Raw genomic sequence first — 144,179 nt, 5'->3', positions numbered from 1 at the left:
AACCATAATGGTGTCGCGCATGCACGTGCGGTAGCACCCTAACAGAGGCCTCTGACGTCATTTTGGACACCTTCAAACAGTTGTATTTCCCTAACGACCCCTTATAGGTGTGTCGGATGTGGTATCAAACGTCTTAGAATTTCAAGAGCTTTCCAACGAGCCATCATGCACTAACATCGCTTAATATTGAAGAAAAATGTCTTTTTCACCTCTCCAGCAAAAGGACTTCCAAGCCAACAAATGGAAAAGACATGGTTCTACCTTGAGGGATTGAGAAACGCGCCAATTTTCGCTTTAGGAGTAAATGTGCATGTCTTTTGAAACACTTTCCAGTGAACAAATCTTTTCAAATCTTTTGGAAACATTGAAAGGTTACATTGGCTATCCAACTGTGTTAAAATAACCATAATGGTGTCGCGCATGCACGTGCGGTAGCACCCTAACAGAGGCCTCTGACGTCATTTTGGACACCTTCAAACAGTTGTTTTTCCCTAACGACCCCTTATAGGTGTGTCGGATTTGGTATCAAACGTCTTAGAATTTCAAGAGCTTTCCAACGAGCCATCATGCACTAACATCGCTTAATATTTAAGAAAAATGTCTTTTTCACCTCTCCAGCAAAAGGACTTCCAAGCCAGCAAATGGAAAAGACATGGTTCTACCTGGAGGGTTTGAGAAACGCGCCAATTCTCGTTTTAGGAGTAAATGTGCATGTCTTTTGAAACAATTTGCAGTGACCAAATCTTTTCAATTCTTTTGGAAACATTTAAAAGGTTACATTGGCTATCCAACTGTGTTAAAATAACCATAATGGTGTCGCGCATGCACGTGCGGTAGCACCCTAACAGAGGCCTCTGACGTCATTTTGGACACCTTCAAACAGTTGTATTTCCCTAACGACCCCTTATAGGTGTGTCGGATTTGGTATCAAACCTCTTAGAATTTCAAGAGCTTACCAACGAGCCATCATGCACTAAAAACGCTTAATATTTAAGAAAAATGACTTTTTCACCTCTCCAGCAAAAGGACTTCCAAGCCAGCAAATGGAAAAGACATGGTTCTACCTGGAGGGTTTGAGAAACGCGCCAATTCTCGTTTTAGGAGTAAATGTGCATGTCTTTTGAAACACTTTGCAGTGACCAAATCTTTTCAAATCTTTTGGAAACATTTAAAAGGTTACATTGGCTATCCAACTGTGTTAAAATAACCATAATGGTGTCGCGCATGCACGTGCGGTAGCACCCTAACAGAGGCCTCTGACGTCATTTTTGACACATTCAAAGAGTTGTATTTCCCTAACGACCCCTTATAGGTGTGTCGGATTTGGTATCAAACGTCATAGAATTTCAAGAGCTTTCCAACGAGCCATCATGCACTAAAATCGCTTAATATTTAAGAAAAATGACTTTTTCACCTCTCCAGCAAAAGGACTTCCAAGCCAGCAAATGGAAAAGACATGGTTCTACCTGGAGGGTTTGAGAAACGCGCCAATTCTCGTTTTAGGAGTAAATGTGCATGTCTTTTGAAACAGTTTGCAGTGACCAAATCTTTTCAATTCTTTTGGAAACAATTAAAAGGTTACATTGGCTATCCAACTGTGTTAAAATAACCATAATGGTGTCGCGCATGCACGTGCGGTAGCACCCTAACAGAGGCCTCTGACGTCATTTTGGACACCTTCAAACAGTTGTATTTCCCTAACGACCCCTTATAGGTGTGTCGGATTTGGTATCAAACGTCTTAGAATTTCAAGAGCTTTCCAACGAGCCATCATGCACTAAAATCGCTTAATATTTAAGAAAAATGACTTTTTCACCTCTCCAGCAAAAGGACTTCCAAGCCAGCAAATGGAAAAGACATGGTTCTACCTGGAGGGATTGAGAAACGCGCCAATTCTCGTTTTAGGAGTAAATGTGCATGTCTTTTGAAACAATTTGCAGTGACCAAATCTTTTCAATTCTTTTGGAAACATTTAAAAGGTTACATTGGCTATCCAACTGTGTTAAAATAACCATAATGGTGTCGCGCATGCACGTGCGGTAGCACCCTAACAGAGGCCTCTGACGTCATTTTGGACACCTTCAAACAGTTGTATTTCCCTAACGACCCCTTATAGGTGTGTCGGATTTGGTATCAAACCTCTTAGAATTTCAAGAGCTTACCAACGAGCCATCATGCACTAAAATCGCTTAATATTTAAGAAAAATGACTTTTTCACCTCTCCAGCAAAAGGACTTCCAAGCCAGCAAATGGAAAAGACATGGTTCTACCTGGAGGGTTTGAGAAACGCACCAATTCTCGTTTTAGGAGTAAATGTGCATGTCTTTTGAAACAGTTTGCAGTGACCAAATCTTTTCAATTCTTTTGGAAACAATTAAAAGGTTACATTGGCTATCCAACTGTGTTAAAATAACCATAATGGTGTCGCGCATGCACGTGCGGTAGCACCCTAACAGAGGCCTCTGACGTCATTTTGGACACCTTCAAACAGTTGTATTTCCCTAACGACCCCTTATAGGTGTGTCGGATTTGGTATCAAACGTCTTAGAATTTCAAGAGCTTTCCAACGAGCCATCATGCACTAAAATCGCTTAATATTTAAGAAAAATGACTTTTTCACCTCTCCAGCAAAAGGACTTCCAAGCCAGCAAATGGAAAAGACATGGTTCTACCTTGAGGGTTTGAGAAACGCGCCAATTCTCGTTTTAGGAGTAAATGTGCATGTCTTTTGAAACAATTTGCAGTGACCAAATCTTTTCAATTCTTTTGGAAACATTTAAAAGGTTACATTGGCTATCCAACTGTGTTAAAATAACCATAATGGTGTCGCGCATGCACGTGCGGTAGCACCCTAACAGAGGCCTCTGACGTCATTTTGGACACCTTCAAACAGTTGTATTTCCCTAACGACCCCTTATAGGTGTGTCGGATTTGGTATCAAACCTCTTAGAATTTCAAGAGCTTACCAACGAGCCATCATGCACTAAAATCGCTTAATATTTAAGAAAAATGACTTTTTCACCTCTCCAGCAAAAGGACTTCCAAGCCAGCAAATGGAAAAGACATGGTTCTAACTGGAGGGTTTGAGAAACGCACCAATTCTCGTTTTAGGAGTAAATGTGCATGTCTTTTTAAACAGTTTGCAGTGACCAAATCTTTTCAATTCTTTTGGAAACAATTAAAAGGTTACATTGGCTATCCAACTGTGTTAAAATAACCATAATGGTGTCGCGCATGCACGTGCGGTAGCACCCTAACAGAGGCCTCTGACGTCATTTTGGACACCTTCAAACAGTTGTATTTCCCTAACGACCCCTTATAGGTGTGTCGGATTTGGTATCAAACGTCTTAGAATTTCAAGAGCTTTCCAACGAGCCATCATGCACTAAAATCGCTTAATATTTAAGAAAAATGACTTTTTCACCTCTCCAGCAAAAGGACTTCCAAGCCAGCAAATGGAAAAGACATGGTTCTACCTTGAGGGTTTGAGAAACGCGCCAATTCTCGTTTTAGGAGTAAATGTGCATGTCTTTTGAAACAATTTGCAGTGACCAAATCTTTTCAATTCTTTTGGAAACATTTAAAAGGTTACATTGGCTATCCAACTGTGTTAAAATAACCATAATGGTGTCGCGCATGCACGTGCGGTAGCACCCTAACAGAGGCCTCTGACGTCATTTTGGACACCTTCAAACAGTTGTATTTCCCTAACGACCCCTTATAGGTGTGTCGGATTTGGTATCAAACGTCTTAGAATTTCAAGAGCTTTCCAACGAGCCATCATGCACTAAAATCGCTTAATATTTAAGAAAAATAACTTTTTCACCTCTCCAGCAAAAGGACTTCCAAGCCAGCAAATGGAAAAGACATGGTTCTACCTTGAGGGTTTGAGAAACGCACCAATTCTCGTTTTAAGAGTAAATGTGCATGTCTTTTGAAACACTTTGCAGTGACCAAATCTTTTCAATTCTTTTGGAAACATTTAAAAGGTTACATTGGCTATCCAACTGTGTTAAAATAACCATAATGGTGTCGCGCATGCACGTGCGGTAGCACCCTAACAGAGGCCTCTGACGTCATTTTGGACACCTTCAAACAGTTGTATTTCCCTAACGACCCCTTATAGGTGTGTCGGATTTGTTATCAAACCTCTTAGAATTTCAAGAGCTTACCAACGAGCCATCATGCACTAAAATCGCTTAATATTTAAGAAAAATGACTTTTTCACCTCTCCAGCAAAAGGACTTCCAAGCCAGCAAATGGAAAAGACATGGTTCTACCTGGAGGGTTTGAGAAACGCGCCAATTCTCGTTTTAAGAGTAAATGTGCATGTCTTTTGAAACACTTTGCAGTGACCAAATCTTTTCAATTCTTTTGGAAACATTTAAAAGGTTACATTGGCTATCCAACTGTGTTAAAATAACCATAATGGTGTCGCGCATGCACGTGCGGTAGCACCCTAACAGAGGCCTCTGACGTCATTTTGGACACCTTCAAACAGTTGTATTTCCCTAACGACCCCTTATAGGTGTGTCGGATGTGGTATCAAACGTCTTAGAATTTCAAGAGCTTTCCAACGAGCCATCATGCACTAACATCGCTTAATATTGAAGAAAAATGTCTTTTTCACCTCTCCAGCAAAAGGACTTCCAAGCCAACAAATGGAAAAGACATGGTTCTACCTTGAGGGATTGAGAAACGCGCCAATTTTCGCTTTAGGAGTAAATGTGCATGTCTTTTGAAACACTTTCCAGTGAACAAATCTTTTCAAATCTTTTGGAAACATTGAAAGGTTACATTGGCTATCCAACTGTGTTAAAATAACCATAATGGTGTCGCGCATGCACGTGCGGTAGCACCCTAACAGAGGCCTCTGACGTCATTTTGGACACCTTCAAACAGTTGTTTTTCCCTAACGACCCCTTATAGGTGTGTCGGATTTGGTATCAAACGTCTTAGAATTTCAAGAGCTTTCCAACGAGCCATCATGCACTAACATCGCTTAATATTTAAGAAAAATGTCTTTTTCACCTCTCCAGCAAAAGGACTTCCAAGCCAGCAAATGGAAAAGACATGGTTCTACCTGGAGGGTTTGAGAAACGCGCCAATTCTCGTTTTAGGAGTAAATGTGCATGTCTTTTGAAACAATTTGCAGTGACCAAATCTTTTCAATTCTTTTGGAAACATTTAAAAGGTTACATTGGCTATCCAACTGTGTTAAAATAACCATAATGGTGTCGCGCATGCACGTGCGGTAGCACCCTAACAGAGGCCTCTGACGTCATTTTGGACACCTTCAAACAGTTGTATTTCCCTAACGACCCCTTATAGGTGTGTCGGATTTGGTATCAAACCTCTTAGAATTTCAAGAGCTTACCAACGAGCCATCATGCACTAAAAACGCTTAATATTTAAGAAAAATGACTTTTTCACCTCTCCAGCAAAAGGACTTCCAAGCCAGCAAATGGAAAAGACATGGTTCTACCTGGAGGGTTTGAGAAACGCGCCAATTCTCGTTTTAGGAGTAAATGTGCATGTCTTTTGAAACACTTTGCAGTGACCAAATCTTTTCAAATCTTTTGGAAACATTTAAAAGGTTACATTGGCTATCCAACTGTGTTAAAATAACCATAATGGTGTCGCGCATGCACGTGCGGTAGCACCCTAACAGAGGCCTCTGACGTCATTTTTGACACATTCAAAGAGTTGTATTTCCCTAACGACCCCTTATAGGTGTGTCGGATTTGGTATCAAACGTCATAGAATTTCAAGAGCTTTCCAACGAGCCATCATGCACTAAAATCGCTTAATATTTAAGAAAAATGACTTTTTCACCTCTCCAGCAAAAGGACTTCCAAGCCAGCAAATGGAAAAGACATGGTTCTACCTGGAGGGTTTGAGAAACGCGCCAATTCTCGTTTTAGGAGTAAATGTGCATGTCTTTTGAAACAGTTTGCAGTGACCAAATCTTTTCAATTCTTTTGGAAACAATTAAAAGGTTACATTGGCTATCCAACTGTGTTAAAATAACCATAATGGTGTCGCGCATGCACGTGCGGTAGCACCCTAACAGAGGCCTCTGACGTCATTTTGGACACCTTCAAACAGTTGTATTTCCCTAACGACCCCTTATAGGTGTGTCGGATTTGGTATCAAACGTCTTAGAATTTCAAGAGCTTTCCAACGAGCCATCATGCACTAAAATCGCTTAATATTTAAGAAAAATGACTTTTTCACCTCTCCAGCAAAAGGACTTCCAAGCCAGCAAATGGAAAAGACATGGTTCTACCTGGAGGGATTGAGAAACGCGCCAATTCTCGTTTTAGGAGTAAATGTGCATGTCTTTTGAAACAATTTGCAGTGACCAAATCTTTTCAATTCTTTTGGAAACATTTAAAAGGTTACATTGGCTATCCAACTGTGTTAAAATAACCATAATGGTGTCGCGCATGCACGTGCGGTAGCACCCTAACAGAGGCCTCTGACGTCATTTTGGACACCTTCAAACAGTTGTATTTCCCTAACGACCCCTTATAGGTGTGTCGGATTTGGTATCAAACCTCTTAGAATTTCAAGAGCTTACCAACGAGCCATCATGCACTAAAATCGCTTAATATTTAAGAAAAATGACTTTTTCACCTCTCCAGCAAAAGGACTTCCAAGCCAGCAAATGGAAAAGACATGGTTCTACCTGGAGGGTTTGAGAAACGCACCAATTCTCGTTTTAGGAGTAAATGTGCATGTCTTTTGAAACAGTTTGCAGTGACCAAATCTTTTCAATTCTTTTGGAAACAATTAAAAGGTTACATTGGCTATCCAACTGTGTTAAAATAACCATAATGGTGTCGCGCATGCACGTGCGGTAGCACCCTAACAGAGGCCTCTGACGTCATTTTGGACACCTTCAAACAGTTGTATTTCCCTAACGACCCCTTATAGGTGTGTCGGATTTGGTATCAAACGTCTTAGAATTTCAAGAGCTTTCCAACGAGCCATCATGCACTAAAATCGCTTAATATTTAAGAAAAATGACTTTTTCACCTCTCCAGCAAAAGGACTTCCAAGCCAGCAAATGGAAAAGACATGGTTCTACCTTGAGGGTTTGAGAAACGCGCCAATTCTCGTTTTAGGAGTAAATGTGCATGTCTTTTGAAACAATTTGCAGTGACCAAATCTTTTCAATTCTTTTGGAAACATTTAAAAGGTTACATTGGCTATCCAACTGTGTTAAAATAACCATAATGGTGTCGCGCATGCACGTGCGGTAGCACCCTAACAGAGGCCTCTGACGTCATTTTGGACACCTTCAAACAGTTGTATTTCCCTAACGACCCCTTATAGGTGTGTCGGATTTGGTATCAAACCTCTTAGAATTTCAAGAGCTTACCAACGAGCCATCATGCACTAAAATCGCTTAATATTTAAGAAAAATGACTTTTTCACCTCTCCAGCAAAAGGACTTCCAAGCCAGCAAATGGAAAAGACATGGTTCTAACTGGAGGGTTTGAGAAACGCACCAATTCTCGTTTTAGGAGTAAATGTGCATGTCTTTTTAAACAGTTTGCAGTGACCAAATCTTTTCAATTCTTTTGGAAACAATTAAAAGGTTACATTGGCTATCCAACTGTGTTAAAATAACCATAATGGTGTCGCGCATGCACGTGCGGTAGCACCCTAACAGAGGCCTCTGACGTCATTTTGGACACCTTCAAACAGTTGTATTTCCCTAACGACCCCTTATAGGTGTGTCGGATTTGGTATCAAACGTCTTAGAATTTCAAGAGCTTTCCAACGAGCCATCATGCACTAAAATCGCTTAATATTTAAGAAAAATGACTTTTTCACCTCTCCAGCAAAAGGACTTCCAAGCCAGCAAATGGAAAAGACATGGTTCTACCTTGAGGGTTTGAGAAACGCGCCAATTCTCGTTTTAGGAGTAAATGTGCATGTCTTTTGAAACAATTTGCAGTGACCAAATCTTTTCAATTCTTTTGGAAACATTTAAAAGGTTACATTGGCTATCCAACTGTGTTAAAATAACCATAATGGTGTCGCGCATGCACGTGCGGTAGCACCCTAACAGAGGCCTCTGACGTCATTTTGGACACCTTCAAACAGTTGTATTTCCCTAACGACCCCTTATAGGTGTGTCGGATTTGGTATCAAACGTCTTAGAATTTCAAGAGCTTTCCAACGAGCCATCATGCACTAAAATCGCTTAATATTTAAGAAAAATAACTTTTTCACCTCTCCAGCAAAAGGACTTCCAAGCCAGCAAATGGAAAAGACATGGTTCTACCTTGAGGGTTTGAGAAACGCACCAATTCTCGTTTTAAGAGTAAATGTGCATGTCTTTTGAAACACTTTGCAGTGACCAAATCTTTTCAATTCTTTTGGAAACATTTAAAAGGTTACATTGGCTATCCAACTGTGTTAAAATAACCATAATGGTGTCGCGCATGCACGTGCGGTAGCACCCTAACAGAGGCCTCTGACGTCATTTTGGACACCTTCAAACAGTTGTATTTCCCTAACGACCCCTTATAGGTGTGTCGGATTTGTTATCAAACCTCTTAGAATTTCAAGAGCTTACCAACGAGCCATCATGCACTAAAATCGCTTAATATTTAAGAAAAATGACTTTTTCACCTCTCCAGCAAAAGGACTTCCAAGCCAGCAAATGGAAAAGACATGGTTCTACCTGGAGGGTTTGAGAAACGCGCCAATTCTCGTTTTAAGAGTAAATGTGCATGTCTTTTGAAACACTTTGCAGTGACCAAATCTTTTCAATTCTTTTGGAAACATTTAAAAGGTTACATTGGCTATCCAACTGTGTTAAAATAACCATAATGGTGTCGCGCATGCACGTGCGGTAGCACCCTAACAGAGGCCTCTGACGTCATTTTGGACACCTTCAAACAGTTGTATTTCCCTAACGACCCCTTATAGGTGTGTCGGATGTGGTATCAAACGTCTTAGAATTTCAAGAGCTTTCCAACGAGCCATCATGCACTAACATCGCTTAATATTGAAGAAAAATGTCTTTTTCACCTCTCCAGCAAAAGGACTTCCAAGCCAACAAATGGAAAAGACATGGTTCTACCTTGAGGGATTGAGAAACGCGCCAATTTTCGCTTTAGGAGTAAATGTGCATGTCTTTTGAAACACTTTCCAGTGAACAAATCTTTTCAAATCTTTTGGAAACATTGAAAGGTTACATTGGCTATCCAACTGTGTTAAAATAACCATAATGGTGTCGCGCATGCACGTGCGGTAGCACCCTAACAGAGGCCTCTGACGTCATTTTGGACACCTTCAAACAGTTGTTTTTCCCTAACGACCCCTTATAGGTGTGTCGGATTTGGTATCAAACGTCTTAGAATTTCAATAGCTTTCCAACGAGCCATCATGCACTAACATCGCTTAATATTTAAGAAAAATGTCTTTTTCACCTCTCCAGCAAAAGGACTTCCAAGCCAGCAAATGGAAAAGACATGGTTCTACCTTGAGGGATTGAGAAACGCGCCAATTTTTGTTTTAGGAGTAAATGTGCATGTCTTTTGAAACACTTTGCAGTGACCAAACCTTTTCAAATCTTTTGGAAACATTGAAAAGGTTACATTGGCTATCCAACTGTGTTAAAATAACCATAATGGTGTCGCGCATGCACGTGCGGTAGCACCGTAACAGAGGCCTCTGACGTCATTTTGGACACCTTCAAACAGTTGTTTTTCCCTAACGACCCCTTATAGGTGTGTCGGATTTGGTATCAAACGTCTTAGAATTTCAAGAGCTTTCCAACGAGCCATCATGCACTAACATCGCTTAATATTGAAGAAAAATGTCTTTTTCACCTCTCCAGCAAAAGGACTTCCAAGCCAGCAAATGGAAAAGACATGGTTCTACCTGGAGGGTTTGAGAACGCCCCAATTCTCGTTTTAAGAGTAAATTTGCATGTCTTTTGAAACACTTTGCAGTGACCAAATCTTTTCAAATCTTTGGAAAAATTGAAAGGTTACATTGGCTATCCAACTGTGTTAAAATAACCATAATGGTGTCGCGCATGCACGTGCGGTAGCACCCTAACAGAGGCCTCTGACGTCATTTTGGACACCTTCAAACAGTTGTTTTTCCCTAACGACCCCTTATAGGTGTGTCGGATTTGGTATCAAACGTCTTAGAATTTCAAGAGCTTTCCAACGAGCCATCATGCACTAACATCGCTTAATATTGAAGAAAAATGTCTTTTTCACCTCTCCAGCAAAAGGACTTCCAAGCCAACAAATGGAAAAGACATGGTTCTACCTGGAGGGTTTGAGAACGCGCCAATTCTCGTTTTAAGAGTAAATTTGCATGTCTTTTGAAACACTTTGCAGTGACCAAATCTTTTCAAATCTTTTGGAAACATTGAAAGGTTACATTGGCTATCCAACTGTGTTAAAATAACCATAATGGTGTCGCGCATGCACGTGCGGTAGCACCCTAACAGAGGCCTCTGACGTCATTTTGGACACCTTCAAACAGTTGTATTTCCCTAACGACCCCTTATAGGTGTGTCGGATTTGGTATCAAACGTCTTAGAATTTCAAGAGCTTTCTAACGAGCCATCATGCACTAACATCGCTTAATATTTAAGAAAAATGTCTTTTTCACCTCTCCAGCAAAAGGACTTCCAAGCCAACAAATGGAAAAGACATGGTTCTACCTTGAGGGATTGAGAAACGCGCCAATTTTCGCTTTAGGAGTAAATGTGCATGTCTTTTGAAACACTTTCCAGTGAACAAATCTTTTCAAATCTTTTGGAAACATTTAAAAGGTTACATTGGCTATCCAACTGTGTTAAAATAACCATAATGGTGTCGCGCATGCACGTGCGGTAGCACCCTAACAGAGGCCTCTGACGTCATTTTGGACACCTTCAAACAGTTGTATTTCCCTAACGACCCCTTATAGGTGTGTCGGATTTGGTATCAAACGTCTTAGAATTTCAAGAGCTTTCCAACGAGCCATCATGCACTAACATCGCTTAATATTTAAGAAAAATGTCTTTTTCACCTCTCCAGCAAAAGGACTTCCAAGCCAACAAATGGAAAAGACATGGTTCTACCTGGAGGGTTTGAGAACGCGCCAATTCTCGTTTTAAGAGTAAATTTGCATGTCTTTTGAAACACTTTGCAGTGACCAAATCTTTTCAAATCTTTTGGAAAAATTGAAAGGTTACATTGGCTATCCAACTGTGTTAAAATAACCATAATGGTGTCGCGCATGCACGTGCGGTAGCACCCTAACAGAGGCCTCTGACGTCATTTTGGACACCTTCAAACAGTTGTATTTCCCTAACGACCCCTTATAGGTGTGTCGGATTTGGTATCAAACGTCTTAGAATTTCAAGAGCTTTCCAACGAGCCATCATGCACTAACATCGCTTAATATTTAAGAAAAATGTCTTTTTCACCTCTCCAGCAAAAGGACTTCCAAGCCAGCAAATGGAAAAGACATGGTTCTACCTGGAGGGTTTGAGAACGCGCCAATTCTCGTTTTAAGAGTAAATTTGCATGTCTTTTGAAACACTTTGCAGTGACCAAATCTTTTCAAATCTTTTGGAAACATTGAAAGGTTACATTGGCTATCCAACTGTGTTAAAATAACCATAATGGTGTCGCGCATGCACGTGCGGTAGCACCCTAACAGAGGCCTCTGACGTCATTTTGGACACCTTCAAACAGTTGTATTTCCCTAACGACCCCTTATAGGTGTGTCGGATTTGGTATCAAACGTCTTAGAATTTCAAGAGCTTTCCAACGAGCCATCATGCACTAACATCGCTTAATATTTAAGAAAAATGTCTTTTTCACCTCTCCAGCAAAAGGACTTCCAAGCCAACAAATGGAAAAGACATGGTTCTACCTTGAGGGATTGAGAAACGCGCCAATTTTCGCTTTAGGAGTAAATGTGCATGTCTTTTGAAACACTTTCCAGTGAACAAATCTTTTCAAATCTTTTGGAAACATAGAAAAGGTTACATTGGCTATCCAACTGTGTTAAAATAACCATAATGGTGTCGCGCATGCACGTGCGGTAGCACCCTAACAGAGGCCTCTGACGTCATTTTGGACACCTTCAAACAGTTGTATTTCCCTAACGACCCCTTATAGGTGTGTCGGATTTGGTATCAAACGTCTTAGAATTTCAAGAGCTTTCCAACGAGCCATCATGCACTAACATCGCTTAATATTTAAGAAAAATGTCTTTTTCACCTCTCCAGCAAAAGGACTTCCAAGCCAACAAATGGAAAAGACATGGTTCTACCTGGAGGGTTTGAGAACGCGCCAATTCTCGTTTTAAGAGTAAATTTGCATGTCTTTTGAAACACTTTGCAGTGACCAAATCTTTTCAAATCTTTTGGAAACATTGAAAGGTTACATTGGCTATCCAACTGTGTTAAAATAACCAGAATGGTGTCGCGCATGCACGTGCGGTAGCACCCTAACAGAGGCCTCTGACGTCATTTTGGACACCTTCAAACAGTTGTATTTCCCTAACGACCCCTTATAGGTGTGTCGGATGTGGTATCAAACGTCTTAGAATTTCAAGAGCTTTCCAACGAGCCATCATGCACTAACATCGCTTAATATTTAAGAAAAATGTCTTTTTCACCTCTCCAGCAAAAGGACTTCCAAGCCAGCAAATGGAAAAGACATGGTTCTACCTTGAGGGATTGAGAAACGCGCCAATTTTCGCTTTAGGAGTAAATGTGCATGTCTTTTGAAACACTTTCCAGTGAACAAATCTTTTCAAATCTTTTGGAAACATTGAAAAGGTTACATTGGCTATCCAACTGTGTTAAAATAACCATAATGGTGTCGCGCATGCACGTGCGGTAGCACCCTAACAGAGGCCTCTGACGTCATTTTGGACAACTTCAAACACTTGTATTTCCCTAACGACCCCTTATAGGTGTGTCGGATTTGGTATCAAACGTCTTAGAATTTCAAGAGCTTTCCAACGAGCCATCATGCACTAACATCGCTTAATATTTAAGAAAAATGTCTTTTTCACCTCTCCAGCAAAAGGACTTCCAAGCCAACAAATGGAAAAGACATGGTTCTACCTGGAGGGTTTGAGAACGCGCCAATTCTCGTTTTAAGAGTAAATTTGCATGTCTTTTGAAACACTTTGCAGTGACCAAATCTTTTCAAATCTTTTGGAAAAATTGAAAGGTTACATTGGCTATCCAACTGTGTTAAAATAACCATAATGGTGTCGCGCATGCACGTGCGGTAGCACCCTAACAGAGGCCTCTGACGTCATTTTGGACACCTTCAAACAGTTGTATTTCCCTAACGACCCCTTATAGGTGTGTCGGATTTGGTATCAAACGTCTTAGAATTTCAAGAGCTTTCCAACGAGCCATCATGCACTAACATCGCTTAATATTTAAGAAAAATGTCTTTTTCACCTCTCCAGCAAAAGGACTTCCAAGCCAACAAATGGAAAAGACATGGTTCTACCTTGAGGGATTGAGAAACGCGCCAATTTTCGCTTTAGGAGTAAATGTGCATGTCTTTTGAAACACTTTCCAGTGAACAAATCTTTTCAAATCTTTTGGAAACATTGAAAAGGTTACATTGGCTATCCAACTGTGTTAAAATAACCATAATGGTGTCGCGCATGCACGTGCGGTAGCACCCTAACAGAGGCCTCTGACGTCATTTTGGACACCTTCAAACAGTTGTATTTCCCTAACGACCCCTTATAGGTGTGTCGGATTTGGTATCAAACGTCTTAGAATTTCAAGAGCTTTCCAACGAGCCATCATGCACTAACATCGCTTAATATTTAAGAAAAATGTCTTTTTCACCTCTCCAGCAAAAGGACTTCCAAGCCAACAAATGGAAAAGACATGGTTCTACCTGGAGGGTTTGAGAACGCGCCAATTCTCGTTTTAAGAGTAAATTTGCATGTCTTTTGAAACACTTTGCAGTGACCAAATCTTTTCAAATCTTTTGGAAACATTGAAAGGTTACATTGGCTATCCAACTGTGTTAAAATAACCATAATGGTGTCGCGCATGCACGTGCGGTAGCACCCTAACAGAGGCCTCTGACGTCATTTTGGACACCCTCAAACAGTTGTATTTCCCTAACGACCCCTTATAGGTGTGTCGGATGTGGTATCAAACGTCTTAGAATTTCAAGAGCTTTCCAACGAGCCATCATGCACTAACATCGCTTAATATTTAAGAAAAATGTCTTTTTCACCTCTCCAGCAAAAGGACTTCCAAGCCAACAAATGGAAAAGACATGGTTCTACCTTGAGGGATTGAGAAACGCGCCAATTTTCGCTTTAGGAGTAAATGTGCATGTCTTTTGAAACACTTTCCAGTGAACAAATCTTTTCAAATCTTTTGGAAACATTGAAAAGGTTACATTGGCTATCCAACTGTGTTAAAATAGCCATAATGGTGTCGCGCATGCACGTGCGGTAGCACCCTAACAGAGGCCTCTGACGTCATTTTGGACACCTTCAAACAGTTGTATTTCCCTAACGACCCCTTATAGGTGTGTCGGATTTGGTATCAAACGTCTTAGAATTTCAAGAGCTTTCTAACGAGCCATCATGCACTAACATCGCTTAATATTTAAGAAAAATGTCTTTTTCACCTCTCCAGCAAAAGGACTTCCAAGCCAACAAATGGAAAAGACATGGTTCTACCTTGAGGGATTGAGAAACGCGCCAATTTTCGCTTTAGGAGTAAATGTGCATGTCTTTTGAAACACTTTCCAGTGAACAAATCTTTTCAAATCTTTTGGAAACATTGAAAAGGTTACATTGGCTATCCAACTGTGTTAAAATAACCATAATGGTGTCGCGCATGCACGTGCGGTAGCACCCTAACAGAGGCCTCTGACGTCATTTTGGACACCTTCAAACAGTTGTATTTCCCTAACGACCCCTTATAGGTGTGTCGGATTTGGTATCAAACGTCTTAGAATTTCAAGAGCTTTCCAACGAGCCATCATGCACTAACATCGCTTAATATTTAAGAAAAATGTCTTTTTCACCTCTCCAGCAAAAGGACTTCCAAGCCAGCAAATGGAAAAGACATGGTTCTACCTGGAGGGTTTGAGAACGCGCCAATTCTCGTTTTAAGAGTAAATTTGCATGTCTTTTGAAACACTTTGCAGTGACCAAATCTTTTCAAATCTTTTGGAAACATTGAAAGGTTACATTGGCTATCCAACTGTGTTAAAATAACCATAATGGTGTCGCGCATGCACGTGCGGTAGCACCCTAACAGAGGCCTCTGACGTCATTTTGGACACCTTCAAACAGTTGTATTTCCCTAACGACCCCTTATAGGTGTGTCGGATTTGGTATCAAACGTCTTAGAATTTCAAGAGCTTTCCAACGAGCCATCATGCACTAACATCGCTTAATATTTAAGAAAAATGTCTTTTTCACCCCTCCAGCAAAAGGACTTCCAAGCCAACAAATGGAAAAGACATGGTTCTACCTTGAGGGATTGAGAAACGCGCCAATTTTCGCTTTAGGAGTAAATGTGCATGTCTTTTGAAACACTTTCCAGTGAACAAATCTTTTCAAATCTTTTGGAAACATTGAAAGGTTACATTGGCTATCCAACTGTGTTAAAATAACCATAATGGTGTCGCGCATGCACGTGCGGTAGCACCCTAACAGAGGCCTCTGACGTCATTTTGGACACCTTCAAACAGTTGTATTTCCCTAACGACCCCTTATAGGTGTGTCGGATTTGGTATCAAACGTCTTAGAATTTCAACAGCTTTCTAACGAGCCATCATGCACTAACATCGCTTAATATTTAAGAAAAATGTCTTTTTCACCTCTCCAGCAAAAGGACTTCCAAGCCAACAAATGGAAAAGACATGGTTCTACCTTGAGGGATTGAGAAACGCGCCAATTTTCGCTTTAGGAGTAAATGTGCATGTCTTTTGAAACACTTTCCAGTGAACAAATCTTTTCAAATCTTTTGGAAACATTGAAAAGGTTACATTGGCTATCCAACTGTGTTAAAATAACCAGAATGGTGTCGCGCATGCACGTGCGGTAGCACCCTAACAGAGGCCTCTGACGTCATTTTGGACACCTTCAAACAGTTGTATTTCCCTAACGACCCCTTATAGGTGTGTCGGATTTGGTATCAAACGTCTTAGAATTTCAAGAGCTTTCCAACGAGCCATCATGCACTAACATCGCTTAATATTTAAGAAAAATGTCTTTTTCACCTCTCCAGCAAAAGGACTTCCAAGCCAACAAATGGAAAAGACATGGTTCTACCTGGAGGGTTTGAGAACGCGCCAATTCTCGTTTTAAGAGTAAATTTGCATGTTTTTTGAAACACTTTGCAGTGACCAAATCTTTTCAAATCTTTTGGAAAAATTGAAAGGTTACATTGGCTATCCAACTGTGTTAAAATAACCATAATGGTGTCGCGCATGCACGTGCGGTAGCACCCTAACAGAGGCCTCTGACGTCATTTTGGACACCTTCAAACAGTTGTTTTTCCCTAACGACCCCTTATAGGTGTGTCGGATTTGGTATCAAACGTCTTAGAATTTCAAGAGCTTTCCAACGAGCCATCATGCACTAACATCGCTTAATATTTAAGAAAAATGTCTTTTTCACCTCTCCAGCAAAAGGACTTCCAAGCCAGCAAATGGAAAAGACATGGTTCTACCTGGAGGGTTTGAGAACGCGCCAATTCTCGTTTTAAGAGTAAATTTGCATGTCTTTTGAAACACTTTGCAGTGACCAAATCTTTTCAAATCTTTTGGAAACATTGAAAAGGTTACATTGGCTATCCAACTGTGTTAAAATAACCATAATGGTGTCGCGCATGCACGTGCGGTAGCACCCTAACAGAGGCCTCTGACGTCATTTTGGACACCTTCAAACAGTTGTATTTCCCTAACGACCCCTTATAGGTATGTCGGATTTGGTATCAAACGTCTTAGAATTTCAAGAGCTTTCCAACGAGCCATCATGCACTAACATCGCTTAATATTTAAGAAAAATGTCTTTTTCACCCCTCCAGCAAAAGGACTTCCAAGCCAACAAATGGAAAAGACATGGTTCTACCTTGAGGGATTGAGAAACGCGCCAATTTTCGCTTTAGGAGTAAATGTGCATGTCTTTTGAAACACTTTCCAGTGAACAAATCTTTTCAAATCTTTTGGAAACATTGAAAAGGTTACATTGGCTATCCAACTGTGTTAAAATAACCAGAATGGTGTCGCGCATGCACGTGCGGTAGCACCCTAACAGAGGCCTCTGACGTCATTTTGGACACCTTCAAACAGTTGTATTTCCCTAACGACCCCTTATAGGTATGTCGGATTTGGTATCAAACGTCTTAGAATTTCAAGAGCTTTCCAACGAGCCATCATGCACTAACATCGCTTAATATTTAAGAAAAATGTCTTTTTCACCCCTCCAGCAAAAGGACTTCCAAGCCAACAAATGGAAAAGACATGGTTCTACCTTGAGGGATTGAGAAACGCGCCAATTTTCGTTTTAGGAGTAAATGTGCATGTCTTTTGAAACACTTTCCAGTGAACAAATCTTTTCAAATCTTTTGGAAACATTGAAAAGGTTACATTGGCTATCCAACTGTGTTAAAATAACCATAATGGTGTCGCGCATGCACGTGCGGTAGCACCCTAACAGAGGCCTCTGACGTCATTTTGGACACCTTCAAACAGTTGTATTTCCCTAACGACCCCTTATAGGTGTGTCGGATTTGGTATCAAACGTCTTAGAATTTCAAGAGCTTTCCAACGAGCCATCATGCACTAACATCGCTTAATATTTAAGAAAAATGTCTTTTTCACCTCTCCAGCAAAAGGACTTCCAAGCCAACAAATGGAAAAGACATGGTTCTACCTGGAGGGTTTGAGAACGCGCCAATTCTCGTTTTAAGAGTAAATTTGCATGTCTTTTGAAACACTTTGCAGTGACCAAATCTTTTCAAATCTTTTGGAAACATTGAAAGGTTACATTGGCTATCCAACTGTGTTAAAATAACCATAATGGTGTCGCGCATGCACGTGCGGTAGCACCCTAACAGAGGCCTCTGACGTCATTTTGGACACCTTCAAACAGTTGTATTTCCCTAACGACCCCTTATAGGTGTGTCGGATGTGGTATCAAACGTCTTAGAATTTCAAGAGCTTTCCAACGAGCCATCATGCACTAACATCGCTTAATATTTAAGAAAAATGTCTTTTTCACCTCTCCAGCAAAAGGACTTCCAAGCCAACAAATGGAAAAGACATGGTTCTACCTTGAGGGATTGAGAAACGCGCCAATTTTCGCTTTAGGAGTAAATGTGCATGTCTTTTGAAACACTTTCCAGTGAACAAATCTTTTCAAATCTTTTGGAAACATTGAAAAGGTTACATTGGCTATCCAATTGTGTTAAAATAACCAGAATGGTGTCGCGCATGCACGTGCGGTAGCACCCTAACAGAGGCCTCTGACGTCATTTTGGACAACTTCAAACACTTGTATTTCCCTAACGACCCCTTATAGGTGTGTCGGATTTGGTATCAAACGTCTTAGAATTTCAAGAGCTTTCCAACGAGCCATCATGCACTAATATCGCTTAATATTTAAGAAAAATGTCTTTTTCACCTCTCCAGCAAAAGGACTTCCAAGCCAACAAATTGAAAAGACATGGTTCTACCTGGAGGGTTTGAGATCGCGCCAATTCTCGTTTTAAGAGTAAATTTGCATGTCTTTTGAAACACTTTCCAGTGACCAAATCTTTTCAAATCTTTTGGAAACATTGAAAGGTTACATTGGCTATCCAACTGTGTTAAAATAACCATAATGGTGTCGCGCATGCACGTGCGGTAGCACCCTAACAGAGGCCTCTGACGTCATTTTGGACACCTTCAAACAGTTGTATTTCCCTAACGACCCCTTATAGGTGTGTCGGATGTGGTATCAAACGTCTTAGAATTTCAAGAGCTTTCCAACGAGCCATCATGCACTAAAATCGCTTAATATTGAAGAAAAATGTCTTTTTCACCTCTCCAGCAAAAGGACTTCCAAGCCAACAAATGGAAAAGACATGGTTCTACCTTGAGGGATTGAGAAACGCGCCAATTTTCGCTTTAGGAGTAAATGTGCATGTCTTTTGAAACACTTTGCAGTGACCAAATCTTTTCAAATCTTTTGGAAACATTGAAAGGTTACATTGGCTATCCAACTGTGTTAAAATAACCATAATGGTGTTGCGCATGCACGTGCGGTAGCACCCTAACAGAGGCCTCTGACGTCATTTTGGACACCTTCAAACAGTTGTATTTCCCTAACGACGACTTATAGGTGTGTCGGATGTGGTATCAAACGTCTTAGAATTTCAAGAGCTTTCCAACGAGCCATCATGCACTAACATCGCTTAATATTGAAGAAAAATGTCTTTTTCATCTCTCCAGCAAAAGGACTTCCAAGCCAACAAATGGAAAAGACATGGTTCTACCTTGAGGGATTGAGAAACGCGCCAATTTTCGCTTTAGGAGTAAATGTGCATGTCTTTTGAAACACTTTCCAGTGAACAAATCTTTTCAAATCTTTTGGAAACATTGAAAGGTTACATTGGCTATCCAACTGTGTTAAAATAACCATAATGGTGTTGCGCATGCACGTGCGGTAGCACCCTAACAGAGGCCTCTGACGTCATTTTGGACACCTTCAAACAGTTGTTTTTCCCTAACGACCCCTTATAGGTGTGTCGGATTTGGTATCAAACGTCTTAGAATTTCAAGAGCTTTCCAACGAGCCATCATGCACTAACATCGCTTAATATTTAAGAAAAATGTATTTTTCACCTCTCCAGCAAAAGGACTTCCAAGCCAACAAATGGAAAAGACATGGTTCTACCTGGAGGGTTTGAGAACGCGCCAATTCTCGTTTTAAGAGTAAATTTGCATGTCTTTTGAAACACTTTGCAGTGACCAAATCTTTTCAAATCTTTTGGAAACATTGAAAGGTTACATTGGCTATCCAACTGTGTTAAAATAACCATAATGGTGTCGCGCATGCACGTGCGGTAGCACCCTAACAGAGGCCTCTGACGTCATTTTGGACACCTTCAAACAGTTGTATTTCCCTAACGACCCCTTATAGGTGTGTCGGATTTGGTATCAAACGTCTTAGAATTTCAAGAGCTTTCCAACGAGCCATCATGCACTAACATCGCTTAATATTTAAGAAAAATGTCTTTTTCACCTCTCCAGCAAAAGGACTTCCAAGCCAACAAATGGAAAAGACATGGTTCTACCTTGAGGGATTGAGAAACGCGCCAATTTTCGCTTTAGGAGTAAATGTGCATGTCTTTTGAAACACTTTCCAGTGAACAAATCTTTTCAAATCTTTTGGAAACATTGAAAAGGTTACATTGGCTATCCAATTGTGTTAAAATAACCAGAATGGTGTCGCGCATGCACGTGCGGTAGCACCCTAACAGAGGCCTCTGACGTCATTTTGGACAACTTCAAACACTTGTATTTCCCTAACGACCCCTTATAGGTGTGTCGGATTTGATATCAAACGTCTTAGAATTTCAAGAGCTTTCCAACGAGCCATCATGCACTAATATCGCTTAATATTTAAGAAAAATGTCTTTTTCACCTCTCCAGCAAAAGGACTTCCAAGCCAACAAATGGAAAAGACATGGTTCTACCTGGAGGGTTTGAGATCGCGCCAATTCTCGTTTTAAGAGTAAATTTGCATGTCTTTTGAAACACTTTCCAGTGACCAAATCTTTTCAAATCTTTTGGAAACATTGAAAGGTTACATTGGCTATCCAACTGTGTTAAAATAACCATAATGGTGTCGCGCATGCACGTGCGGTAGCACCCTAACAGAGGCCTCTGACGTCATTTTGGACACCTTCAAACAGTTGTATTTCCCTAACGACCCCTTATAGGTGTGTCGGATGTGGTATCAAACGTCTTAGAATTTCAAGAGCTTTCCAACGAGCCATCATGCACTAAAATCGCTTAATATTGAAGAAAAATGTCTTTTTCACCTCTCCAGCAAAAGGACTTCCAAGCCAACAAATGGAAAAGACATGGTTCTACCTTGAGGGATTGAGAAACGCGCCAATTTTCGCTTTAGGAGTAAATGTGCATGTCTTTTGAAACACTTTGCAGTGACCAAATCTTTTCAAATCTTTTGGAAACATTGAAAGGTTACATTGGCTATCCAACTGTGTTAAAATAACCATAATGGTGTCGCGCATGCACGTGCGGTAGCACCCTAACAGAGGCCTCTGACGTCATTTTGGACACCTTCAAACAGTTGTATTTCCCTAACGACGACTTATAGGTGTGTCGGATGTGGTATCAAACGTCTTAGAATTTCAAGAGCTTTCCAACGAGCCATCATGCACTAACATCGCTTAATATTTAAGAAAAATGTCTTTTTCACCTCTCCAGCAAAAGGACTTCCAAGCCAACAAATGGAAAAGACATGGTTCTACCTTGAGGGATTGAGAAACGCGCGAATTTTCGCTTTAGGAGTAAATGTGCATGTCTTTTGAAACACTTTCCAGTGAACAAATCTTTTCAAATCTTTTGGAAACATTGAAAGGTTACATTGGCTATCCAACTGTGTTAAAATAACCATAATGGTGTTGCGCATGCACGTGCGGTAGCACCCTAACAGAGGCCTCTGACGTCATTTTGGACACCTTCAAACAGTTGTTTTTCCCTAACGACCCCTTATAGGTGTGTCGGATTTGGTATCAAACGTCTTAGAATTTCAAGAGCTTTCCAACGAGCCATCATGCACTAACATCGCTTAATATTTAAGAAAAATGTCTTTTTCACCTCTCCAGCAAAAGGACTTCCAAGCCAGCAAATGGAAAAGACATGGTTCTACCTGGAGGGTTTGAGAACGCGCCAATTCTCGTTTGATGAGTAAATTTGCATGTCTTTTGAAACACTTTGCAGTGACCAAATCTTTTCAAATCTTTTGGAAACATTGAAAGGTTACATTGGCTATCCAACTGTGTTAAAATAACCATAATGGTGTCGCGCATGCACGTGCGGTAGCACCCTAACAGAGGCCTCTGACGTCATTTTGGACACCTTCAAACAGTTGTATTTCCCTAACGACCCCTTATAGGTGTGTCGGATTTGGTATCAAACGTCTTAGAATTTCAAGAGCTTTCCAACGAGCCATCATGCACTAAAATCGCTTAATATTGAAGAAAAATGTCTTTTTCACCTCTCCAGCAAAAGGACTTCCAAGCCAACAAATGGAAAAGATATGGTTCTACCTTGAGGGATTGAGAAACGCGCCAATTTTCGCTTTAGGAGTAAATGTGCATGTCTTTTGAAACACTTTGCAGTGACCAAATCTTTTCAAATCTTTTGGAAACATTGAAAGGTTACATTGGCTATCCAACTGTGTTAAAATAACCATAATGGTGTCGCGCATGCACGTGCGGTAGCACCCTAACAGAGGCCTCTGACGTCATTTTGGACACCTTCAAACAGTTGTATTTCCCTAACGACGACTTATAGGTGTGTCGGATGTGGTATCAAACGTCTTAGAATTTCAAGAGCTTTCCAACGAGCCATCATGCACTAACATCGCTTAATATTTAAGAAAAATGTCTTTTTCACCTCTCCAGCAAAAGGACTTCCAAGCCAACAAATGGAAAAGACATGGTTCTACCTTGAGGGATTGAGAAACGCGCGAATTTTCGCTTTAGGAGTAAATGTGCATGTCTTTTGAAACACTTTCCAGTGAACAAATCTTTTCAAATCTTTTGGAAACATTGAAAGGTTACATTGGCTATCCAACTGTGTTAAAATAACCATAATGGTGTTGCGCATGCACGTGCGGTAGCACCCTAACAGAGGCCTCTGACGTCATTTTGGACACCTTCAAACAGTTGTTTTTCCCTAACGACCCCTTATAGGTGTGTCGGATTTGGTATCAAACGTCTTAGAATTTCAAGAGCTTTCCAACGAGCCATCATGCACTAACATCGCTTAATATTGAAGAAAAATGTCTTTTTCACCTCTCCAGCAAAAGGACTTCCAAGCCAACAAATGGAAAAGACATGGTTCTACCTGGAGGGTTTGAGAACGCGCCAATTTTCGCTTTAGGAGTAAATGTGCATGTCTTTTGAAACACTTTCCAGTGAACAAATCTTTTCAAATCTTTTGGAAACATTGAAAAGGTTACATTGGCTATCCAACTGTGTTAAAATAACCATAATGGTGTCGCGCATGCACGTGCGGTAGCACCCTAACAGAGGCCTCTGACGTCATTTTGGACACCTTCAAACAGTTGTATTTCCCTAACGACCCCTTATAGGTGTGTCGGATTTGGTATCAAACGTCTTAGAATTTCAAGAGCTTTCCAACGAGCCATCATGCACTAACATCGCTTAATATTGAAGAAAAATGTCTTTTTCACCTCTCCAGCAAAAGGACTTCCAAGCCAACAAATGGAAAAGACATGGTTCTACCTGGAGGGTTTGAGAACGCGCCAATTTTCGCTTTAGGAGTAAATGTGCATGTCTTTTGAAACACTTTGCAGTGACCAAATCTTTTCAAATCTTTTGGAAACATTGAAAGGTTACATTGGCTATCCAAATGTGTTAAAATAACCAGAATGGTGTCGCGCATGCACGTGCGGTAGCACCCTAACAGAGGCCTCTGACGTCATTTTGGACACCTTCAAACAGTTGTATTTCCCTAACGACCCCTTATAGGTGTGTCGGATGTGGTATCAAACGTCTTAGAATTTCAAGAGCTTTCCAACGAGCCATCATGCACTAACATCGCTTAATATTGAAGAAAAATGTCTTTTTCACCTCTCCAGCAAAAGGACTTCCAAGCCAACAAATGGAAAAGACATGGTTCTACCTGGAGGATTTGAGAACGCGCCAATTCTCGTTTTAAGAGTAAATTTGCATGTCTTTTGAAACACTTTGCAGTGACCAAATCTTTTCAAATCTTTTGGAAACATTGAAAGGTTACATTGGCTATCCAACTGTGTTAAAATAACCAGAATGGTGTCGCGCATGCACGTGCGGTAGCACCCTAACAGAGGCCTCTGACGTCATTTTGGACACCTTCAAACAGTTGTATTTCCCTAACGACGACTTATAGGTGTGTCGGATGTGGTATCAAACGTCTTAGAATTTCAAGAGCTTTCCAACGAGCCATCATGCACTAACATCGCTTAATATTTAAGAAAAATGTCTTTTTCACCTCTCCAGCAAAAGGACTTCCAAGCCAACAAATGGAAAAGACATGGTTCTACCTTGAGGGATTGAGAAACGCGCGAATTTTCGCTTTAGGAGTAAATGTGCATGTCTTTTGAAACACTTTCCAGTGAACAAATCTTTTCAAATCTTTTGGAAACATTGAAAGGTTACATTGGCTATCCAACTGTGTTAAAATAACCATAATGGTGTTGCGCATGCACGTGCGGTAGCACCCTAACAGAGGCCTCTGACGTCATTTTGGACACCTTCAAACAGTTGTTTTTCCCTAACGACCCCTTATAGGTGTGTCGGATTTGGTATCAAACGTCTTAGAATTTCAAGAGCTTTCCAACGAGCCATCATGCACTAACATCGCTTAATATTGAAGAAAAATGTCTTTTTCACCTCTCCAGCAAAAGGACTTCCAAGCCAACAAATGGAAAAGACATGGTTCTACCTGGAGGGTTTGAGAACGCGCCAATTTTCGCTTTAGGAGTAAATGTGCATGTCTTTTGAAACACTTTCCAGTGAACAAATCTTTTCAAATCTTTTGGAAACATTGAAAAGGTTACATTGGCTATCCAACTGTGTTAAAATAACCATAATGGTGTCGCGCATGCACGTGCGGTAGCACCCTAACAGAGGCCTCTGACGTCATTTTGGACACCTTCAAACAGTTGTATTTCCCTAACGACCCCTTATAGGTGTGTCGGATTTGGTATCAAACGTCTTAGAATTTCAAGAGCTTTCCAACGAGCCATCATGCACTAACATCGCTTAATATTGAAGAAAAATGTCTTTTTCACCTCTCCAGCAAAAGGACTTCCAAGCCAACAAATGGAAAAGACATGGTTCTACCTGGAGGGTTTGAGAACGCGCCAATTTTCGCTTTAGGAGTAAATGTGCATGTCTTTTGAAACACTTTGCAGTGACCAAATCTTTTCAAATCTTTTGGAAACATTGAAAGGTTACATTGGCTATCCAAATGTGTTAAAATAACCAGAATGGTGTCGCGCATGCACGTGCGGTAGCACCCTAACAGAGGCCTCTGACGTCATTTTGGACACCTTCAAACAGTTGTATTTCCCTAACGACCCCTTATAGGTGTGTCGGATGTGGTATCAAACGTCTTAGAATTTCAAGAGCTTTCCAACGAGCCATCATGCACTAACATCGCTTAATATTGAAGAAAAATGTCTTTTTCACCTCTCCAGCAAAAGGACTTCCAAGCCAACAAATGGAAAAGACATGGTTCTACCTGGAGGATTTGAGAACGCGCCAATTCTCGTTTTAAGAGTAAATTTGCATGTCTTTTGAAACACTTTGCAGTGACCAAATCTTTTCAAATCTTTTGGAAACATTGAAAGGTTACATTGGCTATCCAACTGTGTTAAAATAACCAGAATGGTGTCGCGCATGCACGTGCGGTAGCACCCTAACAGAGGCCTCTGACGTCATTTTGGACACCTTCAAACAGTTGTATTTCCCTAACGACGACTTATAGGTGTGTCGGATGTGGTATCAAACGTCTTAGAATTTCAAGAGCTTTCCAACGAGCCATCATGCACTAACATCGCTTAATATTTAAGAAAAATGTCTTTTTCACCTCTCCAGCAAAAGGACTTCCAAGCCAACAAATGGAAAAGACATGGTTCTACCTTGAGGGATTGAGAAACGCGCGAATTTTCGCTTTAGGAGTAAATGTGCATGTCTTTTGAAACACTTTCCAGTGAACAAATCTTTTCAAATCTTTTGGAAACATTGAAAGGTTACATTGGCTATCCAACTGTGTTAAAATAACCATAATGGTGTTGCGCATGCACGTGCGGTAGCACCCTAACAGAGGCCTCTGACGTCATTTTGGACACCTTCAAACAGTTGTTTTTCCCTAACGACCCCTTATAGGTGTGTCGGATTTGGTATCAAACGTCTTAGAATTTCAAGAGCTTTCCAACGAGCCATCATGCACTAACATCGCTTAATATTGAAGAAAAATGTCTTTTTCACCTCTCCAGCAAAAGGACTTCCAAGCCAACAAATGGAAAAGACATGGTTCTACCTGGAGGGTTTGAGAACGCGCCAATTTTCGCTTTAGGAGTAAATGTGCATGTCTTTTGAAACACTTTCCAGTGAACAAATCTTTTCAAATCTTTTGGAAACATTGAAAAGGTTACATTGGCTATCCAACTGTGTTAAAATAACCATAATGGTGTCGCGCATGCACGTGCGGTAGCACCCTAACAGAGGCCTCTGACGTCATTTTGGACACCTTCAAACAGTTGTATTTCCCTAACGACCCCTTATAGGTGTGTCGGATTTGGTATCAAACGTCTTAGAATTTCAAGAGCTTTCCAACGAGCCATCATGCACTAACATCGCTTAATATTGAAGAAAAATGTCTTTTTCACCTCTCCAGCAAAAGGACTTCCAAGCCAACAAATGGAAAAGACATGGTTCTACCTGGAGGGTTTGAGAACGCGCCAATTTTCGCTTTAGGAGTAAATGTGCATGTCTTTTGAAACACTTTGCAGTGACCAAATCTTTTCAAATCTTTTGGAAACATTGAAAGGTTACATTGGCTATCCAAATGTGTTAAAATAACCAGAATGGTGTCGCGCATGCACGTGCGGTAGCACCCTAACAGAGGCCTCTGACGTCATTTTGGACACCTTCAAACAGTTGTATTTCCCTAACGACCCCTTATAGGTGTGTCGGATGTGGTATCAAACGTCTTAGAATTTCAAGAGCTTTCCAACGAGCCATCATGCACTAACATCGCTTAATATTGAAGAAAAATGTCTTTTTCACCTCTCCAGCAAAAGGACTTCCAAGCCAACAAATGGAAAAGACATGGTTCTACCTGGAGGATTTGAGAACGCGCCAATTCTCGTTTTAAGAGTAAATTTGCATGTCTTTTGAAACACTTTGCAGTGACCAAATCTTTTCAAATCTTTTGGAAACATTGAAAGGTTACATTGGCTATCCAACTGTGTTAAAATAACCAGAATGGTGTCGCGCATGCACGTGCGGTAGCACCCTAACAGAGGCCTCTGACGTCATTTTGGACACCTTCAAACAGTTGTATTTCCCTAACGACGACTTATAGGTGTGTCGGATGTGGTATCAAACGTCTTAGAATTTCAAGAGCTTTCCAACGAGCCATCATGCACTAACATCGCTTAATATTGAAGAAAAATGTCTTTTTCATCTCTCCAGCAAAAGGACTTACAAGCCAACAAATGGAAAAGACATGGTTCTACCTTGAGGGATTGAGAAACGCGCCAATTTTCGCTTTAGGAGTAAATGTGCATGTCTTTTGAAACACTTTCCAGTGACCAAATCTTTTCAAATCTTTTGGAAACATTGAAAAGGTTACATTGGCTATCCAACTGTGTTAAAATAACCATAATGGTGTCGCGCATGCACGTGCGGTAGCACCCTAACAGAGGCCTCTGACGTCATTTTGGACACCTTCAAACACTTGTATTTCCCTAACGACCCCTTATAGGTGTGTCGGATGTGGTATCAAACGTCTTAGAATTTCGAGAGCTTTCGAACGAGCCATCATGCACTAATATCGCTTAATATTTAAGAAAAATGTCTTTTTCACCTCTCCAGCAAAAGGACTTCCAAGCCAACAAATGGAAAAGACATGGTTCTACCTGGAGGGTTTGAGATCGCGCCAATTCTCGTTTTAAGAGTAAATTTGCATGTCTTTTGAAACACTTTGCAGTGACCAAATCTTTTCAAATCTTTTGGAAACATTGAAACGTTACATTGGCTATCCAACTGTGTTAAAATAACCATAATGGTGTCGCGCATGCACGTGCGGTAGCACCCTAACAGAGGCCTCTGACGTCATTTTGGACACCTTCAAACAGTTGTATTTCCCTAACGACCCCTTATAGGTGTGTCGGATTTGGTATCAAACGTCTTAGAATTTCAAGAGCTTTCCAACGAGCCATCGTGCACTAACATCGCTTAATATTTAAGAAAAATGTCTTTTTCACCTCTCCAGCAAAAGGACTTCCAACCCAACAAATGGAAAAGACATGGTTCTACCTTGAGGGATTGAGAAACGCGCGAATTTTCGCTTTAGGAGTAAATGTGCATGTCTTTTGAAACACTTTCCAGTGAACAAATCTTTTCAAATCTTTTGGAAACATTGAAAGGTTACATTGGCTATCCAACTGTGTTAAAATAACCAGAATGGTGTCGCGCATGCACGTGCGGTAGCACCCTAACAGAGGCCTCTGACGTCATTTTGGACACCTTCAAACAGTTGTATTTCCCTAACGACCCCTTATAGGTGTGTCGGATGTGGTATCAAACGTCTTAGAATTTCAAGAGCTTTCCAACGAGCCATCATGCACTAAAATCGCTTAATATTGAAGAAAAATATCTTTTTCACCTCTCCAGCAAAAGGACTTCCAAGCCAACAAATGGAAAAGACATGGTTCTACCTTGAGGGATTGAGAAACGCGCCAATTTTCGCTTTAGGAGTAAATGTGCATGTCTTTTGAAACACTTTGCAGTGAACAAATCTTTTCAAATCTTTTGGAAACATTGAAAGGTTACATTGGCTATCCAACTGTGTTAAAATAACCATAATGGTGTCGCGCATGCACGTGCGGTAGCACCCTAACAGAGGCCTCTGACGTCATTTTGGACACATTCAAACAGTTGTATTTCCCTAACGACCCCTTATAGGTGTGTCGGATGTGGTATCAAACGTCTTAGAATTTCAAGAGCTTTCCAACGAGCCATCATGCACTAACATCGCTTAATATTTAAGAAAAATGTCTTTTTCACCTCTCCAGCAAAAGGACTTCCAAGCCAGCAAATGGAAAAGACATGGTTCTACCTGGAGGGATTGAGAAACGCGCCAATTTTCGCTTTAAGAGTAAATGTGCATGTCTTTTGAAACACTTTGCAGTGAACAAATCTTTTCAAATCTTTTGGAAACATTGAAAGGTTACATTGGCTATCCAACTGTGTTAAAATAACCATAATGGTGTCGCGCATGCACGTGCGGTAGCACCCTAACAGAGGCCTCTGACGTCATTTTGGACACCTTCAAACAGTTGTATTTCCCTAACGACCCCTTATAGGTGTGTCGGATGTGGTATCAAACGTCTTAGAATTTCAAGAGCTTTCCAACGAGCCATCATGCACTAACATCGCTTAATATTTAAGAAAAATGTCTTTTTCACCTCTCCAGCAAAAGGACTTCCAAGCCAGCAAATGGAAAAGACATGGTTCTACCTGGAGGGATTGAGAAACGCGCCAATTTTCGCTTTAAGAGTAAATGTGCATGTCTTTTGAAACACTTTGCAGTGAACAAATCTTTTCAAATCTTTTGGAAACATTGAAAGGTTACATTGGCTATCCAACTGTGTTAAAATAACCATAATGGTGTCGCGCATGCACGTGCGGTAGCACCCTAACAGAGGCCTCTGACGTCATTTTGGACACCTTCAAACAGTTGTATTTCCCTAACGACCCCTTATAGGTGTGTCGGATGTGGTATCAAACATCTTAGAATTTCAAGAGCTTTCCAACGAGCCATCATGCACTAAAATCGCTTAATATTTAAGAAAAATGTCTTTTTCACCTCTCCAGCAAAAGGACTTCCAAGCCAGCAAATGGAAAAGACATGGTTCTACCTGGAGGGTTTGAGAACGCGCCAATTCTCGTTTTAAGAGTAAATTTGCATGTCTTTTGAAACACTTTGCAGTGACCAAATCTTTTCAAATCTTTTGGAAACATTGAAAGGTTACATTGGCTATCCAACTGTGTTAAAATAACCAGAATGGTGTCGCGCATGCACGTGCGGTAGCACCCTAACAGAGGCCTCTGACGTCATTTTGGACACCTTCAAACAGTTGTATTTCCCTAACGACGACTTATAGGTGTGTCGGATTTGGTATCAAACGTCTTAGAATTTCAAGAGCTTTCCAACGAGCCATCATGCACTAAAATCGCTTAATATTTAAGAAAAATGTCTTTTTCACCTCTCCAGCAAAAGGACTTCCAAGCCAGCAAATGGAAAAGACATGGTTCTACCTTGAGGGTTTGAGAAACGCGCCAATTCTCGTTTTAAGAGTAAATTTGCATGTCTTTTGAAACACTTTGCAGTGACCAAATCTTTTCAAATCTTTTGGAAACATTGAAAAGGTTACATTGGCTATCCAACTGTGTTAAAATAACCAGAATGGTGTCGCGCATGCACGTGCGGTAGCACCCTAACAGAGGCCTCTGACGTCATTTTGGACACCTTCAAACAGTTGTATTTCCCTAACGACCCCTTATAGGTGTGTCGGATGTGGTATCAAACGTCTTAGAATTCCAAGAGCTTTCCAACGAGCCATCATGCACTAAAATCGCTTAATATTGAAGAAAAATGTCTTTTTCACCTCTCCAGCAAAAGGACTTCCAAGCCAACAAATGGAAAAGACATGGTTCTACCTTGAGGGATTGAGAAACGCGCGAATTTTCGCTTTAGGAGTAAATGTGCATGTCTTTTGAAACACTTTCCAGTGACCAAATCTTTTCAAATCTTTTGGAAACATTGAAAGGTTACATTGGCTATCCAACTGTGTTAAAATAACCAGAATGGTGTCGCGCATGCACGTGCGGTAGCACCCTAACAGAGGCCTCTGACGTCATTTTGGACACCTTCAAACAGTTGTATTTCCCTAACGACCCCTTATAGGTGTGTCGGATTTGGTATCAAACGTCTTAGAATTTCAAGAGCTTTCCAACGAGCCATCATGCACTAACATCGCTTAATATTGAAGAAAAATGTCTTTTTCACCTCTCCAGCAAAAGGACTTCCAAGCCAGCAAATGGAAAAGACATGGTTCTACCTTGAGGGTTTGAGAAACGCGCCAATTCTCGTTTTAAGAGTAAATTTGCATGTCTTTTGAAACACTTTGCAGTGACCAAATCTTTTCAAATCTTTTGGAAACATTGAAAAGGTTACATTGGCTATCCAACTGTGTTAAAATAACCAGAATGGTGTCGCGCATGCACGTGCGGTAGCACCCTAACAGAGGCCTCTGACGTCATTTTGGACACCTTCAAACAGTTGTATTTCCCTAACGACCCCTTATAGGTGTGTCGGATGTGGTATCAAACGTCTTAGAATTCCAAGAGCTTTCCAACGAGCCATCATGCACTAAAATCGCTTAATATTGAAGAAAAATGTCTTTTTCACCTCTCCAGCAAAAGGACTTCCAAGCCAACAAATGGAAAAGACATGGTTCTACCTTGAGGGATTGAGAAACGCGCCAATTTTCGCTTTAGGAGTAAATGTGCATGTCTTTTGAAACACTTTCCAGTGACCAAATCTTTTCAAATCTTTTGGAAACATTGAAAGGTTACATTGGCTATCCAACTGTGTTAAAATAACCAGAATGGTGTCGCGCATGCACGTGCGGTAGCACCCTAACAGAGGCCTCTGACGTCATTTTGGACACCTTCAAACAGTTGTATTTCCCTAACGACCCCTTATAGGTGTGTCGGATGTGGTATCAAACGTCTTAGAATTTCAAGAGCTTTCCAACGAGCCATCATGCACTAACATCGCTTAATATTTAAGAAAAATGTCTTTTTCACCTCTCCAGTAAAAGGACTTCCAAGCCAGCAAATGGAAAAGACATGGTTCTACCTTGAGGGTTTGAGAAACGCGCCAATTCTCGTTTTAAGAGTAAATTTGCATGTCTTTTGAAACACTTTGCAGTGACCAAATCTTTTCAAATCTTTTGGAAACATTGAAAAGGTTACATTGGCTATCCAACTGTGTTAAAATAACCAGAATGGTGTCGCGCATGCACGTGCGGTAGCACCCTAACAGAGGCCTCTGACGTCATTTTGGACACCTTCAAACAGTTGTATTTCCCTAACGACCCCTTATAGGTGTGTCGGATGTGGTATCAAACGTCTTAGAATTTCAAGAGCTTTCCAACGAGCCATCATGCACTAAAATCGCTTAATATTTAAGAAAAATATCTTTTTCACCTCTCCAGCAAAAGGACTTCCAAGCCAACAAATGGAAAAGACATGGTTCTACCTTGAGGGATTGAGAAACGCGCCAATTTTCGCTTTAGGAGTAAATGTGCATGTCTTTTGAAACACTTTGCAGTGAACAAATCTTTTCAAATCTTTTGGAAACATTGAAAGGTTACATTGGCTATCCAACTGTGTTAAAATAACCATAATGGTGTCGCGCATGCACGTGCGGTAGCACCCTAACAGAGGCCTCTGACGTCATTTTGGACACATTCAAACAGTTGTATTTCCCTAACGACCCCTTATAGGTGTGTCGGATGTGGTATCAAACGTCTTAGAATTTCAAGAGCTTTCCAACGAGCCATCATGCACTAACATCGCTTAATATTTAAGAAAAATGTCTTTTTCACCTCTCCAGCAAAAGGACTTCCAAGCCAGCAAATGGAAAAGACATGGTTCTACCTGGAGGGATTGAGAAACGCGCCAATTTTCGCTTTAAGAGTAAATGTGCATGTCTTTTGAAACACTTTGCAGTGAACAAATCTTTTCAAATCTTTTGGAAACATTGAAAGGTTACATTGGCTATCCAACTGTGTTAAAATAACCATAATGGTGTCGCGCATGCACGTGCGGTAGCACCCTAACAGAGGCCTCTGACGTCATTTTGGACACCTTCAAACAGTTGTATTTCCCTAACGACCCCTTATAGGTGTGTCGGATGTGGTATCAAACGTCTTAGAATTTCAAGAGCTTTCCAACGAGCCATCATGCACTAAAATCGCTTAATATTTAAGAAAAATGTCTTTTTCACCTCTCCAGCAAAAGGACTTCCAAGCCAGCAAATGGAAAAGACATGGTTCTACCTGGAGGGTTTGAGAACGCGCCAATTCTCGTTTTAAGAGTAAATTTGCATGTCTTTTGAAACACTTTGCAGTGACCAAATCTTTTCAAATCTTTTGGAAACATTGAAAAGGTTACATTGGCTATCCAACTGTGTTAAAATAACCAGAATGGTGTCGCGCATGCACGTGCGGTAGCACCCTAACAGAGGCCTCTGACGTCATTTTGGACACCTTCAAACAGTTGTATTTCCCTAACGACCCCTTATAGGTGTGTCGGATGTGGTATCAAACGTCTTAGAATTCCAAGAGCTTTCCAACGAGCCATCATGCACTAAAATCGCTTAATATTGAAGAAAAATGTCTTTTTCACCTCTCCAGCAAAAGGACTTCCAAGCCAACAAATGGAAAAGACATGGTTCTACCTTGAGGGATTGAGAAACGCGCGAATTTTCGCTTTAGGAGTAAATGTGCATGTCTTTTGAAACACTTTCCAGTGACCAAATCTTTTCAAATCTTTTGGAAACATTGAAAGGTTACATTGGCTATCCAACTGTGTTAAAATAACCAGAATGGTGTCGCGCATGCACGTGCGGTAGCACCCTAACAGAGGCCTCTGACGTCATTTTGGACACCTTCAAACAGTTGTATTTCCCTAACGACCCCTTATAGGTGTGTCGGATTTGGTATCAAACGTCTTAGAATTTCAAGAGCTTTCCAACGAGCCATCATGCACTAACATCGCTTAATATTGAAGAAAAATGTCTTTTTCACCTCTCCAGCAAAAGGACTTCCAAGCCAGCAAATGGAAAAGACATGGTTCTACCTTGAGGGTTTGAGAAACGCGCCAATTCTCGTTTTAAGAGTAAATTTGCATGTCTTTTGAAACACTTTGCAGTGACCAAATCTTTTCAAATCTTTTGGAAACATTGAAAAGGTTACATTGGCTATCCAACTGTGTTAAAATAACCAGAATGGTGTCGCGCATGCACGTGCGGTAGCACCCTAACAGAGGCCTCTGACGTCATTTTGGACACCTTCAAACAGTTGTATTTCCCTAACGACCCCTTATAGGTGTGTCGGATGTGGTATCAAACGTCTTAGAATTCCAAGAGCTTTCCAACGAGCCATCATGCACTAAAATCGCTTAATATTGAAGAAAAATGTCTTTTTCACCTCTCCAGCAAAAGGACTTCCAAGCCAACAAATGGAAAAGACATGGTTCTACCTTGAGGGATTGAGAAACGCGCCAATTTTCGCTTTAGGAGTAAATGTGCATGTCTTTTGAAACACTTTCCAGTGACCAAATCTTTTCAAATCTTTTGGAAACATTGAAAGGTTACATTGGCTATCCAACTGTGTTAAAATAACCAGAATGGTGTCGCGCATGCACGTGCGGTAGCACCCTAACAGAGGCCTCTGACGTCATTTTGGACACCTTCAAACAGTTGTATTTCCCTAACGACCCCTTATAGGTGTGTCGGATGTGGTATCAAACGTCTTAGAATTCCAAGAGCTTTCCAACGAGCCATCATGCACTAAAATCGCTTAATATTGAAGAAAAATGTCTTTTTCACCTCTCCAGCAAAAGGACTTCCAAGCCAACAAATGGAAAAGACATGGTTCTACCTGGAGGGATTGAGAAACGCGCCAATTTTCGCTTTAAGAGTAAATGTGCATGTCTTTTGAAACACTTTGCAGTGACCAAATCTTTTCAAATCTTTTGGAAACATTGAAAGGTTACATTGGCTATCCAACTGTGTTAAAATAACCAGAATGGTGTCGCGCATGCACGTGCGGTAGCACCCTAACAGAGGCCTCTGACGTCATTTTGGACACCTTCAAACAGTTGTATTTCCCTAACGACCCCTTATAGGTGTGTCGGATTTGGTATCAAACGTCTTAGAATTTCAAGAGCTTTCCAACGAGCCATCATGCACTAAAATCGCTTAATATTGAAGAAAAATGTCTTTTTCACCTCTCCAGCAAAAGGATTTCCAAGCCAGCAAATGGAAAAGACATGGTTCTACCTTGAGGGATTGAGAAACGCGCCAATTTTCGCTTTAGGAGTAAATGTGCATGTCTTTTGAAACACTTTGCAGTGACCAAATCTTTTCAAATCTTTTGGAAACATTGAAAAGGTTACATTGCCTATCCAACTGTGTTAAAATAACCAGAATGGTGTCGCGCATGCACGTGCGGTAGCACCCTAACAGAGGCCTCTGACGTCATTTTGGACACCTTCAAACAGTTGTATTTCCCTAACGACCCCTTATAGGTGTGTCGGATGTGGTATCAAACGTCTTAGAATTTCAAGAGCTTTCCAACGAGCCATCGTGCACTAACATCGCTTAATATTTAAGAAAAATGTCTTTTTCACCTCTCCAGCAAAAGGACTTCCAAGCCAGCAAATGGAAAAGACATGGTTCTACCTTGAGGGTTTGAGAAACGCGCCAATTCTCGTTTTAAGAGTAAATTTGCATGTCTTTTGAAACACTTTGCAGTGACCAAATCTTTTCAAATCTTTTGGAAACATTGAAAAGGTTACATTGGCTATCCAACTGTGTTAAAATAACCAGAATGGTGTCGCGCATGCACGTGCGGTAGCACCCTAACAGAGGCCTCTGACGTCATTTTGGACACCTTCAAACAGTTGTATTTCCCTAACGACCCCTTATAGGTGTGTCGGATGTGGTATCAAACGTCTTAGAATTCCAAGAGCTTTCCAACGAGCCATCATGCACTAAAATCGCTTAATATTGAAGAAAAATGTCTTTTTCACCTCTCCAGCAAAAGGACTTCCAAGCCAACAAATGGAAAAGACATGGTTCTACCTTGAGGGATTGAGAAACGCGCGAATTTTCGCTTTAGGAGTAAATGTGCATGTCTTTTGAAACACTTTGCAGTGACCAAATCTTTTCAAATCTTTTGGAAACATTGAAAGGTTACATTGGCTATCCAACTGTGTTAAAATAACCAGAATGGTGTCGCGCATGCACGTGCGGTAGCACCCTAACAGAGGCCTCTGACGTCATTTTAGACACCTTCAAACAGTTGTATTTCCCTAACGACCCCTTATAGGTGTGTCGGATGTGGTATCAAACGTCTTAGAATTTCAAGAGCTTTCCAACGAGCCATCATGCACTAACATCGCTTAATATTGAAGAAAAATGTCTTTTTCACCTCTCCAGCAAAAGGATTTCCAAGCCAGCAAATGGAAAAGACATGGTTCTACCTTGAGGGATTGAGAAACGCGCCAATTCTCGTTTTAAGAGTAAATTTGCATGTCTTTTGAAACACTTTCCAGTGACCAAATCTTTTCAAATCTTTTGGAAACATTGAAAAGGTTACATTGCCTATCCAACTGTGTTAAAATAACCAGAATGGTGTCGCGCATGCACGTGCGGTAGCACCCTAACAGAGGCCTCTGACGTCATTTTGGACACCTTCAAACAGTTGTATTTCCCTAACGACCCCTTATAGGTGTGTCGGATTTGGTATCAAACGTCTTAGAATTTCAAGAGCTTTCCAACGAGCCATCATGCACTAAAATCGCTTAATATTGAAGAAAAATGTCTTTTTCACCTCTCCAGCAAAAGGATTTCCAAGCCAGCAAATGGAAAAGACATGGTTCTACCTTGAGGGATTGAGAAACGCGCCAATTTTCGCTTTAGGAGTAAATGTGCATGTCTTTTGAAACACTTTCCAGTGACCAAATCTTTTCAAATCTTTTGGAAACATTGAAAGGTTACATTGGCTATCCAACTGTGTTAAAATAACCAGAATGGTGTCGCGCATGCACGTGCGGTAGCACCCTAACAGAGGCCTCTGACGTCATTTTGGACACCTTCAAACAGTTGTATTTCCCTAACGACCCCTTATAGGTGTTTCGGATGTGGTATCAAACGTCTTAGAATTTCAAGAGCTTTCCAACGAGCCATCATGCACTAAAATCGCTTAATATTTAATAAAAATGTCTTTTTCACCTCTCCAGCAAAAGGACTTCCAAGCCAGCAAATGGAAAAGACATGGTTCTACCTTGAGGGATTGAGAAACGCGCCAATTTTCGCTTTAGGAGTAAATGTGCATGTCTTTTGAAACACTTTGCAGTGACCAAATCTTTTCAAATCTTTTGGAAACATTGAAAAGGTTACATTGCCTATCCAACTGTGTTAAAATAACCAGAATGGTGTCGCGCATGCACGTGCGGTAGCACCCTAACAGAGGCCTCTGACGTCATTTTGGACACCTTCAAACAGTTGTATTTCCCTAACGACCCCTTATAGGTGTGTCGGATGTGGTATCAAACGTCTTAGAATTTCAAGAGCTTTCCAACGAGCCATCGTGCACTAACATCGCTTAATATTTAAGAAAAATGTCTTTTTCACCTCTCCAGCAAAAGGACTTCCAACCCAACAAATGGAAAAGACATGGTTCTATCTGGAGGGTTTGAGAACGCGCCAATTCTCGTTTTAAGAGTAAATTTGCATGTCTTTTGAAACACTTTGCAGTGACCAAATCTTTTCAAATCTTTTGGAAACATTGAAAAGGTTACATTGGCTATCCAACTGTGTTAAAATAACCAGAATGGTGTCGCGCATGCACGTGCGGTAGCACCCTAACAGAGGCCTCTGACGTCATTTTGGACACCTTCAAACACTTGTATTTCCCTAACGACCCCTTATAGGTGTGTCGGATGTGGTATCAAACGTCTTAGAATTTCAAGAGCTTTCCAACGAGCCATCATGCACTAAAATCGCTTAATATTGAAGAAAAATGTCTTTTTCACCTCTCCAGCAAAAGGACTTCCAAGCCAACAAATGGAAAAGTCATGGTTCTACCTTGAGGGATTGAGAAACGCGCCAATTTTCGCTTTAGGAGTAAATGTGCAAGTCTTTTGAAACACTTTGCAGTGACCAAATCTTTTCAAATCTTTTGGAAACATTGAAAAGGTTACATTGGCTATCCAACTGTGTTAAAATAACCAGAATGGTGTCGCGCATGCACGTGCGGTAGCACCCTAACAGAGGCCTCTGACGTCATTTTGGACACCTTCAAACAGTTGTATTTCCCTAACGACCCCTTATAGGTGTGTCGGATGTGGTATCAAACGTCTTAGAATTCCAAGAGCTTTCCAACGAGCCATCATGCACTAAAATCGCTTAATATTGAAGAAAAATGTCTTTTTCACCTCTCCAGCAAAAGGACTTCCAAGCCAACAAATGGAAAAGACATGGTTCTACCTGGAGGGATTGAGAAACGCGCCAATTTTCGCTTTAAGAGTAAATGTGCATGTCTTTTGAAACACTTTGCAGTGACCAAATCTTTTCAAATCTTTTGGAAACATTGAAAGGTTACATTGGCTATCCAACTGTGTTAAAATAACCAGAATGGTGTCGCGCATGCACGTGCGGTAGCTCCCTAACAGAGGCCTCTGACGTCATTTTGGACACCTTCAAACAGTTGTATTTCCCTAGCGACCCCTTATAGGTGTGTCGGATGTGGTATCAAACGTCTTAGAATTTCAAGAGCTTTCCAACGAGCCATCATGCACTAAAATCGCTTAATATTGAAGAAAAATGTCTTTTTCACCTCTCCAGCAAAAGGACTTCCAAGCCAACAAATGGAAAAGACATGGTTCTACCTTGAGGGATTGAGAAACGCGCCAATTTTCGCTTTAAGAGTAAATGTGCATGTCTTTTGAAACACTTTGCAGTGACCAAATCTTTTCAAATCTTTTGGAAACATTGAAAGGTTACATTGGCTATCCAACTGTGTTAAAATAACCAGAATGGTGTCGCGCATGCACGTGCGGTAGCACCCTAACAGAGGCCTCTGACGTCATTTTGGACACCTTCAAACAGTTGTATTTCCCTAACGACCCCTTATAGGTGTGTCGGATGTGGTATCAAACGTCTTAGAATTCCAAGAGCTTTCCAACGAGCCATCATGCACTAAAATCGCTTAATATTGAAGAAAAATGTCTTTTTCACCTCTCCAGCAAAAGGACTTCCAAGCCAACAAATGGAAAAGACATGGTTCTACCTGGAGGGATTGAGAAACGCGCCAATTTTCGCTTTAAGAGTAAATGTGCATGTCTTTTGAAACACTTTGCAGTGACCAAATCTTTTCAAATCTTTTGGAAACATTGAAAGGTTACATTGGCTATCCAACTGTGTTAAAATAACCAGAATGGTGTCGCGCATGCACGTGCGGTAGCACCCTAACAGAGGCCTCTGACGTCATTTTGGACACCTTCAAACAGTTGTATTTCCCTAACGACCCCTTATAGGTGTGTCGGATTTGGTATCAAACGTCTTAGAATTTCAAGAGCTTTCCAACGAGCCATCATGCACTAAAATCGCTTAATATTGAAGAAAAATGTCTTTTTCACCTCTCCAGCAAAGGATTTCCAAGCCAGCAAATGGAAAAGACATGGTTCTACCTTGAGGGATTGAGAAACGCGCCAATTTTCGCTTTAGGAGTAAATGTGCATGTCTTTTGAAACACTTTGCAGTGACCAAATCTTTTCAAATCTTTTGGAAACATTGAAAAGGTTACATTGCCTATCCAACTGTGTTAAAATAACCAGAATGGTGTCGCGCATGCACGTGCGGTAGCACCCTAACAGAGGCCTCTGACGTCATTTTGGACACCTTCAAACAGTTGTATTTCCCTAACGACCCCTTATAGGTGTGTCGGATGTGGTATCAAACGTCTTAGAATTTCAAGAGCTTTCCAACGAGCCATCGTGCACTAACATCGCTTAATATTTAAGAAAAATGTCTTTTTCACCTCTCCAGCAAAAGGACTTCCAAGCCAGCAAATGGAAAAGACATGGTTCTACCTTGAGGGTTTGAGAAACGCGCCAATTCTCGTTTTAAGAGTAAATTTGCATGTCTTTTGAAACACTTTGCAGTGACCAAATCTTTTCAAATCTTTTGGAAACATTGAAAAGGTTACATTGGCTATCCAACTGTGTTAAAATAACCAGAATGGTGTCGCGCATGCACGTGCGGTAGCACCCTAACAGAGGCCTCTGACGTCATTTTGGACACCTTCAAACAGTTGTATTTCCCTAACGACCCCTTATAGGTGTGTCGGATGTGGTATCAAACGTCTTAGAATTCCAAGAGCTTTCCAACGAGCCATCATGCACTAAAATCGCTTAATATTGAAGAAAAATGTCTTTTTCACCTCTCCAGCAAAAGGACTTCCAAGCCAACAAATGGAAAAGACATGGTTCTACCTTGAGGGATTGAGAAACGCGCGAATTTTCGCTTTAGGAGTAAATGTGCATGTCTTTTGAAACACTTTGCAGTGACCAAATCTTTTCAAATCTTTTGGAAACATTGAAAGGTTACATTGGCTATCCAACTGTGTTAAAATAACCAGAATGGTGTCGCGCATGCACGTGCGGTAGCACCCTAACAGAGGCCTCTGACGTCATTTTAGACACCTTCAAACAGTTGTATTTCCCTAACGACCCCTTATAGGTGTGTCGGATGTGGTATCAAACGTCTTAGAATTTCAAGAGCTTTCCAACGAGCCATCATGCACTAACATCGCTTAATATTGAAGAAAAATGTCTTTTTCACCTCTCCAGCAAAAGGATTTCCAAGCCAGCAAATGGAAAAGACATGGTTCTACCTTGAGGGATTGAGAAACGCGCCAATTTTCGCTTTAGGAGTAAATGTGCATGTCTTTTGAAACACTTTGCAGTGACCAAATCTTTTCAAATCTTTTGGAAACATTGAAAGGTTACATTGGCTATCCAACTGTGTTAAAATAACCAGAATGGTGTCGCGCATGCACGTGCGGTAGCACCCTAACAGAGGCCTCTGACGTCATTTTGGACACCTTCAAACAGTTGTATTTCCCTAACGACCCCTTATAGGTGTGTCGGATGTGGTATCAAACGTCTTAGAATTTCAAGAGCTTTCCAACGAGCCATCATGCACTAACATCGCTTAATATTTAAGAAAAATGTCTTTTTCACCTCTCCAGTAAAAGGACTTCCAAGCCAGCAATTGGAAAAGACATGGTTCTACCTTGAGGGTTTGAGAAACGCGCCAATTCTCGTTTTAAGAGTAAATTTGCATGTCTTTTGAAACACTTTGCAGTGACCAAATCTTTTCAAATCTTTTGGAAACATTGAAAAGGTTACATTGGCTATCCAACTGTGTTAAAATAACCAGAATGGTGTCGCGCATGCACGTGCGGTAGCACCCTAACAGAGGCCTCTGACGTCATTTTGGACACCTTCAAACAGTTGTATTTCCCTAACGACCCCTTATAGGTGTTTCGGATGTGGTATCAAACGTCTTAGAATTTCAAGAGCTTTCCAACGAGCCATCATGCACTAAAATCGCTTAATATTTAATAAAAATGTCTTTTTCACCTCTCCAGCAAAAGGACTTCCAAGCCAGCAAATGGAAAAGACATGGTTCTACCTTGAGGGATTGAGAAACGCGCCAATTTTCGCTTTAGGAGTAAATGTGCATGTCTTTTGAAACACTTTGCAGTGACCAAATCTTTTCAAATCTTTTGGAAACATTGAAAAGGTTACATTGCCTATCCAACTGTGTTAAAATAACCAGAATGGTGTCGCGCATGCACGTGCGGTAGCACCCTAACAGAGGCCTCTGACGTCATTTTGGACACCTTCAAACAGTTGTATTTCCCTAACGACCCCTTATAGGTGTGTCGGATGTGGTATCAAACGTCTTAGAATTTCAAGAGCTTTCCAACGAGCCATCGTGCACTAACATCGCTTAATATTTAAGAAAAATGTCTTTTTCACCTCTCCAGCAAAAGGACTTCCAACCCAACAAATGGAAAAGACATGGTTCTATCTGGAGGGTTTGAGAACGCGCCAATTCTCGTTTTAAGAGTAAATTTGCATGTCTTTTGAAACACTTTGCAGTGACCAAATCTTTTCAAATCTTTTGGAAACATTGAAAAGGTTACATTGGCTATCCAACTGTGTTAAAATAACCAGAATGGTGTCGCGCATGCACGTGCGGTAGCACCCTAACAGAGGCCTCTGACGTCATTTTGGACACCTTCAAACACTTGTATTTCCCTAACGACCCCTTATAGGTGTGTCGGATGTGGTATCAAACGTCTTAGAATTTCAAGAGCTTTCCAACGAGCCATCATGCACTAAAATCGCTTAATATTGAAGAAAAATGTCTTTTTCACCTCTCCAGCAAAAGGACTTCCAAGCCAACAAATGGAAAAGACATGGTTCTACCTTGAGGGATTGAGAAACGCGCCAATTTTCGCTTTAGGAGTAAATGTGCATGTCTTTTGAAACACTTTGCAGTGACCAAATCTTTTCAAATCTTTTGGAAACATTGAAAGGTTACATTGGCTATCCAACTGTGTTAAAATAACCAGAATGGTGTCGCGCATGCACGTGCGGTAGCTCCCTAACAGAGGCCTCTGACGTCATTTTGGACACCTTCAAACAGTTGTATTTCCCTAGCGACCCCTTATAGGTGTGTCGGATGTGGTATCAAACGTCTTAGAATTTCAAGAGCTTTCCAACGAGCCATCATGCACTAAAATCGCTTAATATTGAAGAAAAATGTCTTTTTCACCTCTCCAGCAAAAGGACTTCCAAGCCAACAAATGGAAAAGACATGGTTCTACCTTGAGGGATTGAGAAACGCGCGAATTTTCGCTTTAGGAGTAAATGTGCATGTCTTTTGAAACACTTTGCAGTGACCAAATCTTTTCAAATCTTTTGGAAACATTGAAAGGTTACATTGGCTATCCAACTGTGTTAAAATAACCAGAATGGTGTCGCGCATGCACGTGCGGTAGCACCCTAACAGAGGCCTCTGACGTCATTTTGGACACCTTCAAACAGTTGTATTTCCCTAACGACCCCTTATAGGTGTGTCGGATTTGGTATCAAACGTCTTAGAATTTCAAGAGCTTTCCAACGAGCCATCATGCACTAAAATCGCTTAATATTGAAGAAAAATGTCTTTTTCACCTCTCCAGCAAAAGGATTTCCAAGCCAGCAAATGGAAAAGACATGGTTCTACCTTGAGGGATTGAGAAACGCGCCAATTTTCGCTTTAGGAGTAAATGTGCATGTCTTTTGAAACACTTTGCAGTGACCAAATCTTTTCAAATCTTTTGGAAACATTGAAAGGTTACATTGGCTATCCAACTGTGTTAAAATAACCAGAATGGTGTCGCGCATGCACGTGCGGTAGCACCCTAACAGAGGCCTCTGACGTCATTTTGGACACCTTCAAACAGTTGTATTTCCCTAACGACCCCTTATAGGTGTTTCGGATGTGGTATCAAACGTCTTAGAATTTCAAGAGCTTTCCAACGAGCCATCATGCACTAAAATCGCTTAATATTTAATAAAAATGTCTTTTTCACCTCTCCAGCAAAAGGACTTCCAAGCCAGCAAATGGAAAAGACATGGTTCTACCTTGAGGGATTGAGAAACGCGCCAATTTTCGCTTTAGGAGTAAATGTGCATGTCTTTTGAAACACTTTGCAGTGACCAAATCTTTTCAAATCTTTTGGAAACATTGAAAAGGTTACATTGCCTATCCAACTGTGTTAAAATAACCAGAATGGTGTCGCGCATGCACGTGCGGTAGCACCCTAACAGAGGCCTCTGACGTCATTTTGGACACCTTCAAACAGTTGTATTTCCCTAACGACCCCTTATAGGTGTGTCGGATGTGGTATCAAACGTCTTAGAATTTCAAGAGCTTTCCAACGAGCCATCGTGCACTAACATCGCTTAATATTTAAGAAAAATGTCTTTTTCACCTCTCCAGCAAAAGGACTTCCAACCCAACAAATGGAAAAGACATGGTTCTATCTGGAGGGTTTGAGAACGCGCCAATTCTCGTTTTAAGAGTAAATTTGCATGTCTTTTGAAACACTTTGCAGTGACCAAATCTTTTCAAATCTTTTGGAAACATTGAAAAGGTTACATTGGCTATCCAACTGTGTTAAAATAACCTGAATGGTGTCGCGCATGCACGTGCGGTAGCACCCTAACAGAGGCCTCTGACGTCATTTTGGACACCTTCAAACAGTTGTATTTCCCTAACGACCCCTTATAGGTGTGTCGGATGTGGTATCAAACGTCTTAGAATTTCAAGAGCTTTCCAACGAGCCATCATGCACTAAAATCGCTTAATATTGAAGAAAAATGTCTTTTTCACCTCTCCAGCAAAAGGACTTCCACGCCAACAAATGGAAAAGACATGGTTCTACCTTGAGGGATTGAGAAACGCGCGAATTTTCGCTTTAGGAGTAAATGTGCATGTCTTTTGAAACACTTTGCAGTGACCAAATCTTTTCAAATCTTTTGGAAACATTGAAAGGTTACATTGGCTATCCAACTGTGTTAAAATAACCAGAATGGTGTCGCGCATGCACGTGCGGTAGCTCCCTAACAGAGGCCTCTGACGTCATTTTGGACACCTTCAAACAGTTGTATTTCCCTAACGACCCCTTATAGGTGTGTCGGATGTGGTATCAAACGTCTTAGAATTTCAAGAGCTTTCCAACGAGCCATCATGCACTAAAATCGCTTAATATTTAAGAAAAATGTCTTTTTCACCTCTCCAGCAAAAGGACTTCCAAGCCAGCAAATGGAAAAGACATGGTTCTACCTGGAGGGTTTGAGAACGCGCCAATTTTCGTTTTAAGAGTAAATTTGCATGTCTTTTGAAACACTTTGCAGTGACCAAATCTTTTGGAAACATTGAAAAGGTTACATTGGCTATCCAACTGTGTTAAAATAACCAGAATGGTGTCGCGCATGCACGTGCGGTAGCACCCTAACAGAGGCCTCTGACGTCATTTTGGACACCTTCAAACAGTTGTATTTCCCTAACGACCCCTTATAGGTGTGTCGGATGTGGTATCAAACGTCTTAGAATTTCAAGAGCTTTCCAACGAGCCATCATGCACTAAAATCGCTTAATATTTAAGAAAAATGTCTTTTTCACCTCTCCAGCAAAAGGACTTCCAAGCCAGCAAATGGAAAAGACATGGTTCTACCTTGAGGGATTGAGAAACGCGCCAATTTTCGCTTTAGGAGTAAATGTGCATGTCTTTTGAAACACTTTGCAGTGACCAAATCTTTTCAAATCTTTTGGAAACATTGAAAAGGTTACATTGCCTATCCAACTGTGTTAAAATAACCAGAATGGTGTCGCGCATGCACGTGCGGTAGCACCCTAACAGAGGCCTCTGACGTCATTTTGGACACCTTCAAACAGTTGTATTTCCCTAACGACCCCTTATAGGTGTGTCGGATGTGGTATCAAACGTCTTAGAATTTCAAGAGCTTTCCAACGAGCCATCATGCACTAAAATCGCTTAATATTGAAGAAAAATGTCTTTTTCACCTCTCCAGCAAAAGGACTTCCAAGCCAACAAATGGAAAAGACATGGTTCTACCTTGAGGGATTGAGAAACGCGCCAATTTTCGCTTTAGGAGTAAATGTGCATGTCTTTTGAAACACTTTGCAGTGACCAAATCTTTTCAAATCTTTTGGAAACATTGAAAAGGTTACATTGCCTATCCAACTGTGTTAAAATAACCAGAATGGTGTCGCGCATGCACGTGCGGTAGCACCCTAACAGAGGCCTCTGACGTCATTTTGGACACCTTCAAACAGTTGTATTTCCCTAACGACCCCTTATAGGTGTGTCGGATGTGGTATCAAACGTCTTAGAATTTCAAGAGCTTTCCAACGAGCCATCGTGCACTAACATCGCTTAATATTTAAGAAAAATGTCTTTTTCACCTCTCCAGCAAAAGGACTTCCAACCCAACAAATGGAAAAGACATGGTTCTATCTGGAGGGTTTGAGAACGCGCCAATTCTCGTTTTAAGAGTAAATTTGCATGTCTTTTGAAACACTTTGCAGTGACCAAATCTTTTCAAATCTTTTGGAAACATTGAAAAGGTTACATTGGCTATCCAACTGTGTTAAAATAACCTGAATGGTGTCGCGCATGCACGTGCGGTAGCACCCTAACAGAGGCCTCTGACGTCATTTTGGACACCTTCAAACAGTTGTATTTCCCTAACGACCCCTTATAGGTGTGTCGGATGTGGTATCAAACGTCTTAGAATTTCAAGAGCTTTCCAACGAGCCATCATGCACTAAAATCGCTTAATATTGAAGAAAAATGTCTTTTTCACCTCTCCAGCAAAAGGACTTCCACGCCAACAAATGGAAAAGACATGGTTCTACCTTGAGGGATTGAGAAACGCGCGAATTTTCGCTTTAGGAGTAAATGTGCATGTCTTTTGAAACACTTTGCAGTGACCAAATCTTTTCAAATCTTTTGGAAACATTGAAAGGTTACATTGGCTATCCAACTGTGTTAAAATAACCAGAATGGTGTCGCGCATGCACGTGCGGTAGCTCCCTAACAGAGGCCTCTGACGTCATTTTGGACACCTTCAAACAGTTGTATTTCCCTAACGACCCCTTATAGGTGTGTCGGATGTGGTATCAAACGTCTTAGAATTTCAAGAGCTTTCCAACGAGCCATCATGCACTAAAATCGCTTAATATTTAAGAAAAATGTCTTTTTCACCTCTCCAGCAAAAGGACTTCCAAGCCAGCAAATGGAAAAGACATGGTTCTACCTGGAGGGTTTGAGAACGCGCCAATTTTCGTTTTAAGAGTAAATTTGCATGTCTTTTGAAACACTTTGCAGTGACCAAATCTTTTGGAAACATTGAAAAGGTTACATTGGCTATCCAACTGTGTTAAAATAACCAGAATGGTGTCGCGCATGCACGTGCGGTAGCACCCTAACAGAGGCCTCTGACGTCATTTTGGACACCTTCAAACAGTTGTATTTCCCTAACGACCCCTTATAGGTGTGTCGGATGTGGTATCAAACGTCTTAGAATTTCAAGAGCTTTCCAACGAGCCATCATGCACTAAAATCGCTTAATATTTAAGAAAAATGTCTTTTTCACCTCTCCAGCAAAAGGACTTCCAAGCCAGCAAATGGAAAAGACATGGTTCTACCTTGAGGGATTGAGAAACGCGCCAATTTTCGCTTTAGGAGTAAATGTGCATGTCTTTTGAAACACTTTGCAGTGACCAAATCTTTTCAAATCTTTTGGAAACATTGAAAAGGTTACATTGCCTATCCAACTGTGTTAAAATAACCAGAATGGTGTCGCGCATGCACGTGCGGTAGCACCCTAACAGAGGCCTCTGACGTCATTTTGGACACCTTCAAACAGTTGTATTTCCCTAACGACCCCTTATAGGTGTGTCGGATGTGGTATCAAACGTCTTAGAATTTCAAGAGCTTTCCAACGAGCCATCATGCACTAAAATCGCTTAATATTGAAGAAAAATGTCTTTTTCACCTCTCCAGCAAAAGGACTTCCAAGCCAACAAATGGAAAAGACATGGTTCTACCTTGAGGGATTGAGAAACGCGCCAATTTTCGCTTTAGGAGTAAATGTGCATGTCTTTTGAAACACTTTGCAGTGACCAAATCTTTTCAAATCTTTTGGAAACATTGAAAGGTTACATTGGCTATCCAACTGTGTTAAAATAACCAGAATGGTGTCGCGCATGCACGTGCGGTAGCTCCCTAACAGAGGCCTCTGACGTCATTTTGGACACCTTCAAACAGTTGTATTTCCCTAACGACCCCTTATAGGTGTGTCGGATGTGGTATCAAACGTCTTAGAATTTCAAGAGCTTTCCAACGAGCCATCATGCACTAAAATCGCTTAATATTTAAGAAAAATGTCTTTTTCACCTCTCCAGCAAAAGGACTTCCAAGCCAGCAAATGGAAAAGACATGGTTCTACCTGGAGGGTTTGAGAAACGCGCCAATTCTCGTTTTAAGAGTAAATTTGCATGTCTTTTGAAACACTTTGCAGTGACCAAATCTTTTGGAAACATTGAAAAGGTTACATTGGCTATCCAACTGTGTTAAAATAACCATAATGGTGTCGCGCATGCACGTGCGGTAGCACCCTAACAGAGGCCTCTGACGTCATTTTGGACACCTTCAAACAGTTGTATTTCCCTAACGACCCCTTATAGGTGTGTCGGATGTGGTATCAAACGTCTTAGAATTTCAAGAGCTTTCCAACGAGCCATCATGCACTAAAATCGCTTAATATTTAAGAAAAATGTCTTTTTCACCTCTCCAGCAAAAGGACTTCCAAGCCAGCAAATGGAAAAGACATGGTTCTACCTGGAGGGTTTGAGAACGCGCCAATTTTGGTTTTAAGAGTAAATTTGCATGTCTTTTGAAACACTTTGCAGTGACCAAATCTTTTGGAAACATTGAAAAGGTTACATTGGCTATCCAACTGTGTTAAAATAACCATAATGGTGTCGCGCATGCACGTGCGGTAGCACCCTAACAGAGGCCTCTGACGTCATTTTGGACACCTTCAAACAGTTGTATTTCCCTAACGACCCCTTATAGGTGTGTCGGATGTGGTATCAAACGTCTTAGAATTTCAAGAGCTTTCCAACGAGCCATCATGCACTAAAATCGCTTAATATTGAAGAAAAATGTCTTTTTCACCTCTCCAGCAAAAGGACTTCCAAGCCAGCAAATGGAAAAGACATGGTTCTACCTTGAGGGTTTGAGAAACGCGCCAATTCTCGTTTTAAGAGTAAATTTGCATGTCTTTTGAAACACTTTGCAGTGACCAAATCTTTTCAAATCTTTTGGAAACATTGAAAAGGTTACATTGGCTATCCAACTGTGTTAAAATAACCAGAATGGTGTCGCGCATGCACGTGCGGTAGCACCCTAACAGAGGCCTCTGACGTCATTTTGGACACCTTCAAACAGTTGTATTTCCCTAACGACCCCTTATAGGTGTGTCGGATGTGGTATCAAACGTCTTAGAATTTCAAGAGCTTTCCAACGAGCCATCATGCACTAAAATCGCTTAATATTGAAGAAAAATGTCTTTTTCACCTCTCCAGCAAAAGGACTTCCAAGCCAACAAATGGAAAAGACATGGTTCTACCTTGAGGGATTGAGAAACGCGCCAATTTTCGCTTTAGGAGTAAATGTGCATGTCTTTTGAAACACTTTGCAGTGACCAAATCTTTTCAAATCTTTTGGAAACATTGAAAGGTTACATTGGCTATCCAACTTTGTTAAAATAACCAGAATGGTGTCGCGCATGCACGTGCGGTAGCACCCTAACAGAGGCCTCTGACGTCATTTTGGACACCTTCAAACAGTTGTATTTCCCTAACGACCCCTTATAGGTGTGTCGGATTTGGTATCAAACGTCTTAGAATTTCAAGAGCTTTCCAACGAGCCATCATGCACTAAAATCGCTTAATATTGAAGAAAAATGTCTTTTTCACCTCTCCAGCAAAAGGACTTCCAAGCCAGCAAATGGAAAAGACATGGTTCTACCTTGAGGGATTGAGAAACGCGCCAATTTTCGCTTTAGGAGTAAATGTGCATGTCTTTTGAAACACTTTGCAGTGACCAAATCTTTTCAAATCTTTTGGAAACATTGAAAAGGTTACATTGCCTATCCAACTGTGTTAAAATAACCAGAATGGTGTCGCGCATGCACGTGCGGTAGCACCCTAACAGAGGCCTCTGACGTCATTTTGGACACCTTCAAACAGTTGTATTTCCCTAACGACCCCTTATAGGTGTGTCGGATGTGGTATCAAACGTCTTAGAATTTCAAGAGCTTTCCAACGAGCCATCATGCACTAAAATCGCTTAATATTGAAGAAAAATGTCTTTTTCACCTCTCCAGCAAAAGGACTTCCAAGCCAACAAATGGAAAAGACATGGTTCTACCTTGAGGGATTGAGAAACGCGCCAATTTTCGCTTTAGGAGTAAATGTGCATGTCTTTTGAAACACTTTGCAGTGACCAAATCTTTTCAAATCTTTTGGAAACATTGAAAGGTTACATTGGCTATCCAACTGTGTTAAAATAACCAGAATGGTGTCGCGCATGCACGTGCGGTAGCTCCCTAACAGAGGCCTCTGACGTCATTTTGGACACCTTCAAACAGTTGTATTTCCCTAACGACCCCTTATAGGTGTGTCGGATGTGGTATCAAACGTCTTAGAATTTCAAGAGCTTTCCAACGAGCCATCATGCACTAAAATCGCTTAATATTTAAGAAAAATGTCTTTTTCACCTCTCCAGCAAAAGGACTTCCAAGCCAGCAAATGGAAAAGACATGGTTCTACCTGGAGGGTTTGAGAACGCGCCAATTTTGGTTTTAAGAGTAAATTTGCATGTCTTTTGAAACACTTTGCAGTGACCAAATCTTTTGGAAACATTGAAAAGGTTACATTGGCTATCCAACTGTGTTAAAATAACCATAATGGTGTCGCGCATGCACGTGCGGTAGCACCCTAACAGAGGCCTCTGACGTCATTTTGGACACCTTCAAACAGTTGTATTTCCCTAACGACCCCTTATAGGTGTGTCGGATGTGGTATCAAACGTCTTAGAATTTCAAGAGCTTTCCAACGAGCCATCATGCACTAAAATCGCTTAATATTGAAGAAAAATGTCTTTTTCACCTCTCCAGCAAAAGGACTTCCAAGCCAGCAAATGGAAAAGACATGGTTCTACCTTGAGGGTTTGAGAAACGCGCCAATTCTCGTTTTAAGAGTAAATTTGCATGTCTTTTGAAACACTTTCCAGTGACCAAATCTTTTCAAATCTTTTGGAAACATTGAAAAGGTTACATTGGCTATCCAACTGTGTTAAAATAACCAGAATGGTGTCGCGCATGCACGTGCGGTAGCACCCTAACAGAGGCCTCTGACGTCATTTTGGACACCTTCAAACAGTTGTATTTCCCTAACGACCCCTTATAGGTGTGTCGGATGTGGTATCAAACGTCTTAGAATTTCAAGAGCTTTCCAACGAGCCATCATGCACTAAAATCGCTTAATATTGAAGAAAAATGTCTTTTTCACCTCTCCAGCAAAAGGACTTCCAAGCCAACAAATGGAAAAGACATGGTTCTACCTTGAGGGATTGAGAAACGCGCCAATTTTCGCTTTAGGAGTAAATGTGCATGTCTTTTGAAACACTTTGCAGTGACCAAATCTTTTCAAATCTTTTGGAAACATTGAAAGGTTACATTGGCTATCCAACTTTGTTAAAATAACCAGAATGGTGTCGCGCATGCACGTGCGGTAGCACCCTAACAGAGGCCTCTGACGTCATTTTGGACACCTTCAAACAGTTGTATTTCCCTAACGACCCCTTATAGGTGTGTCGGATTTGGTATCAAACGTCTTAGAATTTCAAGAGCTTTCCAACGAGCCATCATGCACTAAAATCGCTTAATATTGAAGAAAAATGTCTTTTTCACCTCTCCAGCAAAAGGATTTCCAAGCCAGCAAATGGAAAAGACATGGTTCTACCTTGAGGGATTGAGAAACGCGCCAATTTTCGCTTTAGGAGTAAATGTGCATGTCTTTTGAAACACTTTCCAGTAAACAAATCTTTTCAAATATTTTGGAAACATTGAAAGGTTACATTGGCTATCCAACTGTGTTAAAATAACCAGAATGGTGTCGCGCATGCACGTGCGGTAGCACCCTAACAGAGGCCTCTGACGTCATTTTGGACACCTTCAAACAGTTGTATTTCCCTAACGACCCCTTATAGGTGTGTCGGATGTGGTATCAAACGTCTTAGAATTTCAAGAGCTTTCCAACGAGCCATCATGCACTAAAATCGCTTAATATTTAAGAAAAATGTCTTTTTCACCTCTCCAGCAAAAGGACTTCCAAGCCAGCAAATGGAAAAGACATGGTTCTACCTGGAGGGTTTGAGAACGCGCCAATTTTCGTTTTAAGAGTAAATTTGCATGTCTTTTGAAACACTTTGCAGTGACCAAATCTTTTGGAAACATTGAAAAGGTTACATTGGCTATCCAACTGTGTTAAAATAACCAGAATGGTGTCGCGCATGCACGTGCTGTAGCACCCTAACGGAGGCCTCTGACGTCATTTTGGACACCTTCAAACAGTTGTATTTCCCTAACGACCCCTTATAGGTGTGTCGGATGTGGTATCAAACGTCTTAGAATTTCAAGAGCTTTCCAACGAGCCATCATGCACTAAAATCGCTTAATATTGAAGAAAAATGTCTTTTTCACCTCTCCAGCAAAAGGACTTCCAAGCCAACAAATGGAAAAGACATGGTTCTACCTTGAGGGATTGAGAAACGCGCCAATTTTCGCTTTAGGAGTAAATGTGCATGTCTTTTGAAACACTTTGCAGTGACCAAATCTTTTCAAATCTTTTGGAAACATTGAAAGGTTACATTGGCTATCCAACTTTGTTAAAATAACCAGAATGGTGTCGCGCATGCACGTGCGGTAGCACCCTAACAGAGGCCTCTGACGTCATTTTGGACACCTTCAAACAGTTGTATTTCCCTAACGACCCCTTATAGGTGTGTCGGATTTGGTATCAAACGTCTTAGAATTTCAAGAGCTTTCCAACGAGCCATCATGCACTAAAATCGCTTAATATTGAAGAAAAATGTCTTTTTCACCTCTCCAGCAAAAGGATTTCCAAGCCAGCAAATGGAAAAGACATGGTTCTACCTTGAGGGATTGAGAAACGCGCCAATTTTCGCTTTAGGAGTAAATGTGCATGTCTTTTGAAACACTTTCCAGTAAACAAATCTTTTCAAATATTTTGGAAACATTGAAAGGTTACATTGGCTATCCAACTGTGTTAAAATAACCATAATGGTGTCGCGCATGCACGTGCGGTAGCACCCTAACAGAGGCCTCTGACGTCATTTTGGACACCTTCAAACAGTTGTATTTCCCTAACGACCCCTTATAGGTGTGTCGGATGTGGTATCAAACGTCTTAGAATTTCAAGAGCTTTCCAACGAGCCATCATGCACTAAAATCGCTTAATATTTAAGAAAAATGTCTTTTTCACCTCTCCAGCAAAAGGACTTCCAAGCCAGCAAATGGAAAAGACATGGTTCTACCTGGAGGGTTTGAGAACGCGCCAATTTTCGTTTTAAGAGTAAATTTGCATGTCTTTTGAAACACTTTGCAGTGACCAAATCTTTTGGAAACATTGAAAAGGTTACATTGGCTATCCAACTGTGTTAAAATAACCAGAATGGTGTCGCGCATGCACGTGCGGTAGCACCCTAACAGAGGCCTCTGACGTCATTTTGGACACCTTCAAACAGTTGTATTTCCCTAACGACCCCTTATAGGTGTGTCGGATGTGGTATCAAACGTCTTAGAATTTCAAGAGCTTTCCAACGAGCCATCATGCAGTAAAATCGCTTAATACTGAAGAAAATGTCTTTTTCACCTCTCCAGCAAAAGGACTTCCAAGCCAGCAAATGGAAAAGACATGGTTCTACCTTGAGGGATTGAGAAACGCGCCAATTTTCGCTTTAGGAGTAAATGTGCATGTCTTTTGAAACACTTTCCAGTAAACAAATCTTTTCAAATCTTTTGGAAACATTGAAAAGGTTACATTGGCTATCCAACTGTGTTAAAATAACCAGAATGGTGTCGCGCATGCACGTGCGGTAGCACCCTAACAGAGGCCTCTGACGTCATTTTGGACACCTTCAAACAGTTGTATTTCCCTAACGACCCCTTATAGGTGTGTCGGATGTGGTATCAAACGTCTTAGAATTTCAAGAGCTTTCCAACGTGCCATCATGCACTAAAATCGCTTAATATTGAAGAAAAATGTCTTTTTCACCTCTCCAGCAAAAGGACTTCCAAGCCAACAAATGGAAAAGACATGGTTCTACCTTGAGGGATTGAGAAACGCGCCAATTTTCGCTTTAGGAGTAAATGTGCATGTCTTTTGAAACACTTTCCAGTGACCAAATCTTTTCAAATCTTTTGGAAACATTGAAAGGTTACATTGGCTATCCAACTGTGTTAAAATAACCAGAATGGTGTCGCGCATGCACGTGCGGTAGCACCCTAACAGAGGCCTCTGACGTCATTTTGGACACCTTCAAACAGTTGTATTTCCCTAACGACCCCTTATAGGTGTGTCGGATGTGGTATCAAACGTCTTAGAATTTCAAGAGCTTTCCAACGAGCCATCATGCACTAAAATCGCTTAATATTGAAGAAAAATGTCTTTTTCACCTCTCCAGCAAAAGGACTTCCAAGCCAACAAATGGAAAAGACATGGTTCTACCTTGAGGGATTGAGAAACGCGCCAATTTTCGCTTTAGGAGTAAATGTGCATGTCTTTTGAAACACTTTGCAGTGACCAAATCTTTTCAAATCTTTTGGAAACATTGAAAGGTTACATTGGCTATCCAACTGTGTTAAAATAACCAGAATGGTGTCGCGCATGCACGTGCGGTAGCTCCCTAACAGAGGCCTCTGACGTCATTTCGGACACCTTCAAACAGTTGTATTTCCCTAACGACCCCTTATAGGTGTGTCGGATGTGGTATCAAACGTCTTAGAATTTCAAGAGCTTTCCAACGAGCCATCATGCACTAAAATCGCTTAATATTGAAGAAAAATGTCTTTTTCACCTCTCCAGCAAAAGGACTTCCAAGCCAGCAAATGGAAAAGACATGGTTCTACCTGGAGGGTTTGAGAACGCGCCAATTTTGGTTTTAAGAGTAAATTTGCATGTCTTTTGAAACACTTTGCAGTGAACAAATCTTTTCAAATCTTTTGGAAACATTGAAAAGGTTACATTGGCTATCCAACTGTGTTAAAATAACCAGAATGGTGTCGCGCATGCACGTGCGGTAGCACCCTAACAGAGGCCTCTGACGTCATTTTGGACACCTTCAAACAGTTGTATTTCCCTAACGACCCCTTATAGGTGTGTCGGATGTGGTATCAAACGTCTTAGAATTTCAAGAGCTTTCCAACGAGCCATCATGCACTAAAATCGCTTAATACTGAAGAAAATGTCTTTTTCACCTCTCCAGCAAAAGGACTTCCAAGCCAACAAATGGAAAAGACATGGTTCTACCTTGAGGGATTGAGAAACGCGCCAATTTTCGCTTTAGGAGTAAATGTGCATGTCTTTTGAAACACTTTCCAGTGACCAAATCTTTTCAAATCTTTTGGAAACATTGAAAGGTTACATTGGCTATCCAACTGTGTTAAAATAACCAGAATGGTGTCGCGCATGCACGTGCGGTAGCACCCTAACAGAGGCCTCTGACGTCATTTTGGACACCTTCAAACAGTTGTATTTCCCTAACGACCCCTTATAGGTGTGTCGGATGTGGTATCAAACGTCTTAGAATTTCAAGAGCTTTCCAACGAGCCATCATGCACTAAAATCGCTTAATACTGAAGAAAATGTCTTTTTCACCTCTCCAGCAAAAGGACTTCAAAGCCAACAAATGGAAAAGACATGGTTCTACCTTGAGGGATTGAGAAACGCGCCAATTTTCGCTTTAGGAGTAAATGTGCATGTCTTTTGAAACACTTTCCAGTGACCAAATCTTTTCAAATCTTTTGGAAACATTGAAAGGTTACATTGGCTATCCAACTGTGTTAAAATAACCAGAATGGTGTCGCGCATGCACGTGCGGTAGCACCCTAACAGAGGCCTCTGACGTCATTTTGGACACCTTCAAACAGTTGTATATCCCTAACGACCCCTTATAGGTGTGTCGGATTTGGTATCAAACGTCTTTGAATTTCAAGAGCTTTCCAACGAGCCATCATGCACTCAAATCGCTAAATATTGAATAAAAATGTCTTTTTCACCTCTCCAGCAAAAGGACTTCCAAGCCAGCAAATGGAAAAGACATGGTTTCTACCTTGAGGGATTGAGAAACGCGCCAATTTTCGCTTTAGGAGTAAATGTGCATGTCTTTTGAAACACTTTGCAGTGACCAAATCTTTTCAAATCTTTTGGAAACATTGAAAGGTTACATTGGCTATCCAACTGTGTTAAAATAACCAGAATGGTGTCGCGCATGCACGTGCGGTAGCACCCTAACAGAGGCCTCTGACGTCATTTTGGACACCTTCAAACAGTTGTATTTCCCTAACGACCCCTTATAGGTGTGTCGGATTTGGTATCAAACGTCTTAGAATTTCAAGAGCTTTCCAACGAGCCATCATGCACTAAAATCGCTTAATACTGAAGAAAACGTCTGTTTCACCTCTCCAGCAAAAGGACTTCCAAGCCAACAAATGGAAAAGACATGGTTCTACCTTGAGGGATTGAGAAACGCGCCAATTTTCGCTTTAGGAGTAAATGTGCATGTCTTTTGAAACACTTTCCAGTGACCAAATCTTTTCAAATCTTTTGGAAACATTGAAAGGTTACATTGGCTATCCAACTGTGTTAAAATAACCAGAATGGTGTCGCGCATGCACGTGCGGTAGCACCCTAACAGAGGCCTCTGACGTCATTTTGGACACCTTCAAACAGTTGTATTTCCCTAACGACCCCTTATAGGTGTGTCGGATTTGGTATCAAACGTCTTTGAATTTCAAGAGCTTTCCAACGAGCCATCATGCACTCAAATCGCTAAATATTGAATAAAAATGTCTTTTTCACCTCTCCAGCAAAAGGACTTCCAAGCCAGCAAATGGAAAAGACATGGTTCTACCTTGAGGGTTTGAGAAACGCGCCAATTCTCGTTTTAAGAGTAAATTTGCATGTCTTTTGAAACACTTTGCAGTGATCAAATCTTTTCAAATCTTTTGGAAACATTGAAAAGGTTACATTGGCTATCCAACTGTGTTAAAATAACCAGAATGGTGTCGCGCATGCACGTGCGGTAGCACCCTAACAGAGGCCTCTGACGTCATTTTGGACACCTTCAAACAGTTGTATTTCCCTAACGACCCCTTATAGGTGTGTCGGATTTGGTATCAAACGTCTTAGAATTTCAAGAGCTTTCCAACGAGCCATCATGCACTAAAATCGCTTAATATTAAAGAAAAATGAATTTTTCACTTCTCCAGCAAAAGGACTTCCAAGCCAGCAAATGGAAAAGACATGGTTCTACCTTGAGGGATTGAGAAACGCGCCAATTTTCGCTTTAGGAGTAAATGTGCATGTCTTTTGAAACACTTTGCAGTGACCAAATCTTTTCAAATCTTTTGGAAACATTGAAAGGTTACATTGGCTATCCAACTGTGTTAAAATTACCAGAATGGTGTCGCGCATGCACGTGCGGTAGCACCCTAACAGAGGCCTCTGACGTCATTTTGGACACCTTCAAACAGTTGTATTTCCCTAACGACCCCTTATAGGTGTGTCGGATGTGGTATCAAACGTCTTAGAATTTCAAGAGCTTTCCAACGAGCCATCATGCACTAAAATCGCTTAATATTTAAGAAAAATGTCTTTTTCACCTCTCCAGCAAAAGGACTTCCAAGCCAGCAAATGGAAAAGACATGGTTCTACCTTGAGGGTTTGAGAAACGCGCCAATTCTCGTTTTAAGAGTAAATTTGCATGTCTTTTGAAACACTTTGCAGTGACCAAATCTTTTCAAATCTTTTGGAAACATTGAAAAGGTTACATTGGCTATCCAACTGTGTTAAAATAACCAGAATGGTGTCGCGCATGCACGTGCGGTAGCACCCTAACAGAGGCCTCTGACGTCATTTTGGACACCTTCAAACAGTTGTATTTCCCTAACGACCCCTTATAGGTGTGTCGGATTTGGTATCAAACGTCTTAGAATTTCAAGAGCTTTCCAAAGAGCCATCATGCACTAAAATCGCTTAATATTGAAGAAAAATGTCTTTTTCACCTCTCCAGCAAAAGGACTTCCAAGCCAACAAATGGAAAAGACATGGTTCTACCTTGAGGGATTGAGAAACGCGCCAATTTTCGCTTTAGGAGTAAATGTGCATGTCTTTTGAAACACTTTGCAGTGACCAAATCTTTTCAAATCTTTTGGAAACATTGAAAGGTTACATTGGCTATCCAACTGTGTTAAAATAACCAGAATGGTGTCGCGCATGCACGTGCGGTAGCACCCTAACAGAGGCCTCTGACGTCATTTTGGACACCTTCAAACAGTTGTATTTCCCTAACGACCCCTTATAGGTGTGTCGGATTTGGAATCAAACGTCTTAGAATTTCAAGAGCTTTCCAACGAGCCATCATGCACTAAAATCGCTTAATATTTAAGAAAAATGTCTTTTTCACCTCTCCAGCAAAAGGACTTCCAAGCCAGCAAATGGAAAAGACATGGTTCTACCTGGAGGGTTTGAGAACGCGCCAATTTTCGTTTTAAGAGTAAATTTGCATGTCTTTTGAAACACTTTGCAGTGACCAAATCTTTTGGAAACATTGAAAAGGTTACATTGGCTATCCAACTGTGTTAAAATAACCAGAATGGTGTCGCGCATGCACGTGCGGTAGCACCCTAACAGAGGCCTCTGACGTCATTTTGGACACCTTCAAACAGTTGTATTTCCCTAACGACCCCTTATAGGTGTGTCCGATTTGGTATCAAACGTCTTAGAATTTCAAGAGCTTTCCAACGAGCCATCATGCACTAAAATCGCTTAATATTTAAGAAAAATGTCTTTTTCACCTCTCCAGCAAAAGGACTTCCAAGCCAGCAAATGGAAAAGACATGGTTCTACCTTGAGGGTTTGAGAAACGCGCCAATTCTCGTTTTAAGAGTAAATTTGCATGTCTTTTGAAACACTTTGCAGTGACCAAATCTTTTCAAATCTTTTGGAAACATTGAAAAGGTTACATTGGCTATCCAACTGTGTTAAAATAACCAGAATGGTGTCGCGCATGCACGTGCGGTAGCACCCTAACAGAGGCCTCTGACGTCATTTTGGACACCTTCAAACAGTTGTATTTCCCTAACGACCCCTTATAGGTGTGTCGGATGTGGTATCAAACGTCTTAGAATTTCAAGAGCTTTCCAACGAGCCATCATGCACTAAAATCGCTTAATATTTAAGAAAAATGTCTTTTTCACCTCTCCAGCAAAAGGACTTCCAAGCCAGCAAATGGAAAAGACATGGTTCTACCTTGAGGGATTGAGAAACGCGCCAATTCTCGTTTTAAGAGTAAATTTGCATGTCTTTTGAAACACTTTGCACTGACCAAATCTTTTGGAAACATTGAAAAGGTTACATTGGCTATCCAACTGTGTTAAAATAACCATAATGGTGTCGCGCATGCACGTGCGGTAGCACCCTAACAGAGGCCTCTGACGTCATTTTGGACACCTTCAAACAGTTGTATATCCCTAACGACCCCTTATAGGTGTGTCGGATTTGGTATCAAACGTCTTTGAATTTCAAGAGCTTTCCAACGAGCCATCATGCACTCAAATCGCTAAATATTGAATAAAAATGTCTTTTTCACCTCTCCAGCAAAAGGACTTCCAAGCCAGCAAATGGAAAAGACATGGTTTCTACCTTGAGGGATTGAGAAACGCGCCAATTTTCGCTTTAGGAGTAAATGTGCATGTCTTTTGAAACATTTTCCAGTAAACAAATCTTTTCAAATCTTTTGGAAACATTGAAAGGTTACATTGGCTATCCAACTGTGTTAAAATAACCAGAATGGTGTCGCGCATGCACGTGCGGTAGCACCCTAACAGAGGCCTCTGACGTCATTTTGGACACCTTCAAACAGTTGTATTTCCCTAACGACCCCTTATAGGTGTGTCGGATGTGGTATCAAACGTCTTAGAATTTCAAGAGCTTTCCAACGAGCCATCATGCACTAAAATCGCTTAATATTTAAGAAAAATGTCTTTTTCACCTCTCCAGCAAAAGGACTTCCAAGCCAGCAAATGGAAAAAACATGGTTCTACCTTGAGGGATTGAGAAACGCGCCAATTTCCGCTTTAGGAGTAAATGTGCATGTCTTTTGAAACACTTTGCAGTGACCAAATCTTTTCAAATCTTTTGGAAACATTGAAAGGTTACATTGGCTATCCAACTGTGTTAAAATAACCAGAATGGTGTCGCGCATGCACGTGCGGTAGCACCCTAACAGAGGCCTCTGACGTCATTTTGGACACCTTCAAACAGTTGTATTTCCCTAACGACCCCTTATAGGTGTGTCGGATGTGGTATCAAACGTCTTAGAATTTCAAGAGCTTTCCAACGAGCCATCATGCACTAAAATCGCTTAATATTGAAGAAAAATGTCTTTTTCACCTCTCCAGCAAAAGGACTTCCAAGCCAGCAAATGGAAAAGACATGGTTCTACCTGGAGGGTTTGAGAACGCGCCAATTTTCGTTTTAAGAGTAAATTTGCATGTCTTTTGAAACACTTTGCAGTGACCAAATCTTTTGGAAACATTGAAAAGGTTACATTGGCTATCCAACTGTGTTAAAATAACCAGAATGGTGTCGCGCATGCACGTGCGGTAGCACCCTAACAGAGGCCTCTGACGTCATTTTGGACACCTTCAAACAGTTGTATTCCCTAACGACCCCTTATAGGTGTGTCGGATTTGGTATCAAACGTCTTAGAATTTCAAGAGCTTTCCAACGAGCCATCATGCACTAAAATCGCTTAATATTGAAGAAAAATGTCTTTTTCACCTCTCCAGCAAAAGGACTTCCAAGCCAGCAAATGGAAAAAACATGGTTCTACCTTGAGGGATTGAGAAACGCGCCAATTTCCGCTTTAGGAGTAAATGTGCATGTCTTTTGAAACACTTTGCAGTGACCAAATCTTTTCAAATCTTTTGGAAACATTGAAAAGGTTACATTGGCTATCCAACTGTGTTAAAATAACCATAATGGTGTCGCGCATGCACGTGCGGTAGCACCCTTACAGAGGCCTCTGACGTCAATTTGGACACCTTCAAACAGTTGTATTTCCCTAACGACCCCTTATAGGTGTGTCGGATGTGGTATCAAACGTCTTAGAATTTCAAGAGCTTTCCAACGAGCCATCATGCACTAAAATCGCTTAATATTGAAGAAAAATGTCTTTTTCACCTCTCCAGCAAAAGGACTTCCAAGCCAACAAATGGAAAAGACATGGTTCTATCTTGAGGGATTGAGAAACGTGCCAATTTTCGCTTTAGGAGTAAATGTGCATGTCTTTTGAAACACTTTGCAGTGACCAAATCTTTTCAAATCTTTTGGAAACATTGAAAGGTTACATTGGCTATCCAACTGTGTTAAAATAACCAGAATGGTGTCGCGCATGCACGTGCGGTAGCACCCTAACAGAGGCCTCTGACGTCATTTTGGACACCTTCAAACAGTTGTATTTCCCTAACGACCCCTTAAAGGTGTGTCGGATTTGGTATCAAACGTCTTAGAATTTCAAGAGCTTTCCAACGAGCCATCATGCACTAAAATCGCTTAATATTGAAGAAAAATGTCTTTTTCACCTCTCCAGCAAAAGGACTTCCAAGCCAGCAAATGGAAAAAACATGGTTCTACCTTGAGGGATTGAGAAACGCGCCAATTTCCGCTTTAGGAGTAAATGTGCATGTCTTTTGAAACACTTTGCACTGACCAAATCTTTTCAAATCTTTTGGAAACATTGAAAGGTTACATTGGCTATCCAACTGTGTTAAAATAACCAGAATGGTGTCGCGCATGCACGTGCGGTAGCACCCTAACAGAGGCCTCTGACGTCATTTTGGACACCTTCAAACAGTTGTATTTCCCTAACGACCCCTTATAGGTGTGTCGGATGTGGTATCAAACGTCTTAGAATTTCAAGAGCTTTCCAACGAGCCATCATGCACTAAAATCGCTTAATATTGAAGAAAAATGTCTTTTTCACCTCTCCAGCAAAAGGACTTCCAAGCCAGCAAATGGAAAAGACATGGTTCTACCTGGAGGGTTTGAGAACGCGCCAATTTTCGTTTTAAGAGTAAATTTGCATGTCTTTTGAAACACTTTGCAGTGACCAAATCTTTTGGAAACATTGAAAAGGTTACATTGGCTATCCAACTGTGTTAAAATAACCAGAATGGTGTCGCGCATGCACGTGCGGTAGCACCCTAACAGAGGCCTCTGACGTCATTTTGGACACCTTCAAACAGTTGTATTTCCCTAACGACCCCTTAAAAGTGTGTCGGATTTGGTATCAAACGTCTTAGAATTTCAAGAGCTTTCCAACGAGCCATCATGCACTAAAATCGCTTAATATTGAAGAAAAATGTCTTTTTCACCTCTCCAGCAAAAGGACTTCCAAGCCAGCAAATGGAAAAAACATGGTTCTACCTTGAGGGATTGAGAAACGCGCCAATTTCCGCTTTAGGAGTAAATGTGCATGTCTTTTGAAACACTTTGCAGTGACCAAATCTTTTCAAATCTTTTGGAAACATTGAAAGGTTACATTGGCTATCCAACTGTGTTAAAATAACCAGAATGGTGTCGCGCATGCACGTGCGGTAGCACCCTAACAGAGGCCTCTGACGTCATTTTGGACACCTTCAAACAGTTGTATTTCCCTAACGACCCCTTATAGGTGTGTCGGATGTGGTATCAAACGTCTTAGAATTTCAAGAGCTTTCCAACGAGCCATCATGCACTAAAATCGCTTAATATTGAAGAAAAATGTCTTTTTCACCTCTCCAGCAAAAGGACTTCCAAGCCAGCAAATGGAAAAGACATGGTTCTACCTGGAGGGTTTGAGAACGCGCCAATTTTCGTTTTAAGAGTAAATTTGCATGTCTTTTGAAACACTTTGCAGTGACCAAATCTTTTGGAAACATTGAAAAGGTTACATTGGCTATCCAACTGTGTTAAAATAACCAGAATGGTGTCGCGCATGCACGTGCGGTAGCACCCTAACAGAGGCCTCTGACGTCATTTTGGACACCTTCAAACAGTTGTATTTCCCTAACGACCCCTTATAGGTGTGTCGGATTTGGTATCAAACGTCTTAGAATTTCAAGAGCTTTCCAACGAGCCATCATGCACTAAAATCGCTTAATATTTAAGAAAAATGTCTTTTTCACCTCTCCAGCAAAAGGACTTCCAAGCCAGCAAATGGAAAAGACATGGTTCTACCTTGAGGGTTTGAGAATCGCGCCAATTCTCGTTTTAAGTGTAAATTTGCATGTCTTTTGAAACACTTTGCAGTGACCAAATCTTTTCAAATCTTTTGGAAACATTGAAAAGGTTACATTGGCTATCCAACTGTGTTAAAATAACCAGAATGGTGTCGCGCATGCACGTGCGGTAGCACCCTAACAGAGGCCTCTGACGTCATTTTGGACACCTTCAAACAGTTGTATTTCCCTAACGACCCCTTATAGGTGTGTCGAATGTGGTATCAAACGTCTTAGAATTTCAAGAGCTTTCCAACGAGCCATCATGCACTAAAATCGCTTAATATTGAAGAAAAATGTCTTTTTCACCTCTCCAGCAAAAGGACTTCCAAGCCAGCAAATGGAAAAGACATGGTTCTACCTTGAGGGATTGAGAAACGCGCCAATTTTCGCTTTAGGAGTAAATGTGCATGTCTTTTGAAACACTTTCCAGTGACCAAATCTTTTCAAATCTTTTGGAAACATTGAAAGGTTACATTGGCTATCCAACTGTGTTAAAATAACCAGAATGGTGTCGCGCATGCACGTGCGGTAGCACCCTAACAGAGGCCTCTGACGTCATTTTGGACACCTTCAAACAGTTGTATTCCCTAACGACCCCTTATAGGTGTGTCGGATTTGGTATCAAACGTCTTAGAATTTCAAGAGCTTTCCAACGAGCCATCATGCACTAAAATCGCTTAATATTTAAGAAAAATGTCTTTTTCACCTCTCCAGCAAAAGGACTTCCAAGCCAGCAAATGGAAAAGACATGGTTCTACCTTGAGGGTTTGAGAAACGCGCCAATTCTCGTTTTAAGAGTAAATGTGCATGTCTTTTGAAACACTTTGCAGTGACCAAATCTTTTCAAATCTTTTGGAAACATTGAAAAGGTTACATTAGCTATCCAACTGTGTTAAAAAAACCAGAATGGTGTCGCGCATGCACGTGCGGTAGCACCCTAACAGAGGCCTCTGACGTCATTTTGGACACCTTCAAACAGTTGTATTTCCCTAACGACCCCTTATAGGTGTGTCGGATGTGGTATCAAACGTCTTAGAATTTCAAGAGCTTTCCAACGAGCCATCATGCACTAAAATCGCTTAATATTGAAGAAAAATGTCTTTTTCACCTCTCCAGCAAAAGGACTTCCAAGCCAACAAATGGAAAAGACATGGTTCTACCTTGAGGGATTGAGAAACGCGCCAATTTTCGCTTTAGGAGTAAATGTGCATGTCTTTTGAAACACTTTCCAGTGACCAAATCTTTTCAAATCTTTTGGAAACATTGAAAGGTTACATTGGCTATCCAACTGTGTTAAAATAACCAGAATGGTGTCGCGCATGCACGTGCGGTAGCACCCTAACAGAGGCCTCTGACGTCATTTTGGACACCTTCAAACAGTTGTATTCCCTAACGACCCCTTATAGGTGTGTCGGATTTGGTATCAAACGTCTTAGAATTTCAAGAGCTTTCCAACGAGCCCTCATGCACTAAAATCGCTTAATATTTAAGAAAAATGTCTTTTTCACCTCTCCAGCAAAAGGACTTCCAAGCCAGCAAATGGAAAAGACATGGTTCTACCTTGAGGGTTTGAGAAACGCACCAATTCTCGTTTTAAGAGTAAATGTGCATGTCTTTTGAAACACTTTGCAGTGACCAAATCTTTTCAAATCTTTTGGAAACATTGAAAAGGTTACATTAGCTATCCAACTGTGTTAAAAAAAACAGAATGGTGTCGCGCATGCACGTGCGGTAGCACCCTAACAGAGGCCTCTGACGTCATTTTGGACACCTTCAAACAGTTGTATTTCCCTAACGACCCCTTATAGGTGTGTCGGATGTGGTATCAAACGTCTTAGAATTTCAAGAGCTTTCCAACGAGCCATCATGCACTAAAATCGCTTAATATTGAAGAAAAATGTCTTTTTCACCTCTCCAGCAAAAGGACTTCCAAGTCAACAAATGGAAAAGACATGGTTCTACCTTGAGGGATTGAGAAACGCGCCAATTTTCGCTTTAGGAGTAAATGTGCATGTCTTTTGAAACACTTTCCAGTGACCAAATCTTTTCAAATCTTTTGGAAACATTGAAAAGGTTACATTGGCTATCCAACTGTGTTAAAATAACCAGAATGGTGTCGCGCATGCACGTGCGGTAGCACCCTAACAGAGGCCTCTGACGTCATTTTGGACACCTTCAAACAGTTGTATTTCCCTAACGGCCCCTTAAAGGTGTGTCGGATTTGGTATCAAACGTCTTAGAATTTCAAGAGCTTTCCAACGAGCCATCATGCACTAAAATCGCTTAATATTGAAGAAAAATGTCATTTTCACCTCTCCAGCAAAAGGACTTCCAAACCAGCAAATGGAAAAAACATGGTTCTACCTTGAGGGATTGAGAAACGCGCCAATTTCCGCTTTAGGAGTAAATGTGCATGTCTTTTGAAACACTTTGCAGTGACCAAATCTTTTCAAATCTTTTGGAAACATTGAAAGGTTACATTGGCTATCCAACTGTGTTAAAATAACCAGAATGGTGTCGCGCATGCACGTGCGGTAGCACCCTAACAGAGGCCTCTGACGTCATTTTGGACACCTTCAAACAGTTGTATTTCCCTAACGACCCCTTATAGGTGTGTCGGATGTGGTATCAAACGTCTTAGAATTTCAAGAGCTTTCCAACGAGCCATCATGCACTAAAATCGCTTAATATTGAAGAAAAATGTCTTTTTCACCTCTCCAGCAAAAGGACTTCCAAGCCAGCAAATGGAAAAGACATGGTTCTACCTGGAGGGTTTGAGAACGCGCCAATTTTCGTTTTAAGAGTAAATTTGCATGTCTTTTGAAACACTTTGCAGTGACCAAATCTTTTGGAAACATTGAAAAGGTTACATTGGCTATCCAACTGTGTTAAAATAACCAGAATGGTGTCGCGCATGCACGTGCGGTAGCACCCTAACAGAGGCCTCTGACGTCATTTTGGACACCTTCAAACAGTTGTATTTCCCTAACGACCCCTTATAGGTGTGTCGGATTTGGTATCAAACGTCTTAGAATTTCAAGAGCTTTCCAACGAGCCATCATGCACTAAAATCGCTTAATATTTAAGAAAAATGTCTTTTTCACCTCTCCAGCAAAAGGACTTCCAAGCCAGCAAATGGAAAAGACATGGTTCTACCTTGAGGGTTTGAGAAACGCGCCAATTATCGTTTTAAGTGTAAATTTGCATGTCTTTTGAAACACTTTGCAGTGACCAAATCTTTTCAAATCTTTTGGAAACATTGAAAAGGTTACATTGGCTATCCAACTGTGTTAAAATAACCAGAATGGTGTCGCGCATGCACGTGCGGTAGCACCCTAACAGAGGCCTCTGACGTCATTTTGGACACCTTCAAACAGTTGTATTCCCTAACGACCCCTTATAGGTGTGTCGGATTTGGTATCAAACGTCTTAGAATTTCAAGAGCTTTCCAACGAGCCATCATGCACTAAAATCGCTTAATATTTAAGAAAAATGTCTTTTTCACCTCTCCAGCAAAAGGACTTCCAAGCCAGCAAATGGAAAAGACATGGTTCTACCTTGAGGGTTTGAGAAACGCGCCAATTCTCGTTTTAAGAGTAAATGTGCATGTCTTTTGAAACACTTTGCAGTGACCAAATCTTTTCAAATCTTTTGGAAACATTGAAAAGGTTACATTAGCTATCCAACTGTGTTAAAAAAACCAGAATGGTGTCGCGCATGCACGTGCGGTAGCACCCTAACAGAGGCCTCTGACGTCATTTTGGACACCTTCAAACACTTGTATTTCCCTAACGACCCCTTATAGGTGTGTCGGATGTGGTATCAAACGTCTTAGAATTTCAAGAGCTTTCCAACGAGCCATCATGCACTAAAATCGCTTAATATTGAAGAAAAATGTCTTTTTCACCTCTCCAGCAAAAGGACTTCCAAGTCAACAAATGGAAAAGACATGGTTCTACCTTGAGGGATTGAGAAACGCGCCAATTTTCGCTTTAGGAGTAAATGTGCATGTCTTTTGAAACCCTTTGCAGTGACCAAATCTTTTCAAATCTTTTGGAAACATTGAAAGGTTACATTGGCTATCCAACTGTGTTAAAATAACCAGAATGGTGTCGCGCATGCACGTGCGGTAGCGCCCTAACAGAGGCCTCTGACGTCATTTTGGACACCTTCAAACAGTTGTATTTCCCTAACGACCCCTTATAGGTGTGTCGGATGTGGTATCAAACGTCTTAGAATTTCAAGAGCTTTCCAACGAGCCATCATGCACTAAAATCGCTTAATATTGAAGAAAAATGTCTTTTTCACCTCTCCAGCAAAAGGACTTCCAAGCCAGCAAATGGAAAAGACATGGTTCTATCTTGAGGGATTGAGAAACGCGCCAATTTCCGCTTTAGGAGTAAATGTGCATGTCTTTTGAAACACTTTGCAGTGACCAAATCTTTTCAAATCATTTGGAAACATTGAAAGGTTACATTGGCTATCCAACTGTGTTAAAATAACCAGAATGGTGTCGCGCATGCACGTGCGGTAGCACCCTAACAGAGGCCTCTGACGTCATTTTGGACACCTTCAAACAGTTGTATTTCCCTAACGACCCCTTATAGGTGTGTCGGATGTGGTATCAAACGTCTTAGAATTTCAAGAGCTTTCCAACGAGCCATCATGCACTAAAATCGCTTAATATTGAAGAAAAATGTCTTTTTCACCTCTCCAGCAAAAGGACTTCCAAGCCAACAAATGGAAAAGACATGGTTCTACCTTGAGGGATTGAGAAACGCGCCAATTTTCGCTTTAGGAGTAAATGTGCATGTCTTTTGAAACACTTTGCAGTGACCAAATCTTTTCAAATCTTTTGGAAACATTGAAAGGTTACATTGGCTATCCAACTGTGTTAAAATAACCAGAATGGTGTCGCGCATGCACGTGCGGTAGCACCCTAACAGAGGCCTCTGACGTCATTTTGGACACCTTCAAACAGTTGTATTTCCCTAACGACCCCTTATAGGTGTGTCGGATGTGGTATCAAACGTCTTAGAATTTCAAGAGCTTTCCAACGAGCCATCATGCACTAAAATCGCTTAATATTGAGGAAAAATGTCTTTTTCACCTCTCCAGCAAAAGGACTTCCAAGCCAGCAAATGGAAAAGACATGGTTCTACCTGGAGGGTTTGAGAACGCGCCAATTTTCGTTTTAAGAGTAAATTTGCATGTCTTTTGAAACACTTTGCAGTGACCAAATCTTTTCAAATCTTTTGGAAACATTGAAAGGTTACATTGGCTATCCAACTGTGTTAAAATAACCAGAATGGTGTCGCGCATGCACGTGCGGTAGCACCCTAACAGAGGCCTCTGACGTCATTTTGGACACCTTCAAACAGTTGTATTCCCTAACGACCCCTTATAGGTGTGTCGGATTTGGTATCAAACGTCTTAGAATTTCAAGAGCTTTCCAACGAGCCATCATGCACTAAAATCGCTTAATATTTAAGAAAAATGTCTTTTTCACCTCTCCAGCAAAAGGACTTCCAAGCCAGCAAATGGAAAAGACATGGTTCTACCTTGAGGGTTTGAGAAACGCGCCAATTCTCGTTTTAAGAGTAAATGTGCATGTCTTTTGAAACACTTTGCAGTGACCAAATCTTTTCAAATCTTTTGGAAACATTGAAAAGGTTACATTAGCTATCCAACTGTGTTAAAAAAAACAGAATGGTGTCGCGCATGCACGTGCGGTAGCACCCTAACAGAGGCCTCTGACGTCATTTTGGACACCTTCAAACAGTTGTATTTCCCTAACGACCCCTTATAGGTGTGTCGGATGTGGTATCAAACGTCTTAGAATTTCAAGAGCTTTCCAACGAGCCATCATGCACTAAAATCGCTTAATATTGAAGAAAAATGTCTTTTTCACCTCTCCAGCAAAAGGACTTCCAAGCCAACAAATGGAAAAGACATGGTTCTACCTTGAGGGATTGAGAAACGTGCCAATTTTCGCTTTAGGAGTAAATGTGCATGTCTTTTGAAACACTTTGCAGTGACCAAATCTTTTCAAATCTTTTGGAAACATTGAAAGGTTACATTGGCTATCCAACTGTGTTAAAATAACCAGAATGGTGTCGCGCATGCACGTGCGGTAGCACCCTAACAGAGGCCTCTGACGTCATTTTGGACACCTTCAAACAGTTGTATTTCCCTAACGACCCCTTAAAGGTGTGTCGGATTTGGTATCAAACGTCTTAGAATTTCAAGAGCTTTCCAACGAGCCATCATGCACTAAAATCGCTTAATATTGAAGAAAAATGTCATTTTCACCTCTCCAGCAAAAGGACTTCCAAACCAGCAAATGGAAAAAACATGGTTCTACCTTGAGGGATTGAGAAACGCGCCAATTTCCGCTTTAGGAGTAAATGTGCATGTCTTTTGAAACACTTTGCAGTGACCAAATCTTTTCAAATCTTTTGGAAACATTGAAAGGTTACATTGGCTATCCAACTGTGTTAAAATAACCAGAATGGTGTCGCGCATGCACGTGCGGTAGCACCCTAACAGAGGCCTCTGACGTCATTTTGGACACCTTCAAACAGTTGTATTTCCCTAACGACCCCTTATAGGTGTGTCGGATGTGGTATCAAACGTCTTAGAATTTCAAGAGCTTTCCAACGAGCCATCATGCACTAAAATCGCTTAATATTTAAGAAAAATGTCTTTTTCACCTCTCCAGCAAAAGGACTTCCAAGCCAGCAAATGGAAAAGACATGGTTCTACCTTGAGGGTTTGAGAAACGCGCCAATTATCGTTTTAAGTGTAAATTTGCATGTCTTTTGAAACACTTTGCAGTGACCAAATCTTTTGGAAACATTGAAAAGGTTACATTGGCTATCCAACTGTGTTAAAATAACCAGAATGGTGTCGCGCATGCACGTGCGGTAGCACCCTAACAGAGGCCTCTGACGTCATTTTGGACACCTTCAAACAGTTGTATTTCCCTAACGACCCCTTATAGGTGTGTCGGATTTGGTATCAAACGTCTTAGAATTTCAAGAGCTTTCCAACGAGCCATCATGCACTAAAATCGCTTAATATTTAAGAAAAATGTCTTTTTCACCTCTCCAGCAAAAGGACTTCCAAGCCAGCAAATGGAAAAGACATGGTTCTACCTTGAGGGTTTGAGAAACGCGCCAATTATCGTTTTAAGTGTAAATTTGCATGTCTTTTGAAACACTTTGCAGTGACCAAATCTTTTCAAATCTTTTGGAAACATTGAAAAGGTTACATTGGCTATCCAACTGTGTTAAAATAACCAGAATGGTGTCGCGCATGCACGTGCGGTAGCGCCCTAACAGAGGCCTCTGACGTCATTTTGGACACCTTCAAACAGTTGTATTTCCCTAACGACCCCTTATAGGTGTGTCGGATGTGGTATCAAACGTCTTAGAATTTCAAGAGCTTTCCAACGAGCCATCATGCACTAAAATCGCTTAATATTGAAGAAAAATGTCTTTTTCACCTCTCCAGCAAAAGGACTTCCAAGCCAGCAAATGGAAAAGACATGGTTCTATCTGGAGGGATTGAGAAACGCGCCAATTTCCGCTTTAGGAGTAAATGTGCATGTCTTTTGAAACACTTTGCAGTGACCAAATCTTTTCAAATCATTTGGAAACATTGAAAGGTTACATTGGCTATCCAACTGTGTTAAAATAACCAGAATGGTGTCGCGCATGCACGTGCGGTAGCACCCTAACAGAGGCCTCTGACGTCATTTTGGACACCTTCAAACAGTTGTATTTCCCTAACGACCCCTTATAGGTGTGTCGGATGTGGTATCAAACGTCTTAGAATTTCAAGAGCTTTCCAACGAGCCATCATGCACTAAAATCGCTTAATATTGAAGAAAAATGTCTTTTTCACCTCTCCAGCAAAAGGACTTCCAAGCCAACAAATGGAAAAGACATGGTTCTACCTTGAGGGATTGAGAAACGCGCCAATTTTCGCTTTAGGAGTAAATGTGCATGTCTTTTGAAACACTTTGCAGTGACCAAATCTTTTCAAATCTTTTGGAAACATTGAAAGGTTACATTGGCTATCCAACTGTGTTAAAATAACCAGAATGGTGTCGCGCATGCACGTGCGGTAGCACCCTAACAGAGGCCTCTGACGTCATTTTGGACACCTTCAAACAGTTGTATTTCCCTAACGACCCCTTATAGGTGTGTCGGATGTGGTATCAAACGTCTTAGAATTTCAAGAGCTTTCCAACGAGCCATCATGCACTAAAATCGCTTAATATTGAGGAAAAATGTCTTTTTCACCTCTCCAGCAAAAGGACTTCCAAGTCAACAAATGGAAAAGACATGGTTCTACCTTGAGGGATTGAGAAACGCGCCAATTTTCGCTTTAGGAGTAAATGTGCATGTCTTTTGAAACCCTTTGCAGTGACCAAATCTTTTCAAATCTTTTGGAAACATTGAAAGGTTACATTGGCTATCCAACTGTGTTAAAATAACCAGAATGGTGTCGCGCATGCACGTGCGGTAGCGCCCTAACAGAGGCCTCTGACGTCATTTTGGACACCTTCAAACAGTTGTATTTCCCTAACGACCCCTTATAGGTGTGTCGGATGTGGTATCAAACGTCTTAGAATTTCAAGAGCTTTCCAACGAGCCATCATGCACTAAAATCGCTTAATATTGAAGAAAAATGTCTTTTTCACCTCTCCAGCAAAAGGACTTCCAAGCCAGCAAATGGAAAAGACATGGTTCTATCTTGAGGGATTGAGAAACGCGCCAATTTCCGCTTTAGGAGTAAATGTGCATGTCTTTTGAAACACTTTGCAGTGACCAAATCTTTTCAAATCATTTGGAAACATTGAAAGGTTACATTGGCTATCCAACTGTGTTAAAATAACCAGAATGGTGTCGCGCATGCACGTGCGGTAGCACCCTAACAGAGGCCTCTGACGTCATTTTGGACACCTTCAAACAGTTGTATTTCCCTAACGACCCCTTATAGGTGTGTCGGATGTGGTATCAAACGTCTTAGAATTTCAAGAGCTTTCCAACGAGCCATCATGCACTAAAATCGCTTAATATTGAAGAAAAATGTCTTTTTCACCTCTCCAGCAAAAGGACTTCCAAGCCAACAAATGGAAAAGACATGGTTCTACCTTGAGGGATTGAGAAACGCGCCAATTTTCGCTTTAGGAGTAAATGTGCATGTCTTTTGAAACACTTTGCAGTGACCAAATCTTTTCAAATCTTTTGGAAACATTGAAAGGTTACATTGGCTATCCAACTGTGTTAAAATAACCAGAATGGTGTCGCGCATGCACGTGCGGTAGCACCCTAACAGAGGCCTCTGACGTCATTTTGGACACCTTCAAACAGTTGTATTTCCCTAACGACCCCTTATAGGTGTGTCGGATGTGGTATCAAACGTCTTAGAATTTCAAGAGCTTTCCAACGAGCCATCATGCACTAAAATCGCTTAATATTGAGGAAAAATGTCTTTTTCACCTCTCCAGCAAAAGGACTTCCAAGCCAGCAAATGGAAAAGACATGGTTCTACCTGGAGGGTTTGAGAACGCGCCAATTTTCGTTTTAAGAGTAAATTTGCATGTCTTTTGAAACACTTTGCAGTGACCAAATCTTTTCAAATCTTTTGGAAACATTGAAAGGTTACATTGGCTATCCAACTGTGTTAAAATAACCAGAATGGTGTCACGCATGCACGTGCGGTAGCACCCTAACAGAGGCCTCTGACGTCATTTTGGACACCTTCAAACAGTTGTATTCCCTAACGACCCCTTATAGGTGTGTCGGATTTGGTATCAAACGTCTTAGAATTTCAAGAGCTTTCCAACGAGCCATCATGCACTAAAATCGCTTAATATTTAAGAAAAATGTCTTTTTCACCTCTCCAGCAAAAGGACTTCCAAGCCAGCAAATGGAAAAGACATGGTTCTACCTTGAGGGTTTGAGAAACGCGCCAATTCTCGTTTTAAGAGTAAATGTGCATGTCTTTTGAAACACTTTGCAGTGACCAAATCTTTTCAAATCTTTTGGAAACATTGAAAAGGTTACATTAGCTATCCAACTGTGTTAAAAAAACCAGAATGGTGTCGCGCATGCACGTGCGGTAGCACCCTAACAGAGGCCTCTGACGTCATTTTGGACACCTTCAAACAGTTGTATTTCCCTAACGACCCCTTATAGGTGTGTCGGATGTGGTATCAAACGTCTTAGAATTTCAAGAGCTTTCCAACGAGCCATCATGCACTAAAATCGCTTAATATTGAAGAAAAATGTCTTTTTCACCTCTCCAGCAAAAGGACTTCCAAGTCAACAAATGGAAAAGACATGGTTCTACCTTGAGGGATTGAGAAACGCGCCAATTTTCGCTTTAGGAGTAAATGTGCATGTCTTTTGAAACACTTTGCAGTGACCAAATCTTTTCAAATCTTTTGGAAACATTTGAAAGGTTACATTGGCTATCCAACTGTGTTAAAATAACCAGAATGGTGTCGCGCATGCACGTGCGGTAGCACCCTAACAGAGGCCTCTGACGTCATTTTGGACACCTTCAAACAGTTGTATTCCCTAACGACCCCTTATAGGTGTGTCGGATTTGGTATCAAACGTCTTAGAATTTCAAGAGCTTTCCAACGAGCCATCATGCACTAAAATCGCTTAATATTTAAGAAAAATGTCTTTTTCACCTCTCCAGCAAAAGGACTTCCAAGCCAGCAAATGGAAAAGACATGGTTCTACCTTGAGGGTTTGAGAAACGCGCCAATTCTCGTTTTAAGAGTAAATGTGCATGTCTTTTGAAACACTTTGCAGTGACCAAATCTTTTCAAATCTTTTGGAAACATTGAAAAGGTTACATTAGCTATCCAACTGTGTTAAAAAAACCAGAATGGTGTCGCGCATGCACGTGCGGTAGCACCCTAACAGAGGCCTCTGACGTCATTTTGGACACCTTCAAACAGTTGTATTTCCCTAACGACCCCTTATAGGTGTGTCGGATGTGGTATCAAACGTCTTAGAATTCCAAGAGCTTTCCAACGAGCCATCATGCACTAAAATCGCTTAATATTGAAGAAAAATGTCTTTTTCACCTCTCCAGCAAAAGGACTTCCAAGTCAACAAATGGAAAAGACATGGTTCTACCTTGAGGGATTGAGAAACGCGCCAATTTTCGCTTTAGGAGTAAATGTGCATGTCTTTTGAAACACTTTGCAGTGACCAAATCTTTTCAAATCTTTTGGAAACATTGAAAGGTTACATTGGCTATCCAACTGTGTTAAAATAACCAGAATGGTGTCGCGCATGCACGTGCGGTAGCACCCTAACAGAGGCCTCTGACGTCATTTTGGACACCTTCAAACAGTTGCATTTCCCTAACGACCCCTTATAGGTGTGTCGGATGTGGCATCAAACGTCTTAGAATTTCAAGAGCTTTCCAACGAGCCATCATGCACTAAAATCGCTTAATATTGAAGAAAAATGTCTTTTTCACCTCTCCAGCAAAAGGACTTCCAAGCCAGCAAATGGAAAAGACATGGTTCTACCTTGAGGGATTGAGAAACGCGCCAATTTCCGCTTTAGGAGTAAATGTGCATGTCTTTTGAAACACTTTGCAGTGACCAAATCTTTTCAAATCTTTTGGAAACATTGAAAGGTTACATTGGCTATCCAACTGTGTTAAAATAACCAGAATGGTGTCGCGCATGCACGTGCGGTAGCACCCTAACAGAGGCCTCTGACGTCATTTTGGACACCTTCAAACAGTTGTATTTCCCTAACGACCCCTTATAGGTGTGTCGGATGTGGTATCAAACGTCTTAGAATTTCAAGAGCTTTCCAACGAGCCATCATGCACTAAAATCGCTTAATATTGAAGAAAAATGTCTTTTTCACCTCTCCAGCAAAAGGACTTCCAAGCCAACAAATGGAAAAGACATGGTTCTACCTTGAGGGATTGAGAAACGCGCCAATTTTCGCTTTAGGAGTAAATGTGCATGTCTTTTGAAACACTTTGCAGTGACCAAATCTTTTCAAATCTTTTGGAAACATTGAAAGGTTACATTGGCTATCCAACTGTGTTAAAATAACCAGAATGGTGTCGCGCATGCACGTGCGGTAGCACCCTAACAGAGGCCTCTGACGTCATTTTGGACACCTTCAAACAGTTGTATTTCCCTAACGACCCCTTATAGGTGTGTCGGATGTGGTATCAAACGTCTTAGAATTTCAAGAGCTTTCCAACGAGCCATCATGCACTAAAATCGCTTAATATTGAGGAAAAATGTCTTTTTCACCTCTCCAGCAAAAGGACTTCCAAGCCAGCAAATGGAAAAGACATGGTTCTACCTTGAGGGTTTGAGAACGCGCCAATTTTCGTTTTAAGAGTAAATTTGCATGTCTTTTGAAACACTTTGCAGTGACCAAATCTTTTGGAAACATTGAAAAGGTTACATTGGCTATCCAACTGTGTTAAAATAACCAGAATGGTGTCGCGCATGCACGTGCGGTAGCACCCTAACAGAGGCCTCTGACGTCATTTTGGACACCTTCAAACAGTTGTATTTCCCTAACGACCCCTTATAGGTGTGTCGGATTTGGTATCAAACGTCTTAGAATTTCAAGAGCTTTCCAACGAGCCATCATGCACTAAAATCGCTTAATATTGAAGAAAAATGTCTTTTTCACCTCTCCAGCAAAAGGACTTCCAAGCCAACAAATGGAAAAGACATGGTTCTACCTTGAGGGATTGAGAAACGTGCCAATTTTCGCTTTAGGAGTAAATGTGCATGTCTTTTGAAACACTTTCCAGTGAACAAATCTTTTCAAATCTTTTGGAAACATTGAAAGGTTACATTGGCTATCCAACTGTGTTAAAATAACCATAATGGTGTCGCGCATGCACGTGCGGTAGCACCCTAACAGAGGCCTCTGACGTCATTTTGGACACCTTCAAACAGTTGTATTTCCCTAACGACCCCTTATAGGTGTGTCGGATGTGGTATCAAACGTCTTAGAATTTCAAGAGCTTTCCAACGAGCCATCATGCACTAAAATCGCTTAATATTGAAGAAAAATGTCTTTTTCACCTCTCCAGCAAAAGGACTTCCAAGCCAGCAAATGGAAAAGACATGGTTCTACCTTGAGGGATTGAGAAACGCGCCAATTTTCGCTTTAGGAGTAAATGTGCATGTCTTTTGAAACACTTTGCAGTGACCAAATCTTTTCAAATCTTTTGGAAACATTGAAAGGTTACATTGGCTATCCAACTGTGTTAAAATAACCAGAATGGTGTCGCGCATGCACGTGCGGTAGCACCCTAACAGAGGCCTCTGACGTCATTTTGGACACCTTCAAACAGTTGTATTTCCCTAACGACCCCTTATAGGTGTGTCGGATGTGGTATCAAACGTCTTAGAATTTCAAGAGCTTTCCAACGAGCCATCATGCACTAAAATCGCTTAATATTGAAGAAAAATGTCTTTTTCACCTCTCCAGCAAAAGGACTTCCAAGCCAACAAATGGAAAAGACATGGTTCTACCTTGAGGGATTGAGAAACGCGCCAATTTTCGCTTTAGGAGTAAATGTGCATGTCTTTTGAAACACTTTGCAGTGACCAAATCTTTTCAAATCTTTTGGAAACATTGAAAAGGTTACATTGGCTATCCAACTGTGTTAAAATAACCAGAATGGTGTCGCGCATGCACGTGCGGTAGCACCCTAACAGAGGCCTCTGACGTCATTTTGGACACCTTCAAACAGTTGTATTTCCCTAACGACCCCTTATAGGTGTGTCGGATGTGGTATCAAACGTCTTAGAATTTCAAGAGCTTTCCAACGAGCCATCATGCACTAAAATCGCTTAATATTGAAGAAAAATGTCTTTTTCACCTCTCCAGCAAAAGGACTTCCAAGCCAACAAATGGAAAAGACATGGTTCTACCTTGAGGGATTGAGAAACGCGCCAATTTTCGCTTTAGGAGTAAATGTGCATGTCTTTTGAAACACTTTGCAGTGACCAAATCTTTTCAAATCTTTTGGAAACATTGAAAGGTTACATTGGCTATCCAACTGTGTTAAAATAACCAGAATGGTGTCGCGCATGCACGTGCAGTAGCACCCTAACAGAGGCCTCTGACGTCATTTTGGACACCTTCAAACAGTTGTATTTCCCTAACGACCCCTTATAGGTGTGTCGGATGTGGTATCAAACGTCTTAGAATTTCAAGAGCTTTCCAACGAGCCATCATGCACTAAAATCGCTTAATATTGAAGAAAAATGTCTTTTTCACCTCTCCAGCAAAAGGACTTCCAAGCCAGCAAATGGAAAAGACATGGTTCTACCTGGAGGGTTTGAGAACGCGCCAATTTCCGCTTTAGGAGTAAATTTGCATGTCTTTTGAAACACTTTGCAGTGACCAAATCTTTTGGAAACATTGAAAAGGTTACATTGGCTATCCAACTGTGTTAAAATAACCAGAATGGTGTCGCGCATGCACGTGCGGTAGCACCCTAACAGAGGCCTCTGACGTCATTTTGGACACCTTCAAACAGTTGTATTTCCCTAACGACCCCTTATAGGTGTGTCGGATGTGGTATCAAACGTCTTAGAATTTCAAGAGCTTTCCAACGAGCCATCATGCACTAAAATCGCTTAATATTGAAGAAAAATGTCTTTTTCACCTCTCCAGCAAAAGGACTTCCAAGCCAACAAATGGAAAAGACATGGTTCTACCTTGAGGGATTGAGAAACGCGCCAATTTTCGCTTTAGGAGTAAATGTGCATGTCTTTTGAAACACTTTGCAGTGACCAAATCTTTTCAAATCTTTTGGAAACATTGAAAGGTTACATTGGCTATCCAACTGTGTTAAAATAACCAGAATGGTGTCGCGCATGCACGTGCAGTAGCACCCTAACAGAGGCCTCTGACGTCATTTTGGACACCTTCAAACAGTTGTATTTCCCTAACGACCCCTTATAGGTGTGTCGGATGTGGTATCAAACGTCTTAGAATTTCAAGAGCTTTCCAACGAGCCATCATGCACTAAAATCGCTTAATATTGAAGAAAAATGTCTTTTTCACCTCTCCAGCAAAAGGACTTCCAAGCCAGCAAATGGAAAAGACATGGTTCTACCTGGAGGGTTTGAGAACGCGCCAATTTCCGCTTTAGGAGTAAATTTGCATGTCTTTTGAAACACTTTGCAGTGACCAAATCTTTTGGAAACATTGAAAAGGTTACATTGGCTATCCAACTGTGTTAAAATAACCAGAATGGTGTCGCGCATGCACGTGCGGTAGCACCCTAACAGAGGCCTCTGACGTCATTTTGGACACCTTCAAACAGTTGTATTTCCCTAACGACCCCTTATAGGTGTGTCGGATGTGGTATCAAACGTCTTAGAATTTCAAGAGCTTTCCAACGAGCCATCATGCACTAAAATCGCTTAATATTGAAGAAAAATGTCTTTTTCACCTCTCCAGCAAAAGGACTTCCAAGCCAACAAATGGAAAAGACATGGTTCTACCTTGAGGGATTGAGAAACGCGCCAATTTTCGCTTTAGGAGTAAATGTGCATGTCTTTTGAAACACTTTGCAGTGACCAAATCTTTTCAAATCTTTTGGAAACATTGAAAGGTTACATTGGCTATCCAACTGTGTTAAAATAACCAGAATGGTGTCGCGCATGCACGTGCAGTAGCACCCTAACAGAGGCCTCTGACGTCATTTTGGACACCTTCAAACAGTTGTATTTCCCTAACGACCCCTTATAGGTGTGTCGGATGTGGTATCAAACGTCTTAGAATTTCAAGAGCTTTCCAACGAGCCATCATGCACTAAAATCGCTTAATATTGAAGAAAAATGTCTTTTTCACCTCTCCAGCAAAAGGACTTCCAAGCCAGCAAATGGAAAAGACATGGTTCTACCTGGAGGGTTTGAGAACGCGCCAATTTCCGCTTTAGGAGTAAATTTGCATGTCTTTTGAAACACTTTGCAGTGACCAAATCTTTTGGAAACATTGAAAAGGTTACATTGGCTATCCAACTGTGTTAAAATAACCAGAATGGTGTCGCGCATGCACGTGCGGTAGCACCCTAACAGAGGCCTCTGACGTCATTTTGGACACCTTCAAACAGTTGTATTTCCCTAACGACCCCTTATAGGTGTGTCGGATGTGGTATCAAACGTCTTAGAATTTCAAGAGCTTTCCAACGAGCCATCATGCACTAAAATCGCTTAATATTGAAGAAAAATGTCTTTTTCACCTCTCCAGCAAAAGGACTTCCAAGCCAACAAATGGAAAAGACATGGTTCTACCTTGAGGGATTGAGAAACGTGCCAATTTTCGCTTTAGGAGTAAATGTGCATGTCTTTTGAAACACTTTGCAGTGACCAAATCTTTTCAAATCTTTTGGAAACATTGAAAGGTTACATTGGCTATCCAACTGTGTTAAAATAACCAGAATGGTGTCGCGCATGCACGTGCGGTAGCACCCTAACAGAGGCCTCTGACGTCATTTTGGACACCTTCAAACAGTTGTATTTCCCTAACGACCCCTTATAGGTGTGTCGGATGTGGTATCAAACGTCTTAGAATTTCAAGAGCTTTCCAACGAGCCATCATGCACTAAAATCGCTTAATATTGAAGAAAAATGTCTTTTTCACCTCTCCAGCAAAAGGACTTCCAAGCCAACAAATGGAAAAGACATGGTTCTACCTTGAGGGATTGAGAAACGTGCCAATTTTCGCTTTAGGAGTAAATGTGCATGTCTTTTGAAACACTTTGCAGTGACCAAATCTTTTCAAATCTTTTGGAAACATTGAAAGGTTACATTGGCTATCCAACTGTGTTAAAATAACCATAATGGTGTCGCGCATGCACGTGCGGTAGCACCCTAACAGAGGCCTCTGACGTCATTTTGGACACCTTCAAACAGTTGTATTTCCCTAACGACCCCTTATAGGTGTGTCGGATTTGGTATCAAACGTCTTAGAATTTCAAGAGCTTTCCAACGAGCCATCATGCACTAAAATCGCTTAATATTGAAGAAAAATGTCTTTTTCACCTCTCCAGCAAAAGGACTTCCAAGCCAACAAATGGAAAAGACATGGTTCTACCTTGAGGGATTGAGAAACGCGCCAATTTTCGCTTTAGGATTAAATGTGCATGTCTTTTGAAACACTTTCCAGTGACCAAATCTTTTCAAATCTTTTGGAAACATTGAAAGGTTACATTGGCTATCCAACTGTGTTAAAATAACCATAATGGTGTCGCGCATGCACGTGCGGTAGCACCCTAACAGAGGCCTCTGACGTCATTTTGGACACCTTCAAACAGTTGTATTTCCCTAACGACCCCTTATAGGTGTGTCGGATTTGGTATCAAACGTCTTAGAATTTCAAGAGCTTTCCAACGAGCCATCATGCACTAAAATCGCTTAATATTGAAGAAAAATGTCTTTTTCACCTCTCCAGCAAAAGGACTTCCAAGCCAACAAATGGAAAAGACATGGTTCTACCTTGAGGGATTGAGAAACGCGCCAATTTTCGCTTTAGGAGTAAATGTGCATGTCTTTTGAAACACTTTGCAGTGAACAAATCTTTTCAAATCTTTTGGAAACATTGAAAGGTTACATTGGCTATCCAACTGTGTTAAAATAACCAGAATGGTGTCGCGCATGCACGTGCGGTAGCACCCTAACAGAGGCCTCTGACGTCATTTTGGACACCTTCAAACAGTTGTATTTCCCTAACGACCCCTTATAGGTGTGTCGGATGTGGTATCAAACGTCTTAGAATTTCAAGAGCTTTCCAACGAGCCATCATGCACTAAAATCGCTTAATACTGAAGAAAAATGTCTTTTTCACCTCTCCAGCAAAAGGACTTCCAAGCCAGCAAATGGAAAAGACATGGTTCTACCTTGAGGGATTGAGAAACGCGCCAATTTTCGCTTTAGGAGTAAATGTGCATGTCTTTTGAAACACTTTCCAGTGAACAAATCTTTTCAAATCTTTTGGAAACATTGAAAGGTTACATTGGCTATCCAACTGTGTTAAAATAACCATAATGGTGTCGCGCATGCACGTGCGGTAGCACCCTAACAGAGGCCTCTGACGTCATTTTGGACACCTTCAAACAGTTGTATTTCCCTAACGACCCCTTATAGGTGTGTCGGATGTGGTATCAAACGTCTTAGAATTTCAAGAGCTTTCCAACGAGCCATCATGCACTAAAATCGCTTAATATTGAAGAAAAATGTCTTTTTCACCTCTCCAGCAAAAGGACTTCCAAGCCAGCAAATGGAAAAGACATGGTTCTACCTTGAGGGATTGAGAAACGCGCCAATTTTCGCTTTAGGAGTAAATGTGCATGTCTTTTGAAACACTTTCCAGTGAACAAATCTTTTCAAATCTTTTGGAAACATTGAAAGGTTACATTGGCTATCCAACTGTGTTAAAATAACCATAATGGTGTCGCGCATGCACGTGCGGTAGCACCCTAACAGAGGCCTCTGACGTCATTTTGGACACCTTCAAACAGTTGTATTTCCCTAACGACCCCTTATAGGTGTGTCGGATGTGGTATCAAACGTCTTAGAATTTCAAGAGCTTTCCAACGAGCCATCATGCACTAAAATCGCTTAATATTGAAGAAAAATGTCTTTTTCACCTCTCCAGCAAAAGGACTTCCAAGCCAGCAAATGGAAAAGACATGGTTCTACCTTGAGGGATTGAGAAACGCGCCAATTTTCGCTTTAGGAGTAAATGTGCATGTCTTTTGAAACACTTTCCAGTGAACAAATCTTTTCAAATCTTTTGGAAACATTGAAAGGTTACATTGGCTATCCAACTGTGTTAAAATAACCAGAATGGTGTCGCGCATGCACGTGCGGTAGCACCCTAACAGAGGCCTCTGACGTCATTTTGGACACCTTCAAACAGTTGTATTTCCCTAACGACCCCTTATAGGTGTGTCGGATGTGGTATCAAACGTCTTAGAATTTCAAGAGCTTTCCAACGAGCCATCATGCACTAAAATCGCTTAATATTGAAGAAAAATGTCTTTTTCACCTCTCCAGCAAAAGGACTTCCAAGCCAGCAAATGGAAAAGACATGGTTCTACCTTGAGGGATTGAGAAACGCGCCAATTTTCGCTTTAGGAGTAAATGTGCATGTCTTTTGAAACACTTTCCAGTGAACAAATCTTTTCAAATCTTTTGGAAACATTGAAAGGTTACATTGGCTATCCAACTGTGTTAAAATAACCAGAATGGTGTCGCGCATGCACGTGCGGTAGCACCCTAACAGAGGCCTCTGACGTCATTTTGGACACCTTCAAACAGTTGTATTTCCCTAACGACCCCTTATAGGTGTGTCGGATGTGGTATCAAACGTCTTAGAATTTCAAGAGCTTTCCAACGAGCCATCATGCACTAAAATCGCTTAATATTGAAGAAAAATGTCTTTTTCACCTCTCCAGCAAAAGGACTTCCAAGCCAACAAATGGAAAAGACATGGTTCTACCTTGAGGGATTGAGAAACGCGCCAATTTTCGCTTTAGGAGTAAATGTGCATGTCTTTTGAAACACTTTGCAGTGACCAAATCTTTTCAAATCTTTTGGAAACATTGAAAGGTTACATTGGCTATCCAACTGTGTTAAAATAACCAGAATGGTGTCGCGCATGCACGTGCAGTAGCACCCTAACAGAGGCCTCTGACGTCATTTTGGACACCTTCAAACAGTTGTATTTCCCTAACGACCCCTTATAGGTGTGTCGGATGTGGTATCAAACGTCTTAGAATTTCAAGAGCTTTCCAACGAGCCATCATGCACTAAAATCGCTTAATATTGAAGAAAAATGTCTTTTTCACCTCTCCAGCAAAAGGACTTCCAAGCCAGCAAATGGAAAAGACATGGTTCTACCTGGAGGGTTTGAGAACGCGCCAATTTCCGCTTTAGGAGTAAATTTGCATGTCTTTTGAAACACTTTGCAGTGACCAAATCTTTTGGAAACATTGAAAAGGTTACATTGGCTATCCAACTGTGTTAAAATAACCAGAATGGTGTCGCGCATGCACGTGCGGTAGCACCCTAACAGAGGCCTCTGACGTCATTTTGGACACCTTCAAACAGTTGTATTTCCCTAACGACCCCTTATAGGTGTGTCGGATGTGGTATCAAACGTCTTAGAATTTCAAGAGCTTTCCAACGAGCCATCATGCACTAAAATCGCTTAATATTGAAGAAAAATGTCTTTTTCACCTCTCCAGCAAAAGGACTTCCAAGCCAACAAATGGAAAAGACATGGTTCTACCTTGAGGGATTGAGAAACGCGCCAATTTTCGCTTTAGGAGTAAATGTGCATGTCTTTTGAAACACTTTGCAGTGACCAAATCTTTTCAAATCTTTTGGAAACATTGAAAGGTTACATTGGCTATCCAACTGTGTTAAAATAACCAGAATGGTGTCGCGCATGCACGTGCAGTAGCACCCTAACAGAGGCCTCTGACGTCATTTTGGACACCTTCAAACAGTTGTATTTCCCTAACGACCCCTTATAGGTGTGTCGGATGTGGTATCAAACGTCTTAGAATTTCAAGAGCTTTCCAACGAGCCATCATGCACTAAAATCGCTTAATATTGAAGAAAAATGTCTTTTTCACCTCTCCAGCAAAAGGACTTCCAAGCCAGCAAATGGAAAAGACATGGTTCTACCTGGAGGGTTTGAGAACGCGCCAATTTCCGCTTTAGGAGTAAATTTGCATGTCTTTTGAAACACTTTGCAGTGACCAAATCTTTTGGAAACATTGAAAAGGTTACATTGGCTATCCAACTGTGTTAAAATAACCAGAATGGTGTCGCGCATGCACGTGCGGTAGCACCCTAACAGAGGCCTCTGACGTCATTTTGGACACCTTCAAACAGTTGTATTTCCCTAACGACCCCTTATAGGTGTGTCGGATGTGGTATCAAACGTCTTAGAATTTCAAGAGCTTTCCAACGAGCCATCATGCACTAAAATCGCTTAATATTGAAGAAAAATGTCTTTTTCACCTCTCCAGCAAAAGGACTTCCAAGCCAACAAATGGAAAAGACATGGTTCTACCTTGAGGGATTGAGAAACGCGCCAATTTTCGCTTTAGGAGTAAATGTGCATGTCTTTTGAAACACTTTGCAGTGACCAAATCTTTTCAAATCTTTTGGAAACATTGAAAGGTTACATTGGCTATCCAACTGTGTTAAAATAACCAGAATGGTGTCGCGCATGCACGTGCAGTAGCACCCTAACAGAGGCCTCTGACGTCATTTTGGACACCTTCAAACAGTTGTATTTCCCTAACGACCCCTTATAGGTGTGTCGGATGTGGTATCAAACGTCTTAGAATTTCAAGAGCTTTCCAACGAGCCATCATGCACTAAAATCGCTTAATATTGAAGAAAAATGTCTTTTTCACCTCTCCAGCAAAAGGACTTCCAAGCCAGCAAATGGAAAAGACATGGTTCTACCTGGAGGGTTTGAGAACGCGCCAATTTCCGCTTTAGGAGTAAATTTGCATGTCTTTTGAAACACTTTGCAGTGACCAAATCTTTTGGAAACATTGAAAAGGTTACATTGGCTATCCAACTGTGTTAAAATAACCAGAATGGTGTCGCGCATGCACGTGCGGTAGCACCCTAACAGAGGCCTCTGACGTCATTTTGGACACCTTCAAACAGTTGTATTTCCCTAACGACCCCTTATAGGTGTGTCGGATGTGGTATCAAACGTCTTAGAATTTCAAGAGCTTTCCAACGAGCCATCATGCACTAAAATCGCTTAATATTGAAGAAAAATGTCTTTTTCACCTCTCCAGCAAAAGGACTTCCAAGCCAACAAATGGAAAAGACATGGTTCTACCTTGAGGGATTGAGAAACGTGCCAATTTTCGCTTTAGGAGTAAATGTGCATGTCTTTTGAAACACTTTGCAGTGACCAAATCTTTTCAAATCTTTTGGAAACATTGAAAGGTTACATTGGCTATCCAACTGTGTTAAAATAACCAGAATGGTGTCGCGCATGCACGTGCGGTAGCACCCTAACAGAGGCCTCTGACGTCATTTTGGACACCTTCAAACAGTTGTATTTCCCTAACGACCCCTTATAGGTGTGTCGGATGTGGTATCAAACGTCTTAGAATTTCAAGAGCTTTCCAACGAGCCATCATGCACTAAAATCGCTTAATATTGAAGAAAAATGTCTTTTTCACCTCTCCAGCAAAAGGACTTCCAAGCCAACAAATGGAAAAGACATGGTTCTACCTTGAGGGATTGAGAAACGTGCCAATTTTCGCTTTAGGAGTAAATGTGCATGTCTTTTGAAACACTTTGCAGTGACCAAATCTTTTCAAATCTTTTGGAAACATTGAAAGGTTACATTGGCTATCCAACTGTGTTAAAATAACCATAATGGTGTCGCGCATGCACGTGCGGTAGCACCCTAACAGAGGCCTCTGACGTCATTTTGGACACCTTCAAACAGTTGTATTTCCCTAACGACCCCTTATAGGTGTGTCGGATGTGGTATCAAACGTCTTAGAATTTCAAGAGCTTTCCAACGAGCCATCATGCACTAAAATCGCTTAATATTGAAGAAAAATGTCTTTTTCACCTCTCCAGCAAAAGGACTTCCAAGCCAACAAATGGAAAAGACATGGTTCTACCTTGAGGGATTGAGAAACGCGCCAATTTTCGCTTTAGGAGTAAATGTGCATGTCTTTTGAAACACTTTGCAGTGACCAAATCTTTTCAAATCTTTTGGAAACATTGAAAGGTTACATTGGCTATCCAACTGTGTTAAAATAACCAGAATGGTGTCGCGCATGCACGTGCAGTAGCACCCTAACAGAGGCCTCTGACGTCATTTTGGACACCTTCAAACAGTTGTATTTCCCTAACGACCCCTTATAGGTGTGTCGGATGTGGTATCAAACGTCTTAGAATTTCAAGAGCTTTCCAACGAGCCATCATGCACTAAAATCGCTTAATATTGAAGAAAAATGTCTTTTTCACCTCTCCAGCAAAAGGACTTCCAAGCCAGCAAATGGAAAAGACATGGTTCTACCTGGAGGGTTTGAGAACGCGCCAATTTCCGCTTTAGGAGTAAATTTGCATGTCTTTTGAAACACTTTGCAGTGACCAAATCTTTTGGAAACATTGAAAAGGTTACATTGGCTATCCAACTGTGTTAAAATAACCAGAATGGTGTCGCGCATGCACGTGCGGTAGCACCCTAACAGAGGCCTCTGACGTCATTTTGGACACCTTCAAACAGTTGTATTTCCCTAACGACCCCTTATAGGTGTGTCGGATGTGGTATCAAACGTCTTAGAATTTCAAGAGCTTTCCAACGAGCCATCATGCACTAAAATCGCTTAATATTGAAGAAAAATGTCTTTTTCACCTCTCCAGCAAAAGGACTTCCAAGCCAACAAATGGAAAAGACATGGTTCTACCTTGAGGGATTGAGAAACGCGCCAATTTTCGCTTTAGGAGTAAATGTGCATGTCTTTTGAAACACTTTGCAGTGACCAAATCTTTTCAAATCTTTTGGAAACATTGAAAGGTTACATTGGCTATCCAACTGTGTTAAAATAACCAGAATGGTGTCGCGCATGCACGTGCAGTAGCACCCTAACAGAGGCCTCTGACGTCATTTTGGACACCTTCAAACAGTTGTATTTCCCTAACGACCCCTTATAGGTGTGTCGGATGTGGTATCAAACGTCTTAGAATTTCAAGAGCTTTCCAACGAGCCATCATGCACTAAAATCGCTTAATATTGAAGAAAAATGTCTTTTTCACCTCTCCAGCAAAAGGACTTCCAAGCCAGCAAATGGAAAAGACATGGTTCTACCTGGAGGGTTTGAGAACGCGCCAATTTCCGCTTTAGGAGTAAATTTGCATGTCTTTTGAAACACTTTGCAGTGACCAAATCTTTTGGAAACATTGAAAAGGTTACATTGGCTATCCAACTGTGTTAAAATAACCAGAATGGTGTCGCGCATGCACGTGCGGTAGCACCCTAACAGAGGCCTCTGACGTCATTTTGGACACCTTCAAACAGTTGTATTTCCCTAACGACCCCTTATAGGTGTGTCGGATGTGGTATCAAACGTCTTAGAATTTCAAGAGCTTTCCAACGAGCCATCATGCACTAAAATCGCTTAATATTGAAGAAAAATGTCTTTTTCACCTCTCCAGCAAAAGGACTTCCAAGCCAACAAATGGAAAAGACATGGTTCTACCTTGAGGGATTGAGAAACGTGCCAATTTTCGCTTTAGGAGTAAATGTGCATGTCTTTTGAAACACTTTGCAGTGACCAAATCTTTTCAAATCTTTTGGAAACATTGAAAGGTTACATTGGCTATCCAACTGTGTTAAAATAACCAGAATGGTGTCGCGCATGCACGTGCGGTAGCACCCTAACAGAGGCCTCTGACGTCATTTTGGACACCTTCAAACAGTTGTATTTCCCTAACGACCCCTTATAGGTGTGTCGGATGTGGTATCAAACGTCTTAGAATTTCAAGAGCTTTCCAACGAGCCATCATGCACTAAAATCGCTTAATATTGAAGAAAAATGTCTTTTTCACCTCTCCAGCAAAAGGACTTCCAAGCCAACAAATGGAAAAGACATGGTTCTACCTTGAGGGATTGAGAAACGTGCCAATTTTCGCTTTAGGAGTAAATGTGCATGTCTTTTGAAACACTTTGCAGTGACCAAATCTTTTCAAATCTTTTGGAAACATTGAAAGGTTACATTGGCTATCCAACTGTGTTAAAATAACCATAATGGTGTCGCGCATGCACGTGCGGTAGCACCCTAACAGAGGCCTCTGACGTCATTTTGGACACCTTCAAACAGTTGTATTTCCCTAACGACCCCTTATAGGTGTGTCGGATTTGGTATCAAACGTCTTAGAATTTCAAGAGCTTTCCAACGAGCCATCATGCACTAAAATCGCTTAATATTGAAGAAAAATGTCTTTTTCACCTCTCCAGCAAAAGGACTTCCAAGCCAACAAATGGAAAAGACATGGTTCTACCTTGAGGGATTGAGAAACGCGCCAATTTTCGCTTTAGGATTAAATGTGCATGTCTTTTGAAACACTTTCCAGTGACCAAATCTTTTCAAATCTTTTGGAAACATTGAAAGGTTACATTGGCTATCCAACTGTGTTAAAATAACCATAATGGTGTCGCGCATGCACGTGCGGTAGCACCCTAACAGAGGCCTCTGACGTCATTTTGGACACCTTCAAACAGTTGTATTTCCCTAACGACCCCTTATAGGTGTGTCGGATTTGGTATCAAACGTCTTAGAATTTCAAGAGCTTTCCAACGAGCCATCATGCACTAAAATCGCTTAATATTGAAGAAAAATGTCTTTTTCACCTCTCCAGCAAAAGGACTTCCAAGCCAACAAATGGAAAAGACATGGTTCTACCTTGAGGGATTGAGAAACGCGCCAATTTTCGCTTTAGGAGTAAATGTGCATGTCTTTTGAAACACTTTGCAGTGAACAAATCTTTTCAAATCTTTTGGAAACATTGAAAGGTTACATTGGCTATCCAACTGTGTTAAAATAACCAGAATGGTGTCGCGCATGCACGTGCGGTAGCACCCTAACAGAGGCCTCTGACGTCATTTTGGACACCTTCAAACAGTTGTATTTCCCTAACGACCCCTTATAGGTGTGTCGGATGTGGTATCAAACGTCTTAGAATTTCAAGAGCTTTCCAACGAGCCATCATGCACTAAAATCGCTTAATACTGAAGAAAAATGTCTTTTTCACCTCTCCAGCAAAAGGACTTCCAAGCCAGCAAATGGAAAAGACATGGTTCTACCTTGAGGGATTGAGAAACGCGCCAATTTTCGCTTTAGGAGTAAATGTGCATGTCTTTTGAAACACTTTCCAGTGAACAAATCTTTTCAAATCTTTTGGAAACATTGAAAGGTTACATTGGCTATCCAACTGTGTTAAAATAACCATAATGGTGTCGCGCATGCACGTGCGGTAGCACCCTAACAGAGGCCTCTGACGTCATTTTGGACACCTTCAAACAGTTGTATTTCCCTAACGACCCCTTATAGGTGTGTCGGATGTGGTATCAAACGTCTTAGAATTTCAAGAGCTTTCCAACGAGCCATCATGCACTAAAATCGCTTAATATTGAAGAAAAATGTCTTTTTCACCTCTCCAGCAAAAGGACTTCCAAGCCAGCAAATGGAAAAGACATGGTTCTACCTTGAGGGATTGAGAAACGCGCCAATTTTCGCTTTAGGAGTAAATGTGCATGTCTTTTGAAACACTTTCCAGTGAACAAATCTTTTCAAATCTTTTGGAAACATTGAAAGGTTACATTGGCTATCCAACTGTGTTAAAATAACCATAATGGTGTCGCGCATGCACGTGCGGTAGCACCCTAACAGAGGCCTCTGACGTCATTTTGGACACCTTCAAACAGTTGTATTTCCCTAACGACCCCTTATAGGTGTGTCGGATGTGGTATCAAACGTCTTAGAATTTCAAGAGCTTTCCAACGAGCCATCATGCACTAAAATCGCTTAATATTGAAGAAAAATGTCTTTTTCACCTCTCCAGCAAAAGGACTTCCAAGCCAGCAAATGGAAAAGACATGGTTCTACCTTGAGGGATTGAGAAACGCGCCAATTTTCGCTTTAGGAGTAAATGTGCATGTCTTTTGAAACACTTTCCAGTGAACAAATCTTTTCAAATCTTTTGGAAACATTGAAAGGTTACATTGGCTATCCAACTGTGTTAAAATAACCAGAATGGTGTCGCGCATGCACGTGCGGTAGCACCCTAACAGAGGCCTCTGACGTCATTTTGGACACCTTCAAACAGTTGTATTTCCCTAACGACCCCTTATAGGTGTGTCGGATGTGGTATCAAACGTCTTAGAATTTCAAGAGCTTTCCAACGAGCCATCATGCACTAAAATCGCTTAATATTGAAGAAAAATGTCTTTTTCACCTCTCCAGCAAAAGGACTTCCAAGCCAGCAAATGGAAAAGACATGGTTCTACCTTGAGGGATTGAGAAACGCGCCAATTTTCGCTTTAGGAGTAAATGTGCATGTCTTTTGAAACACTTTCCAGTGAACAAATCTTTTCAAATCTTTTGGAAACATTGAAAGGTTACATTGGCTATCCAACTGTGTTAAAATAACCAGAATGGTGTCGCGCATGCACGTGCGGTAGCACCCTAACAGAGGCCTCTGACGTCATTTTGGACACCTTCAAACAGTTGTATTTCCCTAACGACCCCTTATAGGTGTGTCGGATGTGGTATCAAACGTCTTAGAATTTCAAGAGCTTTCCAACGAGCCATCATGCACTAAAATCGCTTAATACTGAAGAAAAATGTCTTTTTCACCTCTCCAGCAAAAGGACTTCCAAGCCAGCAAATGGAAAAGACATGGTTCTACCTTGAGGGATTGAGAAACGCGCCAATTTTCGCTTTAGGAGTAAATGTGCATGTCTTTTGAAACACTTTCCAGTGAACAAATCTTTTCAAATCTTTTGGAAACATTGAAAGGTTACATTGGCTATCCAACTGTGTTAAAATAACCAGAATGGTGTCGCGCATGCACGTGCGGTAGCACCCTAACAGAGGCCTCTGACGTCATTTTGGACACCTTCAAACAGTTGTATTTCCCTAACGACCCCTTATAGGTGTGTCGGATGTGGTATCAAACGTCTTAGAATTTCAAGAGCTTTCCAACGAGCCATCATGCACTAAAATCGCTTAATATTGAAGAAAAATGTCTTTTTCACCTCTCCAGCAAAAGGACTTCCAAGCCAACAAATGGAAAAGACATGGTTCTACCTTGAGGGATTGAGAAACGCGCCAATTTTCGCTTTAGGAGTAAATGTGCATGTCTTTTGAAACACTTTCCAGTGAACAAATCTTTTCAAATCTTTTGGAAACATTGAAAGGTTACATTGGCTATCCAACTGTGTTAAAATAACCATAATGGTGTCGCGCATGCACGTGCGGTAGCACCCTAACAGAGGCCTCTGACGTCATTTTGGACACCTTCAAACAGTTGTATTTCCCTAACGACCCCTTATAGGTGTGTCGGATGTGGTATCAAACGTCTTAGAATTTCAAGAGCTTTCCAACGAGCCATCATGCACTAAAATCGCTTAATATTGAAGAAAAATGTCTTTTTCACCTCTCCAGCAAAAGGACTTCCAAGCCAACAAATGGAAAAGACATGGTTCTACCTTGAGGGATTGAGAAACGCGCCAATTTTCGCTTTAGGAGTAAATGTGCATGTCTTTTGAAACACTTTGCAGTGAACAAATCTTTTCAAATCTTTTGGAAACATTGAAAGGTTACATTGGCTATCCAACTGTGTTAAAATAACCAGAATGGTGTCGCGCATGCACGTGCGGTAGCACCCTAACAGAGGCCTCTGACGTCATTTTGGACACCTTCAAACAGTTGTATTTCCCTAACGACCCCTTATAGGTGTGTCGGATGTGGTATCAAACGTCTTAGAATTTCAAGAGCTTTCCAACGAGCCATCATGCACTAAAATCGCTTAATACTGAAGAAAAATGTCTTTTTCACGTCTCCAGCAAAAGGACTTCCAAGCCAGCAAATGGAAAAGACATGGTTCTACCTTGAGGGATTGAGAAACGCGCCAATTTTCGCTTTAGGAGTAAATGTGCATGTCTTTTGAAACACTTTCCAGTGAACAAATCTTTTCAAATCTTTTGGAAACATTGAAAGGTTACATTGGCTATCCAACTGTGTTAAAATAACCAGAATGGTGTCGCGCATGCACGTGCGGTAGCACCCTAACAGAGGCCTCTGACGTCATTTTGGACACCTTCAAACAGTTGTATTTCCCTAACGACCCCTTATAGGTGTGTCGGATGTGGTATCAAACGTCTTAGAATTTCAAGAGCTTTCCAACGAGCCATCATGCACTAAAATCGCTTAATATTGAAGAAAAATGTCTTTTTCACCTCTCCAGCAAAAGGACTTCCAAGCCAGCAAATGGAAAAGACATGGTTCTACCTTGAGGGATTGAGAAACGCGCCAATTTTCGCTTTAGGAGTAAATGTGCATGTCTTTTGAAACACTTTCCAGTGACCAAATCTTTTCAAATCTTTTGGAAACATTGAAAGGTTACATTGGCTATCCAACTGTGTTAAAATAACCATAATGGTGTCGCGCATGCACGTGCGGTAGCACCCTAACAGAGGCCTCTGACGTCATTTTGGACACCTTCAAACAGTTGTATTTCCCTAACGACCCCTTATAGGTGTGTCGGATGTGGTATCAAACGTCTTAGAATTTCAAGAGCTTTCCAACGAGCCATCATGCACTAAAATCGCTTAATATTGAAGAAAAATGTCTTTTTCACCTCTCCAGCAAAAGGACTTCCAAGCCAGCAAATGGAAAAGACATGGTTCTACCTTGAGGGATTGAGAAACGCGCCAATTTTCGCTTTAGGAGTAAATGTGCATGTCTTTTGAAACACTTTCCAGTGAACAAATCTTTTCAAATCTTTTGGAAACATTGAAAGGTTACATTGGCTATCCAACTGTGTTAAAATAACCAGAATGGTGTCGCGCATGCACGTGCGGTAGCACCCTAACAGAGGCCTCTGATGTCATTTTGGACACCTTCAAACAGTTGTATTTCCCTAACGACCCCTTATAGGTGTGTCGGATGTGGTATCAAACGTCTTAGAATTTCAAGAGCTTTCCAACGAGCCATCATGCACTAAAATCGCTTAATATTGAAGAAAAATGTCTTTTTCACCTCTCCAGCAAAAGGACTTCCAAGCCAGCAAATGGAAAAGACATGGTTCTACCTTGAGGGATTGAGAAACGCGCCAATTTTCGCTTTAGGAGTAAATGTGCATGTCTTTTGAAACACTTTCCAGTGACCAAATCTTTTCAAATCTTTTGGAAACATTGAAAAGGTTACATTGGCTATCCAACTGTGTAAAAATAACCATAATGGTGTCGCGCATGCACGTGCGGTAGCACCCTAACAGAGGCCTCTGATGTCATTTTGGACACCTTCAAACAGTTGTATTTCCCTAACGACCCCTTATAGGTGTGTCGGATGTGGTATCAAACGTCTTAGAATTTCAAGAGCTTTCCAACGAGCCATCATGCACTAAAATCGCTTAATATTGAAGAATAATGTCTTTTTCACCTCTCCAGCAAAAGGACTTCCAAGCCAACAAATGGAAAAGACATGGTTCTACCTTGAGGGATTGAGAAACGCGCCAATTTTCGCTTTAGGAGTAAATGTGCATGTCTTTTGAAACACTTTCCAGTGAACAAATCTTTTCAAATCTTTTGGAAACATTGAAAGGTTACATTGGCTATCCAACTGTGTTAAAATAACCATAATGGTGTCGCGCATGCACGTGCGGTAGCACCCTAACAGAGGCCTCTGACGTCATTTTGGACACCTTCAAACAGTTGTATTTCCCTAACGACCCCTTATAGGTGTGTCGGATGTGGTATCAAACGTCTTAGAATTTCAAGAGCTTTCCAACGAGCCATCATGCACTAAAATCGCTTAATACTGAAGAAAAATGTCTTTTTCACCTCTCCAGCAAAAGGACTTCCAAGCCAGCAAATGGAAAAGACATGGTTCTACCTTGAGGGATTGAGAAACGCGCCAATTTTCGCTTTAGGAGTAAATGTGCATGTCTTTTGAAACACTTTCCAGTGAACAAATCTTTTCAAATCTTTTGGAAACATTGAAAAGGTTACATTGGCTATCCAACTGTGTAAAAATAACCATAATGGTGTCGCGCATGCACGTGCGGTAGCACCCTAACAGAGGCCTCTGATGTCATTTTGGACACCTTCAAACAGTTGTATTTCCCTAACGACCCCTTATAGGTGTGTCGGATGTGGTATCAAACGTCTTAGAATTTCAAGAGCTTTCCAACGAGCCATCATGCACTAAAATCGCTTAATATTGAAGAATAATGTCTTTTTCACCTCTCCAGCAAAAGGACTTCCAAGCCAACAAATGGAAAAGACATGGTTCTACCTTGAGGGATTGAGAAACGCGCCAATTTTCGCTTTAGGAGTAAATGTGCATGTCTTTTGAAACACTTTGCAGTGAACAAATCTTTTCAAATCTTTTGGAAACATTGAAAGGTTACATTGGCTATCCAACTGTGTTAAAATAACCATAATGGTGTCGCGCATGCACGTGCGGTAGCACCCTAACAGAGGCCTCTGATGTCATTTTGGACACCTTCAAACAGTTGTATTTCCCTAACGACCCCTTATAGGTGTGTCGGATGTGGTATCAAACGTCTTAGAATTTCAAGAGCTTTCCAACGAGCCATCATGCACTAAAATCGCTTAATATTGAAGAATAATGTCTTTTTCACCTCTCCAGCAAAAGGACTTCCAAGCCAACAAATGGAAAAGACATGGTTCTACCTTGAGGGATTGAGAAACGCGCCAATTTTCGCTTTAGGAGTAAATGTGCATGTCTTTTGAAACACTTTCCAGTGAACAAATCTTTTCAAATCTTTTGGAAACATTGAAAGGTTACATTGGCTATCCAACTGTGTTAAAATAACCATAATGGTGTCGCGCATGCACGTGCGGTAGCACCCTAACAGAGGCCTCTGACGTCATTTTGGACACCTTCAAACAGTTGTATTTCCCTAACGACCCCTTATAGGTGTGTCGGATGTGGTATCAAACGTCTTAGAATTTCAAGAGCTTTCCAACGAGCCATCATGCACTAAAATCGCTTAATATTGAAGAAAATTGTCTTTTTCACCTCTCCAGCAAAAGGACTTCCAAGCCAGCAAATGGAAAAGACATGGTTCTACCTTGAGGGATTGAGAAACGCGCCAATTTTCGCTTTAGGAGTAAATGTGCATGTCTTTTGAAACACTTTCCAGTGAACAAATCTTTTCAAATCTTTTGGAAACATTGAAAAGGTTACATTGGCTATCCAACTGTGTAAAAATAACCATAATGGTGTCGCGCATGCACGTGCGGTAGCACCCTAACAGAGGCCTCTGATGTCATTTTGGACACCTTCAAACAGTTGTATTTCCCTAACGACCCCTTATAGGTGTGTCGGATGTGGTATCAAACGTCTTAGAATTTCAAGAGCTTTCCAACGAGCCATCATGCACTAAAATCGCTTAATATTGAAGAATAATGTCTTTTTCACCTCTCCAGCAAAAGGACTTCCAAGCCAACAAATGGAAAAGACATGGTTCTACCTTGAGGGATTGAGAAACGCGCCAATTTTCGCTTTAGGAGTAAATGTGCATGTCTTTTGAAACACTTTCCAGTGAACAAATCTTTTCAAATCTTTTGGAAACATTGAAAGGTTACATTGGCTATCCAACTGTGTTAAAATAACCATAATGGTGTCGCGCATGCACGTGCGGTAGCACCCTAACAGAGGCCTCTGACGTCATTTTGGACACCTTCAAACAGTTGTATTTCCCTAACGACCCCTTATAGGTGTGTCGGATGTGGTATCAAACGTCTTAGAATTTCAAGAGCTTTCCAACGAGCCATCATGCACTAAAATCGCTTAATATTGAAGAAAAATGTCTTTTTCACCTCTCCAGCAAAAGGACTTCCAAGCCAGCAAATGGAAAAGACATGGTTCTACCTTGAGGGATTGAGAAACGCGCCAATTTTCGCTTTAGGAGTAAATGTGCATGTCTTTTGAAACACTTTCCAGTGACCAAATCTTTTCAAATCTTTTGGAAACATTGAAAGGTTACATTGGCTATCCAACTGTGTTAAAATAACCAGAATGGTGTCGCGCATGCACGTGCGGTAGCACCCTAACAGAGGCCTCTGACGTCATTTTGGACACCTTCAAACAGTTGTATTTCCCTAACGACCCTTTATAGGTGTGTCGGATGTGGTATCAAACTTCTTAGAATTTCAAGAGCTTTCCAACGAGCCATCATGCACTAAAATCGCTTAATATTGAAGAAAAATGTCTTTTTCACCTCTCCAGCAAAAGGACGTCCAAGCCAACAAATGGAAAAGACATGGTTTTACCTTGAGGGATTGAGAACGCGCCAATTCTCGTTTTAAGAGTAAATGTGCATGTCTTTTGAAACACTTTCCAGTGACCAAATCTTTTCAAATCTTTTGGAAACATTGAAAAGGTTACATTGGCTATCCAACTGTGTTAAAATAACCAGAATGGTGTCGCGCATGCACGTGCGGTAGCACCCTAACAGAGGCCTCTGACGTCATTTTGGACACCTTCAAACAGTTGTATTTCCCTAACGACCCCTTATAGGTGTGTCGGATTTGGTATCAAACGTCTTAGAATTTCAAGAGCTTTCCAACGAGCCATCATGCACTAAAATCGCTTAATATTGAAGAAAAATGTCTTTTTCACCTCTCCAGCAAAAGGACTTCCAAGCCAACAAATGGAAAAGACATGGTTCTACCTTGAGGGATTGAGAAACGCGCCAATTTTCGCTTTAGGAGTAAATGTGCATGTCTTTTGAAACACTTTCCAGTGAACAAATCTTTTCAAATCTTTTGGAAACATTTAAAAGGTTACATTGGCTATCCAACTGTGTTAAAATAACCATAATGGTGTCGCGCATGCACGTGCAGTAGCACCCTAACAGAGGCCTCTGACGTCATTTTGGACACCTTCAAACAGTTGTATTTCCCTAACGACCCCTTATAGGTGTGTCGGATTTGGTATCAAACGTCTTAGAATTTCAAGAGCTTTCCAACGAGCCATCATGCACTAAAATCGCTTAATATTGAAGAATAATGTCTTTTTCACCTCTCCAGCAAAAGGACTTCCAAGCCAACAAATGGAAAAGACATGGTTCTACCTTGAGGGATTGAGAAACGCGCCAATTTTCGCTTTAGGAGTAAATGTGCATGTCTTTTGAAACACTTTCCAGTGACCAAATCTTTTCAAATCTTTTGGAAACATTGAAAGGTTACATTGGCTATCCAACTGTGTTAAAATAACCATAATGGTGTCGCGCATGCACGTGCGGTAGCACCCTAACAGAGGCCTCTGACGTCATTTTGGACACCTTCAAACAGTTGTATTTCCCTAACGACCCCTTATAGGTGTGTCGGATGTGGTATCAAACGTCTTAGAATTTCAAGAGCTTTCCAACGAGCCATCATGCACTAAAATCGCTTAATATTGAAGAAAATTGTCTTTTTCACCTCTCCAGCAAAAGGACTTCCAAGCCAGCAAATGGAAAAGACATGGTTCTACCTTGAGGGATTGAGAAACGCGCCAATTTTCGCTTTAGGAGTAAATGTGCATGTCTTTTGAAACACTTTCCAGTGAACAAATCTTTTCAAATCTTTTGGAAACATTGAAAAGGTTACATTGGCTATCCAACTGTGTAAAAATAACCATAATGGTGTCGCGCATGCACGTGCGGTAGCACCCTAACAGAGGCCTCTGATGTCATTTTGGACACCTTCAAACAGTTGTATTTCCCTAACGACCCCTTATAGGTGTGTCGGATGTGGTATCAAACGTCTTAGAATTTCAAGAGCTTTCCAACGAGCCATCATGCACTAAAATCGCTTAATATTGAAGAATAATGTCTTTTTCACCTCTCCAGCAAAAGGACTTCCAAGCCAACAAATGGAAAAGACATGGTTCTACCTTGAGGGATTGAGAAACGCGCCAATTTTCGCTTTAGGAGTAAATGTGCATGTCTTTTGAAACACTTTCCAGTGAACAAATCTTTTCAAATCTTTTGGAAACATTGAAAGGTTACATTGGCTATCCAACTGTGTTAAAATAACCATAATGGTGTCGCGCATGCACGTGCGGTAGCACCCTAACAGAGGCCTCTGACGTCATTTTGGACACCTTCAAACAGTTGTATTTCCCTAACGACCCCTTATAGGTGTGTCGGATGTGGTATCAAACGTCTTAGAATTTCAAGAGCTTTCCAACGAGCCATCATGCACTAAAATCGCTTAATATTGAAGAAAAATGTCTTTTTCACCTCTCCAGCAAAAGGACTTCCAAGCCAGCAAATGGAAAAGACATGGTTCTACCTTGAGGGATTGAGAAACGCGCCAATTTTCGCTTTAGGAGTAAATGTGCATGTCTTTTGAAACACTTTCCAGTGACCAAATCTTTTCAAATCTTTTGGAAACATTGAAAGGTTACATTGGCTATCCAACTGTGTTAAAATAACCAGAATGGTGTCGCGCATGCACGTGCGGTAGCACCCTAACAGAGGCCTCTGACGTCATTTTGGACACCTTCAAACAGTTGTATTTCCCTAACGACCCTTTATAGGTGTGTCGGATGTGGTATCAAACTTCTTAGAATTTCAAGAGCTTTCCAACGAGCCATCATGCACTAAAATCGCTTAATATTGAAGAAAAATGTCTTTTTCACCTCTCCAGCAAAAGGACGTCCAAGCCAACAAATGGAAAAGACATGGTTTTACCTTGAGGGATTGAGAACGCGCCAATTCTCGTTTTAAGAGTAAATGTGCATGTCTTTTGAAACACTTTCCAGTGACCAAATCTTTTCAAATCTTTTGGAAACATTGAAAAGGTTACATTGGCTATCCAACTGTGTTAAAATAACCAGAATGGTGTCGCGCATGCACGTGCGGTAGCACCCTAACAGGGGCCTCTGACGTCATTTTGGACACCTTCAAACAGTTGTATTTCCCTAACGACCCCTTATAGGTGTGTCGGATTTGGTATCAAACGTCTTAGAATTTCAAGAGCTTTCCAACGAGCCATCATGCACTAAAATCGCTTAATATTGAAGAAAAATGTCTTTTTCACCTCTCCAGCAAAAGGACTTCCAAGCCAACAAATGGAAAAGACATGGTTCTACCTTGAGGGATTGAGAAACGCGCCAATTTTCGCTTTAGGAGTAAATGTGCATGTCTTTTGAAACACTTTCCAGTGAACAAATCTTTTCAAATCTTTTGGAAACATTTAAAAGGTTACATTGGCTATCCAACTGTGTTAAAATAACCATAATGGTGTCGCGCATGCACGTGCGGTAGCACCCTAACAGAGGCCTCTGACGTCATTTTGGACACCTTCAAACAGTTGTATTTCCCTAACGACCCCTTATAGGTGTGTCGGATGTGGTATCAAACGTCTTAGAATTTCAAGAGCTTTCCAACGAGCCATCATGCACTAAAATCGCTTAATATTGAAGAAAAATGTCATTTTCATCTCTCCAGCAAAAGGACTTCCAAGCCAGCAAATGGAAAAGACATCGTTCTACCTTGAGGGATTGAGAAACGCGCCAATTTTCGCTTTAGGAGTAAATGTGCATGTCTTTTGAAACACTTTCCAGTGACCAAATCTTTTCAAATCTTTTGGAAACATTGAAAGGTTACATTGGCTATCCAACTGTGTTAAAATAACCATAATGGTGTCGCGCATGCACGTGCGGTAGCACCCTAACAGAGGCCTCTGACGTCATTTTGGACACCTTCAAACAGTTGTATTTCCCTAACGACCCCTTATAGGTGTGTCGGATGTGGTATCAAACGTCTTAGAATTTCAAGAGCTTTCCAACGAGCCATCATGCACTAAAATCGCTTAATATTGAAGAAAAATGTCTTTTTCACCTCTCCAGCAAAAGGACTTCCAAGCCAGCAAATGGAAAAGACATGGTTCTACCTTGAGGGATTGAGAAACGCGCCAATTTTCGCTTTAGGAGTAAATGTGCATGTCTTTTGAAACACTTTCCAGTGAACAAATCTTTTCAAATCTTTTGGAAACATTGAAAGGTTACATTGGCTATCCAACTGTATTAAAATAACCAGAATGGTGTCGCGCATGCACGTGCGGTAGCACCCTAACAGAGGCCTCTGACGTCATTTTGGACACCTTCAAACAGTTGTATTTCCCTAACGACCCCTTATAGGTGTGTCGGATGTGGTATCAAACGTCTTAGAATTTCAAGAGCTTTCCAACGAGCCATCATGCACTAAAATCGCTTAATATTGAAGAATAATGTCTTTTTCACCTCTCCAGCAAAAGGACTTCCAAGCCAACAAATGGAAAAGACATGGTTCTACCTTGAGGGATTGAGAAACGCGCCAATTTTCGCTTTAGGAGTAAATGTGCATGTCTTTTGAAACACTTTCCAGTGAACAAATCTTTTCAAATCTTTTGGAAACATTGAAAGGTTACATTGGCTATCCAACTGTGTTAAAATAACCAGAATGGTGTCGCGCATGCACGTGCGGTAGCACCCTAACAGAGGCCTCTGACGTCATTTTGGACACCTTCAAACAGTTGTATTTCCCTAACGACCCCTTATAGGTGTGTCGGATGTGGTATCAAACGTCTTAGAATTTCAAGAGCTTTCCAACGAGCCATCATGCACTAAAATCGCTTAATATTGAAGAAAAATGTCTTTTTCACCTCTCCAGCAAAAGGACTTCCAAGCCAGCAAATGGAAAAGACATGGTTCTACCTTGAGGGATTGAGAAACGCGCCAATTTTCGCTTTAGGAGTAAATGTGCATGTCTTTTGAAACACTTTCCAGTGACCAAATCTTTTCAAATCTTTTGGAAACATTGAAAGGTTACATTGGCTATCCAACTGTGTTAAAATAACCATAATGGTGTCGCGCATGCACGTGCGGTAGCACCCTAACAGAGGCCTCTGACGTCATTTTGGACACCTTCAAACAGTTGTATTTCCCTAACGACCCCTTATAGGTGTGTCGGATGTGGTATCAAACGTCTTAGAATTTCAAGAGCTTTCCAACGAGCCATCATGCACTAAAATCGCTTAATATTGAAGAAAAATGTCTTTTTCACCTCTCCAGCAAAAGGACTTCCAAGCCAGCAAATGGAAAAGACATGGTTCTACCTTGAGGGATTGAGAAACGCGCCAATTTTCGCTTTAGGAGTAAATGTGCATGTCTTTTGAAACACTTTCCAGTGAACAAATCTTTTCAAATCTTTTGGAAACATTGAAAAGGTTACATTGGCTATCCAACTGTGTAAAAATAACCATAATGGTGTCGCGCATGCACGTGCGGTAGCACCCTAACAGAGGCCTCTGATGTCATTTTGGACACCTTCAAACAGTTGTATTTCCCTAACGACCCCTTATAGGTGTGTCGGATGTGGTATCAAACGTCTTAGAATTTCAAGAGCTTTCCAACGAGCCATCATGCACTAAAATCGCTTAATATTGAAGAATAATGTCTTTTTCACCTCTCCAGCAAAAGGACTTCCAAGCCAACAAATGGAAAAGACATGGTTCTACCTTGAGGGATTGAGAAACGCGCCAATTTTCGCTTTAGGAGTAAATGTGCATGTCTTTTGAAACACTTTCCAGTGAACAAATCTTTTCAAATCTTTTGGAAACATTGAAAGGTTACATTGGCTATCCAACTGTGTTAAAATAACCATAATGGTGTCGCGCATGCACGTGCGGTAGCACCCTAACAGAGGCCTCTGATGTCATTTTGGACACCTTCAAACAGTTGTATTTCCCTAACGACCCCTTATAGGTGTGTCGGATGTGGTATCAAACGTCTTAGAATTTCAAGAGCTTTCCAACGAGCCATCATGCACTAAAATCGCTTAATATTGAAGAATAATGTCTTTTTCACCTCTCCAGCAAAAGGACTTCCAAGCCAACAAATGGAAAAGACATGGTTCTACCTTGAGGGATTGAGAAACGCGCCAATTTTCGCTTTAGGAGTAAATGTGCATGTCTTTTGAAACACTTTCCAGTGAACAAATCTTTTCAAATCTTTTGGAAACATTGAAAGGTTACATTGGCTATCCAACTGTGTTAAAATAACCATAATGGTGTCGCGCATGCACGTGCGGTAGCACCCTAACAGAGGCCTCTGACGTCATTTTGGACACCTTCAAACAGTTGTATTTCCCTAACGACCCCTTATAGGTGTGTCGGATGTGGTATCAAACGTCTTAGAATTTCAAGAGCTTTCCAACGAGCCATCATGCACTAAAATCGCTTAATATTGAAGAAAAATGTCTTTTTCACCTCTCCAGCAAAAGGACTTCCAAGCCAGCAAATGGAAAAGACATGGTTCTACCTTGAGGGATTGAGAAACGCGCCAATTTTCGCTTTAGGAGTAAATGTGCATGTCTTTTGAAACACTTTCCAGTGAACAAATCTTTTCAAATCTTTTGGAAACATTGAAAAGGTTACATTGGCTATCCAACTGTGTAAAAATAACCATAATGGTGTCGCGCATGCACGTGCGGTAGCACCCTAACAGAGGCCTCTGATGTCATTTTGGACACCTTCAAACAGTTGTATTTCCCTAACGACCCCTTATAGGTGTGTCGGATGTGGTATCAAACGTCTTAGAATTTCAAGAGCTTTCCAACGAGCCATCATGCACTAAAATCGCTTAATATTGAAGAATAATGTCTTTTTCACCTCTCCAGCAAAAGGACTTCCAAGCCAACAAATGGAAAAGACATGGTTCTACCTTGAGGGATTGAGAAACGCGCCAATTTTCGCTTTAGGAGTAAATGTGCATGTCTTTTGAAACACTTTCCAGTGAACAAATCTTTTCAAATCTTTTGGAAACATTGAAAGGTTACATTGGCTATCCAACTGTGTTAAAATAACCATAATGGTGTCGCGCATGCACGTGCGGTAGCACCCTAACAGAGGCCTCTGACGTCATTTTGGACACCTTCAAACAGTTGTATTTCCCTAACGACCCCTTATAGGTGTGTCGGATGTGGTATCAAACGTCTTAGAATTTCAAGAGCTTTCCAACGAGCCATCATGCACTAAAATCGCTTAATATTGAAGAAAAATGTCTTTTTCACCTCTCCAGCAAAAGGACTTCCAAGCCAGCAAATGGAAAAGACATGGTTCTACCTTGAGGGATTGAGAAACGCGCCAATTTTCGCTTTAGGAGTAAATGTGCATGTCTTTTGAAACACTTTCCAGTGACCAAATCTTTTCAAATCTTTTGGAAACATTGAAAGGTTACATTGGCTATCCAACTGTGTTAAAATAACCAGAATGGTGTCGCGCATGCACGTGCGGTAGCACCCTAACAGAGGCCTCTGACGTCATTTTGGACACCTTCAAACAGTTGTATTTCCCTAACGACCCTTTATAGGTGTGTCGGATGTGGTATCAAACTTCTTAGAATTTCAAGAGCTTTCCAACGAGCCATCATGCACTAAAATCGCTTAATATTGAAGAAAAATGTCTTTTTCACCTCTCCAGCAAAAGGACTTCCAAGCCAACAAATGGAAAAGACATGGTTCTACCTTGAGGGATTGAGAAACGCGCCAATTTTCGCTTTAGGAGTAAATGTGCATGTCTTTTGAAACACTTTCCAGTGAACAAATCTTTTCAAATCTTTTGGAAACATTTAAAAGGTTACATTGGCTATCCAACTGTGTTAAAATAACCATAATGGTGTCGCGCATGCACGTGCGGTAGCACCCTAACAGAGGCCTCTGGCGTCATTTTGGACACCTTCAAACAGTTGTATTTCCCTAACGACCCCTTATAGGTGTGTCGGATTTGGTATCAAACGTCTTAGAATTTCAAGAGCTTTCCAACGAGCCATCATGCACTAAAATCGCTTAATATTGAAGAATAATGTCTTTTTCACCTCTCCAGCAAAAGGACTTCCAAGCCAACAAATGGAAAAGACATGGTTCTACCTTGAGGGATTGAGAAACGCGCCAATTTTCGCTTTAGGAGTAAATGTGCATGTCTTTTGAAACACTTTCCAGTGACCAAATCTTTTCAAATCTTTTGGAAACATTGAAAGGTTACATTGGCTATCCAACTGTGTTAAAATAACCATAATGGTGTCGCGCATGCACGTGCGGTAGCACCCTAACAGAGGCCTCTGACGTCATTTTGGACACCTTCAAACAGTTGTATTTCCCTAACGACCCATTATAGGTGTGTCGGATGTGGTATCAAACGTCTTAGAATTTCAAGAGCTTTCCAACGAGCCATCATGCACTAAAATCGCTTAATATTGAAGAAAAATGTCTTTTTCACCTCTCCAGCAAAAGGACTTCCAAGCCAGCAAATGGAAAAGACATGGTTCTACCTTGAGGGATTGAGAAACGCGCCAATTTTCGCTTTAGGAGTAAATGTGCATGTCTTTTGAAACACTTTCCAGTGAACAAATCTTTTCAAATCTTTTGGAAACATTGAAAGGTTACATTGGCTATCCAACTGTATTAAAATAACCAGAATGGTGTCGCGCATGCACGTGCGGTAGCACCCTAACAGAGGCCTCTGACGTCATTTTGGACACCTTCAAACAGTTGTATTTCCCTAACGACCCCTTATAGGTGTGTCGGATGTGGTATCAAACGTCTTAGAATTTCAAGAGCTTTCCAACGAGCCATCATGCACTAAAATCGCTTAATATTGAAGAAAAATGTCATTTTCATCTCTCCAGCAAAAGGACTTCCAAGCCAGCAAATGGAAAAGACATGGTTCTACCTTGAGGGATTGAGAAACGCGCCAATTTTCGCTTTAGGAGTAAATGTGCATGTCTTTTGAAACACTTTCCAGTGACCAAATCTTTTCAAATCTTTTGGAAACATTGAAAGGTTACATTGGCTATCCAACTGTGTTAAAATAACCATAATGGTGTCGCGCATGCACGTGCGGTAGCACCCTAACAGAGGCCTCTGACGTCATTTTGGACACCTTCAAACAGTTGTATTTCCCTAACGACCCCTTATAGGTGTGTCGGATGTGGTATCAAACGTCTTAGAATTTCAAGAGCTTTCCAACGAGCCATCATGCACTAAAATCGCTTAATATTGAAGAAAAATGTCTTTTTCACCTCTCCAGCAAAAGGACTTCCAAGCCAGCAAATGGAAAAGACATGGTTCTACCTTGAGGGATTGAGAAACGCGCCAATTTTCGCTTTAGGAGTAAATGTGCATGTCTTTTGAAACACTTTCCAGTGAACAAATCTTTTCAAATCTTTTGGAAACATTGAAAGGTTACATTGGCTATCCAACTGTATTAAAATAACCAGAATGGTGTCGCGCATGCACGTGCGGTAGCACCCTAACAGAGGCCTCTGACGTCATTTTGGACACCTTCAAACAGTTGTATTTCCCTAACGACCCCTTATAGGTGTGTCGGATGTGGTATCAAACGTCTTAGAATTTCAAGAGCTTTCCAACGAGCCATCATGCACTAAAATCGCTTAATATTGAAGAATAATGTCTTTTTCACCTCTCCAGCAAAAGGACTTCCAAGCCAACAAATGGAAAAGACATGGTTCTACCTTGAGGGATTGAGAAACGCGCCAATTTTCGCTTTAGGAGTAAATGTGCATGTCTTTTGAAACACTTTCCAGTGAACAAATCTTTTCAAATCTTTTGGAAACATTGAAAGGTTACATTGGCTATCCAACTGTGTTAAAATAACCAGAATGGTGTCGCGCATGCACGTGCGGTAGCACCCTAACAGAGGCCTCTGACGTCATTTTGGACACCTTCAAACAGTTGTATTTCCCTAACGACCCCTTATAGGTGTGTCGGATGTGGTATCAAACGTCTTAGAATTTCAAGAGCTTTCCAACGAGCCATCATGCACTCAAATCGCTTAATATTGAAGAAAAATGTCTTTTTCACCTCTCCAGCAAAAGGACTTCCAAGCCAGCAAATGGAAAAGACATGGTTCTACCTTGAGGGATTGAGAAACGCGCCAATTTTCGCTTTAGGAGTAAATGTGCATGTCTTTTGAAACACTTTCCAGTGAACAAATCTTTTCAAATCTTTTGGAAACATTGAAAGGTTACATTGGCTATCCAACTGTGTTAAAATAACCATAATGGTGTCGCGCATGCACGTGCGGTAGCACCCTAACAGAGGCCTCTGGCGTCATTTTGGACACCTTCAAACAGTTGTATTTCCCTAACGACCCCTTATAGGTGTGTCGGATTTGGTATCAAACGTCTTAGAATTTCAAGAGCTTTCCAACGAGCCATCATGCACTAAAATCGCTTAATATTGAAGAATAATGTCTTTTTCACCTCTCCAGCAAAAGGACTTCCAAGCCAACAAATGGAAAAGACATGGTTCTACCTTGAGGGATTGAGAAACGCGCCAATTTTCGCTTTAGGAGTAAATGTGCATGTCTTTTGAAACACTTTCCAGTGACCAAATCTTTTCAAATCTTTTGGAAACATTGAAAGGTTACATTGGCTATCCAACTGTGTTAAAATAACCATAATGGTGTCGCGCATGCACGTGCGGTAGCACCCTAACAGAGGCCTCTGACGTCATTTTGGACACCTTCAAACAGTTGTATTTCCCTAACGACCCATTATAGGTGTGTCGGATGTGGTATCAAACGTCTTAGAATTTCAAGAGCTTTCCAACGAGCCATCATGCACTAAAATCGCTTAATATTGAAGAAAAATGTCTTTTTCACCTCTCCAGCAAAAGGACTTCCAAGCCAGCAAATGGAAAAGACATGGTTCTACCTTGAGGGATTGAGAAACGCGCCAATTTTCGCTTTAGGAGTAAATGTGCATGTCTTTTGAAACACTTTCCAGTGAACAAATCTTTTCAAATCTTTTGGAAACATTGAAAGGTTACATTGGCTATCCAACTGTATTAAAATAACCAGAATGGTGTCGCGCATGCACGTGCGGTAGCACCCTAACAGAGGCCTCTGACGTCATTTTGGACACCTTCAAACAGTTGTATTTCCCTAACGACCCCTTATAGGTGTGTCGGATGTGGTATCAAACGTCTTAGAATTTCAAGAGCTTTCCAACGAGCCATCATGCACTAAAATCGCTTAATATTGAAGAAAAATGTCATTTTCATCTCTCCAGCAAAAGGACTTCCAAGCCAGCAAATGGAAAAGACATGGTTCTACCTTGAGGGATTGAGAAACGCGCCAATTTTCGCTTTAGGAGTAAATGTGCATGTCTTTTGAAACACTTTCCAGTGACCAAATCTTTTCAAATCTTTTGGAAACATTGAAAGGTTACATTGGCTATCCAACTGTGTTAAAATAACCATAATGGTGTCGCGCATGCACGTGCGGTAGCACCCTAACAGAGGCCTCTGACGTCATTTTGGACACCTTCAAACAGTTGTATTTCCCTAACGACCCCTTATAGGTGTGTCGGATGTGGTATCAAACGTCTTAGAATTTCAAGAGCTTTCCAACGAGCCATCATGCACTAAAATCGCTTAATATTGAAGAAAAATGTCTTTTTCACCTCTCCAGCAAAAGGACTTCCAAGCCAGCAAATGGAAAAGACATGGTTCTACCTTGAGGGATTGAGAAACGCGCCAATTTTCGCTTTAGGAGTAAATGTGCATGTCTTTTGAAACACTTTCCAGTGAACAAATCTTTTCAAATCTTTTGGAAACATTGAAAGGTTACATTGGCTATCCAACTGTATTAAAATAACCAGAATGGTGTCGCGCATGCACGTGCGGTAGCACCCTAACAGAGGCCTCTGACGTCATTTTGGACACCTTCAAACAGTTGTATTTCCCTAACGACCCCTTATAGGTGTGTCGGATGTGGTATCAAACGTCTTAGAATTTCAAGAGCTTTCCAACGAGCCATCATGCACTAAAATCGCTTAATATTGAAGAATAATGTCTTTTTCACCTCTCCAGCAAAAGGACTTCCAAGCCAACAAATGGAAAAGACATGGTTCTACCTTGAGGGATTGAGAAACGCGCCAATTTTCGCTTTAGGAGTAAATGTGCATGTCTTTTGAAACACTTTCCAGTGAACAAATCTTTTCAAATCTTTTGGAAACATTGAAAGGTTACATTGGCTATCCAACTGTGTTAAAATAACCAGAATGGTGTCGCGCATGCACGTGCGGTAGCACCCTAACAGAGGCCTCTGACGTCATTTTGGACACCTTCAAACAGTTGTATTTCCCTAACGACCCCTTATAGGTGTGTCGGATGTGGTATCAAACGTCTTAGAATTTCAAGAGCTTTCCAACGAGCCATCATGCACTCAAATCGCTTAATATTGAAGAAAAATGTCTTTTTCACCTCTCCAGCAAAAGGACTTCCAAGCCAGCAAATGGAAAAGACATGGTTCTACCTTGAGGGATTGAGAAACGCGCCAATTTTCGCTTTAGGAGTAAATGTGCATGTCTTTTGAAACACTTTCCAGTGAACAAATCTTTTCAAATCTTTTGGAAACATTGAAAGGTTACATTGGCTATCCAACTGTGTTAAAATAACCATAATGGTGTCGCGCATGCACGTGCGGTAGCACCCTAACAGAGGCCTCTGACGTCATTTTGGACACCTTCAAACAGTTGTATTTCCCTAACGACCCCTTATAGGTGTGTCGGATGTGGTATCAAACGTCTTAGAATTTCAAGAGCTTTCCAACGAGCCATCATGCACTAAAATCGCTTAATATTGAAGAAAAATGTCTTTTTCACCTCTCCAGCAAAAGGACTTCCAAGCCAGCAAATGGAAAAGACATGGTTCTACCTTGAGGGATTGAGAAACGCGCCAATTTTCGCTTTAGGAGTAAATGTGCATGTCTTTTGAAACACTTTCCAGTGAACAAATCTTTTCAAATCTTTTGGAAACATTGAAAAGGTTACATTGGCTATCCAACTGTGTTAAAATAACCAGAATGGTGTCGCGCATGCACGTGCGGTAGCACCCTAACAGAGGCCTCTGACGTCATTTTGGACACCTTCAAACAGTTGTATTTCCCTAACGACCCCTTATAGGTGTGTCGGATGTGGTATCAAACGTCTTAGAATTTCAAGAGCTTTCCAACGAGCCATCATGCACTCAAATCGCTTAATATTGAAGAATAATGTCTTTTTCACCTCTCCAGCAAAAGGACTTCCAAGCCAACAAATGGAAAAGACATGGTTCTACCTTGAGGGATTGAGAAACGCGCCAATTTTCGCTTTAGGAGTAAATGTGCATGTCTTTTGAAACACTTTCCAGTGACCAAATCTTTTCAAATCTTTTGGAAACATTGAAAGGTTACATTGGCTATCCAACTGTGTTAAAATAACCAGAATGGTGTCGCGCATGCACGTGCGGTAGCACCCTAACAGAGGCCTCTGACGTCATTTTGGACACCTTCAAACAGTTGTATTTCCCTAACGACCCCTTATAGGTGCGTCGGATGTGGTATCAAACGTCTTAGAATTTCAAGAGCTTTCCAACGAGCCATCATGCACTAAAATCGCTTAATACTGAAAAAAAATATCTTTTTCACCTCTCCAGCAAAAGGACTTCCAAGCCAACAAATGGAAAAGACATGGTTCTACCTTGAGGGATTGAGAAACGCGCCAATTTTCGCTTTAGGAGTAAATGTGCATGTCTTTTGAAACACTTTCCAGTGAACAAATCTTTTCAAATCTTTTGGAAACATTGAAAGGTTACATTGGCTATCCAACTGTGTTAAAATAACCATAATGGTGTCGCGCATGCACGTGCGGTAGCACCCTAACAGAGGCCTCTGACGTCATTTTGGACACCTTCAAACAGTTGTATTTCCCTAACGACCCTTTATAGGTGTGTCGGATTTGGTATCAAACTTCTTAGAATTTCAAGAGCTTTCCAACGAGCCATCATGCACTAAAATCGCTTAATATTGAAGAATAATGTCTTTTTCACCTCTCCAGCAAAAGGACTTCCAAGCCAGCAAATGGAAAAGACATGGTTCTACCTTGAGGGATTGAGAAACGCGCCAATTTTCGCTTTAGGAGTAAATGTGCATGTCTTTTGAAACACTTTCCAGTGAACAAATCTTTTCAAATCTTTTGGAAACATTGAAAGGTTACATTGGCTATCCAACTGTGTTAAAATAACCAGAATGGTGTCGCGCATGCACGTGCGGTAGCACCCTAACAGAGGCCTCTGACGTCATTTTGGACACCTTCAAACAGTTGTATTTCCCTAACGACCCCTTATAGGTGTGTCGGATGTGGTATCAAACGTCTTAGAATTTCAAGAGCTTTCCAACGAGCCATCATGCACTAAAATCGCTTAATATTGAAGAAAAATGTCTTTTTCACCTCTCCAGCAAAAGGACTTCCAAGCCAGCAAATGGAAAAGACATGGTTCTACCTTGAGGGATTGAGAAACGCGCCAATTTTCGCTTTAGGAGTAAATGTGCATGTCTTTTGAAACACTTTCCAGTGAACAAATCTTTTCAAATCTTTTGGAAACATTGAAAAGGTTACATTGGCTATCCAACTGTGTTAAAATAACCATAATGGTGTCGCGCATGCACGTGCGGTAGCACCCTAACAGAGGCCTCTGACGTCATTTTGGACACCTTCAAACAGTTGTATTTCCCTAACGACCCCTTATAGGTGTGTCGGATGTGGTATCAAACGTCTTAGAATTTCAAGAGCTTTCCAACGAGCCATCATGCACTAAAATCGCTTAATATTGAAGAAAAATGTCTTTTTCACCTCTCCAGCAAAAGGACTTCCAAGCCAACAAATGGAAAAGACATGGTTCTACCTTGAGGGATTGAGAAACGCGCCAATTTTCGCTTTAGGAGTAAATGTGCATGTCTTTTGAAACACTTTCCAGTGAACAAATCTTTTCAAATCTTTTGGAAACATTGAAAGGTTACATTGGCTATCCAACTGTGTTAAAATAACCAGAATGGTGTCGCGCATGCACGTGCGGTAGCACCCTAACAGAGGCCTCTGACGTCATTTTGGACACCTTCAAACAGTTGTATTTCCCTAACGACCCCTTATAGGTGTGTCGGATGTGGTATCAAACGTCTTAGAATTTCAAGAGCTTTCCAACGAGCCATCATGCACTCAAATCGCTTAATATTGAAGAATAATGTCTTTTTCACCTCTCCAGCAAAAGGACTTCCAAGCCAACAAATGGAAAAGACATGGTTCTACCTTGAGGGATTGAGAAACGCGCCAATTTTCGCTTTAGGAGTAAATGTGCATGTCTTTTGAAACACTTTCCTGTGAACAAATCTTTTCAAATCTTTTGGAAACATTGAAAGGTTACATTGGCTATCCAACTGTGTTAAAATAACCATAATGGTGTCGCGCATGCACGTGCGGTAGCACCCTAACAGAGGCCTCTGACGTCATTTTGGACACCTTCAAACAGTTGTATTTCCCTAACGACCCCTTATAGGTGTGTCGGATGTGGTATCAAACGTCTTAGAATTTCAAGAGCTTTCCAACGAGCCATCATGCACTAAAATCGCTTAATATTGAAGAATAATGTCTTTTTCACCTCTCCAGCAAAAGGACTTCCAAGCCAACAAATGGAAAAGACATGGTTCTACCTTGAGGGATTGAGAAACGCGCCAATTTTCGCTTTAGGAGTAAATGTGCATGTCTTTTGAAACACTTTCCAGTGAACAAATCTTTTCAAATCTTTTGGAAACATTGGAAGGTTACATTGGCTATCCAACTGTGTTAAAATAACCAGAATGGTGTCGCGCATGCACGTGCGGTAGCACCCTAACAGAGGCCTCTGACGTCATTTTGGACACCTTCAAACAGTTGTATTTCCCTAACGACCCCTTATAGGTGTGTCGGATGTGGTATCAAACGTCTTAGAATTTCAAGAGCTTTCCAACGAGCCATCATGCACTCAAATCGCTTAATATTGAAGAAAAATGTCTTTTTCACCTCTCCAGCAAAAGGACTTCCAAGCCAGCAAATGGAAAAGACATGGTTCTACCTTGAGGGATTGAGAAACGCGCCAATTTTCGCTTTAGGAGTAAATGTGCATGTCTTTTGAAACACTTTCCAGTGAACAAATCTTTTCAAATCTTTTGGAAACATTGAAAAGGTTACATTGGCTATCCAACTGTGTTAAAATAACCATAATGGTGTCGCGCATGCACGTGCGGTAGCACCCTAACAGAGGCCTCTGACGTCATTTTGGACACCTTCAAACAGTTGTATTTCCCTAACGACCCCTTATAGGTGTGTCGGATGTGGTATCAAACGTCTTAGAATTTCAAGAGCTTTCCAACGAGCCATCATGCACTCAAATCGCTTAATATTGAAGAAAAATGTCTTTTTCACCTCTCCAGCAAAAGGACTTCCAAGCCAACAAATGGAAAAGACATGGTTCTACCTTGAGGGATTGAGAAACGCGCCAATTTTCGCTTTAGGAGTAAATGTGCATGTCTTTTGAAACACTTTCCAGTGAACAAATCTTTTCAAATCTTTTGGAAACACTGAAAGGTTACATTGGCTATCCAACTGTGTTAAAATAACCATAATGGTGTCGCGCATGCACGTGCGGTAGCACCCTAACAGAGGCCTCTGACGTCATTTTGGACACCTTCAAACAGTTGTATTTCCCTAACGACCCCTTATAGGTGTGTCGGATGTGGTATCAAACGTCTTAGAATTTCAAGAGCTTTCCAACGAGCCATCATGCACTCAAATCGCTTAATATTGAAGAATAATGTCTTGTTCACCTCTCCAGCAAAAGGACTTCCAAGCCAACAAATGGAAAAGACATGGTTCTACCTTGAGGGATTGAGAAACGCGCCAATTTTCGCTTTAGGAGTAAATGTGCATGTCTTTTGAAACACTTTCCAGTGAACAAATCTTTTCAAATCTTTTGGAAACATTGAAAGGTTACATTGGCTATCCAACTGTGTTAAAATAACCATAATGGTGTCGCGCATGCACGTGCGGTAGCACCCTAACAGAGGCCTCTGACGTCATTTTGGACACCTTCAAACAGTTGTATTTCCCTAACGACCCCTTATAGGTGTGTCGGATGTGGTATCAAACGTCTTAGAATTTCAAGAGCTTTCCAACGAGCCATCATGCACTCAAATCGCTTAATATTGAAGAATAATGTCTTTTTCACCTCTCCAGCAAAAGGACTTCCAAGCCAACAAATGGAAAAGACATGGTTCTACCTTGAGGGATTGAGAAACGCGCCAATTTTCGCTTTAGGAGTAAATGTGCATGTCTTTTGAAACACTTTCCAGTGAACAAATCTTTTCAAATCTTTTGGAAACATTGAAAGGTTACATTGGCTATCCAACTGTGTTAAAATAACCATAATGGTGTCGCGCATGCACGTGCGGTAGCACCCTAACAGAGGCCTCTGACGTCATTTTGGACACCTTCAAACAGTTGTATTTCCCTAACGACCCCTTATAGGTGTGTCGGATGTGGTATCAAACGTCTTAGAATTTCAAGAGCTTTCCAACGAGCCATCATGCACTAAAATCGCTTAATACTGAAGAAAAATGTCTTTTTCACCTCTCCAGCAAAAGGACTTCCAAGCCAACAAATGGAAAAGACATGGTTCTACCTTGAGGGATTGAGAAACGCGCCAATTTTCGCTTTAGGAGTAAATGTGCATGTCTTTTGAAACACTTTCCAGTGAACAAATCTTTTCAAATCTTTTGGAAACATTGAAAAGGTTACATTGGCTATCCAACTGTGTTAAAATAACCATAATGGTGTCGCGCATGCACGTGCGGTAGCACCCTAACAGAGGCCTCTGACGTCATTTTGGACACCTTCAAACAGTTGTATTTCCCTAACGACCCCTTATAGGTGTGTCGGATGTGGTATCAAACGTCTTAGAATTTCAAGAGCTTTCCAACGAGCCATCATGCACTCAAATCGCTTAATATTGAAGAATAATGTCTTTTTCACCTCTCCAGCAAAAGGACTTCCAAGCCAACAAATGGAAAAGACATGGTTCTACCTTGAGGGATTGAGAAACGCGCCAATTTTCGCTTTAGGAGTAAATGTGCATGTCTTTTGAAACACTTTCCAGTGAACAAATCTTTTCAAATCTTTTGGAAACACTGAAAGGTTACATTGGCTATCCAACTGTGTTAAAATAACCATAATGGTGTCGCGCATGCACGTGCGGTAGCACCCTAACAGAGGCCTCTGACGTCATTTTGGACACCTTCAAACAGTTGTATTTCCCTAACGACCCCTTATAGGTGTGTCGGATGTGGTATCAAACGTCTTAGAATTTCAAGAGCTTTCCAACGAGCCATCATGCACTCAAATCGCTTAATATTGAAGAATAATGTCTTGTTCACCTCTCCAGCAAAAGGACTTCCAAGCCAACAAATGGAAAAGACATGGTTCTACCTTGAGGGATTGAGAAACGCGCCAATTTTCGCTTTAGGAGTAAATGTGCATGTCTTTTGAAACACTTTCCAGTGAACAAATCTTTTCAAATCTTTTGGAAACATTGAAAGGTTACATTGGCTATCCAACTGTGTTAAAATAACCAGAATGGTGTCGCGCATGCACGTGCGGTAGCACCCTAACAGAGGCCTCTGACGTCATTTTGGACACCTTCAAACAGTTGTATTTCCCTAACGACCCCTTATAGGTGTGTCGGATGTGGTATCAAACGTCTTAGAATTTCAAGAGCTTTCCAACGAGCCATCATGCACTAAAATCGCTTAATATTGAAGAAAAATGTCTTTTTCACCTCTCCAGCAAAAGGACTTCCAAGCCAGCAAATGGAAAAGACATGGTTCTACCTTGAGGGATTGAGAAACGCGCCAATTTTCGCTTTAGGAGTAAATGTGCATGTCTTTTGAAACACTTTCCAGTGAACAAATCTTTTCAAATCTTTTGGAAACATTGAAAAGGTTACATTGGCTATCCAACTGTGTTAAAATAACCATAATGGTGTCGCGCATGCACGTGCGGTAGCACCCTAACAGAGGCCTCTGACGTCATTTTGGACACCTTCAAACAGTTGTATTTCCCTAACGACCCCTTATAGGTGTGTCGGATGTGGTATCAAACGTCTTAGAATTTCAAGAGCTTTCCAACGAGCCATCATGCACTAAAATCGCTTAATATTGAAGAAAAATGTCTTTTTCACCTCTCCAGCAAAAGGACTTCCAAGCCAACAAATGGAAAAGACATGGTTCTACCTTGAGGGATTGAGAAACGCGCCAATTTTCGCTTTAGGAGTAAATGTGCATGTCTTTTGAAACACTTTCCAGTGAATAAATCTTTTCAAATCTTTTGGAAACATTGAAAGGTTACATTGGCTATCCAACTGTGTTAAAATAACCATAATGGTGTCGCGCATGCACGTGCGGTAGCACCCTAACAGAGGCCTCTGACGTCATTTTGGACACCTTCAAACAGTTGTATTTCCCTAACGACCCCTTATAGGTGTGTCGGATGTGGTATCAAACGTCTTAGAATTTCAAGAGCTTTCCAACGAGCCATCATGCACTAAAATCGCTTAATATTGAAGAATAATGTCTTTTTCACCTCTCCAGCAAAAGGACTTCCAAGCCAACAAATGGAAAAGACATGGTTCTACCTTGAGGGATTGAGAAACGCGCCAATTTTCGCTTTAGGAGTAAATGTGCATGTCTTTTGAAACACTTTCCAGTGAACAAATCTTTTCAAATCTTTTGGAAACATTGAAAGGTTACATTGGCTATCCAACTGTGTTAAAATAACCATAATGGTGTCGCGCATGCACGTGCGGTAGCACCCTAACAGAGGCCTCTGACGTCATTTTGGACACCTTCAAACAGTTGTATTTCCCTAACGACCCCTTATAGGTGTGTCGGATGTGGTATCAAACGTCTTAGAATTTCAAGAGCTTTCCAACGAGCCATCATGCACTCAAATCGCTTAATATTGAAGAATAATGTCTTTTTCACCTCTCCAGCAAAAGGACTTCCAAGCCAACAAATGGAAAAGACATGGTTCTACCTTGAGGGATTGAGAAACGCGCCAATTTTCGCTTTAGGAGTAAATGTGCATGTCTTTTGAAACACTTTCCAGTGAACAAATCTTTTCAAATCTTTTGGAAACATTGAAAAGGTTACATTGGCTATCCAACTGTGTTAAAATAACCATAATGGTGTCGCGCATGCACGTGCGGTAGCACCCTAACAGAGGCCTCTGACGTCATTTTGGACACCTTCAAACAGTTGTATTTCCCTAACGACCCCTTATAGGTGTGTCGGATGTGGTATCAAACGTCTTAGAATTTCAAGAGCTTTCCAACGAGCCATCATGCACTAAAATCGCTTAATATTGAAGAATAATGTCTTTTTCACCTCTCCAGCAAAAGGACTTCCAAGCCAACAAATGGAAAAGACATGGTTCTACCTTGAGGGATTGAGAAACGCGCCAATTTTCGCTTTAGGAGTAAATGTGCATGTCTTTTGAAACACTTTCCAGTGAACAAATCTTTTCAAATCTTTTGGAAACATTGAAAGGTTACATTGGCTATCCAACTGTGTTAAAATAACCATAATGGTGTCGCGCATGCACGTGCGGTAGCACCCTAACAGAGGCCTCTGACGTCATTTTGGACACCTTCAAACAGTTGTATTTCCCTAACGACCCCTTATAGGTGTGTCGGATGTGGTATCAAACGTCTTAGAATTTCAAGGGCTTTCCAACGAGCCATCATGCACTCAAATCGCTTAATATTGAAGAATAATGTCTTTTTCACCTCTCCAGCAAAAGGACTTCCAAGCCAACAAATGGAAAAGACATGGTTCTACCTTGAGGGATTGAGAAACGCGCCAATTTTCGCTTTAGGAGTAAATGTGCATGTCTTTTGAAACACTTTCCAGTGAACAAATCTTTTCAAATCTTTTGGAAACACTGAAAGGTTACATTGGCTATCCAACTGTGTTAAAATAACCATAATGGTGTCGCGCATGCACGTGCGGTAGCACCCTAACAGAGGCCTCTGACGTCATTTTGGACACCTTCAAACAGTTGTATTTCCCTAACGACCCCTTATAGGTGTGTCGGATGTGGTATCAAACGTCTTAGAATTTCAAGAGCTTTCCAACGAGCCATCATGCACTCAAATCGCTTAATATTGAAGAATAATGTCTTGTTCACCTCTCCAGCAAAAGGACTTCCAAGCCAACAAATGGAAAAGACATGGTTCTACCTTGAGGGATTGAGAAACGCGCCAATTTTCGCTTTAGGAGTAAATGTGCATGTCTTTTGAAACACTTTCCAGTGAACAAATCTTTTCAAATCTTTTGGAAACATTGAAAGGTTACATTGGCTATCCAACTGTGTTAAAATAACCAGAATGGTGTCGCGCATGCACGTGCGGTAGCACCCTAACAGAGGCCTCTGACGTCATTTTGGACACCTTCAAACAGTTGTATTTCCCTAACGACCCCTTATAGGTGTGTCGGATGTGGTATCAAACGTCTTAGAATTTCAAGAGCTTTCCAACGAGCCATCATGCACTAAAATCGCTTAATATTGAAGAAAAATGTCTTTTTCACCTCTCCAGCAAAAGGACTTCCAAGCCAGCAAATGGAAAAGACATGGTTCTACCTTGAGGGATTGAGAAACGCGCCAATTTTCGCTTTAGGAGTAAATGTGCATGTCTTTTGAAACACTTTCCAGTGAACAAATCTTTTCAAATCTTTTGGAAACATTGAAAAGGTTACATTGGCTATCCAACTGTGTTAAAATAACCATAATGGTGTCGCGCATGCACGTGCGGTAGCACCCTAACAGAGGCCTCTGACGTCATTTTGGACACCTTCAAACAGTTGTATTTCCCTAACGACCCCTTATAGGTGTGTCGGATGTGGTATCAAACGTCTTAGAATTTCAAGAGCTTTCCAACGAGCCATCATGCACTAAAATCGCTTAATATTGAAGAAAAATGTCTTTTTCACCTCTCCAGCAAAAGGACTTCCAAGCCAACAAATGGAAAAGACATGGTTCTACCTTGAGGGATTGAGAAACGCGCCAATTTTCGCTTTAGGAGTAAATGTGCATGTCTTTTGAAACACTTTCCAGTGAATAAATCTTTTCAAATCTTTTGGAAACATTGAAAGGTTACATTGGCTATCCAACTGTGTTAAAATAACCATAATGGTGTCGCGCATGCACGTGCGGTAGCACCCTAACAGAGGCCTCTGACGTCATTTTGGACACCTTCAAACAGTTGTATTTCCCTAACGACCCCTTATAGGTGTGTCGGATGTGGTATCAAACGTCTTAGAATTTCAAGAGCTTTCCAACGAGCCATCATGCACTCAAATCGCTTAATATTGAAGAATAATGTCTTTTTCACCTCTCCAGCAAAAGGACTTCCAAGCCAACAAATGGAAAAGACATGGTTCTACCTTGAGGGATTGAGAAACGCGCCAATTTTCGCTTTAGGAGTAAATGTGCATGTCTTTTGAAACACTTTCCAGTGAACAAATCTTTTCAAATCTTTTGGAAACATTGAAAGGTTACATTGGCTATCCAACTGTGTTAAAATAACCATAATGGTGTCGCGCATGCACGTGCGGTAGCACCCTAACAGAGGCCTCTGACGTCATTTTGGACACCTTCAAACAGTTGTATTTCCCTAACGACCCCTTATAGGTGTGTCGGATGTGGTATCAAACGTCTTAGAATTTCAAGAGCTTTCCAACGAGCCATCATGCACTCAAATCGCTTAATATTGAAGAATAATGTCTTTTTCACCTCTCCAGCAAAAGGACTTCCAAGCCAACAAATGGAAAAGACATGGTTCTACCTTGAGGGATTGAGAAACGCGCCAATTTTCGCTTTAGGAGTAAATGTGCATGTCTTTTGAAACACTTTCCAGTGAACAAATCTTTTCAAATCTTTTGGAAACATTGAAAAGGTTACATTGGCTATCCAACTGTGTTAAAATAACCATAATGGTGTCGCGCATGCACGTGCGGTAGCACCCTAACAGAGGCCTCTGACGTCATTTTGGACACCTTCAAACAGTTGTATTTCCCTAACGACCCCTTATAGGTGTGTCGGATGTGGTATCAAACGTCTTAGAATTTCAAGAGCTTTCCAACGAGCCATCATGCACTCAAATCGCTTAATATTGAAGAAAAATGTCTTTTTCACCTCTCCAGCAAAAGGACTTCCAAGCCAACAAATGGAAAAGACATGGTTCTACCTTGAGGGATTGAGAAACGCGCCAATTTTCGCTTTAGGAGTAAATGTGCATGTCTTTTGAAACACTTTCCAGTGAACAAATCTTTTCAAATCTTTTGGAAACACTGAAAGGTTACATTGGCTATCCAACTGTGTTAAAATAACCATAATGGTGTCGCGCATGCACGTGCGGTAGCACCCTAACAGAGGCCTCTGACGTCATTTTGGACACCTTCAAACAGTTGTATTTCCCTAACGACCCCTTATAGGTGTGTCGGATGTGGTATCAAACGTCTTAGAATTTCAAGAGCTTTCCAACGAGCCATCATGCACTCAAATCGCTTAATATTGAAGAATAATGTCTTGTTCACCTCTCCAGCAAAAGGACTTCCAAGCCAACAAATGGAAAAGACATGGTTCTACCTTGAGGGATTGAGAAACGCGCCAATTTTCGCTTTAGGAGTAAATGTGCATGTCTTTTGAAACACTTTCCAGTGAACAAATCTTTTCAAATCTTTTGGAAACATTGAAAGGTTACATTGGCTATCCAACTGTGTTAAAATAACCATAATGGTGTCGCGCATGCACGTGCGGTAGCACCCTAACAGAGGCCTCTGACGTCATTTTGGACACCTTCAAACAGTTGTATTTCCCTAACGACCCCTTATAGGTGTGTCGGATGTGGTATCAAACGTCTTAGAATTTCAAGAGCTTTCCAACGAGCCATCATGCACTCAAATCGCTTAATATTGAAGAATAATGTCTTTTTCACCTCTCCAGCAAAAGGACTTCCAAGCCAACAAATGGAAAAGACATGGTTCTACCTTGAGGGATTGAGAAACGCGCCAATTTTCGCTTTAGGAGTAAATGTGCATGTCTTTTGAAACACTTTCCAGTGAACAAATCTTTTCAAATCTTTTGGAAACATTGAAAGGTTACATTGGCTATCCAACTGTGTTAAAATAACCATAATGGTGTCGCGCATGCACGTGCGGTAGCACCCTAACAGAGGCCTCTGACGTCATTTTGGACACCTTCAAACAGTTGTATTTCCCTAACGACCCCTTATAGGTGTGTCGGATGTGGTATCAAACGTCTTAGAATTTCAAGAGCTTTCCAACGAGCCATCATGCACTAAAATCGCTTAATACTGAAGAAAAATGTCTTTTTCACCTCTCCAGCAAAAGGACTTCCAAGCCAACAAATGGAAAAGACATGGTTCTACCTTGAGGGATTGAGAAACGCGCCAATTTTCGCTTTAGGAGTAAATGTGCATGTCTTTTGAAACACTTTCCAGTGAACAAATCTTTTCAAATCTTTTGGAAACATTGAAAAGGTTACATTGGCTATCCAACTGTGTTAAAATAACCATAATGGTGTCGCGCATGCACGTGCGGTAGCACCCTAACAGAGGCCTCTGACGTCATTTTGGACACCTTCAAACAGTTGTATTTCCCTAACGACCCCTTATAGGTGTGTCGGATGTGGTATCAAACGTCTTAGAATTTCAAGAGCTTTCCAACGAGCCATCATGCACTCAAATCGCTTAATATTGAAGAATAATGTCTTTTTCACCTCTCCAGCAAAAGGACTTCCAAGCCAACAAATGGAAAAGACATGGTTCTACCTTGAGGGATTGAGAAACGCGCCAATTTTCGCTTTAGGAGTAAATGTGCATGTCTTTTGAAACACTTTCCAGTGAACAAATCTTTTCAAATCTTTTGGAAACACTGAAAGGTTACATTGGCTATCCAACTGTGTTAAAATAACCATAATGGTGTCGCGCATGCACGTGCGGTAGCACCCTAACAGAGGCCTCTGACGTCATTTTGGACACCTTCAAACAGTTGTATTTCCCTAACGACCCCTTATAGGTGTGTCGGATGTGGTATCAAACGTCTTAGAATTTCAAGAGCTTTCCAACGAGCCATCATGCACTAAAATCGCTTAATATTGAAGAAAAATGTCTTTTTCACCTCTCCAGCAAAAGGACTTCCAAGCCAACAAATGGAAAAGACATGGTTCTACCTTGAGGGATTGAGAAACGCGCCAATTTTCGCTTTAGGAGTAAATGTGCATGTCTTTTGAAACACTTTCCAGTGAATAAATCTTTTCAAATCTTTTGGAAACATTGAAAGGTTACATTGGCTATCCAACTGTGTTAAAATAACCATAATGGTGTCGCGCATGCACGTGCGGTAGCACCCTAACAGAGGCCTCTGACGTCATTTTGGACACCTTCAAACAGTTGTATTTCCCTAACGACCCCTTATAGGTGTGTCGGATGTGGTATCAAACGTCTTAGAATTTCAAGAGCTTTCCAACGAGCCATCATGCACTCAAATCGCTTAATATTGAAGAATAATGTCTTTTTCACCTCTCCAGCAAAAGGACTTCCAAGCCAACAAATGGAAAAGACATGGTTCTACCTTGAGGGATTGAGAAACGCGCCAATTTTCGCTTTAGGAGTAAATGTGCATGTCTTTTGAAACACTTTCCAGTGAACAAATCTTTTCAAATCTTTTGGAAACATTGAAAGGTTACATTGGCTATCCAACTGTGTTAAAATAACCATAATGGTGTCGCGCATGCACGTGCGGTAGCACCCTAACAGAGGCCTCTGACGTCATTTTGGACACCTTCAAACAGTTGTATTTCCCTAACGACCCCTTATAGGTGTGTCGGATGTGGTATCAAACGTCTTAGAATTTCAAGAGCTTTCCAACGAGCCATCATGCACTCAAATCGCTTAATATTGAAGAATAATGTCTTGTTCACCTCTCCAGCAAAAGGACTTCCAAGCCAACAAATGGAAAAGACATGGTTCTACCTTGAGGGATTGAGAAACGCGCCAATTTTCGCTTTAGGAGTAAATGTGCATGTCTTTTGAAACACTTTCCAGTGAACAAATCTTTTCAAATCTTTTGGAAACATTGAAAAGGTTACATTGGCTATCCAACTGTGTTAAAATAACCATAATGGTGTCGCGCATGCACGTGCGGTAGCACCCTAACAGAGGCCTCTGACGTCATTTTGGACACCTTCAAACAGTTGTATTTCCCTAACGACCCCTTATAGGTGTGTCGGATGTGGTATCAAACGTCTTAGAATTTCAAGAGCTTTCCAACGAGCCATCATGCACTCAAATCGCTTAATATTGAAGAATAATGTCTTTTTCACCTCTCCAGCAAAAGGACTTCCAAGCCAACAAATGGAAAAGACATGGTTCTACCTTGAGGGATTGAGAAACGCGCCAATTTTCGCTTTAGGAGTAAATGTGCATGTCTTTTGAAACACTTTCCAGTGAACAAATCTTTTCAAATCTTTTGGAAACACTGAAAGGTTACATTGGCTATCCAACTGTGTTAAAATAACCATAATGGTGTCGCGCATGCACGTGCGGTAGCACCCTAACAGAGGCCTCTGACGTCATTTTGGACACCTTCAAACAGTTGTATTTCCCTAACGACCCCTTATAGGTGTGTCGGATGTGGTATCAAACGTCTTAGAATTTCAAGAGCTTTCCAACGAGCCATCATGCACTAAAATCGCTTAATATTGAAGAAAAATGTCTTTTTCACCTCTCCAGCAAAAGGACTTCCAAGCCAACAAATGGAAAAGACATGGTTCTACCTTGAGGGATTGAGAAACGCGCCAATTTTCGCTTTAGGAGTAAATGTGCATGTCTTTTGAAACACTTTCCAGTGAATAAATCTTTTCAAATCTTTTGGAAACATTGAAAGGTTACATTGGCTATCCAACTGTGTTAAAATAACCATAATGGTGTCGCGCATGCACGTGCGGTAGCACCCTAACAGAGGCCTCTGACGTCATTTTGGACACCTTCAAACAGTTGTATTTCCCTAACGACCCCTTATAGGTGTGTCGGATGTGGTATCAAACGTCTTAGAATTTCAAGAGCTTTCCAACGAGCCATCATGCACTCAAATCGCTTAATATTGAAGAATAATGTCTTTTTCACCTCTCCAGCAAAAGGACTTCCAAGCCAACAAATGGAAAAGACATGGTTCTACCTTGAGGGATTGAGAAACGCGCCAATTTTCGCTTTAGGAGTAAATGTGCATGTCTTTTGAAACACTTTCCAGTGAACAAATCTTTTCAAATCTTTTGGAAACATTGAAAGGTTACATTGGCTATCCAACTGTGTTAAAATAACCATAATGGTGTCGCGCATGCACGTGCGGTAGCACCCTAACAGAGGCCTCTGACGTCATTTTGGACACCTTCAAACAGTTGTATTTCCCTAACGACCCCTTATAGGTGTGTCGGATGTGGTATCAAACGTCTTAGAATTTCAAGAGCTTTCCAACGAGCCATCATGCACTCAAATCGCTTAATATTGAAGAATAATGTCTTTTTCACCTCTCCAGCAAAAGGACTTCCAAGCCAACAAATGGAAAAGACATGGTTCTACCTTGAGGGATTGAGAAACGCGCCAATTTTCGCTTTAGGAGTAAATGTGCATGTCTTTTGAAACACTTTCCAGTGAACAAATCTTTTCAAATCTTTTGGAAACATTGAAAAGGTTACATTGGCTATCCAACTGTGTTAAAATAACCATAATGGTGTCGCGCATGCACGTGCGGTAGCACCCTAACAGAGGCCTCTGACGTCATTTTGGACACCTTCAAACAGTTGTATTTCCCTAACGACCCCTTATAGGTGTGTCGGATGTGGTATCAAACGTCTTAGAATTTCAAGAGCTTTCCAACGAGCCATCATGCACTCAAATCGCTTAATATTGAAGAAAAATGTCTTTTTCACCTCTCCAGCAAAAGGACTTCCAAGCCAACAAATGGAAAAGACATGGTTCTACCTTGAGGGATTGAGAAACGCGCCAATTTTCGCTTTAGGAGTAAATGTGCATGTCTTTTGAAACACTTTCCAGTGAACAAATCTTTTCAAATCTTTTGGAAACACTGAAAGGTTACATTGGCTATCCAACTGTGTTAAAATAACCATAATGGTGTCGCGCATGCACGTGCGGTAGCACCCTAACAGAGGCCTCTGACGTCATTTTGGACACCTTCAAACAGTTGTATTTCCCTAACGACCCCTTATAGGTGTGTCGGATGTGGTATCAAACGTCTTAGAATTTCAAGAGCTTTCCAACGAGCCATCATGCACTCAAATCGCTTAATATTGAAGAATAATGTCTTGTTCACCTCTCCAGCAAAAGGACTTCCAAGCCAACAAATGGAAAAGACATGGTTCTACCTTGAGGGATTGAGAAACGCGCCAATTTTCGCTTTAGGAGTAAATGTGCATGTCTTTTGAAACACTTTCCAGTGAACAAATCTTTTCAAATCTTTTGGAAACATTGAAAGGTTACATTGGCTATCCAACTGTGTTAAAATAACCATAATGGTGTCGCGCATGCACGTGCGGTAGCACCCTAACAGAGGCCTCTGACGTCATTTTGGACACCTTCAAACAGTTGTATTTCCCTAACGACCCCTTATAGGTGTGTCGGATGTGGTATCAAACGTCTTAGAATTTCAAGAGCTTTCCAACGAGCCATCATGCACTCAAATCGCTTAATATTGAAGAATAATGTCTTTTTCACCTCTCCAGCAAAAGGACTTCCAAGCCAACAAATGGAAAAGACATGGTTCTACCTTGAGGGATTGAGAAACGCGCCAATTTTCGCTTTAGGAGTAAATGTGCATGTCTTTTGAAACACTTTCCAGTGAACAAATCTTTTCAAATCTTTTGGAAACATTGAAAGGTTACATTGGCTATCCAACTGTGTTAAAATAACCATAATGGTGTCGCGCATGCACGTGCGGTAGCACCCTAACAGAGGCCTCTGACGTCATTTTGGACACCTTCAAACAGTTGTATTTCCCTAACGACCCCTTATAGGTGTGTCGGATGTGGTATCAAACGTCTTAGAATTTCAAGAGCTTTCCAACGAGCCATCATGCACTAAAATCGCTTAATACTGAAGAAAAATGTCTTTTTCACCTCTCCAGCAAAAGGACTTCCAAGCCAACAAATGGAAAAGACATGGTTCTACCTTGAGGGATTGAGAAACGCGCCAATTTTCGCTTTAGGAGTAAATGTGCATGTCTTTTGAAACACTTTCCAGTGAACAAATCTTTTCAAATCTTTTGGAAACATTGAAAAGGTTACATTGGCTATCCAACTGTGTTAAAATAACCATAATGGTGTCGCGCATGCACGTGCGGTAGCACCCTAACAGAGGCCTCTGACGTCATTTTGGACACCTTCAAACAGTTGTATTTCCCTAACGACCCCTTATAGGTGTGTCGGATGTGGTATCAAACGTCTTAGAATTTCAAGAGCTTTCCAACGAGCCATCATGCACTCAAATCGCTTAATATTGAAGAATAATGTCTTTTTCACCTCTCCAGCAAAAGGACTTCCAAGCCAACAAATGGAAAAGACATGGTTCTACCTTGAGGGATTGAGAAACGCGCCAATTTTCGCTTTAGGAGTAAATGTGCATGTCTTTTGAAACACTTTCCAGTGAACAAATCTTTTCAAATCTTTTGGAAACACTGAAAGGTTACATTGGCTATCCAACTGTGTTAAAATAACCATAATGGTGTCGCGCATGCACGTGCGGTAGCACCCTAACAGAGGCCTCTGACGTCATTTTGGACACCTTCAAACAGTTGTATTTCCCTAACGACCCCTTATAGGTGTGTCGGATGTGGTATCAAACGTCTTAGAATTTCAAGAGCTTTCCAACGAGCCATCATGCACTCAAATCGCTTAATATTGAAGAATAATGTCTTGTTCACCTCTCCAGCAAAAGGACTTCCAAGCCAACAAATGGAAAAGACATGGTTCTACCTTGAGGGATTGAGAAACGCGCCAATTTTCGCTTTAGGAGTAAATGTGCATGTCTTTTGAAACACTTTCCAGTGAACAAATCTTTTCAAATCTTTTGGAAACATTGAAAGGTTACATTGGCTATCCAACTGTGTTAAAATAACCATAATGGTGTCGCGCATGCACGTGCGGTAGCACCCTAACAGAGGCCTCTGACGTCATTTTGGACACCTTCAAACAGTTGTATTTCCCTAACGACCCCTTATAGGTGTGTCGGATGTGGTATCAAACGTCTTAGAATTTCAAGAGCTTTCCAACGAGCCATCATGCACTCAAATCGCTTAATATTGAAGAATAATGTCTTTTTCACCTCTCCAGCAAAAGGACTTCCAAGCCAACAAATGGAAAAGACATGGTTCTACCTTGAGGGATTGAGAAACGCGCCAATTTTCGCTTTAGGAGTAAATGTGCATGTCTTTTGAAACACTTTCCAGTGAACAAATCTTTTCAAATCTTTTGGAAACATTGAAAGGTTACATTGGCTATCCAACTGTGTTAAAATAACCATAATGGTGTCGCGCATGCACGTGCGGTAGCACCCTAACAGAGGCCTCTGACGTCATTTTGGACACCTTCAAACAGTTGTATTTCCCTAACGACCCCTTATAGGTGCGTCGGATGTGGTATCAAACGTCTTAGAATTTCAAGAGCTTTCCAACGAGCCATCATGCACTAAAATCGCTTAATACTGAAGAAAAATGTCTTTTTCACCTCTCCAGCAAAAGGACTTCCAAGCCAACAAATGGAAAAGACATGGTTCTACCTTGAGGGATTGAGAAACGCGCCAATTTTCGCTTTAGGAGTAAATGTGCATGTCTTTTGAAACACTTTCCAGTGAACAAATCTTTTCAAATCTTTTGGAAACATTGAAAGGTTACATTGGCTATCCAACTGTGTTAAAATAACCATAATGGTGTCGCGCATGCACGTGCGGTAGCACCCTAACAGAGGCCTCTGACGTCATTTTGGACACCTTCAAACAGTTGTATTTCCCTAACGACCCCTTATAGGTGTGTCGGATTTGGTATCAAACGTCTTAGAATTTCAAGAGCCTCCCAACGAGCCATCATGCACTAAAATCGCTTAATATTGAAGAATAATGTCTTTTTCACCTCTCCAGCAAAAGGACTTCCAAGCCAACAAATGGAAAAGACATGGTTCTACCTTGAGGGATTGAGAAACGCGCCAATTTTCGCTTTAGGAGTAAATGTGCATGTCTTTTGAAACACTTTCCAGTGACCAAATCTTTTCAAATCTTTTGGAAACATTGAAAGGTTACATTGGCTATCCAACTGTGTTAAAATAACCAGAATGGTGTCGCGCATGCACGTGCGGTAGCACCCTAACAGAGGCCTCTGGCGTCATTTTGGACACCTTCAAACAGTTGTATTTCCCTAACGACCCTTTATAGGTGTGTCGGATTTGGTATCAAACTTCTTAGAATTTCAAGAGCTTTCCAACGAGCCATCATGCACTAAAATCGCTTAATATTGAAGAAAAATGTCTTTTTCACCTCTCCAGCAAAAGGACGTCCAAGCCAACAAATGGAAAAGACATGGTTCTACCTTGAGGGATTGAGAAACGCGCCAATTTTCGCTTTAGGAGTAAATGTGCATGTCTTTTGAAACACTTTCCAGTGAACAAATCTTTTCAAATCTTTTGGAAACATTGAAAGGTTACATTGGCTATCCAACTGTGTTAAAATAACCATAATGGTGTCGCGCATGCACGTGCGGTAGCACCCTAACAGAGGCCTCTGACGTCATTTTGGACACCTTCAAACAGTTGTATTTCCCTAACGACCCCTTATAGGTGTGTCGGATGTGGTATCAAACGTCTTAGAATTTCAAGAGCTTTCCAACGAGCCATCATGCACTAAAATCGCTTAATACTGAAGAAAAATGTCTTTTTCACCTCTCCAGCAAAAGGACTTCCAAGCCAACAAATGGAAAAGACATGGTTCTACCTTGAGGGATTGAGAAACGCGCCAATTTTCGCTTTAGGAGTAAATGTGCATGTCTTTTGAAACACTTTGCAGTGACCAAATCTTTTCAAATCTTTTGGAAACATTGAAAGGTTACATTGGCTATCCAACTGTGTTAAAATAACCATAATGGTGTCGCGCATGCACGTGCGGTAGCACCCTAACAGAGGCCTCTGACGTCATTTTGGACACCTTCAAACAGTTGTATTTCCCTAACGACCCCTTATAGGTGTGTCGGATTTGGTATCAAACGTCTTAGAATTTCAAGAGCCTCCCAACGAGCCATCATGCACTAAAATCGCTTAATATTGAAGAAAAATGTCTTTTTCACCTCTCCAGCAAAAGGACGTCCAAGCCAACAAATGGAAAAGACATGGTTCTACCTTGAGGGATTGAGAAACGCGCCAATTTTCGCTTTAGGAGTAAATGTGCATGTCTTTTGAAACACTTTCCAGTGAACAAATCTTTTCAAATCTTTTGGAAACATTGAAAGGTTACATTGGCTATCCAACTGTGTTAAAATAACCATAATGGTGTCGCGCATGCACGTGCGGTAGCACCCTAACAGAGGCCTCTGACGTCATTTTGGACACCTTCAAACAGTTGTATTTCCCTAACGACCCCTTATAGGTGTGTCGGATGTGGTATCAAACGTCTTAGAATTTCAAGAGCTTTCCAACGAGCCATCATGCACTAAAATCGCTTAATACTGAAGAAAAATGTCTTTTTCACCTCTCCAGCAAAAGGACTTCCAAGCCAACAAATGGAAAAGACATGGTTCTACCTTGAGGGATTGAGAAACGCGCCAATTTTCGCTTTAGGAGTAAATGTGCATGTCTTTTGAAACACTTTGCAGTGACCAAATCTTTTCAAATCTTTTGGAAACATTGAAAGGTTACATTGGCTATCCAACTGTGTTAAAATAACCATAATGGTGTCGCGCATGCACGTGCGGTAGCACCCTAACAGAGGCCTCTGACGTCATTTTGGACACCTTCAAACAGTTGTATTTCCCTAACGACCCCTTATAGGTGTGTCGGATTTGGTATCAAACGTCTTAGAATTTCAAGAGCCTCCCAACGAGCCATCATGCACTAAAATCGCTTAATATTGAAGAATAATGTCTTTTTCACCTCTCCAGCAAAAGGACTTCCAAGCCAACAAATGGAAAAGACATGGTTCTACCTTGAGGGATTGAGAAACGCGCTCATTTTCGCTTTAGGAGTAAATGTGCATGTCTTTTGAAACACTTTCCAGTGACCAAATCTTTTCAAATCTTTTGGAAACATTGAAAGGTTACATTGGCTATCCAACTGTGTTAAAATAACCAGAATGGTGTCGCGCATGCACGTGCGGTAGCACCCTAACAGAGGCCTCTGGCGTCATTTTGGACACCTTCAAACAGTTGTATTTCCCTAACGACCCTTTATAGGTGTGTCGGATTTGGTATCAAACTTCTTAGAATTTCAAGAGCTTTCCAACGAGCCATCATGCACTAAAATCGCTTAATATTGAAGAAAAATGTCTTTTTCACCTCTCCAGCAAAAGGACGTCCAAGCCAACAAATGGAAAAGACATGGTTTTACCTTGAGGGTTTGAGAACGCGCCAATTCTCGTTTTAAGAGTAAATGTGCATGTCTTTTGAAACACTTTGCAGTGACCAAATCTTTTCAAATCTTTTGGAAACATTGAAAGGTTACATTGGCTATCCAACTGTGTTAAAATAACCATAATGGTGTCGCGCATGCACGTGCGGTAGCACCCTAACAGAGGCCTCTGACGTCATTTTGGACACCTTCAAACAGTTGTATTTCCCTAACGACCCCTTATAGGTGTGTCGGATGTGGTATCAAACGTCTTAGAATTTCAAGAGCTTTCCAACGAGCCATCATGCACTCAAATCGCTTAATATTGAAGAATAATGTCTTTTTCACCTCTCCAGCAAAAGGACTTCCAAGCCAACAAATGGAAAAGACATGGTTCTACCTTGAGGGATTGAGAAACGCGCCAATTTTCGCTTTAGGAGTAAATGTGCATGTCTTTTGAAACACTTTCCAGTGAACAAATCTTTTCAAATCTTTTGGAAACATTGAAAGGTTACATTGGCTATCCAACTGTGTTAAAATAACCATAATGGTGTCGCGCATGCACGTGCGGTAGCACCCTAACAGAGGCCTCTGACGTCATTTTGGACACCTTCAAACAGTTGTATTTCCCTAACGACCCCTTATAGGTGTGTCGGATGTGGTATCAAACGTCTTAGAATTTCAAGAGCTTTCCAACGAGCCATCATGCACTAAAATCGCTTAATATTGAAGAAAAATGTCTTTTTCACCTCTCCAGCATAAGGACTTCCAAGCCAGCAAATGGAAAAGACATGGTTCTACCTTGAGGGATTGAGAAACGCGCCAATTTTCGCTTTAGGAGTAAATGTGCATGTCTTTTGAAACACTTTCCAGTGAACAAATCTTTTCAAATCTTTTGGAAACATTGAAAGGTTACATTGGCTATCCAACTGTGTTAAAATAACCATAATGGTGTCGCGCATGCACGTGCGGTAGCACCCTAACAGAGGCCTCTGACGTCATTTTGGACACCTTCAAACAGTTGTATTTCCCTAACGACCCCTTATAGGTGTGTCGGATGTGGTATCAAACGTCTTAGAATTTCAAGAGCTTTCCAACGAGCCATCATGCACTAAAATCGCTTAATATTGAAGAATAATGTCTTTTTCACCTCTCCAGCAAAAGGACTTCCAAGCCAACAAATGGAAAAAACATGGTTCTACCTTGAGGGATTGAGAAACGCGCCAATTTTCGCTTTAGGAGTAAATGTGCATGTCTTTTGAAACACTTTCCAGTGAACAAATCTTTTCAAATCTTTTGGAAACATTGAAAGGTTACATTGGCTATCCAACTGTGTTAAAATAACCATAATGGTGTCGCGCATGCACGTGCGGTAGCACCCTAACAGAGGCCTCTGACGTCATTTTGGACACCTTCAAACAGTTGTATTTCCCTAACGACCCCTTATAGGTGTGTCGGATGTGGTATCAAACGTCTTAGAATTTCAAGAGCTTTCCAACGAGCCATCATGCACTAAAATCGCTTAATATTGAAGAAAAATGTCTTGTTCACCTCTCCAGCAAAAGGACTTCCAAGCCAGCAAATGGAAAAGACATGGTTCTACCTTGAGGGATTGAGAAACGCGCCAATTTTCGCTTTAGGAGTAAATGTGCATGTCTTTTGAAACACTTTCCAGTGAACAAATCTTTTCAAATCTTTTGGAAACATTGAAAAGGTTACATTGGCTATCCAACTGTGTTAAAATAACCATAATGGTGTCGCGCATGCACGTGCGGTAGCACCCTAACAGAGGCCTCTGACGTCATTTTGGACACCTTCAAACAGTTGTATTTCCCTAACGACCCCTTATAGGTGTGTCGGATTTGGTATCAAACGTCTTAGAATTTCAAGAGCTTTCCAACGAGCCATCATGCACTCAAATCGCTTAATATTGAAGAATAATGTCTTTTTCACCTCTCCAGCAAAAGGACTTCCAAGCCAACAAATGGAAAAGACATGGTTCTACCTTGAGGGATTGAGAAACGCGCCAATTTTCGCTTTAGGAGTAAATGTGCATGTCTTTTGAAACACTTTCCAGTGAACAAATCTTTTCAAATCTTTTGGAAACATTGAAAGGTTACATTGGCTATCCAACTGTGTTAAAATAACCATAATGGTGTCGCGCATGCACGTGCGGTAGCACCCTAACAGAGGCCTCTGACGTCATTTTGGACACCTTCAAACAGTTGTATTTCCCTAACGACCCCTTATAGGTGTGTCGGATGTGGTATCAAACGTCTTAGAATTTCAAGAGCTTTCCAACGAGCCATCATGCACTAAAATCGCTTAATACTGAAAAAAATGTCTTTTTCACCTCTCCAGCAAAAGGACTTCCAAGCCAGCAAATGGAAAAGACATGGTTCTACCTTGAGGGATTGAGAAACGCGCCAATTTTCGCTTTAGGAGTAAATGTGCATGTCTTTTGAAACACTTTCCAGTGAATAAATCTTTTCAAATCTTTTGGAAACATTGAAAGGTTACATTGGCTATCCAACTGTGTTAAAATAACCATAATGGTGTCGCGCATGCACGTGCGGTAGCACCCTAACAGAGGCCTCTGACGTCATTTTGGACACCTTCAAACAGTTGTATTTCCCTAACGACCCCTTATAGGTGTGTCGGATGTGGTATCAAACGTCTTAGAATTTCAAGAGCTTTCCAACGAGCCATCATGCACTCAAATCGCTTAATATTGAAGAATAATGTCTTTTTCACCTCTCCAGCAAAAGGACTTCCAAGCCAACAAATGGAAAAGACATGGTTCTACCTTGAGGGATTGAGAAACGCGCCAATTTTCGCTTTAGGAGTAAATGTGCATGTCTTTTGAAACACTTTCCAGTGAACAAATCTTTTCAAATCTTTTGGAAACATTGAAAGGTTACATTGGCTATCCAACTGTGTTAAAATAACCATAATGGTGTCGCGCATGCACGTGCGGTAGCACCCTAACAGAGGCCTCTGACGTCATTTTGGACACCTTCAAACAGTTGTATTTCCCTAACGACCCCTTATAGGTGTGTCGGATGTGGTATCAAACGTCTTAGAATTTCAAGAGCTTTCCAACGAGCCATCATGCACTAAAATCGCTTAATATTGAAGAATAATGTCTTTTTCACCTCTCCAGCAAAAGGACTTCCAAGCCAACAAATGGAAAAGACATGGTTCTACCTTGAGGGATTGAGAAACGCGCCAATTTTCGCTTTAGGAGTAAATGTGCATGTCTTTTGAAACACTTTCCAGTGACCAAATCTTTTCAAATCTTTTGGAAACATTGAAAGGTTACATTGGCTATCCAACTGTGTTAAAATAACCAGAATGGTGTCGCGCATGCACGTGCGGTAGCACCCTAACAGAGGCCTCTGACGTCATTTTGGACACCTTCAAACAGTTGTATTTCCCTAACGACCCTTTATATGTGTGTCGGATTTGGTATCAAACTTCTTAGAATTTCAAGAGCTTTCCAACGAGCCATCATGCACTAAAATCGCTTAATATTGAAGAAAAATGTCTTTGTCACCTCTCCAGCAAAAGGACGTCCAAGCCAACAAATGGAAAAGACATGGTTTTACCTTGAGGGTTTGAGAAAGCGCCAATTCTCGTTTTAAGAGTAAATGTGCATGTCTTTTGAAACACTTTGCAGTGACCAAATCTTTTCAAATCTTTTGGAAACATTGAAAAGTTACATTGGCTATCCAACTGTGTTAAAATAACCATAATGGTGTCGCGCATGCACGTGCGGTAGCACCCTAACAGAGGCCTCTGACGTCATTTTGGACACCTTCAAACAGTTGTATTTCCCTAACGACCCCTTATAGGTGTGTCGGATGTGGTATCAAACGTCTTAGAATTTCAAGAGCTTTCCAACGAGCCATCATGCACTAAAATCGCTTAATATTGAAGAATAATGTCTTTTTCACCTCTCCAGCAAAAGGACTTCCAAGCCAACAAATGGAAAAGACATGGTTCTACCTTGAGGGATTGAGAAACGCGCCAATTTTCGCTTTAGGAGTAAATGTGCATGTCTTTTGAAACACTTTCCAGTGAACAAATCTTTTCAAATCTTTTGGAAACATTGAAAGGTTACATTGGCTATCCAACTGTGTTAAAATAACCATAATGGTGTCGCGCATGCACGTGCGGTAGCACCCTAACAGAGGCCTCTGACGTCATTTTGGACACCTTCAAACAGTTGTATTTCCCTAACGACCCCTTATAGGTGTGTCGGATGTGGTATCAAACGTCTTAGAATTTCAAGAGCTTTCCAACGAGCCATCATGCACTAAAATCGCTTAATATTGAAGAAAAATGTCTTTTTCACCTCTCCAGCAAAAGGACTTCCAAGCCAGCAAATGGAAAAGACATGGTTCTACCTTGAGGGATTGAGAAACGCGCCAATTTTCGCTTTAGGAGTAAATGTGCATGTCTTTTGAAACACTTTCCAGTGAATAAATCTTTTCAAATCTTTTGGAAACATTGAAAAGGTTACATTGGCTATCCAACTGTGTTAAAATAACCATAATGGTGTCGCGCATGCACGTGCGGTAGCACCCTAACAGAGGCCTCTGACGTCATTTTTGACACCTTCAAACAGTTGTATTTCCCTAACGACCCCTTATAGGTGTGTCGGATTTGGTATCAAACGTCTTAGAATTTCAAGAGCTTTCCAACGAGCCATCATGCACTCAAATCGCTTAATATTGAAGAATAATGTCTTTTTCACCTCTCCAGCAAAAGGACTTCCAAGCCAACAAATGGAAAAGACATGGTTCTACCTTGAGGGATTGAGAAACGCGCTCATTTTCGCTTTAGGAGTAAATGTGCATGTCTTTTGAAACACTTTCCAGTGAACAAATCTTTTCAAATCTTTTGGAAACATTGAAAGGTTACATTGGCTATCCAACTGTGTTAAAATAACCATAATGGTGTCGCGCATGCACGTGCGGTAGCACCCTAACAGAGGCCTCTGACGTCATTTTGGACACCTTCAAACAGTTGTATTTCCCTAACGACCCCTTATAGGTGTGTCGGATGTGGTATCAAACGTCTTAGAATTTCAAGAGCTTTCCAACGAGCCATCATGCACTAAAATCGCTTAATACTGAAGAAAAATGTCTTTTTCACCTCTCCAGCAAAAGGACTTCCAAGCCAGCAAATGGAAAAGACATGGTTCTACCTTGAGGGATTGAGAAACGCGCCAATTTTCGCTTTAGGAGTAAATGTGCATGTCTTTTGAAACACTTTCCAGTGAATAAATCTTTTCAAATCTTTTGGAAACATTGAAAGGTTACATTGGCTATCCAACTGTGTTAAAATAACCATAATGGTGTCGCGCATGCACGTGCGGTAGCACCCTAACAGAGGCCTCTGACGTCATTTTGGACACCTTCAAACAGTTGTATTTCCCTAACGACCCCTTATAGGTGTGTCGGATGTGGTATCAAACGTCTTAGAATTTCAAGAGCTTTCCAACGAGCCATCATGCACTCAAATCGCTTAATATTGAAGAATAATGTCTTTTTCACCTCTCCAACAAAAGGACTTCCAAGCCAACAAATGGAAAAGACATGGTTCTACCTTGAGGGATTGAGAAACGCGCCAATTTTCGCTTTAGGAGTAAATGTGCATGTCTTTTGAAACACTTTCCAGTGAACAAATCTTTTCAAATCTTTTGGAAACATTGAAAGGTTACATTGGCTATCCAACTGTGTTAAAATAACCATAATGGTGTCGCGCATGCACGTGCGGTAGCACCCTAACAGAGGCCTCTGACGTCATTTTGGACACCTTCAAACAGTTGTATTTCCCTAACGACCCCTTATAGGTGTGTCGGATGTGGTATCAAACGTCTTAGAATTTCAAGAGCTTTCCAACGAGCCATCATGCACTCAAATCGCTTAATATTGAAGAATAATGTCTTTTTCACCTCTCCAGCAAAAGGACTTCCAAGCCAACAAATGGAAAAGACATGGTTCTACCTTGAGGGATTGAGAAACGCGCCAATTTTCGCTTTAGGAGTAAATGTGCATGTCTTTTGAAACACTTTCCAGTGAACAAATCTTTTCAAATCTTTTGGAAACATTGAAAGGTTACATTGGCTATCCAACTGTGTTAAAATAACCAGAATGGTGTCGCGCATGCACGTGCGGTAGCACCCTAACAGAGGCCTCTGACGTCATTTTGGACACCTTCAAACAGTTGTATTTCCCTAACGACCCCTTATAGGTGTGTCGGATGTGGTATCAAACGTCTTAGAATTTCAAGAGCTTTCCAACGAGCCATCATGCACTCAAATCGCTTAATATTGAAGAATAATGTCTTTTTCACCTCTCCAGCAAAAGGACTTCCAAGCCAACAAATGGAAAAGACATGGTTCTACCTTGAGGGATTGAGAAACGCGCCAATTTTCGCTTTAGGAGTAAATGTGCATGTCTTTTGAAACACTTTCCAGTGAACAAATCTTTTCAAATCTTTTGGAAACATTGAAAGGTTACATTGGCTATCCAACTGTGTTAAAATAACCATAATGGTGTCGCGCATGCACGTGCGGTAGCACCCTAACAGAGGCCTCTGACGTCATTTTGGACACCTTCAAACAGTTGTATTTCCCTAACGACCCCTTATAGGTGTGTCGGATGTGGTATCAAACGTCTTAGAATTTCAAGAGCTTTCCAACGAGCCATCATGCACTAAAATCGCTTAATATTGAAGAAAAATGTCTTTTTCACCTCTCCAGCAAAAGGACTTCCAAGCCAGCAAATGGAAAAGACATGGTTCTACCTTGAGGGATTGAGAAACGCGCCAATTTTCGCTTTAGGAGTAAATGTGCATGTCTTTTGAAACACTTTCCAGTGAACAAATCTTTTCAAATCTTTTGGAAACATTGAAAGGTTACATTGGCTATCCAACTGTGTTAAAATAACCATAATGGTGTCGCGCATGCACGTGCGGTAGCACCCTAACAGAGGCCTCTGACGTCATTTTGGACACCTTCAAACAGTTGTATTTCCCTAACGACCCCTTATAGGTGTGTCGGATGTGGTATCAAACGTCTTAGAATTTCAAGAGCTTTCCAACGAGCCATCATGCACTCAAATCGCTTAATATTGAAGAATAATGTCTTTTTCACCTCTCCAGCAAAAGGACTTCCAAGCCAACAAATGGAAAAGACATGGTTCTACCTTGAGGGATTGAGAAACGCGCCAATTTTCGCTTTAGGAGTAAATGTGCATGTCTTTTGAAACACTTTCCAGTGAACAAATCTTTTCAAATCTTTTGGAAACATTGAAAGGTTACATTGGCTATCCAACTGTGTTAAAATAACCATAATGGTGTCGCGCATGCACGTGCGGTAGCACCCTAACAGAGGCCTCTGACGTCATTTTGGACACCTTCAAACAGTTGTATTTCCCTAACGACCCCTTATAGGTGTGTCGGATGTGGTATCAAACGTCTTAGAATTTCAAGAGCTTTCCAACGAGCCATCATGCACTAAAATCGCTTAATATTGAAGAAAAATGTCTTTTTCACCTCTCCAGCAAAAGGACTTCCAAGCCAGCAAATGGAAAAGACATGGTTCTACCTTGAGGGATTGAGAAACGCGCCAATTTTCGCTTTAGGAGTAAATGTGCATGTCTTTTGAAACACTTTCCAGTGAACAAATCTTTTCAAATCTTTTGGAAACATTGAAAGGTTACATTGGCTATCCAACTGTGTTAAAATAACCAGAATGGTGTCGCGCATGCACGTGCGGTAGCACCCTAACAGAGGCCTCTGACGTCATTTTGGACACTTTCAAACAGTTGTATTTCCCTAACGACCCCTTATAGGTGTGTCGGATGTGGTATCAAACGTCTTAGAATTTCAAGAGCTTTCCAACGAGCCATCATGCACTAAAATCGCTTAATATTGAAGAATAATGTCTTTTTCACCTCTCCAGCAAAAGGACTTCCAAGCCAACAAATGGAAAAGACATGGTTCTACCTTGAGGGATTGAGAAACGCGCCAAATTTCGCTTTAGGAGTAAATGTGCATGTCTTTTGAAACACTTTCCAGTGACCAAATCTTTTCAAATCTTTTGGAAACATTGAAAGGTTACATTGGCTATCCAACTGTGTTAAAATAACCAGAATGGTGTCGCGCATGCACGTGCGGTAGCACCCTAACAGAGGCCTCTGACGTCATTTTGGACACCTTCAAACAGTTGTATTTCCCTAACGACCCTTTATAGGTGTGTCGGATTTGGTATCAAACTTCTTAGAATTTCAAGAGCTTTCCAACGAGCCATCATGCACTAAAATCGCTTAATATTGAAGAAAAATGTCTTTTTCACCTCTCCAGCAAAAGGACGTCCAAGCCAACAAATGGAAAAGACATGGTTTTACCTTGAGGGTTTGAGAACGCGCCAATTCTCGTTTTAAGAGTAAATGTGCATGTCTTTTGAAACACTTTCCAGTGAATAAATCTTTTCAAATCTTTTGGAAACATTGAAAAGGTTACATTGGCTATCCAACTGTGTTAAAATAACCAGAATGGTGTCGCGCATGCACGTGCGGTAGCACCCTAACAGAGGCCTCTGACGTCATTTTGGACACCTTCAAACAGTTGTATTTCCCTAACGACCCCTTATAGGTGTGTCGGATGTGGTATCAAACGTCTTAGAATTTCAAGAGCTTTCCAACGAGCCATCATGCACTAAAATCGCTTAATATTGAAGAATAATGTCTTTTTCACCTCTCCAGCAAAAGGACTTCCAAGCCAACAAATGGAAAAGACATGGTTCTACCTTGAGGGATTGAGAAACGCGCCAATTTTCGCTTTAGGAGTAAATGTGCATGTCTTTTGAAACACTTTCCAGTGAACAAATCTTTTCAAATCTTTTGGAAACATTGAAAAGGTTACATTGGCTATCCAACTGTGTTAAAATAACCATAATGGTGTCGCGCATGCACGTGCGGTAGCACCCTAACAGAGGCCTCTGACGTCATTTTGGACACCTTCAAACAGTTGTATTTCCCTAACGACCCCTTATAGGTGTGTCGGATGTGGTATCAAACGTCTTAGAATTTCAAGAGCTTTCCAACGAGCCATCATGCACTAAAATCGCTTAATATTGAAGAATAATGTCTTTTTCACCTCTCCAGCAAAAGGACTTCCAAGCCAACAAATGGAAAAGACATGGTTCTACCTTGAGGGATTGAGAAACGCGCCAATTTTCGCTTTAGGAGTAAATGTGCATGTCTTTTGAAACACTTTCCAGTGACCAAATCTTTTCAAATCTTTTGGAAACATTGAAAAGTTACATTGGCTATCCAACTGTGTTAAAATAACCATAATGGTGTCGCGCATGCACGTGCGGTAGCACCCTAACAGAGGCCTCTGACGTCATTTTGGACACCTTCAAACAGTTGTATTTCCCTAACGACCCCTTATAGGTGTGTCGGATTTGGTATCAAACGTCTTAGAATTTCAAGAGCTTTCCAACGAGCCATCATGCACTAAAATCGCTAAATATTGAAGAAAAATGTCTTTTTCACCTCTCCAGCAAAAGGACTTGAAAGCCAACAAATGGAAAAGACATGGTTCTACCTGGAGGGTTTGAGAAACGCGCCAATTCTCGTTTTAAGAGTAAATGTGCATGTCTTTTGAAACACTTTGCACTGACCAAATCTTTTCAAATCTTTTGGAAACATTGAAAATGTTACATTGGCTATCCAACTGTGTTAAAATAACCAGAATGGTGTCGCGCATGCACGTGCGGTAGCACCCTAACAGAGGCCTCTGACGTCATTTTGGACACCTTCAAACAGTTGTATTTCCCTAACGACCCCTTATAGGTGTGTCGGATTTGGTATCAAACGTCTTAGAATTTCAAGAGCTTTCCAACGAGCCATCATGCACTAAAATCGCTTAATATTGAAGAAAAATGTCTTTTTCACCTCTCCAGCAAAAGGACTTCCAAGCCAGCAAATGGAAAAGACATGGTTCTACCTTGAGGGATTGAGAAACGCGCCAATTTTCGCTTTAGGAGTAAATGTGCATGTCTTTTGAAACACTTTCCAGTGAATAAATCTTTTCAAATCTTTTGGAAACATTGAAAGGTTACATTGGCTATCCAACTGTGTTAAAATAACCATAATGGTGTCGCGCATGCACGTGCGGTAGCACCCTAACAGAGGCCTCTGACGTCATTTTGGACACCTTCAAACAGTTGTATTTCCCTAACGACCCCTTATAGGTGTGTCGGATGTGGTATCAAACGTCTTAGAATTTCAAGAGCTTTCCAACGAGCCATCATGCACTCAAATCGCTTAATATTGAAGAATAATGTCTTTTTCACCTCTCCAGCAAAAGGACTTCCAAGCCAACAAATGGAAAAGACATGGTTCTACCTTGAGGGATTGAGAAACGCGCCAATTTTCGCTTTAGGAGTAAATGTGCATGTCTTTTGAAACACTTTCCAGTGACCAAATCTTTTCAAATCTTTTGGAAACATTGAAAGGTTACATTGGCTATCCAACTGTGTTAAAATAACCATAATGGTGTCGCGCATGCACGTGCGGTAGCACCCTAACAGAGGCCTCTGACGTCATTTTGGACACCTTCAAACAGTTGTATTTCCCTAACGACCCCTTATAGGTGTGTCGGATGTGGTATCAAACGTCTTAGAATTTCAAGAGCTTTCCAACGAGCCATCATGCACTAAAATCGCTTAATATTGAAGAATAATGTCTTTTTCACCTCTCCAGCAAAAGGACTTCCAAGCCAACAAATGGAAAAGACATGGTTCTACCTTGAGGGATTGAGAAACGCGCCAATTTTCGCTTTAGGAGTAAATGTGCATGTCTTTTGAAACACTTTCCAGTGAACAAATCTTTTCAAATCTTTTGGAAACATTGAAAGGTTACATTGGCTATCCAACTGTGTTAAAATAACCAGAATGGTGTCGCGCATGCACGTGCGGTAGCACCCTAACAGAGCCCTCTGACGTCATTTTGGACACCTTCAAACAGTTGCATTTCCCTAACGACCCCTTATAGGTGTGTCGGATGTGGTATCAAACGTCTTAGAATTTCAAGAGCTTTCCAACGAGCCATCATGCACTAAAATCGCTTAATATTGAAGAAAAATGTCTTTTTCACCTCTCCAGCAAAAGGACTTCCAAGCCAGCAAATGGAAAAGACATGGTTCTACCTTGAGGGATTGAGAAACGCGCCAATTTTCGCTTTAGGAGTAAATGTGCATGTCTTTTGAAACACTTTCCAGTGAATAAATCTTTTCAAATCTTTTGGAAACATTGAAAGGTTACATTGGCTATCCAACTGTGTTAAAATAACCATAATGGTGTCGCGCATGCACGTGCGGTAGCACCCTAACAGAGGCCTCTGACGTCATTTTGGACACCTTCAAACAGTTGTATTTCCCTAACGACCCCTTATAGGTGTGTCGAATGTGGTATCAAACGTCTTAGAATTTCAAGAGCTTTCCAACGAGCCATCATGCACTAAAGTCGCTTAATATTTAAGAATAATGTCTTTTTCACCTCTCCAGCAAAAGGACTTCCAAGCCAACAAATGGAAAAGACATGGTTCTACCTGGAGGGTTTGAGAAACGCGCCAATTTTCGCTTTAGGAGTAAATGTGCATGTCTTTTGAAACACTTTCCAGTGACCAAATCTTTTCAAATCTTTTGGAAACATTGAAAGGTTACATTGGCTATCCAACTGTGTTAAAATAATCATAATGGTGTCGCGCATGCACGTGCGGTAGCACCCTAACAGAGGCCTCTGACGTCATTTTGGACACCTTCAAACAGTTGTATTTCCCTAACGACCCCTTATAGGTGTGTCGGATGTGGTATCAAACGTCTTAGAATTTCAAGAGCTTTCCAACGAGCCATCATGCACTAAAATCGCTTAATATTGAAGAATAATGTCTTTTTCACCTCTCCAGCAAAAGAACTTCCAAGCCAACAAATGGAAAAGACATGGTTCTACCTTGAGGGATTGAGAAACGCGCCAATTTTCGCTTTAGGAGTAAATGTGCATGTCTTTTGAAACACTTTCCAGTGAACAAATCTTTTCAAATCTTTTGGAAACATTGAAAAGGTTACATTGGCTATCCAACTGTGTTAAAATAACCATAATGGTGTCGCGCATGCACGTGCGGTAGCACCCTAACAGAGGCCTCTGACGTCATTTTGGACACCTTCAAACAGTTGTATTTCCCTAACGACCCCTTATAGGTGTGTCGGATTTGGTATCAAACGTCTTAGAATTTCAAGAGCTTTCCAACGAGCCATCATGCACTAAAATCGCTTAATATTGAAGAATAATGTCTTTTTCACCTCTCCAGCAAAAGGACTTCCCAGCCAACAAATGGAAAAGACATGGTTCTACCTTGAGGGATTGAGAAACGCGCCAATTTTCGCTTTAGGAGTAAATGTGCATGTCTTTTGAAACACTTTCCAGTGAATAAATCTTTTCAAATCTTTTGGAAACATTGAAAGGTTACATTGGCTATCCAACTGTGTTAAAATAACCATAATGGTGTCGCGCATGCACGTGCGGTAGCACCCTAACAGAGGCCTCTGACGTCATTTTGGACACCTTCAAACAGTTGTATTTCCCTAACGACCCCTTATAGGTGTGTCGGATGTGGTATCAAACGTCTTAGAATTTCAAGAGCTTTCCAACGAGCCATCATGCACTAAAATCGCTTAATATTGAAGAATAATGTCTTTTTCACCTCTCCAGCAAAAGAACTTCCAAGCCAACAAATGGAAAAGACATGGTTCTACCTTGAGGGATTGAGAAACGCGCCAATTTTCGCTTTAGTAGTAAATGTGCATGTCTTTTGAAACACTTTCCAGTTACCAAATCTTATCAAATCTTTTGGAAACATTGAAAGGTTACATTGGCTATCCAACTGTGTTAAAATAACCAGAATGGTGTCGCGCATGCACGTGCGGTAGCACCCTAACAGAGGCCTCTGACGTCATTTTGGACACCTTCAAACAGTTGTATTTCCCTAACGACCCCTTATAGGTGTGTCGGATTTGGTATCAAACGTCTTAGAATTTCAAGAGCTTTCCAACGAGCCATCATGCACTAAAATCGCTTAATATTGAAGAAAAATGTCTTTTTCACCTCTCCAGCAAAAGGACGTCCAAGCCAGCAAATGGAAAAGACATGGTTTTACCTTGAGGGTTTGAGAACGCGCCAATTCTCGTTTTAAGAGTAAATGTGCATGTCTTTTGAAACACTTTCCAGTGACCAAATCTTTTCAAATCTTTTGGAAACATTGAAAAGGTTACATTGGCTATCCAACTGTGTTAAAATAACCAGAATGGTGTCGCGCATGCACGTGCGGTAGCACCCTAACAGAGGCCTCTGACGTCATTTTGGACACCTTCAAACAGTTGTATTTCCCTAACGACCCCTTATAGGTGTGTCGGATTTGGTATCAAACGTCTTAGAATTTCAAGAGCTTTCCAACGAGCCATCATGCACTAAAATCGCTAAATATTGAAGAAAAATGTCTTTTTCACCTCTCCAGCAAAAGGACTTGAAAGCCAACAAATGGAAAAGACATGGTTCTACCTGGAGGGTTTGAGAAACGCGCCAATTCTCGTTTTAAGAGTAAATGTGCATGTCTTTTGAAACACTTTGCACTGACCAAATCTTTTCAAATCTTTTGGAAACATTGAAAATGTTACATTGGCTATCCAACTGTGTTAAAATAACCAGAATGGTGTCGCGCATGCACGTGCGGTAGCACCCTAACAGAGGCCTCTGACGTCATTTTGGACACCTTCAAACAGTTGTATTTCCCTAACGACCCCTTATAGGTGTGTCGGATTTGGTATCAAACGTCTTAGAATTTCAAGAGCTTTCCAACGAGCCATCATGCACTAAAATCGCTAAATATTTAAGAAAAATGTCTTTTTCACCTCTCCAGCAAAAGGACTTCCAAGCCAGCAAATGGAAAAGACATGGTTTTACATTGAGGGTTTGAGAAACGCGCCAATTCTCGTTTTAAGAGTAAATTTGCATGTCTTTTGAAACACGTTGCAGTGAACAAATCTTTTCAAATCTTTTGGAAACATTGAAAAGGTTACATTGGCTATCCAACTGTGTTAAAATAACCAGAATGGTGTCGCGCATGCACGTGCGGTAGCACCCTAACAGAGGCCTCTGACGTCTTTTTGGACACCTTCAAACAGTTGTATTTCCCTAACGACCCCTTATAGGTGTGTCGGATTTGGTATCAAACGTCTTAGAATTTCAAGAGCTTTCCAACGAGCCATCATGCACTAAAATCGCTAAATATTGAAGAAAAATGTCTTTTTCACCTCTCCAGCAAAAGGACTTCCAAGCCAGCAAATGGAAAAGACATGGTTTTACATTGAGGGTTTGAGAAACGCGCCAATTCTCGTTTTAAGAGTAAATTTGCATGTCTTTTGAAACACGTTGCAGTGAACAAATCTTTTCAAATCTTTTGGAAACATTGAAAAGGTTACATTGGCTATC

The sequence above is a fragment of the Haliotis rufescens genome, unplaced genomic scaffold (assembly GCF_023055435.1).
Source record: "Haliotis rufescens isolate VD_foot unplaced genomic scaffold, xgHalRufe1.0.p SCAF_14, whole genome shotgun sequence".
Taxonomy (NCBI): domain Eukaryota; kingdom Metazoa; phylum Mollusca; class Gastropoda; order Lepetellida; family Haliotidae; genus Haliotis; species Haliotis rufescens.
Note: the sequence above shows the minus strand (reverse complement) of the source record.